We start from the raw sequence: 144,179 nt of genomic DNA, 5'->3' as shown, positions 1-144,179 counted from the left end.
TGTCTGACTTGAAAACTCCTATGTTGAACTCGAACATTGTAGTGTCTTGCCATTCGATTTTGATATTTTGCCAGTTGTAACTGTGATTTTTCCCGCTTTTCATCCAAAAGATCTAGGTTGAGGATCAGTTTGTCCTCATTCCTGACTGGCTCATAATAGTCAATCCTCTTTGTTGGCAAGCCGATCCCGACAGGCACCATGGTCTCGGAACCAAAAGCCAGAGAAAAGTCTCGCCAGTAGATTCTCGTGGAGTGGTTCGATAAGACCAAAGGACTTCAGGGAGCTCCTCGGCCCACTGCCCCTTTCGTGCGTCAAGTCTTAGTTTGATACCTCGTTTAATAATTTTATTGATGGCTTCAACTTGTCCATTTGCTTTCAGATGGGCTGGGGATGAATTTAGATGCCTGATTCCAAGCTTAGAACAGAAGTCCTTGAACTTCGCGTTGTCAAATTGTTTGCCGTTATCCGTCACAATGGCGTTCGGAATGCCAAAACGATACACTATATTTGGCCAAATGAAGCTTGTGGCCTTCACCTCTGTGATAGTGGCGAGCGCCTCAGCTTCAACCCATTTGGTAAAATAGTCAACTGCTACCACGACATACTTTGTCTGTCCCTTGCCTAGAGGAAAGGGTCCGATCAAGTCTACCCCCATTGAGTAAAGGGCCAAGGAGCGGTAATTGGAGTGAGAAACTTGGGTGGCTGATAAATGATATTTGCAATGTGTTGGGAATTGTCACGTGTCTTTACGAATTCCTTCGCATCTCGGTCTAAGGTGGGCCAATAATAACCTTGTCGAATTACTTTGGCCGATAAAGACATGGCCCCTAAGTGGTTGCCGCACATTCCCTTGTGGGTTTCCCTGAGAACATAATTTCCATCTTCAAGGGTAAGACACTTGAGAAGTGGTAAGGAGAACCCTCGCTAATATAGAACTCCATCTTAAAGTATGAACCGGGCTGCTTTCCGTATCATTTTCTTCGCCTCTCTTAGATATGCTGAGACACTGCCCATCAGATACTCTATGATCGAGTCCATCCAAGATGGAGGTTAGGAGTCGACTTCCATCATGTCTAGTTCTAAAATTGAAATAGTGTCTAGTATCTCCACAAGGATCAATCTGGCGAGATCGGTTTCGTAAGTAGATGCTAGCTTGGCTAAGGTGTCTGCATTTGAGTTGTCGCAACCTCAGAATCTGGCTGATTTCGTAGGTTTTGAATTGGGCGAGGTGTGACTTGACCTTACTCAGGTATTTCTCCATTCTAGAATCTTTCGCCTGATATTCTTCCTTAATTTAATTTTGCAATCAGCTGAGAGTCGCTATATACTTGGATGCGGCTGGCTCCAAGTCCCTTGGCCATGTGCAGACTGGCTAGCAGGGGTTTCTACTTGGCCTCGTTATTTGAGGTGTGAAAGTTGAAGCGGAGGGCATACTAAAAGCGCATTCCATCTGGTGCGTGTAGGAGCACACCGGTGCCGCATCCTTTGTCATTAGAGGACCAATTAACATACATGGTCCATGGTAGGCCGGTCTCTGAGGTTGGGGTCAGTGGAGGCGTGAGTTCGGCTATGAAGTCGACCACTGTTGTCCCTTCATAGTTGTTCGAGGTTCGAACTGGATATTGTACTTACTTAACTCCACTGCCCATTTCATCAATCAACCAGACGTTTCTGACTTATGAAAGACTTGCTTCAAAGGTAAGTTCGTGAGCACGGTCACGGCATGAGCTTCGAAGTAAGGCCTAAGTTGCCGAGCTGTTGTGACCAAAGCGAGGGCCAGTTTTTCCATTTTGGGGTATCTGGTCTCGGCCTCGGTCATAGCCTTGCTCGTGTAATAGACCGGACTCTTGTGCACTTCTTCCTGCTTGATTAAGGTCGAGTTGACTACTTTGTTCGATATAGCTAGGTATGGTCATAACTTGTCTCCTAGCAATGGCTTTGCCAACAACAGTGCCAAGCAGATGTAGGACTTAAGTTGTTCGAAAGCCTCATCGCACTCAGCTGTCCATTCAAATGACCATTTCTTCCACAACACTTTGAAGAAGGGGAGGCACTTATCAGTGGATCTAGAGACAAACCTATTGAGGGCTACAATCCTTCCATTCAAGCACTGCAACTGTTTAAGGGTCTTTGGTGCTTGTATCTCGAGCACGGCTTTGATTTTCTCAGAATTGGCTACTATTCCTTGGTTATTCACCATAAAGCCAAGAAACTTCCTCGGAAATACCCCAAATATACACTTGGTCGGATTGAGCTTCATCTGGTATTTACGGAGAATTTCGAATGTTTCAATCAGGTCGGCAAGGTGTGACCTAGCTTGCTTGATTTTGACTAGCACGTCATCCACATATACCTCCATATTACGCTCGATCTGATTCGTGAACATTTTTTTCACCATCCTCTGGTAGGTCGCGCCTGTATTTTTCAGGCCAAACGACATAACCTTGTAACGATACAAGCCTTGGTCGGTTATGAAGGAGGTATGGGCTTGATCGGGCTCGTACATCTTTATTCGATTGTATCCGGAGTAAGCATCAATAAAGGTGAGTAGATCATGCCCAGTCATTTCATCTATGATCTGGTCGATCCTTGGAAGTGGAAAACAATCCTTGGGACATGCCTTATTTAAGTTGGTGAAGTCCACGCACATTCTCTACTTTTTGTTGGATTTTTTAACTAAAACCAAGTTAGAGAGCCACTCGGGATACAGAATTTCAGTTATATATTCAGCTTTTAAAAGCTTATTAACTTCCTCAACTATTACATCACTCTTCTCCTTATTTACAAGTCTTCTTTTTAGTTTGACAGGTTAGAATGATGGGTAGATGATGAGGTGATGCACCATTATTGTCGGATCGATACCGGACATGTCCTCGTGGGACCATGCGAAGACGTCTGAGTTGGATTCGAGGAAAGATATGAGCTCTTCTCTGTCAGTGGCCCCCTGCTTGGTGCCTATGCTGACTTGCTTTTCTGGACTAAGCAAAGGGACAAGCTCGAGCTCTTCCGTTGTTGTGGCGCAATCTGAATGGTGCGTGGTGGGGGGATCCACTTCATCGCTAAGGGTGCAAACTGGTGACCCCTTGAGTGCTGCAGTATAGCACTCCCTTGAAGTCTTCTACTCTCCACGGACTATGCTGACCCTTATCAGAGTTGGATACTTCATAACTCGGTGAACGGTAGACAGGATGGCCTGGAGCGCCTGGATGATAGGTCGTCCAAAAATGGCATTTTAGGCTGATCTGCCATCTACCACCACAAACTCGACCATCTTGGTGTCTTGGGTGTCTCGTTGGCCGATCGTGATGGAGAGATCTATACATCCTTCAGGATTGACCGTTTCCCTTGCAAATCTAATCAAGGGTGTTGGACTCTTCTTTAACTATGCCCTGGTCCAACCCAAAAGAACGTAGGTGGTGAGAGACAAAATATTAGCGGACGCCCCTCCATCTATAAGCACCCTTCTGACCTAGACATGGTTAATCAGAGGTGAAATTACCAAGGTGTCGTTGTGGGGTGAGTGAACCCCTTCGAGATCGGAGTTAGAGAATGAAATGGGGCAGGACAACCTCTGCACTTGAGTGGTGTAAACGTTCTGCCGAGCCTCTCTAGCCAACTTCTTCCTTTTGTTTTCGGATTGGCCCCCACTTGGGCATCCGAAAATAGTGTTTATGACCGCAGGTCGGTCATCTCTCTAAGGTGGTGTCCTTGAACGCCTCTTCTCATCTTTATTTTCTGCCGAGCTTGATCTCAACTTGCCAACAAACTTTTTGAAGTAGCCATCTTGAATGAGATCTTCAATTTGGCACCAACTCGAAACAATTGGAAGTGTCGTGGCTATGATCTCTGTGAAAGCGACAATATATGACCCTGTTTCACTTATCGGGATCTCCTTTGAGCTTTCCAGGGTGCTTGAGGAGCTTCTCCATCCCGATCTCTTTGATGTTAGTTAAGATCTTCGAGATCGAGATGGTGGTTGGCGTATACCCCTCATAAGGTCGACTCTGCTTAAAGCTCGAATCCGAGTCCTTATAGTCAGATCGATCTTGGGAGGGCTGGGAAGACGATCCCTTGTCCTTAGACTTGAAATCATACTTCCCTTTCTCTTGATAGTTTAATTTTTTTGGTCGGTCTTCTTTTCCGTCCGACCTGTTTTAGTTCAGAGCATCTCCTGTCCATCAATGACTTTCTTAGCCTTTTGCAAGACCACAACAAAAGTAGACGATGCTTCTTCTCCCAATTTAATCGTCAATGTCACATCGGCCATACCAGTAATGAAGTAACACATGGCAGAGTCGTCCGAACAGTGCGCGACCTTGAGTTGTTCCTCCTAGAATCTGGTCACGTATTCTCTGAGCGTCTCGCCCTCCTTCTGTCGAATGGTGGCGAGACGGGTGGCTATCTTCCTGTTGTAGTGCCAATAAGAGAATTGGCTTATGAATTCTTCCTCAGCTAGCTATAAGTCAAGATAGACCTGGCTGGTAGTCTCATACACCAGAGTCGAGCGCTACCGGTTAGAACTATCTGGAATGCTCGACATTTGATGGCATCAGATACCGCCAGAAAATCCATGAGATATTCGAAGACCTCAACGTAGTTTTTTGGATCCTTGGATCCATCGTAGGGCTTCATGGTGGGCGTCTTGAACTTGGCAAGGTTAGGTGCCTCTAGAATTTCCAGGCGAACGGTGACTTACCCATTTCGCCAAACTCGAACACACTTTCTTTTTTCTCGCACTTTGTCTGAAGAGCTTCAACCTGTGCGTCAAACTTGCTCTTCATCAGGTTGAACTCCTCCCTCGTGATCACCCCTTTAGGCACAAACGGAGTGTAACGAGATTGAGCATTTAGGTTTGAATTCTTCCGTGAACAAGAAAGGGAGACGTCTTCGCCTCAGAAGGCGGAGTTCTTCTTCTTCTTATCCACTAGCACCTTTCGTAAGTCATCCTCTTAGCGGCTATAATCAGCTCCATCGTCATCATTGGGATACTGGTTGTCATTGTCTAGGTGGAGGGGAGGATCTCGGGTTTCTCCTTCTCGGTTTTGATCCTTCTCATCCTCTGGGACCCTAGATTGGGACCCAATACGATTGGCTCGCATCTTGTTGTATGTCTCCTCCATCATGCGCACTCGAGTGGGCATGTCATCGAGCTCGTGCTGGAGGGTGGCGAGGACATCAGGATCCACTGCCGGTGTGGACTTGTGTGAAGTCCTTTTGGTCGTTCCGCCTCGACCACGATGGGTCTTACTTGGCTGCGGATGAGTAGGATGGAGGGTCGTATTTGCATTACGGGCCAACTTGCAAGGTTGGTCGCCCTCTTGACCCCACTAGACCTGATCCTCCGTGTTGTTTGCATCGACCTCGTAAGGGAGGCCGTTGTCGCCATTCAGACCTTGGCAATCCGCATAATTGACTGAGGTATTCGGTATAACCATCTCGGATTTCTTAGAGATATGGATGACTTAAAGTGTCGTTTCCCACAGACGGCGCCAAATGTTTATGCAAATAAATGAACAAGGTAAAATCCTGGTCAAGATCGAACTTGGTCCTAGCTTCGACTTCAAGCACAATGGAAAGATCTGCACAAGAGGGCAAAATCTCCGACGCTCAAGTCAGTAAGCAGCTCGGACTCAATATTAGGTTCGAGGAGAAATTCGATACCTGAGGATGAAATGAAGCCCTCTATTTATAGGTATAAGGTCCGACAGACCTTGCGACAGGCGGTTATCTTAGTCGGAATGGAGGTTGAACCTGTCGGGTCATTCAAATTGAACCCAAGTGGGTTCTTCAACCCGTTTGGGTTCGATCTAACCGTTGTCAGTTAATGAAGAAAAAATGGCTAAAGTCCTCCACCTAGGAAGGTTCGTGGTAGAGCTGCCTAAATATTTTACATCTTATTTTTGGGCGTATCAATGTCATCCACGTGGTACACAATTTCTTCCCCAAACAAACACACCAATTAAATGCTTAAATTGTGTTTGAAACTTGATATGGATGCTTTTACTTTCAGGATGAATGATGGGTGGACAGGACATTAGTAGAGGCTTTGATTGTACGGTAAACAAAAGCTTCTGTAGCAGTCATGTAACACTCGCTTGCTTTTTCATGTTAGGATACATAAGCGATGGTTAAAGATATAAAAAATAACCTCATAAATTGATGGAAGATGTATAGGAATCAAATTTTCATAAAGTTATTTCTATCTTTGCGACTTTGTAAATTTTACCATTCAATCGTCGTGTGAATTAAATAGATTCTTGGTGTTTCTTGAATCATAGCATGTTGGCAAAATATAACCCTAAAGAATCTAAGCAAATGAGATATTTGCTCACGACTAGGATAGGTCATCTTATACTAGGACTTGTGATATACAAATAATTTTACTTATTTGTTTTGTATTCTCATGTAGAATAAAGTAATATCTAAAGTTTGATCATTTTACCTTTTTTGGAAAGTGGTTGAGGATAATTGGGACTCTAACTTGTAAACTTATTTATTTTTTTTTTTTGTTGACAATAACTTTGTAAACTTGTTGGTTTAAATAAAGTATTGAAGAACTTAGCTTATTTGTTACTGGTTTTCTTCCTTTAGAGATGTTTGGATGTAAGACAAGGGATATTCATTTACGCATACACTACTTGAAATTTGTGCTGATGAGTTTCATGTTTGTGGAGATGCAACTATTGTACTAAAGGAAACTCTTGGTTATTGTTGTTTAAATATAATATATATATTAAAAAAATACTATATATATTCTAATTCTTACGATGAATGTATGAATGAAGCAGAATATCATATTTTCTGCCTAGTGTGAATGATTGGAGTGATATGAATATTTTGCTTTACTAACGTTTTAAGTTATACTTTGCTGTGTTAATTTCTAATGTTTGCTTAGAATACTGTCTTTTAATAGTCGGAAACATTCAAGCATGGGAACATGTGCCTTTATGAGGCCTTTCTTCGGAAGAGTTTTGGTAAGTTAAAATTTTACTTTTTTTTAGTTCAAGGTACATTTGTTAAAATTTATACCATTGCATTTATTGGTTGAAGAAGATAGTTTGCAGTATTTTGGCTACAATTTTAAACTCTCATTGTCTCTCTATTCATAACTTAGGGACCTTACCCTTTTATCTATGTCATGTTTTAGGTAGCACAATATTTCCACGGAATGTGACACTACAAGCCTTAGAGCCTTTCATATGTGATGCTCCAAAGAAAGTACCGTTCATATGTTTCTTTAATTATACGTAAGCAATGAAAGGTAAGTAGTAAGTATAATTTTCATTACTTTATCTCCTTTTCATGGGTAAAACTTTGAACCATTTATACATTTTAATATGTGTTGGCTATATCAGTGAGCTGGCTAGTTGACATTTTGCTCATTTTGTTCTTTTATCTTCTTAACGAAGCAAATTGTTGTTACTTTTTTAAATCAGCAAATTGTTCTTACTTAATGAATGAGAGATTAGTTTAGGAAATTTGTGGGTAAATGTTGTGAATATTGGTTAATCGAATTATGTTAGAGGAGTATTCATGTATCTTGTGGTTGCTAAATTCTGTTGGAGGTGTCTTAGGATTTGTGATTATTGAAATTATGTTGGAGGTGTTATGTGTGTGAAACTTATTGGTGGATTGTATTGGTGTTGTGACGGTTAAATTTTGTGTTAAAGCTTAGAAAAGTATTTATGTAGTATATACAATATTTTAGTATTTCTTTTTGTTTTGTCCAGATTTTTGTAAAAACAATGTCAATTCAGAATTGACAATCACAACTAATTGTCATCATAAATCTGCATTAATATTCTATGTAAAAAATGTTAGTTACAGACGAACAATATCGGTTATTTCAATGTTAGTTAACAACCGACACCGAAAACTAACAAACATCCTACCCTACCATGGAAATAACCATTACTGATATTTTGTTTTTGCAAGTTTACTAAATTTGGAGGAGCCTTGGCGGTTTCAAAGAGTGTCTGGAATTGGTACAGAGTGAGATTTGGAGTTTTACCAAGAAGATTAGACGTTGTTGTTGAAGTGAGAGTACAACCTTGGTGATTACTAAGAAAATTGAGAATATTGTTGCCGTGGAAGTGCTGTTATATGAGTTGAAAGTATGATTTTAGTTAGATTTTTGCTTAAAAGTAATGATTTTAGGTGTTATTCTTTTGGGCAAGATTAAGGATTTTATGCCCTGCATTTTATTTGAAATTGATTTTTTTGGGACTATTTTATTAACCGGAAATTAAGAGATTCGTGGTTATTTCAATGCTGAAAATTTAGAATTTGATTTTATATGTCTGCTGGAAAATAGTATGTACTTTCATATTTTGATTACATATCAAATTCTAAAATCTGGAGGGTTGAGTAATGTTCTTTCGTCGAGTTATGGCTCCCGTTCAAGTGCATGAAAATCCTCAAATTTTATTACTCTCATTGTTCCCAAAGTAAAAAAAAAAAAAAGGAATAAATTTTTGTTTGATAATCCAAGGAAGAGAAATTAAGTTCAAAATAAGAGATAAATTGTTTTGTTTTAAAGTTGAAGTAAGTTTTTTTAAAAAATTAAAGTTAAAACATTTTTTAAAGAAAGATAAAATTTAAAGCCGATTTTAAATAATATAAATAATTTTCTAAAAATGCAAGATAAAATTTTAAAACTTTTTATAACTTTAGTAATACCATCAATATATAATTTTTTGAAAAAATAATTCATCTAGATTATTTGTATGGTTCATTATATTTAAAAATATTAGGTGACATTTTAAAATAGAGCAGGATAAGAAATCATTAGCTTCTCAAAAAGAAAATTACGACAGGCTTATTGGGGCGGACCTCTAGGGTCGGAAAGAAACAGGAATTAAATGAAGCTGAAAATGGACTTGGAAGAGATGATTTGAAGCTTGAGGTAGAGGTTCCTTTTAATAGGCCATTGGGTTGGTTGAACTCCAATCTTTTTAGGTAGAAATGAATTGAGAACAACCTCTTGGACTCACAGTTGTCGAAACAAATAAAATTAATAAACAAAAAATAATAAAATCTGTAAAAATATTCCTATGATGGAAATTGGAAATATGATTTTTAAATATCCTTGAGGTGATAAATTGAACTAATGACCTTGGTGATAAAATATGGTAATCGTGTTTGAACGGGTGTTCTCTACACTCATTTGTCTTCCGAACCAAAATATGTTTTCACAAACCTTTTCAAATTTTTCTTTCAAGACACCCTTTAGAAGATTATGTCGTCTACGTCCTGATGACATTGCGACACTTTTTTAATTGTTTCTTTATTGTCTTCTCACAGACAACACATTAAGGAGAAGATAATTAATTTATTCTTTATTTAAAAATAACTAATTTATAAATTATAATTTTAATGTGCTTTCAATATAATATTAACATTTCCATTCTATAACAAAATTTAATTCATTTGTATTAAAAAATATGATGCAATGATTTGGAAAAAGTTAACGTTAAATTGTGTCTCATATCATACTTCTTTAAACGTTCATACTTACTAATTACCAAATGGGTATAATAGGAAAAATAAAGATCTAATTTTATGTATGAAATTGCATCAGTCATGTATTAACATTAAGGTTCGTTTGGGAGTGATTTTAGGATGGCTAGAATCATTTCCACTCATATCAAAATTACTACCATTTTGGAATGAAATGTTTGGTAATAATTTTCTAAGTGATTTTGGAAAAATCCAAAAATCACATCTAAGTATTGATTTGTGGTCTCTCACTTGGAGGTCTTTCTAGAATGTTTTTTTATTAACAATGCTTTTTTTTTAAAAAAAAAACAAATGACAAATAATGAAGATTTGAAAATTATTTCAAAAGTAGGTTAGCTAAATCGGTTGCAGTTCCAATAAATGGCTGACTGCGACTTTTGTGTGACAGGGCTCCAGTTGTCCTAGCTTGGAGTCACGTTTCAGGTGATGAGAGTCTCAACCTGACCGAAGTCCCAGACATAGGGTTTCACGTAGGGACATAAGAACAAGATATGTCCCTATTCGTGATCTCTCCGCATGCCTTTTTTTAGTTGAGTGGGAGCGGAATCGAATGATTACGATCTCGACAGTGCTGGAATTCTTTTTCAAGCTGTGGCCCCCTTTTTGAGCGCCTTTCAAGAGGCGCAGCGCTGCCGGAGGTCCTCGATCAACAATAAGTGGCAGCTCAAGAGGCGCTGCCGTAGACGCCGGCACTGATGAATCAACAAGAGGTGGAAGTGCCCTCCCCCGATACAAATTAGAACTACGATCCTATTGAGCCCCCACTACTTCTTCATTCACGGGGGAAGCCTTTCCCAAATCTATTTGAGTTTTTTTTTGCTTCGTAGGATCTTCTTCATTTTGTTTTCTTCCATCCTATCATCCCCTTCGCTGCCGTCGACAACCCCCTCACCTTCATTTTTTTTTTCATTTTTAGTGCCCTCAACTCCTCTATCGCTGACAACTCCGACCATTGGCTTCCATCTGCCGCTTTGTTTGTCTCTGCCGCCACCGTCGGTAGTTTTTTTTTCATTCCTTTACACGTATTGCTTCATTTTTTGATATATGTTGATTAATTTTGGATTATGTTTAATTATTTAGATTTAGGTTATGAATATTTGTTAGGTTTAATTATTTATTTTCTTTTGATTTCCTTTACACATATTGTTTCATTGTATGTATGTGGGTGTATTTTTTGGTAGTTTAATATTTTTATATTTATTTTGAACCCTTATGGATTATGTAAATTATATTAAAATAGTTTTAGATCTTTGTAATATGTTATGAATTAATTTAGATTATATTAAATTAGTTTTGGATATAGGTTGATTAATTTTGGATTATGTTTAATTTTTTGGATTTGGATGGTGGATTATGTCTAATTTTTTTTAGTTTTATGTTATATATTTTGTTTAATTTTAGATTAGGTTTAGTTATTTGGATATTGGTTATGTTATGGATTGTGCTTGTTTAACAAAATTTTTTAATATAGTTATAATTTTCTAGAGTTGTATGCTTAAAGATTTAAAACCCTCCAAGTTGATCAATTATGTCATTAGCTTGTGATGAAATCGTGATACATGAATCTGAAAATTGGTCTACTTCTGATATAGAAGTAGAAGTTGATGAATTGTTTGGAACAAAATTTTATCTGAATCCCCCAGTAAATTTGAATCCTCCACGTCCAAATGAAGAGGCACCTTATTCACATAAATATATTTTGAAATTATCGATTCTATATGTGACAAAGGGTCAAAGTCGGAAGAATGGTCAATGTCCATTGAAATAAATCTAGACAATATACATAGGATGGAAGTTTAAGAGCAAAAAAGAGCTACAACTTGCTGTTAAAAAATATTGTATTGCACAACATTATCAATTTGTTGTAAGAGAATCAAATCAAGATATGTGGTATGTAAAATACAAGCAATGGAATGATGGTTGCAAGTGGAAGTTTCGCGCTCGTTGACGTAAATCTCAAGGGATGTTTGGAATAAGCATACTTGAAGAGGCTCATTCATTCTTATATGCAGAGATCACACATGATTACTCACAATTGGACTCAAATTTTATGTGCAATTAATTTCAAAATTGTACGACGTGATCCTAGTGTGTCGGTAGCTTCATTACAAGAAACCATAAAAGAAAGATTATGGATATTGTGTGAACTACAGACGTGTGTGACCAGTTAAGCGAAAAGCATTCATTAAAGTTTTTGGAAAAATCGTGTGAAGAATTCTCATATTGGTTGAATAATCTTGTGCATTACAATGTAGACACTTGAGTTCTTTGGGATTTGATACCTTCGAATAAACCTAACAATCTTTTTTTTGGGAGAATTTTTTGGTCATTTGTTCCTGCAACGAATGATTTAAATATTGTAAGTCATTAATCCAGATGGATGGTACACACTTAAACGACAAGTATAAGAGAAAATTACTTATTGCCACCTCAATTGATGCAAATGGACATATATTCCCTCTTTTCTTTTGTTGTTGCTCAAGAGAAAAAACACTTATAGTTTGTTATGGTTTTTGTGTACCTTGTGAAATTTGGTTATTGAACAAGATGGTATTTGTCTAATTTTTTATTGACATGGAGGTATTTTGTCGGCTTTTAACAATTAGAAAAATGGTTAGAGTGAACGGAGAGCACATCCCCGATTTTGCATTCGTTATGTGGCCAGTAATTTCAACGAGAAATACAAATCGAATCCTCTGAAAAATTTGATGTATCATGCTGGGGGTCGACACAAAAAGCGTAAATTTGAAAAATATATGAGAGAGTTACAAAAATTGAGTCCATATTGTATTGATTTTTCAGTCATATAAACATAGAAAAGTGGACACGAGCACATCGATATGGATGGACGACTATATAGTGTATCAATGGTGTTTTCAAGGGAGCTAGAATGCTGCCAATGACTGAATTGGTGAAGTTGACATTTTATCGAACTATAGAAAATTTTGTGAAATGAAGAGGGGACATAAGTGAAGCATTAGCTCAGATGAAAAATAGACAAAGTATGTTTTAAATAAATTGAAGAGGTGGGAGAAAAGAGCGACAACGCATTCAGTGACTTTTGTCGATCGAGCGACACGAACTTTTGAAGTTGAACTATGAATGAATATGATGTTCTCTCCTTATAAAAACCAGCATATTCAAGTTGTTTGCTTCAAAGACAACACATGTACATGTGACAAGTAGCAATCTTTCAAGATACCTTACTCTCATGTAATTGCAGTTTACAACCATGTTCACTTGACATATTTACCCTATGTCGAGAAGTTTTACAAATTGTCATAGTGCCAATGTTGTTATGAGTCTTGTTTTCACCCTATACAACATATGGACTATTTGTCAGAAGTCAAGTTTGATGTTATTCATCCAAACCCGAATTTGTTGAGGGAACATAAATGTCCAAAAGCTTTATGCATTCATAATGAAATGGATTGGCAAGGGGCGGGTACGAACATTTACTGTGAAATATGCAAAGAGAGGACATAAAAAACGTACATTGTCAAACTCGCAATTCCGGTGCTTCGTCTTCAAGACAAATGGATGATTAAGGTGGATTTTTTATCATTATTTTTTAAATACATCTACAGTTTTATTAATATTGAATTTGATTTTATATTTTCTATGTACATGGTGAAGAATATGCAATCATATCATTCTCAATGGTGTAAATCAATTGTTGCTTTGTAATTCAACAAATATTTGGAGTTGTAATAGACTATTGTTAACATAAGACTATTGAATCAGTTGTTACTTTGTAATAGACTATTCTTTCTTGCCATGTTATTTGAAATTAACTTTAAAAATAACTGTGTTGTGTGCTTTATTATATTTCAGCATTAAAAATGGATCTAGGACATTTGGATTTGCATCAATTATATTTACAACGATCACATCGTTCACAACTATTATGGGATAATGGATCTACCATAGTATTGCAATGTCAAAGAAGAGAGGTCATAATATATCACAACATTAAGCTAGATAATTGTATTGTGTCATATCTACAATAGTCTGGGTTTTGGGGAGTTACACCGATATGGTTTACTCAATTAGATTAACACCTTATTATTGCCCTAGTTTAGCAATGGACGCAGAAAACTCACTCATTTCATATGCCCGATGGATGGTGAACAGTGTACTATTACACTACAACATGTTGTTGTGCAGTTTGGGCTACCTATTGATGGAGAGCTTATTATAGCTATAGGATCCTTGCAGTACGATTGGGCATAACTATGTGAGGATTTACTAGGAGTTCGACCTCCTAAACTTAAGGGCTTTCGGTTAAGTATTCCTCGGCTAGTAGCATAATTCAATGAATTACCACCAAATGCTGAAGACGTTATGACAAAGAAATACACACGAGCATATATTATGTAACTCATTGGTGGATTTTTATTTCATGACAAATCTAACACATTAGTTCACCTCATATTCCTTCCATTATTGAGTGATTTCGAGGTAGTTGAACGATATTCATGGGGTAGTGCATGCCTTGCATGGTTATATCGAGAACGTTGTTGGGCTAGTCGAGCGATGCCTTGGATATAGCAGGTCTATTGATACTTTTACAAGTGTGGGTATGTGATATGTTTCCTACTATTGCTCCACAGCACCATGCACTCACTCTTGAACAATATGTTAGACATCCTCTCAGTTCACGGTACGTTTATTTTCGTTTATTTATATGTTATTTATTTTGAAATTATATGTAACTGAATACATTTTACACAACTGTAGATGGAATGAAGTTTTGATAGCTTCTAAACAATCTACAAACATGTTGATTCAATATCAAATATGCTTTGATCGACTTAAGCCCAACAAGGCACAAGTGAATTTATTACTTATAAATAAATACTTACAACTAACTTAAAAACGATGCAAGTACTTACTTATTAATGATTCCAGATTATTTGGACACTATATAATCACGACATTGTGACTTTCTTACCTTAATAATATTGTCATAATGGGCGAGATATTTTGTTGACTTCAAGCCCTCTTATATGTTTTCATATTATTGAGTGACATCTACCAAATCGAGTGTTGTGACAATTTGGGCTCCTACAAAATAAACCATCATACTCTAATATTGATACAAGTTTATATAAGATCAACCTACGAGGAAAACATGATCATGATTGGCAACGTCAGTTGCCATCAACATCGTGATTGGTGTGACTATAGTGATGTGACAAATGTGTCGGTTCTGTCGGATGATTATCAACATTGATATGATTCGATTACAAGAAACTATATCACACGTGAATATGCTTATCGCGGTTGTTGCAATGTCATCGCATTGTAGAGTGACCAACGTCATCCCCTGAAAGGTCTCTTTCGAGATAAGAGTTTGGAGTTGCCACCAACTGTCCATTAGGTCTAATTGGTCACCTAAAAAAAAGGTCTGTGAAAAAACAAATTTTTAGTTCGGAAGTCGATTGAGTGTAGGGAAGCTATTAGCACCCTACAATACGAAACAGTTACCAAATTTTGTCAGAAATTATCATATTATATTTTTTGGTCAAGAAGAAAATATTTTTGTAGTTTTATTTAAATGTCTCATATTTTATTAATTCATACTTTATTTGAAAATATGAACTATTAAAGATTGTTAGAAATTTTTATTACACTCGAACTTGAGGCATGAGTGCAACACTCAAGCTTCTTACCACTATGCCAATACACTAACTTAATTTCTTCTAGCAAAAAAAAACTTTGAAGTTATTTTTTAAAACAAAAAAAAAAATCGCCAGTATTTTTTAAATTAAAACAAAAAAAAACTTTTTTATTTATTTTGAAATTAGAGAGATTCTTTAAGAGATAAATTTTTATTTCTTAATTAAAAAAAAGTTTTACTTAAAACAAATGTTATTCTACTTCCAAAACTATAATTATCCAACTCCTTAAAAAAAAAATTATTCCCCCTTTATAACAACTTATGTTTTTATGTTTTGTAAATTCGAAATTTTAACAAGTTAAGATTTTATTTTAAAACAACTTTCTAAAAAAGATTTCTTTAAATCCTCTCTTTTTTAAAATTCCTGTACCAGAAGACTTTTTTTTAAATATAAAAAATAAAAACAAAACTGATTAGAAAGACGCAAAACAAAAAGAATAAATATTATTAAAAAGTTAAAAAAAAACTAACTCTTAAACTCTGAATTGAAATTTAAAAGAATCTCATTTATTTTTTAAACAAAATTTATTTTATAAAAACTCTTTTTTTTTTCAACTTATTTTAACCAAAATTTTAAAGGAAAATTATTTATTTAAACGAAATTAAGTTTTTATTTACTTCATTTAAAAAACTCTTTTTATTTTATTTTAAAAACAAATTTTATTGTGAAATCATTTACATTATTTTCAAAAACTTATTTTTAAAATGTAATTTTCTTTAAAAGGAAAATGTTAGTTTTTTTTTTTTATTATTGAGAGAAGGGGTAAACTATTTTTGCGCAGAGATTTCTATCGCCAGGCTTTTGCTAGAAAGTAGTAGGAACACGTGGGTGTCAGAGTGGGTCACTGAACTCTTCGCCGTCGTTGGTCTATTACCGCTCGCGCTGTCGGAGTTTGCTGGAAAGGCGTGCCGGATCTGTTGTGCTGCTTATTGTCGTTCATGCCTTTTGCATGGTCACCGGACTCTATCAAATCTGTTCGTTGTCGGACTCAGAATTTATGGTAATGGCTCGTCAGATTTGCAAATGAAAAGAATATATATAGGTTTTGGGAAATGAAGAGGGTGTGATGGTGAGGTTAACGGGAAAGAGTGAAGGCTTGAATGAAAGTGGCCAAATTCTAGACAGAGAATGAGATGAAGAAGAAGGAGGCTGGGGCTTTTAGAAAAAAAAATCGTCTTTGATTCTTCCGTACTCCATTCTGTTCTTGTTCTCTATCTCTCCTATGCACTACAGGCTCTTAAATACATATAAAAAAAAAAACAACCTTAACATGGCATAAGTCAAGTAAAACCAGAGGGAAAAAAATAAGGAAAAGGGGAATGCCGCCTGTAGAACTTTGATGAAGAAAAAATCAAAGGAAAAAAAACTCTGTTTCTTAATTAAAAAGAAAAATTATTTAAATAAAATCCTAATTTGTATATAATAATAATAATAAAATTAAAGTCTTTTTAAAGCATAATATACTTTTAAAATTTAATTTAATTAGAATTTTACACTAAAACTTAGGTTATTTTTAACCAAAAACAATTATATTAAAACTTATGTTATTTTTAATCAGAATAATTAAAAATTAAACTTAATAAGGAAATAATAAAAATAAAAATTAAGCCGAACAGAATACGGTGTCTACAACTTGCCCCGTTTGTGTATACTTGCAAAACGAAAAGGATAGATAAAGGCAAAAAGACAAAGTATTGGAAAAGCGAAAATTTTATTCAAAGAAGCAAGAGAATACATATCACAAAGTCATTACTTATGTTATTGTTACAAAAGTAATGCAGAACCTTAATGGGAAATTGGACTGAATAGCCGTTTTCAAAGGCCAACTATGAAATGTATCACCGCCTCCAAATTTTACGTTTTCTAACAATTTGTTTACGTCACTTTTGCATGAAATTACAAATTACCCTTTCTTATTTTATCTCTCATTTTCTCTACTCTTTCCTCCTCCTCTCAACTCTGTCTTTCTCTCTCTTCTTCATTCTTCCATTTCTCTGCCTCTCTCTGTGATTTGATTTTTTTTTTTCACTATCAAATTTTTCAAGGACGTGCACTCCTCTCTCCCCCTCTCTATTTCTTCCATTTTTTTCTACACCACATCCCATTTGATTTTGGATTTTTTTATTTTGATTTTGAGGGCATGCACTTTTCTCTTTCCTCTCTCTTCCTTATTTTTCATTCATCTCCTCTCAATCTTGACTCCATTGTTGGACCTTAAAATTCAAAAAACAAAATAACAAATACACAACACAAAAGAACGGGGTCACACCTAAAAGAGAGATAAAAACTCAATAAAGAACACCAAGAACAAGGAGTTCACATAAACCCCCCAAATAAAAAAGAAAATAACAGAACACACAAAAAAAAGCTTTCGCTTTCTCGTTCCCGTTCGCGACGCTCTCACTCCCGCTCTCGCCCCTCTCGCTCCCACTCTCGGCGCTCTCGCTTCCGCTCTCAGTGCTCTCGTTCCTGCTCTCGCTCTCGACATATGTCTCCCATTGGAAAAAAAATCGTAAATGGAGCAGTTTGTTGGTGTTTTTTTAGAGAAGGTGAAGAAAAAAGAATGGGAATGGGAAGAGGTGGCTTAGGAGTGATAGGGAAGAAGATAACAATAAATATTTAGGGTTTTTTTATGGTGAGTAAAGAAGAGAGAGAAAGTTGGTTTTGGATTTTTCAAGAAAGAGAGAATTTGTAATGGGATGAGAGAGGAAAGAGGAGAGAGAAAGGGAAGAGAAACTAATAAATTAAAGAAAAAATGAGGAGGGCAAATACGTATTTTCACACAAAATTGATATCAGCAAATGTTTACAAAACATAAAAATGAGGAAAGGGACTACATCTCATAATGGGCCTTTGAAAAAAACTATTTATCTTCTTTACCTAATCTTAATGGTCTTAATGCATACTACCTTACCAATATTTACCATTTAACCCATTTCTTTCCCCAAATGAAACTTCTCATTCCATGAAAAATATCAAATGTCACTGTTGTGCGTAAGCTTACCTTTTCTTTTTCTTCCTTTGCATCTTCCTTCCAAGCAAAGATTACACAAAAATGAAAGACCCAAAGAGTTATTGACCAAAAGGAAGAAAACTCAATAATTATTTTCCTCAAAAATAGCTAATGGAAATTAAAACCGGCTTATGGAACCTCAATTTTCCGGTGTTCTCCACGATTTTCCGCCAAATTTTGGAACCTATTATTCTTCCCATTTCCCTTATTTTTCCTCACGAGACCTCCCTCACTTCCTCATTTTTTCTTCTTCTTTTCCTCTCTTTTCACTCACTCTTTCTCTCTCTCTCTCATCTTCTTTTCTCTTTCTTCGTCGCCCCTCCAAGTTTTGTTGTTTTCTATTTTGTTTTTTTTTCTAAATTTTTGTTAGTACATCATGTAGGGTATATATTTGAACTTACGATCTCTTGTTGGAGATATATGACAATCACCGCTGAACAATGCTCCCTTTGATTTTTTTTTTTAAATTTCTTTTAAAACTTTTCAACATTTTATCATATCTTTTTTTTTTCTTTTTTTTAACATTTCTAGTTGACCTCATCTTTAATTAAGAAGGGTATTATACTCTTATACAAGCTCATCCTCTGGGCTTCACTTATAATGATCCATAAGTGAGCTTTCTTATTCAAGCTCATTCTTCGGGCTTTATATTTAGGGTAAAAATCAAGGGCAAGGATAGAAGAATTCCACTAAAAAAAATAGGTACAAACTTTATCTCTTATAGATAATAAAATCTCTCAAGTGAAGAATCTATCTCTATTTGGTTTCAAAAAAGGCTCATACTGTAGTTCACTTGAAGTTGGTGATCTTGGGATAGATTGCCAACTATGGGTGCCCACCTACTTATGGTCCAAACATACGTGCTCATCAAGTAAAATTTTATGGCTACAAATATGCTACAACTTGGCCTCGGATAAGGTGGTGATCTCGTGGTCATAATTTTGCCACATATTGGCCTAGTAGCTTATTATAACTTTAATTCTCCAAGGAAGCTTCATGAGCCAGTTTCACAAAATTTAGTGGTTTCTAGTGACTTCGATCTCCTAAGAAGCTTATTGAGCAAGATTTTGCAAAATACTTAATCTAGTGGCTTTTAGAAACTTGTTGAGTAAGCTTGTCAAAATATTAGTAAACGCTCTCCTTGGAGTTTATCCTTTGGGCTTTACTAAGGGTTGTCACTAAGTATTTTGATGCCAAGTTGAGCTCTCTTGTAGGAGTTCACATTTTGGACTTCATGTAGGAAAATCTCTTAGTGTTTGGATGTCATGGTGAGCTTTCTTATATAATCTCATTCTTTGGGCTTCGCTTATAATGATCCATAAGTACTAAGCTCTCTTATACAAACTCATTCTTCGTGCTTCAAAAACCATGGGCAATGATAGTAGAATTCAACGAAACAAAATAGGAGTATTACAAATTTTCTCTCTTTCAAAGAATAAAATCTCTCATAATAAGAAACTCTCTCTATTCTGTCTCAAAAGGCTCACACTATAGCTCACTTAAAGTTGGTGATCTTGTAATAGATTGCCAACCATGATTGCTCACCTATTTATAGTCCAAACATACTTGCTCATCAAGTAAATTTCTATGGTTACAAACATGCCACATCTTGGCCTTGGATAAGGTTGTGACACTACAATAAATACTGCTTTTTATAACATTAAATTATAGTATTTTACATTTTAATGCTATAAAAAATGGTAGGAATTGCAACAAGAAAGAAACGAAAGAGGGGGAAAATTTGGGCCTGCGTGCAAAATCAAGGAAAAATTGAGGGTTTACACATCATGCTAAAAAAAGAACTCCCTCATTTCCCTCATTCGGCTTCCTCCCTATCTCTCTCAACGAAGCTCCTACACTTTCCTTCTCTTTGGTGAAACTCTCCAGCCTACACTATCGTTTTCTTTGGCGCATAGATCTGGCAGTGGTGGTGGCTCCCTCTTCGTTGACGGTTGAACGACCGAAGATCTGGTGGCTCCCTCTTCGACGACGACGACTTGAGACGTTGGGTTGCTGTCCGTTTCGTCTGTTCGCTCATAAGGTAACTCTAACTCTAAATTACTCTTCGTCTACTTCCAACCAGAATTTTGCTTGGTTCTTCATTTTTCTTTTTTTGTCTTCAATCTCTGTATTATATTACTTACTAACAATAATAAGAATGACAATCGATTCTCTTTGGAGTGAACATAACTAATAAGTTTGGAATGCCAATTGATTTTGGGTATTATATGTATTTTATTTATATATCTAAGTTTGAAAATAGAGAAATTTCCCCCTTTTTTTTCCTCACCAAGCAGAGACTTATGAAACGGCCATATATGGGAGGGGTAGTTCACCAAACAAAAAAAATGTTCACTAACTTCCCTCTGGTCAAGCTTATCCATTGCATGAATATTGTTGGATGGAATTCTTCTGAATGGTCACAGGTGAAAATGGGAGGACTTGAAATTTTGCTTGCTTCTTACCAAGATTTGGAGTCTAATTTATTAGGTACATCATATAATTGTTCTCAAAACTTCATTAGTTGTACTTGTGTATTTATGGTTGGCTTATTTGCATTTGCTAAGCATCTAGATTCCCTGCCTGCAGGCTTTTGATTTAATCGGTGTGTTGCTTAAGCTGTTCCTTTTTCCAAAATTCTGATAGAATGGTTTGAAGAAAATTTTCATTGAATGTTGTTTTGTTGGTGGTTTCTTACAAAATAGTTGTTGAAATTTTAAAGCTTACGGCTTGATATGATAAAAGTTATACTTGTAGAGAAGCCAAGAGGTATACTTATTATTTCCATCAAGCCTAATTTTGCCTCACTATTCAAGATAGATGGCTTCTTCCCATATGTTTTTCAGAGTCACGAGCTTATTTTTACTACATAACGTTATAATCATTTATCTAACGAGACATTAACTAAAGGTTGTAAATGGGCTATTGTCTTGGAAAAATATGTGTGTATCATGTATGTATACGAGTTTCAATTTTTCTCCTCCATACATAGTTTGGAGCTCCATAATTTATACTCTGAAGCATTGGTTTGTGAGGTTTGGGTTGTAACTACAATTTATTCTTAGTCTTACTCTTTGAAACGCTTTAATGATAAGATTAAGAATCCTTGATATTTTTAGAACTATCTTTCTCAAAACTTGTTTTTAGATCACTAAGTTAAAGTTCAGTAAGCCCAAGATACTATTATCTTTTCCAAGTGCACACAGATCACAGGATTATCTATTTATTTTGCTCACAAAACTAACTCTACTCATCTCTATCTGTGCCCTGAGAATCTTTGGTGCTTGTCTGAGTATATTCTTCACTGTTGTAAGTAGATATTGTTCGATCCAGTTTACATTTTGACAAGTTGCAAAATGAGCCTTTTCTTTGACCTAAAATCTTGAATGATGCATTTTTGCTTTAATTTGATTACTATTTTGAATTTAGTATTTTGCTTTCATTTAATTTCTATTTTAAATTTAGTATTTAGAAGTGGATTTTAGACTATCTTTCCTTGTTAAGATTACAGTCTCTAATCGCTTCTAAGTTATTTGTGATTGTTAGATCAATTAAACACTCGTTGGCAATTTGTTTTGCAAAACATTCGTGTTATAGAGTTGTGATTTACGTTCTCTTGTGAAATTTGAAAACAATAGGAGGCTCTAACTCCTACTTTTGTTTTAGGTTGCGTGCTATATTAGAAAATGAAATGATTAAGATTCACCTTATTTACGTCAATGTTGCATACGAAGATTCTTTTGAAGGTATTTTAATTTTTATAAACTTTGTATCACTTTTTATTCTAATTTATTTTGGTATTGTCGTTCCATTTTTTATTTTTCATTATTGTTGTTTGTGCTTCTGATATACCATGACACGACCCGCCTTAAACACCTACTAACTATAGGACAAATCGTGCCAACTACAGACCCTCAACCATCTACCAAGTCTATAGTCAACTTCTTTCTAAATTTCTAAAACTAATTTAGATTATTCTTCAACACATAAAACATAAAGTGTAACATAATTCATCTAAAAAAAATAACTACTCGGCCACGACTCCTAAACATGTTGTACAATAACAAAAGGTACAACTATTCCAGTATAAGTCATTCTAGATGTACATACAAAATGATATGCAAATTCTGAGACGGTGAGTGGCAGAAACTGGTCGGCAAGTCCCTATGAAACTCAGGTGCAGCCTGGAGGAGAAAAACAATGATAAACAGTGAGCTAGGAAGCTCAGTGAGTGACATTTTATTAAGAAAATAATTTCGTAAAACTTATTCCATAAAAACAACTGAAATTTCAATTCTCAAGACGAGCTTCATAAAGCTGAAATAATAAACATTCTCATTAAAACTTCATATAACTTGAGCAACTAAAATTCAGTAATTTTCTGAGCATAACTTGTAACAACATATACTTCCTAAAAACACTTTCTGAAACACATATCAAATATCTTCTTTCAAACCTAAAACAGATTAAGGAAACTCAACACCATATATGTATCCACATTCTATTCTGATCTACTAGCGTAGAGTAGTCTCAATACGCACAGCAGAATAATTCTATTTCTGGTCCACTGGCATAGAGTAATCTCAATATACACAGCAGAATATTTCTCTCAACGCGCAGAGTAAAATGGTCCAAAAGACCTTCTATTTTTGGGTATACTATAGAAACACATTCACATAGCATACGGGTAATCACCCGGATACGACAATATGGTGGTTTGAAAACGATTCTCAGAAAATTATCAATCTCAATAACAGTTCTAAAAATTCTTTTTTCTTTCTTTCTATGAACATTTCTTTCACAAATCACTTCTAAATATATTTCTTTCTAATCATATTCAGTAAACACAACAGTTTCTCAGAAATTCTCAGCAAACTCAATTTCTCAGCAGAAATAATCAAACATACGTAATATTTTTTTTTCTTGAAGTTCTATAATAAATATCTTAAAATATTTAGTAAAATAACCACTCACAGATCCTATGAACGAGGTGAATTTGGTTGGTACGTTGCTCCAATTTCCGATCGTCCTGAAATAATAACCAATGAAATTTCAATTCACCCTCAATTACCAATTTAAACTCTACAATTCTTCAAATTAAACCATAAATTTAATCAACAAGCCCATTCTCTCTCTACCATCCAATTACACTTCTTCATCTCTCATCTTCCTTATAAGTGGGACCCACTTCCCACAATCATATCCTTTTAACCCATTCCAATTTATTATACCTGAAAAGCCTCAATTCCCAACCATTTTTTTCCTTTCATTTCCTTCTACTTTTAATTTTAATTCTCAACCCATAGCCTTTCTCTCTCCTCTACACTATTCATCTTCTTCTTCATCCCAAGTTCTGTTTTTTTTTTCCTCTCTTTTTCTTTTTGCAACTTCTTCTTCCCAAGTCTCTAAAATTATGTTTCTGAACTTACGTTTCTCCTTGCCAGCAAAGTCATCCTCATAGCTCACTGAAACCATAAATTCTCAATTCTCGAATCAACATAACATCACCAGTTTTTCAAACAACTTTCATATTTTGAGTAAACCACAAAGAAAAAATCTTATTTTCTTTTAATAATCAAATACCACAAAATCACACTTTGTTCTCAGCCATGCCCATAGGAAGTCGGGGAGATGTATGAACAGAGCATAATACCCACAAAAACCAGGAATTTCCTTAAGAAGAAAACCCACAAATACTAATCTTAAAGAGTTTCATACTTCCATGGGTTTCCCTATTAAATCTCTAGAAAACTTACCAAATTTCAACTTTTGGCTCTAAAATCACAACGCTTCTTCTTCTTCCCTTTCAGCAACCTTGAGTTATCCACCTTTTTCAGTCCTCGCTCCCCCCCTCTCTGTTTTCTTCTCCAAAACCCCTTCCATTTCGAATTTCTTTCTTTTCTGTTCTTTTTTTTTTCTCCTTTCCATGTGTTCCCTTCCACAGCTCACACACAAGCCCACTTTTGTTTCAATTTCCCAATTTTTTTATTTTTATATTTTTTTTTCAAACTTACGAAAATACCCTTACACAATATTACCTCCTTTTAAGAATTTCGTCCTCGAAATTCAATCAAAACAATCAAGGAAATAGACCAGGGTATTGAGTACGCATCTGATCCTCACTTTCCCATGTTGCCTCTTCTACTGCGTGATTCCTCCACAAAACTTTAACTAACTGAATAGTCTTGTTTCGCAACGCTTTTTCTTTTCTATCCAAATTTGCACTGGCTTCTCTTCATAAGACAAATTCTCACTTAACTGCACTGACTGCGATTCAAGAATATGCGATGGGTCGGGTACATACTTACGCAACATAGAAACATGAAACACATCATGAATCCTAGAAAGCTCCATAGGCAGTGCTAAACGATACGCTACTGGCCCAACACGCTCAAGAATCTCATATGGACCAATATATCTAGGACTCAACTTTCCTTTCCGGCCAAATCTCAAAACACCCTTCCACGGTGACAAGCGAAGAAAAACTTTATCACCTACTGAAAATTCAAGATCTTTTCGACGTTTATCAGCATAACTCTTCTGTCTGTCTTGTGCTACTTTCAGATTCTCTCTAATTATCTTTACCTTGTCAGTAGTAATCTAAACAAGCTCAGGCCCCAATAACTTTCTCTCTCCAACTTCATCTCAACAGACTGGTGTTCGACATTTTCTGCCATACAATGCTTCAAACGGAGCCATCTCTATACTAGAATGATAACTATTATTATAAGCAAATTCCAAGAGAGGCAAGTGAGTATCCCAACTACCCTTGAACTGTAAAACACAAGCTCGTAACATATCCTCCAGAGTTTGGATCGTTCTCTCTGACTGCCCATCTGTCTGAGGATGAAAAGCCGTACTAAAATATAGTTTAGTACCTAAAGCTTGCCGTAAACTAGGCCAGAACTTAGAAGTAAATCTGGTATCTCTATCTGAAACAATAGATACAGGAGTCCCATACGAGCTAACTATCTCATCAACATATAACTTAGCTAGCTTATCAAGCGTATATTTGATTTTAATTGGTAAAAATCGAGCATTATTAGTCAACCTGTCTACTATCACCCAGATACCATATAACCACTCAAGGTACGAGGAAGTCCAAACAGAAAATCCATCGTAACATGCTCCAATTTCCATTCCGGAATAGGAAGTGAAATCAAGGGTCCTGCGACTTTCTGACGTATCGGTTTCACTTGCTGGCAAATCAAACACTTAGATACATATTCTGCTATTTCTCTCTTCATACCTGGCCACCAGTAGTGTTCTTTCAATGCTCGATACATTTTTGTACTTCCTGGATGCATAGCATAAATCGAACTATGAGCTTCTTCCAACATTTCATTTTTCAAGTTCAAATTATTAGGAACACACAATCGATCATAGCTAACTAGAGCTCCATCATCTCTCACTGTATAATCTTCTCGCTGACTGCTTTTTACTTCTTCTTTTATCTTACTCAGTACTGGATCATCAAGCTGAGTAGTTACGATTCTATCAATCAAAGTAGGTCTTACCTGGAAATGAGCCAATAAGGCACCATTGTCATTTATTTCTACTTTTGCATTCAAACACCTCAACTCACCCAATAAAGAGAAACTAATTGCATTTGGTGAATCTTCTGAACCACGAGGTTTTTTGCTTAAAGCATCAGCTACAACATTAGCATTCCCTGGACGATACTCAATAGTACAATCGTAATCTTTTATCAACTCAAGCCACTTTCTCTGTCGTAAATTCAACTCTTTCTGATCAAAAATATATTTAAGACTTTTGTGATCTGTATAAATATGACATTTTTCACCAAACAGGTAATGTCGCCAAACTTTCAATGCCAAAACTACAGCAGCCAATTCTAGATTGTGGGTCGGGTAATTACATTCATGCTTTCTCAATTGTCTCGACGCATAAGCTATTACTTTCCCATTCTGCATCAAAACACACCCTAGACCCTGATGAGAAGCATCACTATAAACATGAAATTCTGTTCCAGGTGTCGGAAGTGCTAATATAGGTGCAGGAACTAATCTCTTCTTCAACTCTTGGAAGCTCTGCTCACACTTTTCTGTCCACACAAATTTTGAATTATTCCTAGTCAAATTAGTTAAAGAAAGTGCTATCTTCGAAAATCCCTCAACAAATCAGCGATAGTATCCTGCCAAACCGAGGAAACTACGAACCTCCGTAACAGTAGTAGGCTGTTCCCATTTCACAACCGCTTCAATTTTCTGTGGATCAACATAAATACCTTCTGCAGAGACAACATGGCCCAAAAACATCACATGATCAAGCCAAAATTCACATTTGCTAAATTTGGCATACAACTTCCTATCACGTAACGTCTGTAACACAGTTCTAAGATGCTCTACATGCTCACTCTGGCTGCCGGAAAACACTAGTATATCATCAATGAACACAATTACATACGGATGAAATACTCTATTCATAAGATCCATAAATGCTGCTGGTGCGTTTGTCAACCCGAAAGGCATAACTAGGAACTCATAATGCCCATATCGTGTTCTAAATGCAGTTTTTGGCACATCTGCTTCTCTTACCTTTAACTAATGATATCCGGATCGCAAATCAATTTTTGAGAACACTGCAGCACCTTTAAGCTGATCAAACAAATCATCTATTCGAGGCAATGGATATCTGTTTCGTATCGTTACCTTATTCAGTTGTCTATAATTAATACACAACCTCAGAGTACCGTCTTTCTTTTTCACAAATAACACGGGCGCACCCCACGGTGACACACTAGGTCTAATGTAACATTTGTCAACTAATTCCTGCAACAGTGTCTTCAATTCTTTTAATTCTGTAGGAGCCATTCTGTATGGTGCTTGAGATATCGGAGCGGTGCCTGGTATTAAATCAATCACAAACTCAACCTCCCGATCAGGTGGCAAGCCAGATAAATCATCTGAAAATACGTCTGGAAATTCTCGCACAACTGGTATATCTTCAAGCTTTCCTTTTTCAATCCGCTGATCAACAACATACGCTAAGTATGTTGTACACCCCTTATTCAACAATTTATTAGCCTTCATTGCAGATATTACACATGCTGGACGAATTTTTCTTTCACCTCTATAAATAATCTCAGCCTCCTCTAGCCGTTTAAATATAACTTCCTTCAGATAACAGTCAATCGATGCATGATGTGTGAACATGAAATCCATTCCCAAAATAACATCAAACTCATGAATATTCAATGGGACCAAATCCACATTAAACTGCCTACCACCCAAAATAATCATGCAATCACGATACACACTGTCTGCTATCAAAGAGATACCACCCGGTGTAGCTACTACCAATTCACTAGGTAAGGGTTCTAACTTTCTATCTAACCCAACAGAGAACATAACAGAAACAAATGAATGTGTAGCACCCGGATCGAATAAAACATGAGCATTTTTATCGAAGATATTCAACGTACCGTAACTACATCTGGCAATTCTTCAGCCTCATGCTGCGTCATTGCAAATATCTTTCCCTGACCACGTGGTCTGCCTACCTGACCCTTTGACTTACCGCCACTCGAATTTCCTGTATTTGGTTGCCCCTCACTCACAGGTTTTGCTTGTGAATCTGAATACCCCTGTACTGTCGGTCTTGAGGAAGCTCCTTGAGACGCACTACCTTCCTGCCACAACTGAGGACATTCTCTTTTCACATTCACCCCTGTGCGACTTACCACAATTCTTGCATGTAGGATATCTAGTATAACTAGAAGCAGACTCCGCTTGTTGCCCGGATTGCTGACTACCTGAAGGTCTTCTATACTGACTCGAGCCACTCGTAATCTGTTGAGGAAAATTTACACCCGCCCTAAAGTTTTGTGATCCTCGATATCCAGGTTTAAAACTCCCTCGACCCGACACTCCAGGCGTAAATCTCCTGCTACTATCTCGAAAATGTCTACCACTCGAAGAACTGGTAGAGCTAGAAAAAGTACCACGCACATTCTTTGACACTTCCCTCTGATTTTTCTTGTCTAACAAACTCTTCTCAACCCTTGCTGCAGCTTCCACCAAGGGTCCAAATTCCTGCCACCCAGATGCAGTAGTACAGCTTCGAATATCCTCACGCAAACCATCCTCAAACCGTCTACATCGATCAGTTTCATCTTCAATGATAGTGGTGGCATACTTTGAAAGTTCTACATATTTTTTCTGATATTCTGCTACCGTCATCGACCCCTGTACTAGCTTCAAGAACTCACTTCTTTTTGTATCCCTGTAGGATCGTGGGTAGTATGCTTCATCAAACAAATTTTTGAATTCTTTCCAGCTTCATTTTTCAGCTTCTGGTTGTCTCGCTATAACTGACTCCCACCATTCACCAGCTCCTCCTTCTAACCAAAATGTAGCCAGTCTGACTTTCCTATCCTCTGGACAACCCATCACATTAAAACATTTTCCTATTTTTTTCATCCACGATTCTGCGTCAACTGGATCTGCCGTTCCAGAGAAATCAGTAGCCCATAAAGCTCCAAGTCGCTCGATCTTAAAGTCTTTCTCGGCATCCCTTCTCAACATTCTTACTCCCAACGCAGCAATTCTTGCCATTACACGTTCATCCTGGTCAACTATATCCTCCTGTGAATCTACAGGACGGTGGCTAGACTCACAAACTACGTCTTCTGCCATTGTATTCTGCCTACCAGGGACCTGTTGAGTTTCAAATTCTTTAAACCTACATGTTCTGCCCTCACATAATAAAATAAAATGACATGCATATCACACAATTATAACATAAACCATTAATGCATCTTCTATTCATGTTATACAAGATCTTTCTTTTGCTTTGATACCAAACTGACACGACCCGCCTTAAACACCTACTAACTATAGGATAAATCGTGCCGACTACAGACCCTGAACCATCTACCAAGTCTATAGTCAACTTCTTTCTAAATTTCTAAAACTAATTTAGATTATTCTTCGACACATAAAACATAAAGTGTAACATAATTCATCTAAAAAAAATAACTACTCAGCCACGACTCCTAAACATGTTGTACAATCACAAAAGGTACAACTATTCCACTATAAGTCATTCTAGATGTACATACAAAATGATATGCAAATTATGAGACGGTGAGTGGCAGAAACTGGTCGGCAAGTCCCTATGAAACTCAGGTGCAGCCTGGAGGAGAAAAACAATGATAAACAGTGTGCTAGGAAGCTCAGTGAGTGACATTTTATTAAGAAAATAATTTCGTAAAACTTATTCCATAAAAACAACTGAAATTTCAATTCTCAAGACGAGCTTCATAAAGCTGAAATAATAAACATTCTCGTTAAATATAACTTGAGCAACTAAAATCCTGTAATTTTCTGAGCATAACTTGTAACAACATATACTTCCTAAAAACACTTTCTGAAGCACATATCAAATATCTTCTTTCAAACCGAAGTTTTCTCCTCGTACGGCTCGAGGAAATTAAAAGTTATGTATAGAATTCTAATTAATGTCAAATAGATCCATAGATTATCAAATCAATTAGACTATGATTTAAATACTTTTTTCTTATTCTTTTGTTTATTTTTTATTCTTTTTTGAAAAAAAAAACTCATTCTTATCCCCATAACTCAAGTTGTATAACTCTCACTCAAAGGAAAACAACCCTTAAGCTTAAGCATTTCATTTATTGAGCGGTCTCTAACCCCTTTATTTTTGCCTGTCTCCTTTAGAATCTATTTCGATTCTTCATTCAGATCTAGTTTAGTTATTGAGACAATTAAAAAAGGTTTTTCCTTGTTCCAGAATCCTTTATCCTTGCCTTGAATCATTGGGTTAAACAGATTAAGGAAACTCAACACCATATATGTATCCACATTCTATTCTGGTCTACTAGCGTAGAGTAATCTCAATACGCACAGCAGAATAATTCTATTTCTGGTCCACTGGCATAGAGTAATCTCAATATACACAGCAGAATATTTCTCTCAAAGTGCGGGGTAAAATAGTCCAAAAGACCTTCTATTACTGGGTATACTATAGAAACACATTCACATAGCATACGGGTAATCACCCGGATATAACAATATGGTGGTTTGAAAACGATTCTCAGAAAATTCTCAATCTCAATAACAGTTCTAAAAATTCTTTTTTCTTTCTTTCTAAGAACATTTCTTTCACAAATCACTTCTAAATATATTTCTTTCTAATCATATTCAGTAAACACAACAGTTTCTCAGAAATTCTCAGCAAACTCAATTTCTCAGCAGAAATAATCAAACATACGTAATATTTTTTTTTCTTGAAGTTCTATAATAGATATCTTAAAATATTTAGTAAAATAACCACTCACAGATCCTATGAACGAGGTGAATTTGGTTGGTACGTTGCTCCAATTTCCGATCGCCCTGAAATAATAACCAATGAAATTTCAATTCACCCTCAATTACCAATTTAAACTCTACAATTCTTCAAATTAAACCATAAATTTAATCCATTCTCTCTCTACCATCCAATTACACTTCTTCATCTCTCATCTTCCTTACAAGTGGGACCCACTTCCCACAATCATATCCTTTTAACCCATTCCAATTTATTACACCTGAAAAGCCTCAATTCCCAACCATTTTTTTTCCTTTTATTTCCTTTTACTTTTAATTTTAATTCTCAACCCATAGCCTTTCTCTCTCCTCTACACTATTCATCTTCTTCTTCATCCCAAGTTCTGTTTTTTTTTCCTCTCTTTTTCTTTTTGCAACTTCTTCTTCCCAAGTCTCTAAAATTATGTTTCTCAACTTACCTTTCTCCTTGCCAGCAAACTCATCCTCACAGCTCACTAAAACCATAAATTCTCAATTCTCGAATCAACATAACATCACCAGTTTTTCAAACAACTTTCATATTTTGAGTAAACCACAAAGAAAAAATCTTATTTTCTTTTAATAATCAAATACCACAAAATCACACTTTGTTCTCAGCCATGCCCATAGGAAGTCGGGGAGATGTATGAACAGAGCATAATACCCACAAAAACCAGGAATTTCCTTAAGAAGAAAACCCACAAATACTAATCTTAAAGAGTTCCATACTTCCATGGGTTTCCCTATTAAATCTCTAGAAAACTTACCAAATTTCAACTTTTGGCTCTAAAATCACAACGCTTCTTCTTCTTCCCTTTCAGCAACCTTGAGTTATCCACCTTTTTCAGTCCTCGCTCCCCCCCTCTCTGTTTTCTTCTCCAAAACCCCTTCCATTTCGAATTTCTTTCTTGTCTGTTCTTTTTTTTTTCTCCTTTCCACGTGTTCCCTTCCACAGCTCACACACAAGCCCACTTTTTTTTCAATTTCCCAATTTTTTTATTTTTATATTTTTTTTCAAACTTACGAAAATACCCTTACATGCCATGACAAAGAATTTGTGAAGCTTTGAAGAAATTGCTTATAGTACACTTCGCTAGGACAATAATCGTTATCTAAGCTCAAACTGTTGGGTGTGTTGCCCTAAACTCGTAGTTTGTATTTTGTAAAAACAAAAGTCTAATTAATAAAGTTTTATTCAATAAATTTGTTGTTGAATCATAGCTTTGCATTGTCCAAAATCCAATAAACTAAACATCCAAGGTTATTTGTGATGTAATCGGGACAGTATATATACTGAGTATATAGTTGATATACGGGGTATATATTTGATATACCCCTCATATATGAATGGATAATGTCCCGTGAATAACCTAAAGGGTCTATAGTAGATGGATAAGGTTGGGTACTTTATCCTGACAACACTATGGATACGGCTCACTCTGTAAAGGTTACAGACGACTTGATCCAGGTCGTTCGTGTGGAGACATGCGAGTGGGGGTATCCTATACAATGAGTTTGTACAAGACCGGACTACGAAATAAGCAATCTTTAGATGTAACACCGTTAACTAATAGGTTGTTATTTCTTAGGATGACCAGACAACTCATTCTCAATCCTGAGTGAGTTATGGACTCCTGCCCATGAGGGCTCGTCCTTTGATCTGTATGGGTGAGAGTGACCCGAGTCGCCGACTCAACATTCCTACCATTTTGGGGACGAGACCAAGTGGGAAGCTGGGAACATAACTTCACAAGATGGAATTCACTCCTCCCCGACTTTAGGGGAGTAGATGAGTGTTCTCTTAAATGCTGACTCCGGGACTTGAACAAGGGGCCCCACCCTCTCATTGGCCGAGAGGGACTTCCGGTTATTGGTTGGATCATAACCGGGTTGTTCATTAGAGGAGCAGTGGTGTTTAAGGAGTAATATGTACTCAGGGGTAAAACGGTAATTTGACCCAACTTGAGTTACAAACACTCGTGAAGGATTGACTCGTCATTAATGGTCGTATATCCATGGACACGAAAACATTCTGCAGTGAGAAGAGTGCAACTGCGGGTCTTAAGTGGAATGACCCGTAGTTAACGAATCTAGATTAACTCGGTTAATGAGTTTGACTGATTAATCTTGCATCGTTGAAGCTTCGGATCTGTAGGTCCATTAGGTCCCCTTGTTAGCTCATAACGGGTAAAACGAGGATCAAGTTTTTGGAACAATTTGAATTGTTCAAATTACTTAAAGGATTATATGTATATTGATACATTATAATATATAGTTAATTATAAATTAAAAACTATATATTATGAGAGAAATTATTTGAATAAGATTCAAATAAAATTAATATGAATACGATTCATATTACAACTATAGGTTAAAAATAATGTGCATAAGATGTACATTAAAACTATAGGTTATACGAGAGAAATGTTTTAGAATATGATTCTAATTTTATAATAAATAATTAAGTGTTAATTATTTATGTATATATATATTTATTAATTATTAATTTTAATAATTAATTATATTAATTAATTTGATTAATTAATTATATATATATATATATTAATTATTATATATATATTATTATATATATATTATAATTTTTATTATATATATATTATATATATATATATTAATATTAATATTAATAATAATAATATTATTATTATTATTAATATTAAACTCCCCTGCAAAATTGCAGGGGATTGGGAGGTTTTGTGACGTGGGGAGTTACCCCACGTCACCCTTCTTCTACTTCAAGAGTTGGAGAATGAAAAAAACAGAAGGTTACAGAACAAAAAAGAGAACTCCCACAATTCTCTCTCAAAATTCTCTCAAACTCTCCCTCTCTTCTATCAAGGTGCTACCACAAGCACGATCCCGAGACCCAAGAGGATAGCGAGGAAGATCCGGTGGTGGTGTTCGAGGGGAACTTATTGAAGAAACGTTCTTCAAAGGTTTATATTTCCTCTGTATTTTCCCTTTGTAAAATTCGATTTTGTATCCCGAAAATCAGCAACGAAAGTCCGCTTCCGCTCCGGGATTCACATCCCTTCACAAACTTCTAAGCTTGGTAATTCTCAATCTTTCTTTGTAATTTTCGCCCCAACTTTCTCTTTTGTGGTTCCAATTTCACCTAATTTGTGTCTAAACAATTAATAATTATCATACGTAGAATTTAATTGATTAGCTAGCTAAATATGATCTCTTATTATATACTTCATTATTCGGGCATATGAGAGCATCATTTTCATAATTTATGGTATAATGTACAAATGTATGCTTTGTTTCCTACTTGTGTTCTCCTCATGTAGATTGTTAGTCTTTTAGGGCATTGGTTGGATGTATCAGGTTTTAAATAACTTGGTTAAGAAGTGTTGGCTTTTTGGCCCTTAATCTCAAATTAATTAATTTTAATTAATTAATTAATTAATTAATATTTTGATGATAACAAACTTAATTATGTTATTTGACAATTTTAATATTTTAAAGTGTCCACAGCGTAGAGCTTGATACGACGATTCCAACGAATTTTGAATCACCCAAATTATAGCTCAAACGAAGAAATTATGGTCAAAAGAAGTTGGAAGAAAAAAAATACATGTGGCGATGACATGGTGGCAAAATTCTAACGAATAGAATATGACATGTGGCAAACTGAAACTTTTAGGTTATAAAATAAATGAGAAAGAAAGAAAAGAAAAAGGAAAGAGAAAAAAAACAAGAGAAAAGAAAGAAAGTAGAAAATGTTGTAAAATTGAGGAACGAAACGAGGCAACGTCGGGGAAATAAAATAAACAAAACAATTCAAATAATAAAAGAAAATTCAAAATTCAAAATGGCATTTCCCACCAATTTTCAAACTTGATTCCCACCAAATTTCTCACTAATTTCTCACTAACAATGAGCACCACATTGACTTTATTTATAGGTCATGGATAAGCATGTGGTGTGATTTACATGACACTAATAATGTCTAAAATTGAGACATATGGGGCATTAGGGTTTCCACACGTGGTGCATGGATAATGGAACATATGGGGTTATGAATAAAAAAACACATAGAGGACATATGACGCATGGATTATGAGACACCTCAAGATTGGACACTAAGCAAGGGTTAGTGGGCATCTATTTAATTTAAAAATTCATAATACTCCCCCTTAGATGCCCATTGTAGATATGAAATATGCCTCGTTAAAACCTTACTAGGGAAAAATCCAGTGGGAAAAAAAAACTCTAGTGAAGGAAAAAGAGTACATATTTCATATAATCTAATAAACCCAAAATAATACAATATATTTAACTCCCCCTCATGGAAACATCACTTGGGATCTTTGAGTCGTCGTATTCCAATGTCGCGCACCAATGTTTCAAAGGTTGTTGTAGGTAATGCCTTTGTGAATATATTTGCCAAGTTATCTTTCGAACAAATTTGTTGAACAGTGATAGTACCATTCTTTTCAAGATCATGAGTATAGAAAATATTTGGTGAAATATGTTTTGTTCTATCTCGTTTAATATATCCTCCTTTGATTTGAGCTATACATGCTGTGTTATCTTCGTAAAGTATCATTGGAAGATTTTTACTAGATGATAGACCACATGTTCCACGAATGTGTTGAGTCATTGATCTTAACCATACACATTCTCAACTAGCTTCATGAATTGCAAGAATTTCAGCATGATTTGAGGAGGTGGTTGTTATTGTTTGTTTTACTAATCGCCATGATATAACAGTTCCTCCACCTGTGAACAAATAACCAGTTTAAGATCTAGCTTTGTGAGGATCAGATAAATATCCAGAATCTGCGTATCCAACTAGATCGAAATTTGATTTGTTTGAATAAAACAAACCCATATCAGTCGTTCCTCGAAGATAGCGAAATATATGCTTAATCCCATTCCAATGTCTTTTTGTAGAATAAGCACTATATCTAGCTGATAAATTAACTGAAAATGCTATATCTAGTCTCGTGTTATTAACCAGATACATAAGTGCACAAATTGCACTAAGATATGATACTTCAGGACCAAGAAGTTCTTCATTATCTTCTCGAGGTCTAAATATATATTTTTTCACATCAAGTGAGCGAACTTCCATTAGAATATTTAATGGGTGCGCTTTATCCATATAAAATCTTTTAAAAATTTTTTCTGTATAAGTTGACTGATGTACAAATATCTCATTTGCTAAATGCTGAATTTGTAGGCCAAGACAAAATTTTGTTTTCCCGAGATCTTTCATCTCAAATTCTTTCTTAAGATACTCTATTGCCTTTGAAAGTTCTTCAGGAGTTCCAATTAGATTCAAATCATCAACATATATAGTTATAATGGCAAATCCCGACTGTGATTTCTTTATAAAAACACAAGAACATATTGGATTATTCTTATATCCTTCTTTCAACAAATATCCACTTAGACGATTGTACCACATTCGTCCTAATTGTTTTAATCCATATAATGATCTCTGTAACTTTATGGAATACCATTCCCAAGCATTAGAATTTGGTACTTTAGATCCTTCAGGAATTTTCATATAAATATCATTATCAAGAGATCCATATAAATATGCAGTGACTACATCCATAAGATGCATGTCAAGACTTTCAAATACAGTCATGCCAATTAAATATCTCAGTGTAATTGCATCCACCACATGAGAGTATGTCTCCTCCTAATCAATACCGGGTCTTTGTGAAAAACCTTGTGCAACCAATCTTGCCTTATATCTTGTGATCTCATTGTTTTCATTTCTTTTTCTTACGAATACCCATTTGTATCCCACAGGCTTAACATTTTCCGGTGTTCGGAATACTGGTCCAAAAACTTGATGTTTTGAAAGTAAGTTAAGTTCTGCCTAGATTGCTTCTTTCCATTTAAGCCAATCTTTTCTCTGTTGACATTCTTTCATAGATTTTGGTTCACAATCACCACTTTTAGATAAAATGTCAATAGCAACATTATAAGCAAAAATGTCATCAATAACTATATTAGTTCGGTACCATCTTTTTCCAGTCATAACGTAATTCATTGAAATCTCATTATTATCTTCAAGTACTTGACTTTCCTCAATATCTTTATGAATAGTCATGTTTAGGATTTCTTCTGGAATATCCTCATTCTCAATTGTGTCATTTTGATTATTGACTATTTTTCTTTTCCGAGAATTTTTATCTTTGGAACCTATTGGTCTACCACGCTAATGGCGTGTTGCAGATTCATTAACTTTCTGCATTGGAATATCAATTTTCGATGGAACATTCGCAGCTGGTATATGTGACTTGGTCACTTTCTTGGCATCAATAAATGCATCTGGTAATTGATTTGCTATATTTTGCAAATGAATTATTTTCTGAACTTCAAGTTTACATTGATCTGTACGGGGATCAAAATGTGACAATAACGATGCATTCCACGTAATTTCTTTTTCCAATTTCATTATTCCTCCCCCTAATGTTGGAAAATTTGTCTCATTAAAATGACAATCAGCAAATCATGCAGTAAATACATCACCCGTCAAGGGTTCAAAATATTTAATAATTGATGGGGAATCAAATCCAACATATATTCCTAGCCTCCTTTGAGGACCCATCTTAGTACGTTGTGGTGGAGCAATTGGAACATATACTGCACATCCAAAAGTTCTCAGATGGAAAATATTTGGCTCTTGGCCATAAGCTAATTGTAACGGAGAATATTTATGATAAGATGTTGGTCTAATGCGTATGAACGACGCTGCATGTAAAATAACATGTCCTCATACAGATGTAGGAAGCTTAGCTCTCATAAGTAATGGTCTAGCAATTAACTGCAATCGTTTTATGAATGATTCTGCTAAACCATTTTGTGTATGAACATGAGCTACAGGATGTTCAACATTTATCCCAATTGCCATACAGTAATTATTAAATGACTGAGATGTAAATTCACCACCATTATCAAGACGAATACTTTTAATTGTATAATCAGGAAATTGTGCTCATAACTTTATTATTTGAGCAAGTAGTCTTGCAAATGCAAGGTTTCGACTTGATAATAAGCATACATGTGACCATCTACTTGATGCGTCTATTAACACCATAAAATATCTGAAAGGACCGCTTGGTGGATTAATAGGTCCATATATATCACCATGAATTCGTTCTAAAAATGTAGGTGATTCAGTCCCTACTTTAAATGGTGATGGTCTAATGATCAATTTGCCTTGAGAGCAAGCATCACATGATAATTCATTAGTTTGAAGAATCTTTTGGTTCTTTAATGGATGTCCATGTGAATTTTCAATGATTCTTCTCATCATTATGGACCCTGGATGACCTAATCGGTCATGCCAAATGGTAAATATATCTGGATTTATGAACTTCAAGTTTGTAGTTGCATATGTTTCCATTACTCGTATATGAGTATAATATAATCCAGAAGATAATGCAGGCAACTTTTCAAATATACGTTTGTTATGTGAGACAATAGATATAATATAGAGATATTCTATATTATTCTTGTTATCAGTCTCAATATGATAACCATTGCAACGTATATTTTTAAAACTCAGTAGATTTCTCTTTGATTGACTAGAGAACAATGCATTGACAATTGTAAATTTTGTTCCTCTAGGCAAAATTATGTCTGCTTTTCCAAAACCTTCAATTAAGTTTGCAGAACCTGAAATAGTATTGACTTTTGCTTTCAACATTGTCAATTTAGAAAAATATTGTCTACTTTTCAGTATTGTGTGCGTAGTTGCACTGTCTGCCAGACATAGATCACCATTGCTCATTTTCGAGTCATCCAATATATGAAAACTATCCATGCTTCTTCATTAAACAAAATAATTACAATAAGAAGAAGGAAGAAGAAGAAGAAGAAAAAAAAACTTGAAATACAAAACATACATAAAAGATATAAAAAAACATTAGTTCTGAATATTTTCAAAATCAAAAGAAGCACTTGCTATTCCATCCATTGTGCTCATTGTGCCAATTTGTTCTCCAGGAGATTCAAGAAAGTCAGCCACATCCAAACTTGTAATATTGGCAGCGTCAAAGATATCACCATCTTGGTAGGCAAGATTTGCTTCTACATTTTTTCCTTTTTCTTTCAAAGAAGTTTGATAAAGATTCACTAAGTGTTTCGATGTACGGCAAATATGTGCCCAATGTCCAGTCATACCGCATCGGAAGCACTTATTTTCAACACTTCTGGAATTCTGATCTTGTGGAGCTTTTCCTTTATGATCAACATTTCGTGTAGTTCTTTAAAAATTTGGACGATTATAACGCCCACCACGAAATGAAAAATTATTTCTTCCTCTGCCACAGTCACGCCCTCGACCACGACCTCGATCTCGACCACGATTATTGAAATTTACAGCATTCGCCTCTGGGAATGGTGTTGCTCCCGTTGGTCGAGATTCATGATTTTTCATCAATAGCTCATTATTTTGCTCAGCAACCAGAAGGCATGATATGAGCTCAGAAGATTTCTTAAAACCTTTCTCTCGATATTGTTGTTGCAAGAGTATATTCAAGACATGAAAGGTTGAGTATGTCTTTTCTAGCATATCACTATCAGTAATTTTTTCTCCACATAACTTCAATTTCGAACTGATTTTGAATAGTGCAGAATTAGAATCACTTACTGATTTGAAGTCTTAGAGCCTCAAATGCATCCATTCATAACGAGCTTGAGGAAGAATAACTGTTTTTTGATGATCATATCTTTCTTTCAAATTTTGCCACAAGGCAAGGGGGTCTTTTATTGTCAGATACTCCATTTTCAACCCCTCGTGAAGATGGTGACGAAGGAAAATCATGGCTTTTGCCTTTTCCTGACTTGTGGTTGTATTTATTTCTTTGATGGTTTCTCCCAGGTTCATGGCATCAAGATGGATTTCAGCATCTAGTACCCCATGACAATTAATTATTGCCATTGATATCAAGAGCCGCAAAATCTAATTTGGTCAAATTTGTCATGGTAACACTTCAACAGGGGAAATGACAGAGGCTCATGCTGATAACGTGTAGTAAAATTGAGGAACGAAACGAGGCAACGTCGGGGAAATAAAATAAACAAAACAATTCAAATAATAAAAGAAAATTCAAAATTCAAAATGGCATTTCCCACCAATTTTCAAACTTGATTCCCACCAAATTTCTCACTAATTTCTCACTAACAATGAGCACCACATTGACCTTATTTATAGGCCATGGATAAGCGTGTGGTGTGATTTACATGACACTAATAATGTCTAAAATTGAGACATATGGGGTATTAGAGTTTCCACACATGGTGCATGGATAATGGAACATATGGGGTTATGAATAAAAAAACACATAGAGGACATATGGAGCATGGATTATGAGACATCTCAAGATTGGACACTAAGCAAGGGTTAGTGGGCATTATTTAATTTAAAAATTCATAATAGAAAAGAAATAATAATAATAAAAAAAGAATATTATTATATATACAAGTTAGTGTTGTAACTTGAATTGAGAAGAAGAAAAAAAAAGGAAGAAAAAAATGGTGTTAGGTGGGTGCGGCAGGTGGCAGTTAAAAAAATAATAAAAAAAATCAAAGTTTTTTTTAAAAACTATCCGTTGCTGTGTATATATATAAATTTTATTTTATATATTATTATTTTATTTAATTTAATCTCAACCTTTTATTTTAACCAATTCAAATTCAATGGTCCAAATTGATTTTGGATTCAAACCAATTTCAAACTTTTTCTCTCTTCTATTTAAACAACTCTTTCTCCCAAAATAAAATACTAATTCTCTATATATTTCTCTCTTAATTATTTGATTTTTATTCATTATCTAAAGCTTCCATGTCATTATAATTTCTTGTGAGAGAAATTTTATTTGAGAGATCTGTGCGCTTCCAATTTTATTTCTCTTAGCCATTTGAGGGCTTTTATTTGTAAGAATTTTTCTTACAAATTTGTGAGGAAAAAAATTTGTATATCTACTATTTAAGAGAGTTTGTAAGTTTGTTCTCAAATTCCATATTCTTTGTAAAGGTTGCTCTTGAGCCCGAAAAAGAGCATTTGTAACGGTTTGATCCTTAACCGTGGAAAGGATCAGGTTTCTTCTTGCTCCCGAAAAAAGAAGGCTTTATACCGGTTTGACTCCTACCGTGGAAAGAGTCAAAGTTTCTTAATCGAATACCCAAGAGGCGCTTGGGGAGTGGAGTAGGCCGGTTGTTACTGAACCACTATAAAATTTCTGGTGTCATTTTCTCGAACCCTACTCTATTTAATTTTTGCAATTAATTTTCTTTATTACAAATTGCATGAAATTATTTGTTCGAATTTATTAATCATATTTATGCTCAATATTTATATTTTAATTATTTGGGTGGTGAAATTAATTAGGGTGTTTGTATTTCTAATTTGTTGTTTAATTTTGTGTTAAATAATTTGTTCATAAAAAGTTTACATAATTGTTTAAATTGGGCCCATCGTAGTAAAAAGTTTAAAAAGTTTCATTAAACCCTATTCACTAGGGTTGTCATACCGATCCAACAAGAAGTCATTTGGAACACAATTTTTGAAGGATACTGTATGGCTAGATACCGTTTCAAAAGCATTAAGGTTAGGAAGCTTGCTTTTAGATTAATCTGAATTTGTGTAAGTTGTAAGTTTATATTCGGTAAATGCTACTTTTTGATAGTACACTTTGCTATGACAATAATCCTTATTTCAACTCAAACCTATTTGATCAAGTACTTAGATTTCTTGCAATCTGGTGTAATTGTTGTAACTTTTCACTCTTGTTGTATGGTGAATACACTTTGAATTTAACGAAACAAAAGTTAAGTTAAGCACTTGTATTTGCATGAGGAAGTGCTTAAAAAAGGTATGCATCTTTTATCATTTTTGCCTTGAAATTATATCTTTTTAAAATATGAAAGCAATTGTATGTATTTTAATATTTGGGACAAATTTCTTATGCCTATTAGCTAGTTATTAAATCACTATGTTGAGTTAGTCATATATTTCGTATTAGAATAAATGGGAAGGGTCTTCTACATAACCATATACAAAATATCATTTCTCCTATCTTATTCTCCATTGCAGACACTTTAAAATAAGTTTGTTGACTTGGGCCTCAAACCTTCATCTGGAAACCAAAATCTCTAGATTTAGTTGATTATCTAGTTAGTTGTTATGTAAACTAATTAAGCAATTAAACATTCTGTCCTTGTAGAAAGTTTGTCTGGAAGAATGTTTGTTAAAGATTGGATTCATTTGAAATATGTCAAATATTAAATTAGTAATACCTTAAAAAGTTTTGTTATATTAATTTGTTGAGTTTGATTTTTTAATATATAGAGCTACTGATGAATACTTGCGGGTCGGGGTGCATGGTGTTGGGTATTTTCACATGTGTGAAAGTCAACAATTTTAGGCCCAAATGGGCCATTACTTTTATATGTTAATTAGAATAGAGAAGGGAAAAATGAGTGCATGCAGTTCGAGGAGCGAAAAACAGAAAAGAAAAAGAGAAAAGAAAAACTTCCGTACAGAACGGTTTTTTGAACGATCGAAGGTTGATCCGTGGTCTGATCAAGCTGAAATTTTGACAGCGTGTTCACAACACGAGGGTCTTCAATTTGGACGGTGGAGATTTCATTTGGAGCTGCCTACAGTCAGATTCAGTGGGTAGTTGGTGCCACTTTCTAAGTGAGATCTTTCTAATTTTCTTCTCCAGTTTATTCGCTTTGTTTGCCGAGATTTATTGTCTCGAGATATTATTATTGTATGCCTTTAGTTGTTGCTAGGGAGAACTTGATGTAGCCCATTATTGATTATAGTGGAGATTTTAACTTTGATTCGTTGTTTTTTACTCCTCACATTGAGGGAGTTTTTCCACATTAAAATTGCTTGTGTCCCGTGCTTATTTGCATCATTATTTTTACTTGCTATTTCCTAATAGGTTCACCCAAGAGGGTATAATTGGTCCATAAAATTAAGTGTCTATCCCAACAAAGTGGTACCAAAGCCAAGTTAAAAATTAATTAGGCCTTATGTTGAACAATGGAAACTAGTACAAGTAGAATGGTGACCTTGAATGGCTCAAACTATCAAGTTTTGAAAAAGAAGATGGAAGATGTTTTATATGTGAAAGATTTTTATCTTCCTGTTTTTTCACTTGAGAAGCCTGAAGATAAAACTGATTTAGAATGGGAGATATGCCATAGAAAAGTTTGTGGCTTTATTAGACATTGACTATAAGAAAATATTCTAAATCATATTGGAGAAGAAACACATGCACGAACTATGTGAAACAAGCTTTAGTCGTTATATGCCCCAAAATCTAGTAATAATAAAATGTTTCTCATAAAGCAAATGATGGCTTTGAAATATCAAGATGGAACACCTATGTCAGATCACTTGAATACATTCCAAGGTATCATTAATCAGCTTGTTGGAATGAAATCATGTTTAAGGATGAGATACAAAGGTTATGACTTGGTATATTGCGGGACTCGTGGGAGACTTTCAGAACTTTGTTATTGAACTCAACCCCAAATGGAGTAATAAGTATGGACATAGTGAAAAACAATGTTTTAAATGAAGAGATGAGAAGAAAGTCACAGGGCTTTTCATCACAGTCAGAGGTTCTTGTTACTGAAAGAAGAGGAGGAGTAAGAGTAAAGGTCTGAAGGGTAGAGATAGAAGCAAAAGTAAGAGCGGCTGGCTATCCAATGTTGAGTGTTATCATTGTGACATGAAAGGGCATATAAAGAAATATTGTCGACAGCTAAAGAGAGAAAATAAAAATGATAAAGGTAAGGAAAAGAAGAATGATGATGGTAATGACGCAAATAGAGTTGCTATAGCTACCAAGGATTTCTTTATCTTATTTGTGAAGGGATCAGATCCTGCAGCAGAAGCATGCGAACACGTTTGCTTCGATCTTGTTTTAGAATTACAACGAAGAAAAATGCATAAGCATGAGTAAAAGGAAATTAGTGATACATACCTTTGAAGACACCTCTTCAATGTAGGCACCAACGCCACCAAAAAGTCTTGCTATCCTCTGGATGTTAAGACTTGGTTTGTGGGAACCATCTTATAATTTGAAAGGAAAACCGAGAGATCGAGAGAGAGAATTTCTTGTTGGAGTTTCGAAAACTTAACAACCATGGACCAGGGAACAAAGGGAATGAGAGAACGACCTTTTTATAAGGGAGGAAGAATGGTGGGGAAGTCACAACTTCCCCACTAACCACTTTCCCACTTCCCACCATTAAAGATGGGGAGTGGGAATTGTGGGAAGTGGGAAGTTTTCCTCGAATTTCTTTCCCTTTTTTTTCCTTTCTTTTCTTTTTCTTTTTTTCTTTTATTTTAATTAAAACAATTTTAATTAAAATAATAATTAATTTAATTAATTATAAAAAAAGAATTATTAATTTAATTTAACCAAATTAATATATCACATTAATTTAATTAGACCATATTTAATTAAATTAAACTTAAATTAATAAACTATATTAGAATCAAATTCTAATATCCTATTCTCTCATAATTTTGAATTCAATTCAAAATTAACTTTATATTATAATGTATCAACATACATTATATTAATTGCATCTCATACAGTTAACCTTAATTCCCTTTAACTAATTTGAACAATTAAAATTCTTTTCAAGACTAAATGTTCTTAACTATCCTTTACGAGCTAGCAAGAGGACCTAATGGACCTACAGATTGGAAGCTCCAACTATACGAGATTAATCGATTAAACTAATTAACCATATTAATCAACATTCGTTAAATATTGATCACTCCACTAAAGACCCACAGTTGCACTCTTCTCACTGTAAAATACTTTGTGCCCATGGATTTTGACCATTAACGGTAAGTCAATCATTCACGATGTTCGTAACCACATTTGGGTCAGATTATCGTTTTACCTCTATGTTACATTTTGTACCCTAAGTACCGCTGATCCTCTAATGAACAACCCGATTATAGTCCTACCAATAACCGAAAGTCCCTCTCGAGCCAGTGAGAAGGTGGGCCTCTTGTTCAAGTCCTGGAGTCAACACTTAAGAGAACACTCATCTACTTATCCTAAAGTCGGGAAGGAGTGAAATCCATCTTGTGTAGTTATGTTCCTAGCTCCCCACTCGGTCTCGTCCCCAAAATGGTAAGAATATCGAGTCAACGACTTGGGCCATTCTCATCGATACAAATCAAAGGATGAGTCCTAACGGGCAGGAGTCCATAACTCACTCAGGATTGAGATAAAGTTACCTGGTTATCCTATTGAAATATTAATCTATTAGCTAACAGTGTTATAGCTAAAGATTAATTATTTCGCAGTCTGATCTTATACAAACTCATTGTATCGGATACCCCCACTCACATGTCTCCACACGAACAACCTGGATTAAGTCAATTGTAACTATTACAAAGTGAGTTGTATCCATAGTGTTACCAGGATAAGGTACCCAACCTTATCCATATACTATAGACCCTTTAAGTTACTACTTGAACATTATCCACCTATATATCGAATATATACTGTATATATATACGCTGTATATCAAATATATACGCTGTATATTAAATATATACTGTATATCTGTTATATACTGTCTGTTTCGGTTACATGACATAACCTCGGATGTTATTGTATTGGATTTGGATTAATGCAATTCTAAGAGAAACATCAATAACAACTTTTTTGAATGAATATTTGTTTGACGTTTACAAACTATGAGTTTAGGGCATAAAACCCAACAATTTGATGGTGACGATGTTATTAATCTAGCTACACAACAGAGCAATTGGGTGTTTGATAGTGGCACATCAATTCATGCTACATCCAGGAGGGATTTCTTTGCATCCTACTCTAGTGACTTTGACAGTGTTATGATGGGTGATGATGGTTCAGCAAAAGCCATTGGTATTGGTGATATGCACTTGGAGATCAAGAATGGCACTATGTTGGTTTTGAAGAATGTGAAACATATCCCTGATATTCGGATGAATTTAATTTCCACAGGTAAGCTTGATTACGAAGGTTTCTGCAATACCTCCTACAATGGCAAATAGAAGCTTACTAGAGGCTCAATGATTGTAGCTAAAGGGGAGAAGTGTTCCTCATTGTATTTGATGCAAGCAATGGTTATTGATTCTGCAATAAATACAGTGGATGATGAAAAGAGTATTGAATTATGGCATAAAAGACTCGGTCATATTAGTAAAAAGGGATTGATGATTTTGGCCAAGAAAAATCATCTTTCTAGTATAAAGAATGCGCCTTTGAAAATATGTGCTCATTGCCTAGCAGGGAAACAAACTAGAGTTTTCTTTAAGGCATCCCAACACTTAAGGAAGTCAAATATATTTGACTTAGTATATTCTGATGTATGTGGTCCTATGAAAACAAAAACACTTGGAAGTTCCTCATATTTTGTGACATTTATAGACGATCATTTGAGGAGAACATGGGTCTATACGTTGAAAACTAAAGATCAAGTGTAGCAAGTGTTTAAACAGTTCACGCCTTATTGAGAGAGAAACGAGTAAGAAGTTGAAGTGCATCAAGACTGACAATAAAGGTGAGTATTGTGGACCTTTTGATGAATATTGTAGAAGCCATAGTATTCGACATCAAAAGACACCTCCGAAGACTCCTCAGTTGAATGAGCTAGCTGAGAGAATGAACAAAACACTAGTTGAGCGGGTGAGATGTTTGCTTTCACAGTCACGGTTGCCGAGATCATTTTGAGGTGAAACATTAAGCTCAGTTGTGCATGTTTTGAATCTCACACCACGTGTTCCTTTGAATTTTGAAGTCCGGGATAGAATTTGGTCAGATAAGGAGATATCCTATGATCACCTGCGTGTTTTTGGGTGTAAAGCTTTTGTACATGTTCGTAAATATGAGAGATCGAAGCTTGATGCAAAGACAAGACCATGTGTGTTCCTTGGCTATGGCCAAGATGAGTTTGATTATAAACTATATGATCCAATACAGAAGAAGCTCATAAGAAGTTGGGATGTTGTATTTGTTGAAGACCAGACCATAGAAGATATTAAGAAGATAGATAAAGCAGAGTTTCAGCACAGTGATGATTTGATTGACTTGGATTCAGTTCCTTTAACACAATCTTCTATGCAAACTGAGAGTGAGGTTCAGAATGATCAGTTTGATGGTACAGTAGAGAGTCCAGAACAAGTTAAGGTAGAGGATGGTGTTCATGAACATTTGTTGGAAACAGAAGTTCCTACAGAGGTTCCTACAGAGGTTCCACTTAGAAGATCTACCAGAAATTGGCGTTCTTCCACACGATACCCAGTTGATGAGATGTTACTAACTGCTGGGGAGAGCCTGAGAGTTATGAGGAGGCCATGGAAGATGAACACAAAAGAGAGTGGATTGATGCAATGAAAGATGAAATGAAATCATTGCATGAAAATCACACTTTTGACCTTGTTAAGTTGCCTAAACGAAAAACTGTTGGGTGTGTTGCCCTAAACTCGTAGTTTGTATTATGTAAAAACAAATGTATATTCAATAAAGTTTTATTCAATAAATTTGTTGTTGAAACATAGCATTGCATTGTCCAAATCCAATAAACTAAACATCCAAGGTTATTTGATGTAATCGGGACAGTATATATACTGGATATATAGTTGATACACGGGGTATATATTTGATATACCCCTGATATATGAATGAATAATGTCCCGTGAATAACCTAAAGGGTCTATAGTATATGGATAAGGCTGGGTACCTTATCCTGGCATCACTATGGATACGGCTCACTCTGTAAAGGTTACAGACGACTCGATCCAGGTCGTTGTGTGGAGACATGCGAGTGGGGGTATCCTATACAATGAGTTTGTATAAGACCGGACCACGAAATAGGCAATCTTTAGATGTAACACTGTTAACTAATAGGTTGCTATTTCTTAGGATGACCAGGCAACTCATTCTCAATTCTGCGTGGTTATGGACTCCTGCCCGTGAGGGCTCGTCCTTTGATTTGTGTGGGTGAGAGTGGCCCGAGTCGCCGACTCAACATTCCTACCATTTTGGGGACGAGACCGAGTGGGGAGCTGGGAACATAACTTCACAAGATGGAATTCACTCCTCCCCGACTTTAAGGGAGTACATGAGTGTTCCCTTTAATGCTGACTCCGGGACTTGAACAAGGGGCCCCACCCTCTCATTGGCCGAGAGGGACTTCCGGTTATTGGTTTGACCATAACCGGGTTGTTCATTAGAGGAGCAGTGGTGTTTAAGGAGTAAGATGTAACTCAGGGGTAAAACGGTAATTTGACCCAACTTGAGTTATGAACACTCGTGAATGATTGACTCGTCATTAATGGTCGTATATCCATGGACACGAAAACATTCTGCAGTGAGAAGAGTGCAACTGCGGGTCTTTAGTGGAATGACCCGTAATTAACGAATCTAGATTAACTCGGACAATGAGTTTGACCGATTAATCTTGCATCGTTGGAGCTTCGGATCTGTATGTCCATTAGGTCCCCTTGCTAGCTTATAACGGATAAAACGAGGATCAAGTTTTTGGAAGAACTTGAATTGTTCAAATTACTTAAGGGATTATATGTATATTGATACATTATAATATATAGTTAATTATAAATTAAAACTATATATTATGAGATAAATTATTTGAATGAGATTCAAATAAAATTAATATGAATAAAATTCATATTAAAACTATAGGTTAAAAATAATGTGCATAAGATGTACATTAGAACTATAGGTTATACGAGAGAAATGTTATAGAATATGATTCTATTTTTTGTGATAAATAATTAAGTGTTAATTATTTATTTGATTTATATATATATATATATTAATTATTAATGGATTAATAATTAATAATTATTTATTAATTAATAAATTAATTTTTTTGTATTTTAATTATTATATATATTATATATATTAATTATTTATATATAAATATATATATATTATTAATATTATTGATATTAATAATATTAAACTCCCCTGCAAAATTGCCGGGGAGTGGGAGGTTAGTGTGACATGGGGAGTTACCCCACGTCACTGCTTCTGTTTTGTTTTTGCAGTTCTGCAAAATACAGAACACAGAAGAAGAAGGACACCCAAAACGTTTTTTTCTCTCAATCAAAAGAGCTCTCTCAATCTCTCCCTCTCATTCCAAAGGATTGCTCCCACCAGCACGATCCCGAGACCCAAGAGGATAGCGAGGAAGACATAGTGGTGGTGTTCGAGGGAAACTCGTTGAAGAAACGTTCTTCAAAGGTAAAGTTTCCTCTGTATTTTCCTTCTTTCAATTTCGGTTTTGTATCCCGAAAATCAGCAACGAAGATCCGCTTCCGCTCCGGGATTCTCATCCCTTCAAAAACCGCACTGAAAAATAAGTGGGTTTATCGAGTGAAACAAGAAGAACACACCTCACGACCGCGTTACAAAGCGAGACTAGTTGTCAAAGGATTCAGTCAGAAGAAAGGTGTTGACTTTGATGAAAATTTTATTCCTGTTGTGAAGATGTCTTCTATACGTGTAGTTATGAGTTTGGCTGCAAGCCTTAACTTAGAGGTTGAGCAAATTGATGTGAAGATTGCGTTTTTGCATGGTGATTTAGATAAAAAGATTTATATGGAACAACCAGAAGGATTTGGAGAGAAATGCAAGGAGAATCTTGTATGCAGATTGAATAAAAGTCTTTATAGGTTGAAAAAGACACAAAGGCAGTGGTACAAAAAGTTTGAGTCAGTTATGGTGGAGCAAGGCTTCAAAAAGACTACTTTCGATCATTGTGTATTTGTACAGAAGTTTTCCGATAATGACTTTATTGTACTGTTGCTTTATGTTGATGATATCTTGATTGTTGGCATGAATATTTCAAGAATTGACACATTGAAGAAATAGTTGAGCAAATCCTTTGCCATGAAGGATTTGGGCCAGCGAAGAAGATTCTTGGAATTCGTATAGCACGAGATAGAGCATCCAAGAAATTGTATGTCTCATGAGCATTACATAGAGAAGCTGCTTGAAAGATTCAACATGAGCAAGGATAAAGTAGTAAGTTCTCGTCTATCTAATTACTTAAACTAAGTAGCAAACAGAGTCCTTCTACAGATAAAGAGAAGGAAGAGATGAGCAGAGTTCCATATGCTTTAGCAGTTGGGAGTTTAATGTATGCCATGGTATGTACTAAACCAGATATTGCCTATGTTGTTGGTGTTGTTAGTTGGTTTATGTCCAATCCGGGAAAACAGCATTGGGAGGTAGTAACGTGGATCATGAGATATTTGCGGGGTACTTCCAGTTTAAAGCTCACTTTTGGAAGTAGAAAGCCAGTGCTTGCTGGTTACACTGATTCAGATATGGCAGGAGATTTAGATAATCGAAAGTCTACTTCCCACTATTTGATGACCTTTGCGGGTGGTGTAGTGTCATATATGGTTGTCAAGATTACAGAAGTGTGTTGCACTTTCTACAACTAAGGCAGAATATATTGCAGTAGTAGAGGCATGCAAGGAGATGTTGTAGATGAAGCGATTTATACAAGAGCTCGGCTTCAAGCAACAACGGTATGTGATATTCTGCGATAATCAGAGTGCTATTCATCTTGGTAAGAATTCAACATTTCATTTGAGAACAAAACATATTGATGTAAGGTATTGCTGGATGAGAGATGCTCTCAATGATGGACTGTTTGAACTTGAGAAGATACATATTCATCGTAATGGATCCGGTATGTTGACAAAGAATATACCAAGAGAAAAGCTCGAGTTTTGTTGTTCCGTTGTTGGTATGACAATTTCTTTCACATAGTGAAAAGGGGGAGATTTTTTGGGTATTTTCACATGTGTGGAAGCCCAACAATTTTATGCCCAAATGGGCCATTTTAGGGTTATATATATATATTAACTATATGTGCAGCCTATGTTAATTAGGAGAGAAGGGAAAAGTGAGTGCACGAAGTTCGATGAGAGAAAAACAGAAAAGAAAAGCTTTCGTACAGGACATTTTTTTGCACGATTGGAGGTCAATCCGTGGTCCGATCGAGGTGACATTTTGACAGCATGTTCACAACACGATGTTCTTCACTCTGGACAGTGGAGATTTCTTTTGGAGCTGCTTACAGTCAGATAAAGTGGGTAGTTGGTGTCACTTTCTAAGTGAAATCTTTCTAATTTTCTTCTCCAGTTTATTCCCTTTGTTTGCCGAGATTTATTGTCTCGAGATATTATTATTGTATGTCTCTAGTTGTTGCTATGAAGAACTTGGTGTAACCCATTATTGATTATAGTGTAGATTTTGACTTCAGTCCGTGGTTTTTTACTCCTCGCATTGAGGGAGTTCTTCCACGTTTAAATTGTTTGTGTCCTGTGCTTGTTTGCATTATTATTTCTACTTGCTATTTCCTATTAGGTTCAGACAAGAGGGGATAATTGGTCCATAAAATTAAGTGTCTATCCCAACACATTGAACTTCGTAGAATAAGTGAAAAGTAGGTCGGATGGGGTGGCAAAAATCTTATGTCCCTGCAAGATATGTAGGAACACGAATCACCAAACTTTTGATACTATGTATGAACATTTAGTTATTAAAGGTATGAATTTGACTTATAAGATTCAGTATTAGGTTTGTTGTATCTAGGTGTTTTTATTATGACCGCCCATGTTTATGACTTTTGTTCTTTGTGGAGTTCTCTATTAGTTGTTTCGTTGAGTTTGTGGTTTTGTAGATATAGAGTTGATATATATTATTGAGTATATTAGTTAGTTGTATCCATGTGTTTTGTGAGTATATCTATTTAAGAACAATGGTTGGAGATCTAGGGTAGTTTTTTAAAGCTAATTAATATCTTTAATCTTGTGGATGTTTTAAAGTATTGGGTCCTAATCGTAGTTATGTAAGAGGATATGGACAAGGAGTGACAAAATCAAAGTTGTTCTCTATGACTCAAAAGGATAAAACTATTAAATCTTTTCAAGAACACTGCAATCGAATGACATCGGAAATGATTGAGTTGAAGTCTTTGGTATCATCCATACTTTCAGATAAGGTAATGTTACTTAACATTGTTTATTTTAAATGATTCTATCAGACTCTATTATTTATATACTTTGTACATATAGGCAAAGTCAAGCGAACAAAATTCCAATCATACTTCAAATGTACCGACATCAGCACATATTCCACCAGCAAACTTAGGTTCTCCACCTGTATGTTTAGCACTCTATGTAAGATTGTATTGAATTAGTATTTAAATTTATTACTCTTTGAATTTTTTTTACTGGTGAAATTAGAGTGTTACCATCAATAATGCTCCACAAAAGTGCACGTTGCTCGACTGGATTGGTTATGGAGAAGTAATTGCTGAGGGAACATGGTCTTCTAATAATCCATCAATACTTTTACATTACACCCCTCTTGGTCCAAATGTTGTACGAGTGTGAGTTGATATAGTGAAAAACCCAAATTTATATTTCTGGAGGCCTACGTACGATATGATGGTTATTGATGATGTTTTGGGTACTATGATTGCTTGGCCTACTTATATAGGAAAAATTTAAATATTTAAGTAAATTTCTATTTAAGTTTAATTTCGTTTTATGTTGAAGCAAAAATAAAGTTCGATATTACAAATATATAGTATTTTTGTTTTTTTTATAGGTGGGGATATTTGGCACTCCTTTGCACTACTTTTGGGACTTCAAATGTCTTAGATTCATGTACATTATTTAGCTTCATATATGACTTGGGATCTAGATGTTGAGTTTGGATACAAAATAAAACAAAGAAGGAATGAAAGACATTGGGCCATGGCCCAATTACTATATTTTTATTTGACCTAGTTTTCTTATATATATATGTGTGTGTGGTAGTGAAAAAAAGGGAGTAGCCGTGATAATAAGAAAGAAAAGGGCAGTGGGTTTTGGGTGTTTTTGCAGCGTTTCAGAGGCAGCGACTCGGGTGTTGGCAACACAGAAAGGGTAGATCGAGATCGATATTTTTGGGGTAATTTGTTCTTTATTATTCTGTGAGATTTTCATTCCCGTTCCTAAGTATTATTGGGGTTAAATACTTAGAAGCAAGGGGATTTTGTTGCGACATCTAGAAAGCAAATATCTGTAGGGAGATATATTTGTGAGTGATTTGTAATCCAATCTCATTATAGTGGAACCCGCATCTGAGTGGAAGACTGGACGTAGCCCATTAATTATTAGGGTGAACCAGTATAAATTTGTTGTGACGTTATTCTTGTGCTTTTACAGTTTTCTTCCTATTTGCATATTTTTTTGTTGTGTTTGGATATTTATTTGGAAGGGAAAATTATATAGGACCGTTAATTTCCCAATAAGTGGTATCAAAATTGTAGGGTTGCAGCATCATATGAGACAAATATCACGCACACCATTATTATGAAGGGGTTATCAAGTTCGCGGGGGAGCATTTCAGTTTTTGGTAGATGCTGGTAAAGGATCTTCTTACGTGCAAGAAGATACACAAGACTTTGGGGGATAGACCAGCGGAGATGACGGACAAGGATTGGAATGAGATGGATGAGTAGGGTAGAATGTTGTTGTCGATGAATGTTTGTAGTGTGGTGGTGAAAGAGACTACAGCGAAGGAATTGTTGAAGGACTTGCAAGACAGGTATGAAAAACCTTCTGCCAATACAAAAATACTTATATGAATGAAATATTTTAATATCCACATGGAGGAGGAAACCTCTGTGAATTCCCACTTTAATGAGCTCATCGATATCTTGAACAAATTAGAAGGGAACGGTGTCAAGATTGAAGAAAAGGTGATAGTTATGAGGCTGTTGACATCTTTGCCTGATAGTTGGGAGATGATGAAGACCGCAGTGTCAAATTCACTAAGGGAAAAATAGTTTGAAATTTTCAGTTATTTATGATGTCGCTTTATCTGAGAAAGCCCGAAGAAAATTAAGGAAAATGTCTGCATCTACTTCAGGGGCAGAGAACGGGGTTGAATCAGCTTTGGTAGCTCTGAACAAAGGAAAGGCAAAGATGAATTACAATAGGAAGTAGCAGCATAAATATAACAGGGGTAGTGGGAGTTCCAGTGGAGAAGTGGAGTGTAATTACTGCCACAAGAAGGGACACGTGAAACATTTTTGTAGAAAGTTCAAAGAACATTATGAGAAGGGGAACAATTCTACAGACGTTGTAACAGAAGATGAATTGATTGAGAAGTTTCTGGCTTGTGTTCACAGGAACATATCTATAGACCAGTGGGTCGTGGACACTGCAGCATCAACGTATGTTGCTTCAGACAGGCATTAGTTTTCATCTTTTACTACAGGTGATTATGGCTCAGTGAAGATGTGGAATGAAAGTATCTCCAAGGTGAGAGGAATTTGAGATGTTTGTTTGAAGACAGGCGAAGGGGCCGAGTTGGTGCTACGAGACGTTAGGTATATTCCTAGCTTCAAATTTAATTTGTTATCCATAGGGAAGCTAGATGATGATGGCTACAGTAATGAGTTTGTTGGGTGTTGCTGGAAGCTTAAAAGGGAATCCAGGGTGGTGGCAACAGGTCACAAGAGATCTTCTGTTTATGTGTCTGAGTTTGAGGTTACTAGAGGATTTGAGAGACAAAGTATGCATAGAGCAGTTGTAGATGGTTCAGGGCGAGACCTTAGAGAATCAGCAACATTGACAACCAGGGCAGATCAGAAGAGTCTACCATAAGTTCAAGTACAACAGTTGGGAAGTAGAGGAAGGGTAAGGGGAACAACTCAGTGAAGTGTTCAACAGGTTGTCGGTATAATACCCCAGTTGTCAGACGTATGAGCGAGCTGATGAAGTTGCATAGGCGAGATAGTGCATTAAGGGACAAGACTACAGTTTGTACTGAAGTCAAGGGTGATGTCTGTAGAAAGGCAACGGACTTGGGTGGGAGCGCCAAGTCATCAGGAAAATTCTTTTTCATAGATCGTTGGGTTCGATCGAGAAAGGAAGCGACAGGGACCACTTTGTTCGAGTGAGAGCACGTGGCTGTGTCTCTAGTGCCTGAGGGACAATACCATGTCAGATTGCTCAGTCTCGGGGCAATCACAGACAAAGCTTGGGTAGGGCTAAGTAGTGTGGATCAATGCGTTGATAGAAGAGTCGGAACTCTGCCTTTAAAGAGGGTGTCAAGATGATGGGACACTATTGATACAGTTGGGAGGTGAAATTTGTTATTTTGTCTCCAAGTGGGAGATTGTTGGGTTTTGAAACAAAATAAAACAAAGAAGGAATGATAGACATTGTGGCCAAATTACTTTATTTTTATTTGACCTAGTTTTCTTATATATATGTTTGTGTGGTAGTGAAAAAAAAAAAGGAACAACCGTGAGAATAAGAAAGAAAAGGGCAGTGGGTTCGTGCTACAATTTTTGGGTGTTTCTACAACAGTTTCAGAGGTGGCAGCTCGGGTATTGGTAACACAAAAAGGGTAGATCAAGATCGATATTTTTGGGGTAATTTGTTCTTGATTATTCTGTGAGTTTTTCATTCATGTTCCTAAGTATTATTCTAGTTAATAACTTAGAAGCTAGTGGATTTTGATAGAGCAAATCTGTAGGGAGATATATTTGAGAGTGCTTTATAATCCAATCTCATTATAATGGAACCTGCATCTGTGTGGAAGATTGTATGTAGCCCATTGATTGTTGGGGTGAACCAGTATAAATTTGCTGTGTCGTTATTCTTGTGCTTTTACAATTTTTTTCCTATTTACATATTTTTTGTTGTGTTTGGATATTTCTGTTGAGGGGGAAATTATATAGGACCGTTAATTTTCCAACACTAGACTTAATACAATATGTACTAGAACATTCTAAGATTTATATCAACTTTTTTTTACATTATATATATCTACTTAATTTGATGTTTGTTTGAAATTTGAAGATTTTGTATTTATGTACTTTAAATTTACTAATACTTTGTAGGTGTGAATATAAAATTAGGTTCCTTTCATGCCTAACTATGAAAACTAGCTCAAACTGTGGTCGGAATAATGCTATAAGTATATGTGATACTATTTGAAAAATGCTATAAATGTATAAAAAAAAACTATGGAAACATTTCTATATGTACCATCATTTTAACAATAGCGTCAAAATGATGCTACATAAAATACTATGGAATATTAACTATAGCGTACATGACAAGCTAGAAAAACTCTTTCATACCATTTTTTTAGAGCTATATAACGTTTTTAATAGCATTTTCATCAACGCTATTGAAAGAATTTATAACATTGAAAATATGTAATTTGAAGTCAACCTTCTATAACGTTGAGCATAACATAAAAAAATACTCCGACTTTCTATAACATCGCCTACAACCGCGTCTAAAAACATTATAGCAAGTCTATGATAGCACTTTTTCGACGCTATTGTATGTGCTATTTATTGTAGTGTGATAATATGACAATAATTTTGCCACGACTTTGCCTAGTAGCTTTTGGTGACTTCAATTCTCCAAGCAATCTTTTTTTGCAAGTATTGCAAAATCTACTGGCTTTTAGTGACTTAAATCTCTAAGGAATTTTATTGAGCAAGACTTGGCAAAATACTTAATGTACTGGCTTCTAGAAACTTCTTGAGTAAGTTTTGCAAAAACATTTTACAATACTCACCTTGGAGTTTATCCTTCTAGCTTCACTTATGATGGTCACTAAGTATTTGGATGCCAAGTTGGTCTATCTTGTAAGAGCTCACCTTTTGGACTTCATCTACGAAGATATCTTAGTGTTTGGATTACATGGTGAGCTCCCTCATAAAAGTTCATTATTATGGTTTCATTTATAATGATCCGTAAGTGAGCTCTCTTATACAAGCTTATCCTTTGAGCTTTACTTAAGGTAGAAGCTACGGGTAAGGATAGAAGAATTCCTCTAAAAAAATAGGAGCATTACAAACTTGCTCTCTTATTGAGAATAAAATCTCTCATACGAAGAAACACTCTTTATTTTGTTTCAAATGGCTCACACTGTAGCTCACTTGACATTGGTGATTTTGGGATAGATTGCCAACCATGGGTGCCCACCTACTTATATCCCAAATCTACATCTTCATCAAATAAATTTTTATGGCTACAAACATGCCACATGTTGGCCTTAGATAAGGTGGCGATCTTGTGGCCACAATTTTGCCACATATTGGCCTAGTAGCTTCTAGTGACTAAAATTCTCCAACGAAACTTTTGAGCAAGTTTCACAAACTTTAGCGGCTTCTAATGACTTCAATCTTCTAGGAAGTTTATTGAGCAAGATTTTGCAAAATACTTAATCTAGTGGCTCGTATAAACTTCTTGACTAAGCTTGCCAAAATATTATTCAACACTCTCCTTGGAGTTTATTTACGACTTCACTTAGGGTTGTCACTAAGTATTTAGATGTCAAGTTGAGTTGTATTGTAGAAGCTCGCCCGTTTCACTTTATCTAGGAATATCTCTTAGTGTTTAGATGTCATGGTGAACTCTCTTGTGCAAGCTCATTCTTTGGGCTTCACATATAATGATTTGTAAGTGAGCTCTCTTATACAAGCGCGTTATTCGTGTTTTACTTAGGGTAAAAATCATGGGCAAGGATAGAAGAATTCCAGTCAACAAAATAAGAATAAAATCCCTATTTTGCTCAAAAGGGTCACACTATAACTCACTTGATATTGGTGATCTTGGGATAGATTTCCAACCATGGGTACTTGTATTATAACTCAAGGTTCGAAATGTTAATATCGATGGAAATGTTGAGGTCCTTATTTTACGGACATGTCGATGTCGATGGATATTTGGGGAAAATTTATGGAAATTATAGAAATTAATAAAAATTATTTTAATTAGTAAATAAAACATTAATTGTAGCTTAATTAAGTTATAATTGATCACTTTTTATCCATAAAATGTAAAAATATGAGTAACTTACTTATGAAAATGTCAATGTCGATAGAAATGTGGGAACAAGATAACAAAGATTGATGAAAATAATTTGAATTAGTAAATTGAAGTTCAACGTTACTTAATTTTATGTTTTATTAGTAATTTATAACCAAATCTAATCTTAGTTATATAATTGAACAAAATATGAAATATTGATACATATACACATACATATGATGATTAAATTATGTTATTAGAAATTGAAGCATATGTTTGAACATTTGTAATTAGATATGAAAAGAAAAATAGGTCTAAGATTAAAATAATCAACATGAATAAAAATATGATGGATCAATAGTAAAAATTGAAATAAATAAATGAATTTAAATAATAATAATAATATTATTATTATAAGAAATAAAGAAAAATAGAATTAAAAAAAAAAGCGCACAAGCGCGTAGTTTTTTTTTTGTCCACATCCCACATCGGATGGGGTAAGGACGGGGGAGGCGAGCACTCCCTATAAAAGCCCCTTCCCGCCCCTCGTCACTCTTCATCCATCCTTTTGTGGGACTGACCATTTAAGTTTTTTTTTTCTCCTAGTGATATGTATCGACATATTGTCGTAATATCGAGATTTTCTCGATATTTTGATGATATTTTGAATATCATCGATAAGAGGGAAAAACAATTTTTCCCTCTGTGTCGATGTCGAGCCTATCGACATGTCGATTTGTCGACCGACATTTAAAACAATGATCTAAACATATAAGCTTTTCAAGTAAGTTTACATAGCTACAAATGTGTCACATCTTGTCCTTGCATAAAGTGGTGACCTTGTTGCCATAATTTTGCCACATCTTGGCCTAGTAGCTTCTAGTGACTTCAATTCTTCCAAGAAGCTTCTTGGGCAAGTTTTGCAAAATTATGTCAATGTACCCTGTTATGTTTGACACTTTATCATTATTCGTAAATTTGAAATGATGATAGTGGTAAAGCTATTGATTCCATAGAATTAAGAATATCGATTGATTTTGATGAACTGTGGCTATGACATCAGATTGTAAGTTGATGACATTAGAACAATCGTGGTAATAGTGTTGTTTGTGAATATGAGTGTCAGGGTGGAAATCAATTCCAAGGACTAGATTGTATATCCATAGTGATTTCCACTGCACATATGTCAATGTACCCTATAGTATATGTATGAATGGATTGCTCTGCTTCGCGTTTGGGGGTGTTCTCGACGTGTTGTATGACCAGTTTGCTCAATTATGTATCTTGAGATTATTGATACATTGCAAGACCAGGATTTGGTCTGTTATGTATCATGAGATTATTGATACATAGCAAGACCAGGATTTTCTCTATTGTGTATCTTGAGATTAGCGATACATAGTAAGACCAGAATTGCTCTACTACACACCTTGAAATCTCTTGGTATGTAGCATGACCAGTTGCTCTGCTATGTATGGGAGTAAAGTTCAGGCATAGTATGACCAATTTCTTTACTATACCTGTTGAGATCATCCGTGTATAGTATTACGAGTTACTCTACTATGTGTATCATTGTTACTTTATGCCAGCATGACTAGTTTGGGCACAAAGATGATGAGGAGTACTATACTCATATATAGCTTAATGAATAGCTCGTTTTTTACAAGAACTTAAAATTGATATATGAATTTCAAGCTGCTCGCTATAACATGTATGTAATAAGTACCTAACTAAAAAATGTGTTGTTATATATACATATTTTCATTCAAATATGGTGCTCGGTTCCGAATTAATATTCTACCACTCACTGAGTTGTCAGCTCACTATTTTCTCCTGTTTTTTTTGGTCCATTCTACCAGGCAGAACTTGAGTTTCAAGAACCTACTGTGATCGATATCGCCACCGAGTTCCTTACATAGATCTAATGTTGTTTTGTATGCGCATGTAGTGGAGATGCATTACTTTATCTGGAGTTATGTTGTAACTAATTTTCGGCCAGCATATCTTCAATGACGTTATCAAAATTTTCAGAGTTATGGTGAATTGTCAATTAAGTCATAGACATACTGTAGTAATTTTTGTGATGTGACCTTTGTTTTTAAGATTTCCTTTTAACTAGAACTTGGTTGGTGTGTCGTGAGGCACACTTGTGGTAGTTTGGAAATTAAGTGTTTTGAAGTGTACATACCTAAATATGTATATACCTTTCAGGTGTGTTTTATCCGGTGTTCAGCGAGTACCTTGCCAATTTTTTTTATTATTCTTATAGGCAAAAATTTACTAACCATCTATTGATTTCCAAATGTTGGTAGAGTTCATGTTAGTTGACAATGGTTTCTGGAAGTTAGCTTGAATCTGTTGTCGGCACACCACATCCTAGGTGGATAAGGTGCTCTGGGTTGGGTCGTGTCATAACCATTGTCGAAAGCCTCTCCCTGACGTTCTCCCTCTCCGGCGGCCTTACCCCATGGTGGCCCAACAGCACTTCAGTCGCGATAGTGTAATTCGTACTAGCGACAGTTTTTTGTTCTGAGGCGGTGGCTCCTGCGGTTTTGCAGCAGCAGCGTGACTTCACGGTCTTCATCGACAACCTGAACACGTGTCTCTGACATTCCTTTGACAGCTTCGTTGATTCTAATCTGTGATAGTCGATCGGATCCCAACACCTTGCACCCTAATGAAAACAGAGGCGACAACCAATAGCGTTTCTGCATCAGTTTGGTGGACAACAGTGTTTCAGTGGCATTCAATGCTTACCCACACCTGTTTGACGCCTGATTTGTGCTACCCACCCTTATTCTAAGTTAGATCTTAGTTACCCACACCATAATGGAGTCAATTTTGTGGTAATGATCCCTTCGAACTCCTCAGAATCGATTTCATGGCTGAAAACTAGTTTTTCACTTGATGTTTTTTAATTGAATGCCTACGAGCTGAATCAACACAAGAACTAGGAGCGTTAAGAGTGTGTAAGTAGTACCAGGGGCGTGTGCGTTTGATGTATGCTGAATGGATATATATATATTGCTGTATTTATTTTCTAATACCTTTTTTATTTTATATTTACTTTGTTGTGACTTGTTATAGATTATGTTCGAGTAACTTGGTGATGTTGGAAATTATTTGTGTGATGTGTATGGATCTTCTAGTTGTGAATTTTACTTAGTAAAAGCATATTGGAAATTATTTGACGTGGCTATGTAACTTAGTAAAGTATGCTGAACATTGTAGGAACTCTTGTGTGTATGTTCTTAATGATGATAGTGTGTTAGATACTGTCAAACTGTTTTGTCTCTAAATTTTGTGGTGTATTAGTGGCATGGTGAAATATTATGTTAGAGTTAATGTTGATGACCTAGTTAAACAGCATGTACTAGAACTATGGTTGGAGGCTGGGAGAGGAATGTAGGGATTGGATGTTATGAAAATCTCTTAGTGTTTGGATGTCATGGTGAGCTCTTTTATACAGTCTCATCCTTTGGGCTTCACTTATAATGATCTGCAAGTGAGCTCTCTTACAAACTCATTGTTCGTGCTTCAATTTCGTAAAAACAATGGGCAAGGATAGCAGAATTCAACTAATTAAAATAGGAGTATTACAAACTTTCTCTCTTACAGAGAATAAAATTTCTCATAATAAGAAATTCTCTCTATTTTATCTCAAAAGACTCACACTATAGCTCACTTAAAGTTTGTGATTTTGGAATACATTGCCAATCATGGGTGCTCACTTATTTATAGCCCAAACATACTTGCTCATCAAGTAAATTTCTATGGTTACAAACATGCCACATCTTGGCGTTGGACAAGGTTGTGATATTGTGGCAACAATTTTGCCATGGCTTTACCTAGTAGCTTCTAGTGACTTAAAAGACTCCAAGGAAGCTTCTTGAGCAAGTGTTGCAAAATCTAGTGGCTTTTAATTACTTCAACCTCAAAGGAATTCTAGAAACTTCTTCGGTAAGTTTGCCAACATATTTTACAATACTCACCTTGTAGTTTATCCTTCTAACTTCACTTATGATGGTCACTAATTATTTGGATACCAAGTTGGGATATCTTGTACGAGCTCACCTTTTGGACTTCATCTACGAAGATCTCTTTGTGTTTGGATTACATGGTGAGCTCCCTAATACAAGTTCATTATTATGGCTTCATTTATAATGATTTGGAAGTGAGCTCTCCTATACAAGTTCATCTTAGGTCCCTCACTTCGATTCCCGCCCCGTTAGCATCTCCGATCCGAGATAAGGGATTACTCTGTTAGGTCTTTTCGGTCCAGAGTCGGCCGGTAATGGACCTACTTACCTTGCTTGTGGACCTCGGTTCATTGGATTCCGGGCTGGATGGATCCAGTGCAGGATCCGTAGGGGGTCTTGATTATCAACAAAATTTCTTCAAACTCTTTCCTCTTCCTGCTGTCCCCATGAAGAAGAGCTACCACTCGTATTAAGGGTTGCGTTAACCGCCTTAGTAGCGGGGAAGGAGTCCATCTATATGCCTAGCTTTGGTAGATTTCCTCCAATGCAATCCACAGAAATTCAAGGAATCCCTTGGTGGATAAGTCCGACGACTCAGCAGCAGTGCGGAATTGAGTTTCTCCCACTGGTTTGGATTGGGAAAGAGCTGGCACCGATCCTCTCTTTTAACGTAGGGCGTTCCACCACTTCGACTGATGCAGATGCGGACGCGGTTCCCTCGTTGTGAAAGAATGTAAAAGCTACGGGCAAGGATAGAAGAATTCCACTAAAAGAATAGGAGCATTATAAACTTCCTCTCTTATTGAGAATAAAATCTCTCATTTGAAGAAACACTATTTATTTTATTTCAAATGGCTCACACGACAACTCACTTGAAATTGGTGATTTTGGGATAAATTGCCAACCATGCGTGCCCACCTACTTATAGCCCAAACATACTTGTTCATCAAATAAATTTTTATGGCTGCAAATATGCCACATGTTGGCCATGAATAAGGTGGTGATCTTGTGGCCACAATTATGCCACATATTGGCCTAGTAGCTTCTACTGACTTTAATTCTCCAAAGAAGCTTTTGAGCAAGTTTCACAAAATTTAGCGGCTTCTAGTGACTTCAATCTTCTAGGAAGCTTATTGAGCAAGATTTTTCAAAATACTTAATCTAGTGGCTCTTAGAAACTTCTTGAGTAAGCTTGCCAAAATATTATTCAACACTCTCCTTGGAGTTTATCCTTTCAACTTTACTTACGGTTGTCACTAAGTATTTGAATGTCAAGTTGAGCTATATTGTAAGAAGCTCACATGTTTCACTTCATCTAGGAATATCTCTTAGTGTTTAGATGTCATGGTGAGCTTTCTTGTGCAAGCTCATTCTTTGGGCTTCACGTATAATGATCTATAAGTGAGCTCTCTTATATAAGCTCATTATTCGTGCTTTACTTAGGGAAAAAGCCATGGGCAAGGATAGAAGAATTACACTAATATTACAAACTTTCTCTCTTATAGAGAATAAAATCTCTTATAAGAAGAAACTCTCTATTTTGCTCAAAAGACTCACACTATAGCTCACTTAATATTGGTGATCTTGGGATAGATTTGCAACCATGGATACTCGCCTATTTATAGTCCAAACATATCTGCTCTCCAAGTAAGTTTCTGTAGCTACAAATGTGACGCATCTTGGCCTTGCATAAGATGGTGACCTTGTTGCGACAATTTTGCTACATCTTGGCCTAGTATCTTCTGGTGCCTTCAATTCTTCAAGGAAGTTTCTTGGGCAAGTTTTGCAAAATTTAGTGGCTTCTTGTAGGCCAAGATGTAGCAAAATTGTTGCAACAAGGTCCTTTAAGTATTTGGACACGTATAATGATCTATAAGTGAGCTCTCTTATATAAGCTCATTATTCGTGCTTTACTTAGGGCAAAAGTCATGGGCAAGGATAGAAGAATTCCACTAATATTACAGACTTTCTCTCTTATAGAGAATAAAATCTCTTATAAGAAGAAACTCTCTATTTTGCTCAAAAGGCTCACACTATAGCTCACTTAATATTGGTGATTTTGGGATAGATTTGCAACCATGGATACTCGCCTATTTATAGTCCAAACATATCTGCTCTTCAAGTAAGTTTCTGTAGCTACAAATGTGACACATCTTGGCCTTGCATAAGATGGTGACCTTGTTGCGACAATTTTGCTTCATCTTGGCCTAGTATCTTCTAGTGCCTTCAATTCTTCAAGGAAGTTTCTTGGGCAAGTTTTGCAAAATTTAGTGGCTTCTTGTAGGCCAAGATGTAGCAAAATTGTTGCAACAAGGTCCTTTAAGTATTTGGATGTCAAGTTAGGCTCTCTTGTAGGAGCTCACCTTTTGAATTTCATTTAGGAAGATCTCTTAGTATTTGGATGACATGGTGAGCTCTCTTATACCATATGTGTTTGGATTTCAAGATGAGCTCTTTTGTCAAGGCTCATCCTTTGGGTTTACCTAGGGCATCCTAAATTTTCAAATTCCAAGTCAGCACTCTGGTGGGAACTCATTATTTGAACTTCTTCACTTAAGTATCTCCACAATGGTATGATATTCGCTTTGGGCATAATCCTCATAGCTTTGCTTTTGCTTCCACCCGAAAAGCCTCAGACCAATGGAGATAATTGTCATTCTTTATATACCATGGATCATCCCTCTCCCTTACTAATGTGGGACTTTGTTTACACTCCTTACAAACCCAACAATCCTCTCCTCAAACAAAGTACCACTTGTATTTTGCCTCGAATAGTCATGCAACTCATCTACTCCCGACAGTTAACCAGAGACCCCTTCAATCTAGCGTCCAAATAGAGCACTTGCTACACGGACCACACTATCTTATGGAAACACTTCTCCTCCCCTCGAACAAAGATATCCCACTCTTCCTATCAGTCTACCTAACTCTAATAGGCTTCCTATCAATCTACCCCGACTTAATAAGGTACATGTTTTACTCGTCACCCGAGCACAGAGCATGTCGTTGCTCCCCGATACGAGCACTTTTTCTTTGATTCTGAGATCCATCTACAAGTTCTGAAATGACTATTAGGCTTACCCATCACTCTTATTCGATCCTCGAAGATTCCTCCCCCACACAGCTAGGTGTTCATGGCTCTGATTTCACTTGTTTTGACGACTACATCTCTCGGTGCCCAAGAACAACAATATATATATGTATATATATATTGTTGTGTGTGGCAGCAAGGGGGAAAAAGACCTAAAAGAAAAAAAAAGGTGTTGAGTTTAAAGAAATAATAGGCCAAAAGCCCAAACCTTAACTTTTAGGTTTCACATACTCATATATATATGAGTTTTATGTTTTGTGGGGAGTAGTCGTCAGAATTTTAGGGGCAGCCGAATGGGGGTTTTTTGGCAACAATTTTTCATGGCAACGGCTTAACATTGTTGGCAGTAGATTGGAAGATCAAGATCATATTATTTAGGGTAAATTTTATCTTGATTAATGTGAGTTTTTCAGTCATGTTCCTAAGTAATTGTATTAGATTGCTTAAAGGCTAGGGGGCTTTTATTGGGACCTCTAGGGGATATTTTTGGGGAGAGTTGATTGTATCAAATCTTTAACATTAGTAGTGAATTACCCACATCTGAGTGAAAGATTAGACGTAGCCCTTAGTGGTGAACCAGTATATATAATTTGCTGTGTCGTTTTCTTGTTGTTTACCGTTTTTATTCCTATTTGCATATTGTGGTTGTGTTGGATATTTTTTTGTGGAAGGGGAAATTATAGAGGACTGCTAATTTTTCCAACATTAAGGTAGTCCCTATTGTTGAGAAAAAGACAATATAAACAAAATACTCCTAGTTTTGAAACACTAGCTATCCGACAAGATCTAACTAGCCTTTTTTCTTCCACAAAAGTTGAGCAAGTCACAGTTTAACCTAACAAAAAGTAAATACAAAGCATGAAAGAGTATAGAACACTAGAAGTTTATACTAGTTGTAACGTCCCACGTTACTTATGTTAGATTAATCTCAAGTCTCGAGATTTGATCCCAAATTTATTTTAATTTATTTTGGGTTGTCATGATTTCGTTGTGATTTTTGTTTTTAGTTGGAGATCGTTAAGTTTAGATTTGTTTGAGATATAATTCTAGTTTTATTTTAACCTATCAGCCTTATTTTAAAATTAGGAACTTGGGCTGTTTAGTTTTAAAACAAAATTAATAGAAAAGATATTAAAAAAGAAAGAAACAATAGAATTGTTTTGTCCACATCGTTGTTCACATCTAGCCCCCTAATCTTCTCCTCCTTCAATTTGTATTCCAGTCGCCCAGCTCCCTTTTTCTTCTTATGCTTCTTCAAGTAACCATTGTCGGAAGCCTCTCCCCATTCTCTCTCTCCGGCGATCTCACCCCATGGTAGCACAGCAGCGGTTGAAGCTTCAGTTGCGACAACGCAATCTGTAGTAGCAACGACAGATTTTTTGTTTTGAGGCGGCGGCTCTAGCAGTTCTGCAGCAGCAGTGCAACTTCACGGCTTTCATCGTCAACTCGAACACGTATGCCCTCCTCCGACAACTTCATTGATTCAAATTCGTGATAGCGATCAGATCTCAACACCTTGCACCAGAATAAAAACAGAGGTGGCAAACCAGCAACGTTTCTGCATCAATTTCTGCATGGTGAAGTGTTATGTTAGAGTTAATGTTGATGGCCTAGTTAAAGAGCGGTTACTAGAATCATGATTGGATGCTGGGAGTGGAAGGTAGAGTTTGAATGTTATGGAAGGAGATTGGATGAGTGTCAAGGCCCCATGTGTAAAAGGTCGGGGACTAATATGCCAGTCTTGGTACAGATGAGTGTCGAGGCTCCGGGTATAAAAGGTCGGGGGACGGCATGATGAATCTAATTGTTGGATGAGTATTGGGCCTTGATGTGGTGGTGGTCAAGGGCCAATAAGTTGAGTAGTCGTCGAGGCCTTGGGTACAAAAGGTCAAGGGTCGATGCACAGTTCGAGGCTTTGTGTAAAAATGGTCAAGGGTCGAATGCCAATTTTCTGTAAAGTAGTGTTGGGGCATGCTTTGTGTTCATTAATGTTGAGATTTGTTTAGTTTTCTTGCATTTGTTATCTTTTCGTATGGATGCTGCTCTAGTTTGCACCCAGTTGGTAGGCTATTTTTATAGCATGTAACCAAAGAATGCATGTTGGATAACGATTTCCTTTTTTATTTATGTTGTTAGCATTATGCCTAATTTCTCGGATTTTTTGAAAAACTGAAGGGATTTAAAACTTGATTGAAAAAAATGGGTGAGTTTTGAAATATTTGGGATTTTAGGGTGTTGCGTCTTTCAAAGAGACGCATTTGACTGTTTTTATTCGAATGCGTCTCTCAAAGAGACGCATTCAGTACACCAGAACAACTAATGGACGGAGTCAGGAACTTAACAGACGGAGTTAAGTCTTGACGGAGTTACTAGAGATGTGTCTCTTAGAGAGACGCATCCGTATTGGAAAGGTAAGGAATCCCTGCATGGCAGGGAATCCACTTTCGGTGGGTGCAGAGGTTCCTTGCAAGTGAACCTCTGCAGTCTGCACCACGATTAGTCTTCCTTTTTTATTTTAATTTTTTTAATTTTTTTATTTCACCTCAAAATTCATTTATTAAATATCTTATTTTTTACCCACTCTTCATTTTTCCATTATGCTTCTCACTCTCCCATTCTTCCTCTCATTGTATGTTCACCATCACTCTCATTTTAATCCTATTTTTGTTTCCTTCCCTTTTTTCCTTCCGTTTTTTGTTTCTTTCCTTTCTTCCCTTCCATTTTATCTTCACCATCATTCTTCTAAGGTAATTGTTAATTATTTTATTGTTAATTTTTTTAATTTTTAGTTTTATTATTAATTTTCTTTTGTTGTAGGAAGTAGGAACCGTTCAAATTTAATAGAAATAGTAAACTTGGAGCGAGATTTTGTCTACAACACAGGTATCTTTAATTATTTTATTATATATATTTAAAATATTACATATGATTGTTGAGAAATGGAAATATTTTTTAATATGAATTTTATTTGAGGCATGTTTTTATATATTTTTGTTTTAGTAATTGAAGTTCAAACGTGCATGCGTATTTCATTTTCTTATTGTCGTACTTTTTTATTTCTAGTATTTTAATATGTGTCTTTCTCGTGGTATCTTAATTTTATTTTATTATATATTTATGTAAACTATAATTACAAATAGTTGAAAATCTATCCAATATTATAGTTATTTATATTTATAAAAAGTAAATTTGTAAGTGATTTTTTAATATAATTTAATAATTATTTATTATTTCTAAATTTTATTAACAATTATTAAAATAAATAGCCCACCCACAAACTTAACTTAAAATTTGTAATTAGTTTTTGTTTCAGTCTCTTAGAAACAATATTTTTGTTGAAATTAATATATCTTTAGCTAATATTATAAACTACCGCGAAGTTAATGTATGCATAAACATAATAAAAATTGTATTGAAAAAGAAAAAAACTGAATCTGAAAGAAAAAAAGAAAAAATAATAATGAGAACTAACGTGGACGATGAAATTGTTTTTTTTTTTTCTTTTTTGGTTTGTGAGTTTTGATAAATGAAAAGGGGAAAAAGGAGTGAAAACTAAAAAAAAAAAAAAAGTATAGTGAAACGTACCACACATTTTTTATGACTTTGTGAGTTAATTTACTTTTTAAAAACATTTATAAAATTTAAGAAAAATATTGAAAACTAAAAAAAAAAATATTTTTACTTTGGAGCATGTATGTGTTAAAAAACAAAAAAAAAATTCATACTATTACAAAAAAAGTTTTACAGATTTTTTTTTAAGATATTATATATATTTGAAATATTATGTTTGATTTTAAAGATTTTAGAAGTTTCGGAAATTTGTAAAAGATATTATATTATACTTTAGTTTCAAAATATCTCTTAAAGAACTAATGGTTTCAAAGTGTATTTTATTTTTACTTTGGAACATGTGCTAATGAGTTAAATACTATTTTTGAAAGATATTGTATATATTTGAAATATTATGTTTGGTTTTTTAATCAGGTAAAAGTGTAGTATTTATTTTTTATCCTAAAACACCCTAAATCCCAACAAACCCTAAACCTAAACCCTACAACCCTAAACTCTCGTACAAATCACTAAATTCTAAATCCTAAAATCCTAACCCCAAACATATCCCTAAATCCTAAACCCTAACACCAAAACAAACCCCTAAAACTCAAATCAAACCCTAAACTCTAAAACTCTAAACCCTAATAAACCCCTAAACATCTAATACAAATCAAACCCTAAACCCTAACGAACCCCTAAAACTCCAATACAAATCAAACCCTAAACTCTAAAGCGATAAACCCTAAATTCTAAAACCATAAACCCTAAACTCTAAACCCTAATACAAATCAAACCCTAAACTCTAAAACTTTAAACCCTAAATTAAACCCTAAACCCCAAACCCTAACGAACCCCTAAAACTCTAATGCAAATCAAACCCTAAACTCTAAAACTTTAAACCCTAAAGCCTAAATCCTAAATCAAACACTAAACCCTAAATCCTAAACCCTAACGAACCCCTAAAACTCTAATACAAATCAAACCTTAAACTCTAAAACCATAAACCCTAAATCAAATCCTAAAACCTAAAACCCTAAAATACAAAAACCTAAATCCTAAAACACTAAATCACTAAACCTTTATACAAGTCCTTAAGTCCTAAAATCATAAACCTCTAAAACCCTAAATCTCAACATTAAAATCCTACACACTAAAACCGTAAATCCCAATAATACAAATCACTAAATCATAAATCCTAAATCCTTAAACCCTAATACAAATCACTAAAACCCCAAATACTAACATTAAAACTCAAAACCCTAAACATTAATATTAAATATATAGTTTATCATTATTTTCTAATATAATTTTTTTAATTTCAAATATCAGATTTAGTTGCATAACCATCATGGGAGACATGAGTTCGGGATTTAGGTGTTACATGAACGGGCATATTGTCCATGGACTGAATGGTATCGAGTACACTATGCCCTCATGTCTTCAAATAAATGTTGTTCGTGAGATCCAATTCGACACATTTAAAGACTATTTACGTCAAGCATTATCTATAAACGGAGATCAGAGATTAGAGGTCATATTTAGATACGGGAGTATTGATATGATAGGATCAAGGCGAGCATGAGTTTAGGTTTATGATGACCATTGCTCCATCCCTACCAAACACTCTAGACATTTTCATTACTCAACCTTACATTGATAATTCCTCTCCAATTAGAGAAGTAGATAATTCTCCTCAAATTGCCCATTGCAATGGAAAAGTAGATGATGAAGAACAAATGTCATAGTTGCCTAGCGATAATCTTGATGATCAAACTATCGCTACAAATGATGAAGAAGTAGAATATGTAGGACAAACGGCAGAGTTGCCCCACTATGATCTTGATGACCAACCTATTGCCACAAATGCTGAGGATATTTCAACTGATGAGGATGAAGATTGTCTAGAGCAGTCAGGTGACGTGCATCGTGAATATGAAGTTCCTTAAATGTTCACTGATTTAGATATGGATGCTATGAGTTTTATGCTGGAGGTGGATTTGGTGGAGGAAACTCGTGGTTCTGACAAGTTGCATGTAGGAATGATTTTTAAATCAAAGTCTAATGTCAAAAATGCTGTCAAAAACTATTTTGTTCTTCATCATTAAACATTTTGATGTTGTTGAGTCTAACACCAAAACTTGGGCGGTTAAATGCAAAAGATACGACAATGGTTGCATGTGGCGGCTACATGCGAGCTACCTGAAAAAGCATAGGAGGTTTCAGATCACGCAATATATTAGCCCACACACTTGTGTCTATGCAAGATTGAGTCAAAATCATAAACAGTTGGACTCTAATCTTATTGCAGCAGAGGTCCATAGCGTTGTGAAATCTAATCCAGCCATCAAGGTTGCAACACTGTAGGAAATATTAAAGAAAAAATATGGCTATTCCGTGGGGTATTCAAGAGTTTGGGATGGAAAAAGAAAAGCCATTATAAATGTATTTGATAATTAGGAAGAATCGTACCAGATGTTACCTGAGTGGATGAATGTACTACAAATAACTAATCCTGGTACTGTAGTTGACTGGTTGTTGATGGGGGCCAAAGTACTGGTGAAGCTGTATTTCAACGCGTTTTCTGAGCGTTCGGGCCTATGATAGAAGGTTTCAAGCATTGCAATCCTTGCTTCAAATCGATGGAACACATTTATATGGGAAATATAAGGGGAAATTGTTAATAGCGACGTTCGTCGATGCTAATAGTCACATTTACCTTGTTGTATATGTCATTGTACCAGAAGAAAGTGCTAATACATGGGGTGGTTTCTATCTAACATAAGGCGTAAGGTGGTAGGGAATAGGAAGGATATATGCTTGATTTCTGATAGACACAAGGGCACCATATCTGCCATAAGGAACCCTGCAAATGGATGGACAAATGCACATCATAGGTTTTGTTTGCGACATCTCGCAAGTAATTTTAATGAGCGATATAAGGATAACACATTGAAAAGTTTGGTATATCGTGTGGGATCACAGTTTCAAGTTCCAAAATTCAAAGAATGTATGGACCAGCTTAAAATAGCAAATGAAGAATGCATGAGATTCTTCAGTTCATTAGATCCAAAACAATGGACGCGGGCATACGATGGCGGACACCAATATGGGTGGTGTACCACAAATATTGCTGAATGTATTAATAGTGTACTAAAAAGTGCTCGAAAGTTACCTATAACTGCATTGGTCCAGGTAATATTCTATCGAACTGTACATTATTTTGATAAGCGAAGAGTTGAAATAGAAGCTGCCATTGCAAATGGGGAACGCTTCACAAAGTGAATTTTTATTAATACATTTCCTATGAATGATAATGATATGATCAGTTAATAAATTTTAATATAATTGTTAGGTATGCCATTGGAATATTAACTCCTTGGGAAGTATGTGCCACTGCACATAGTGTGCGTATGTTTGATATGAATAGTGGAACATTTGATGTTACCACTACAATTCATCCATGGACGTTTAGAGGTGGAGCCACACATCGCGTAAATTAGAGAGCGATCATGCCAATGTAATAAGTGGCAATGCTACAAGATTCATTGTTCCCATGCCATTGCAGCTTGTGTAAGTGTCGGCACAGATTATTTGTTGTAAATAGACAAGCATTATAATCTGGAGACATATATGTCTTGTTATTCACCCCTATTTGAACCTATCGCGCATAAAAGAAGCTGACCCACCTCTAACTTCATCAAAATTCATCCTGATAAAAATTTAGTGAGAGATGTCGGCAAACCATCTACATCTCGCAAGCATAATGACATGGATTGGAGGGAGCCAGTAATAAAAATACATTGTGGAATTTATAGGCAAGAAGGGCATAATCGACGAAATTGGAGGTATTGTATTTTTAGATAAGTCGAACAGTAGAGTCCACTTGATGTACCTATCTCTACTAGCAGATTTTGGTATAGTTGGACAATACAATTGGGGTACGGGTTGCTTGCTTGGCTTTATAGATAGTTATGTAAAGCTGTAGCTATAGATGCACAAGATATAGTAGGACCAGTTATATTACAACAAATTTGGACATGGGATCACTTCCATTTACTAGCACCCCGTAGACTCCATATACACAAGAATAACTTAGGAGATAGACCATTGGCAGTACGATACATAATTTTATTTTTTAGTTCAAGTAATTCACACGTATGTTTCTTCAATAAAAACTAACATTCAACTTCTCGTAAATGTAGATGAAACGATGATTTTAGAGTTACTAAATCCCCGACTCATGTACTTATCGAATACCGATTCATGTTGGATCAACTCATGCCAGATCAAGTATTATTAATTTTATTTATGTATGATTGTTTATTAACGTTGGATTTATTTTTTGGGCTTATCTTACAAAAGTAATGCAGAATATTTTGGAGCCATATAGGCACTTAATCGGGCGCTTACCCGAGTATTGCCTTATTGGTCAGCATAGATGGACGACTAAGAGTCCTCTCATATGTTTTTATGCGGTAGAGTGGCAATTTCCCGACTGTGTTATGCGTCAATTTGGGTGGGTGCAATATATTCTTGTACCTTGCAACACAGATATACGTCTTCACACATATGACCTACGCGGGCGTCATGAACAAAATTGGGAACGAACTTTGGCTCCCCAGATTCAGGAGTGGGAAAACCGCCAAAATAATACTATTAATGGTCTTCCCATAAATGAGGGTGTCATATTATAATACTTGGTTCAATCGCATTAGTAGAAGATTTCTCACGAGGGCAGGAACATCATATAATTATTTGGTAATTGACATCATAACTAAATTTTTATACCACCTTATTTATCAGTATTAAACTTGTTTTCATCTTTTTTCCAGAATGTTATGCCCAATATGACTGATAGCAGTAGAATACATTTATCTAATATTACTGAAATATATCCATCGATGCAATTTGAAGGAGTCATACCAGATCGCAGGAGAAGACGACAACGAAGAGGAGCTAATTTCGTTGATGATGATCCAAATGACCAAGAATAGGAATTAGGTTAAGTGTTAATTTTTATCTAAGAATTTTGAGGTTTGTTTTATTGTAATCAATGAAATTTCAAGACATGCAATTTCAATTTTAACTACGTATTTATTTTTATGAATTTTAATGTTCGTATTTATGAAGTATATTTCATCGAAAATTTAAAAATTTAGATAAGTTATGAAGTTTGAGTTTAGATTTTCTTATAAAAAATTTTAATTATTAAGTTAATAAAAATATGAAATACATATGTTAATATAAAAGAATAAAATATTTTATTTAAAAAAGAAAATATTTTTTAAAAAAAGTAGTCATTAAATTTTGAATATTTATTAATATAAAGTAATAAACTCTTAACCTAAAATACTCACAAAATAATATAAATCGATAAAACAATTAATTTAAAAGAAAAAAAATGTAGTGATGCCATTCAACGAACACCAACGACATATGTATCCTTCTAAGATGAGATGCGAGTGAGGTTGTTTAATACGAACATCGTAATTAGGGTGTTTAATAAAAATTAGGATGAGATGTGAAGGGAAGTAAAAACAAAATTAAAAAAAGAAAAAAGAAAAAAAAGCTAGATGCGTCTCTTAGTCCCATCGAACAAACCCGTTAAGCCGTAAGGGCCCGTTACGTCGTCCGATCGTCAGGCCCGTTACACCGTCCGGATGTCCGTAACGGAGCGCTAAATGCGTTTCTTCAAATGCATCTCTTTGAAAGACCCAACACCCTATAATCCCAAATATTTCAAAACTCACCCATTTTTTTCAATTTAGTTTGAAAATCCCTTCAGTTTTTCAAAAAATCCTTACTTTCTCTCAAACTTTGTTTTTCATCCTCCTTACAAATGCATTTGAATTCTAAGTGAAATTTAAAAAGTAAAAATTAGTTTGTGGTCTTCATAGAATTTTCATCTTATTTAATGGTAATTTATCTTTGTACTTCATGAAGTTTTATACTAAAGTTTTTTGTTATAGATTGAAGCTTTTATTGCAATGAAGTTTCTTTTTTTGCTATAGATTGAAGTTTTATCTTTGTTTACCTAAAAAATATGGTGTTTGTTTATTATTTCAATGGAAACAACATTTATATGAGCTTGAATCGAAACAACATCATAGTTGTATGTTTCTTGTTTGAGTGTGCGGATGTGGCTTGTTTATTATGACTATTTGTTTCATTACTATATAGTATTATTGATTGTTTGTCTTAGTTTGCAATAAAAATGACATGCCCAAACTAAATAGAATCTTTAGAACAATTACATGAATAAGGTGATCCTCTAGTGATCGCGTTATTCTGCCTATTCCTCTAAGTACGTCGATCTAAATATATGTAAAATAACTAAGCTATTGCTATTTCACTAATTAGTTTACTTTTATACACCAAACAGACATAAAGGGAGTGCGCGGGTACACCCAATTGATAGACCTGGACGCTTTAGTCCATCAAAGTCGTTCAGTAACTATCACATGTGAACAAAAAGTAACTAAACCAACTTGCCACCTTGCCACCACATATTATATTGAAATTGGGATACATACCCGTGAAGTGGTTAAACTAAAGGCTAGTACTTGGGGTGAGGTGGAACAAAGTGACAAGGGCAAGATTATAACTGACACGACCCATCCAATAACACCTATTAGTTTAAGAACAGGTCACGCCGACCATGGACCCCACTAGGTGCGGAGTCTATAGTCGAATTTCTTATAGATTTTTAAACTAACTTTTACACTACATCTATTTTTACAGCCTTTCTAAATACACTATTGTAAACAAAGCATAAAGAGTGAGCTGGAAAGCTCAATGAGTGGTAAGTTAATACGAAAATAATATTGTAAATCTTCTTTCCATAAACAACTGAAGTTTCTAAGCTCTGCAAAACAAACTTCAAAATAATAAACCTTCTTGTTTAAATTTCATAGAATTTGGGGCAACTAAATAAATTTGTAAAATTGTTCTCCTAAAACATAAACATAGCTAGGAAAATACTTTCTAAAAACATATAAAATAACTCACTTCCAATATAAAACAAGTTAAGAAACTCAACACCATATTTGTACCCATATTCTGTTCTTGTGTTTGTTTGCTGGCGCAGAGTAATCTCAATACACACAGCAGAATAAATAGGCCTACTGGTATAGACTAATCTCAACACACATAGTAAAATAATTCTCTCAATGCACGGAGTAAAATGGTCCCAAAGACCTTATATTTCTGGATATACTATAAAAACACATTCATATAACATACAAGTAATCACTTCGATACAATAACATGGTGGTTTGAAAACTATTCTCAATTTCATAAATTGTTCTAACATTCTTTTTTTTTTCTTTATAAAAACTTTTCTAACTTTCTCAAATAATTTCTAAAATCTTTCTTTCTAACAACATTCCATAAAATTTTAAAATCATTTTCTAAATAACATTTCAAAATATTTCTATAAAATCGTAAAGCATTTATAAATTCTTAGACAAAAACACATTTTATTTCATTCTCAGCAGAAACGCAAAACATACATAATATATACTTTCTCGAAATTCTATAGTAATACATATCTAAAAACATTTGTAAAATAAACCACTAACAAATCAATAATAATATCCAAAATGTTTAATAAAGTAATCACTCACAAATCCTTCAAACTAAAGTATTCGCGACTTCAATCTCTGTCTGGCCTGAAATATCAATCCAATACCAAAGTAATTCACTTAATTCCAACATCATAAACTTTATTCCAACTTAAATCATAATAACTTCAAAGTAAACCAATTATCCAAATTCACAACTCATTCTCTCTCTTCATTTAAAACCATAACTTCTTTTCTTTCTCCCACCCCAACGTAATTGCCCTTCCTTTTTTCTTCTACCTTCACCCCACCTTCTGTGTCTTTTTTTTTTCCTTTTCTTCCTCAAACCCACGGCAATTTCTTCTTCCTCCCTCACATTTTAAACTCTCCTATTTCTTTACAAAATTTCTTCTTTTTAAATAAAATGGATTTTATCAAAACGTTTTTTTTTCTAATATTTATTTTATTTTATAATTATTTTAATTACATTAAGTAATTCTTTTATCCTCGTCCCCTTCTATTTCTCTTATATATATATTTTTATGAAAATAATGAAAATTTAATTATGATCTTATTTGACATAAAAATATCATAGTATCGATATTTCATATCATGTTAAATTATATAACAAATGATTATATTGGATTAGAAACTATCGACAAGACAAAATCAAGTAACAATGAACTTTAATTTACTAATTCAAATAACGTCCATGTACATATACATGATTTTCTTCACGACATTTTAATTGCAACGACATTTTCATAAGTATATTACTTATATATTTAGATATGATGGTTAAAACTGATCAATTATAGGAAATTAAACTACAATTAAGGTCTTAATTACTAATTCAAAAAATTTGCATCAATATCTACAATTTTCGTGATTTTTCCCGAAATATCCATCGACATCGACATGTCCATAAAATCGAGACCTCGACATTTCCATCGACATCGAAATTTCAATTCTTGGTTGAAACAAACCCCAAATTATTCATTTACAATTCTATTTCATCAAGTTAGAACCGGCCAACATATTCTTTTTCTTCTAAGCAATTTATTGAACATATCATGAAAAATCCCCAAAATCAAGGGATTCTCAAGGGAAGAAAGCTCACAAATTTATGGTCAAAGAACTGTACAATTTTAGGGAATCTCTAGCTTTAACCTATAAAAACTTATCAAATTTCAACTCCAAGACTCACTGATTTATAGATTCTTCTCCCAAATTCAACAACTTGAAAACCGCTAACTTCAACCCTCTCGTCTTCTTCTTTTCCTCTATTCTTTCCCTTCCCCTTTGTTTCTTTCCCGTATTCTATTCTTTCTGTTCTTTTCATTTTCATTTTCTTTCTTCCCCACATGTCATCTCCAACTAAACTCTTAATACATGTGCCCTTCAATGGATTCACAAGCCAAATTTCTATTTTCTTTTTTTTTTACAGATAATCAAAAAGACCAAAATGCCTTTGAAGACTTCCAATATATTTTTTTTAATTTCCTTATTTTCTTCTTTTTACTAAATAAAAAACAAACGGTCCTTACAATAACACATGACATCTTATGATTTTCTTGAATGATGTTACAGTAATAACACATGACTCAATTTGTTTTCTGTAGAGTAATTTTATAATAGACAAGTCAGACGAATTCATGATGAAAAACATTCATCATGTGATGCAAATTATGTACAAGGAATATAATGTAGCTTTGTATAAATACTACAGACAATACATCACATGCTTGAGATTGCTCGTAACAAACCACTTGAACGGTTGTTGGTGAGAACAAAAGATTGAAACATGATATGGGATAAATGGGAGACAAATGAGTGGAAGATACTTTACAAATATAACTTATTTTTATTTTGTATACTTTATATTCAATATTTTGATATAATTTTATTTCGTTACAAATAATCTAAGACCAAAAAACACAAAAGGATGAATCTTCCATTTAACCATCTCGTTCGGTCGAAGAGATTTGCTATTATTGCAAAGGAGAAGGTACAATGTAATAACATTTTTCTTTCGTATCATCATTACTTATGATTGTAAATAATCATGTGTTTTCAATTGTAGAAAGAGCAAGGAGGAAAAGTTTTGGTCAAATCGATCTACTTACAGAGACTAGATACTTTAATGCTAAAAATTTGTTTCCTGATGGTGAGGACAGCTATGTAACTTTACTACTATTGTTAATTAACTTCAAATTACAATTCAAATTGAATGCTGAGCATTTCATTTCTTTTGGACTATTTATGTTGTTAAACATGATACATCTCAAATAATTATCAATTAAAGAAGGCGGTGAACAGATGCCAAACCCATAAGTAATAGAAACAGTCTTTGGATCCCAATCAGGCTACGTTAAAAGCTATGATTGGGCCCAAAATCTAAATCCTATAAAAGTTTTGCATCGAGTGTAACTTCTGCAAAGAGGGAGCAAGAGTTCTTAGAAGAACTCGCTTCTTTGAAAGGACAATTTGAGGATTGTCTCGAAAAAAAAAAGATGTAAAGTTAGAGGAATGACTCTCACAAAAAGATGCAGAGTTAGAGGAACGTCTCTCACAAAAAAATTATTAGATGGTTGGTTTACCTGATAAAATGTCAGATCTGTGATAAATGATACAGGAATTTATTACTCGTTCTAGTGGAGCCAACTTGTCAAAATAGGTACAACTATACAAAGTATTTATATAAGCTTACGTAGCCTCTTTATAGGAAGATGATTGTGGTTATTCTGCAATTATGGTAGTCATTTATGATAAGAAAATTATTCATTTTATTGTTGCTTCACGGATATAATAGTGTCTAGTTTGTTACGGTAGTCATTTAGGACGTGGGCCATAAACCTTTAAGCTATACTGATGTAAAGAGGGGGTGTGTAGATATTTTCTTTTTCAACTATGTTGATGTGGAGGGAGGGTGTTACGTTGATGTTAATGGGGTGGGTAAGCTTTTTCTTTTTTAAATATGTTGATGTGGGAAGAGGTGTTCTATGTTGATATCAAGGGAGATTGAAGTAGTGGAATTGGTGTGATTATTTTATAAAGAATGTTAGGGGGGATTGAATTCAAAGAGTAAGTATTATTCTTTGGCCTTTCGTATTATTATTGTAGCTTATATTTGGGCTAAGGTGTGTGTATTGTAAGATTATTTAGGCTTGTTTGGCATCAGTTAGGCACTACTTGAAGTTAGACTTTTGGTTTACTTTACTACTACTTTGCATGGTTGAAGTTAATTATTTTTACCTAATAAGTTTAGTTTTCATTTTTTCTCGGAAGCTTTGGAAATTATATCAGTTTTCATGAAGACGATGAGATTGTGCTCTCTAAAGTAGGTTTAGATTAACGTTTTAATTGACATTTAACTTATTCTGTTGTATTTGACTTTTTGTAAATTCACTTTTGGTTTAATATAAATTTTAAGTGTATATGATTTAGGAATGTTTTCTTATGATTTAAATTTGAAGAAAAATAGTATCTAAAATGATTGTAACAACAAAAGTGAGCATGAACAATCATGCAAATTCTAACCTTTAGGATTATAGCGACAAAATTTTATTTTGTTGCCAAAAGTACTTCTTTCAAGGACATTAAAATCGTCACTACTTTTGGCAATGCAATTGTTTTCGTCGCCATAAATATTTTTTTTGCGACAAAATTGTTTGCATCGTGATAGATACTTTTAGCGATGAACTAAATTTCGTCGCGAAAAGTACCTATGGCGACACAAACAATTTCGTTGGTGGAAGTTCTTTTGCCAACAAAAGTGAAATTTAGTCAGCAAAAGGCTATCACGATGAGGTTTGCGGATGAACTTTACGACAAAATTTTGTTCTTGGATATTAATTTTGCAGACTAAATTAAGAGCTTTCACGACCTTTTTGTTCGTCAGAAAAAATCAATTTTCTAGTAGTGAAAGTTAACAGAATGAAACAAATAAAATGGTTCATTTTGATAAATATATTTGTAGAGCTATATTTTTTATTTTTTTATTTCTCACAAACTTGGAAATCTACTCAAATTTAATTATTTAACTGAAATTTTTAGAATGTAAAGTATAAGGTAAGCTTTTATTTGAATATTATTTCTTTACAAATATAATAGTTTCGTAAAGTATGATGTAAGCATATTTGGGTTTATCGTAGCACCCTAAGTATTTGGATGTTAAGCTGAGTTCTCTCGTGTGATCTTATTCTTTGGGCTTTACATAGGGTTGTCTGTAAGTGATTGGATGTCGAGGTGAGTCTGTTGTGGGATCTTGGATTTTCCATAGGATGATTCGGAAGGGATTGGATGTCGAGTTGAATGTTATTGCTTCACAAAACTCTTGTGAAAACAAGGTGCAAGTATAAACAATAAATTAGATGTACTAATAAACAAGATCATTGTTAGCTTTTTGGCCCTTAATCTCAGTTAATTAATTTAATTAATTAATGTTTTGATGATAACAAACACACTTAGCATTAATTATTTTTGGTGTATTAGGATTATTCTTATAAAACATAAATTTATTATGAGCTTCGATAATATTATATGATATACTGATAATTCATATTTTGTTTAATAAAGAGTTTTAATGTTTTGAAGTGTTCATAGCGTAGAGCTCAATACAACGATTCTAAATGAATTTTGAATTACCCAAATCGGAGCTTAAGCGAAAAAATTATGGACAAATCAAGCTGGAAGAAAAAATTACACAAAGTGAATGACATGGCAGCTGAATCACTGCAGTGGACCATTGAGAAACCGACATGTGGCGTAATTTGTATTGATGAAAAAAATAGAAAGAGAGAAAGGAAATAAAAGAAAAATAACAAGATAAAAAAAAAGTTACTGTTGAAAGGCAACTTGGGAGAAAAGAGAAAAAGAAAAAAAAATTAAAAAGTCAAATGAGATGACAACCTATTAATTGTAAAAAAAAAAAGTTGGAGAGGTTTCATTATTTTTATTTTTATTTTTATTATTTTATTCAATTAAATTTCAAATTAAAAATCTAATGGTCCAAAATCAATATGGATTTTTACCCAACTTTTTCAAAACTTGTGTTTTCTAATCTTTAGATGACATCACATGTATAACAAATGACCCTCACTATTATTTTAGATTTCTCTCCCTTATCTTTTTTTCACTTTTCTATCTCCTCCATTATTATTTCTCTTTCCGATTCTTCAATCTTCTTCTCTCTCCATCTTTCTTCCTCGTGCCCCACCTTCTCCCCTTTTTTACGAGATCTCTTCTTTCTTTTCTTTCATCAATTTCTTATTTTTCCCCATGATATTTTACCACATCTCTTCTTTCTCTCTCCATCCCCTTGTTAGTTGAAACTTTTTTTAATCAATTTCTTCCTCAAATCAAGGCACATACAAAATAAGCAATTTTAAAAACCTATTCGCTTAAAGTAAGGGTTTTTTTTTCAAATCAGTCACTTCTATATCGAAGCCCTACTAAAGCTGGCCCCTAAACCTCGGCCGTTTCAACGACGTTCTCTTTCATACAAGGAAGCACTTCATCTCCACATTTCTACAAATAAAGATAAAGGTAAAAAGAGACGTTCATGCAAAGTGAAGAGAAGATTTCGACAAAAACTTGGAGGGTTACGTGGAGAGCCAAGCCAAAGTCTACTAAGTTTTGCTCCGTAACCAAATCTGGGCCCCAACGCTCGATATCCGGTAACTGGATAACGGTATGATAGAAAGTGGACGCCTCGACAGTAAGCTCACAATTGCGGGAAACTGTCAACAAGGAAAAAGAATATCATAATTGATATCTACGAAAGTCCCGATGGAGCTCGAAAGCTACTTACCCAACTCCCTACACTCGGTCGGAATGGGAAAATACAACCCTCTCTCGTCACGGGCTAACCAGTGACCGCCCACAAAGAACCATTCGTTCTTCCAATGCTTCACTGAGGAGTGACCCATAACAAGAACTTGGTTCTGGGACTATGAAAGTTATCCTCGGGGCTATGTTTGAGGTAATAAAGCGACATAAAGTCTGCGGCGGTTAGAGGCTGCTCACCCCCGAGGTACGACCACAAAATAAAGCAACTGATCAAAGTAGACCACCCATTCGGGACGATTTGGGAAGGAGCTACTTGATTAAAAGCTAAAAAGTTTTGAAGGAAAAGAGGCAACGGTAGGCGAACTCCAAATTGGAACATCGTGGCATAGAATACTACTTCACCGGGAAAAGAACCATCAATACTCTCTCCCCGGTTCGGAAGACGAAGGCTAACCGAATCCGGGATACGATATTTCTAACGCAAGCGACGCAGGTCCCTCGCCGTAAGAGTGGAGTTATCCTTCCAAAACGGACAATAGGATTGAGATTCTAACGAAGGGTGCGACGATGACCTATCATCTGAGGAGGTCCATTCTAAATTAAGGCTAGCCATAAGAGAAAACACAACAAAAAGCGAAGCAGAGAGACGAATACCTTGTAGGGAGATTGACAAGAAATGGGGAGGATGAGGGGGTTTAAATAGCCCTTAGCTCAAAGCACGGTTCTCGGTCCATAGGTCTTTACCTAACGGGCCGAGGCGTGCTCGACGCGGTATCCAACCCTCTCGTGACTTCTCGGCTCAGTATCCAACACACTCTTGTGACTTCTCGGCTAGGTACCAAACACCTCGTGATCTCAAGGTCACGCGTCTACTGTAGATGTGACAATTGCATGGAAGGTTGCCTCGGGTCTTGCAAGGAAAGGGAAAATCGACATGCACTTTCTTGTGTCTCATGAAGATGAGACAACTCACTGCGACTAGGGTACCACGGGCCCCACAATAATTCGACAACTCAATCGGCTCGGACCACGATCCTTGACAGTTAGACCGAAACATTCTTGGAGCGAACCCCGAGAAACTTGCATTCTCCTGGGTCACGGGCCTACATGACATGATAAGTCACTACAAAAGCTATACTCCCAATGAGATCGAAGCATCGCATTGAGAGTAGGGGGCAATTGTTATGCAACGAGAATCGACGATAGCCAAGCTACAGGTCACAATCAGAGGGGAGCCCACTGGGCCACGAAAGGCTCGGTCTCGACCCGGGCTCGGTCCCGACCCGTGCTCGGTCCCAGCCCTTGCTCGGCTCTAAGCCGGGCTCGGCCCACGGCCTGGCTAACAAGTCTCCCATCTGCGATCAATGATTTCACTCAGGCCCTGCAACTGTGAATTAGGGTTAGCTACGGAAAGTTCTGGAACTACTTCACGGCTATAAGTAGCAATCCAACCCTAGAGGTAAGGGCATCTAAATAACCACTTTCACATTATTCTCTTGCTAACTTAGGCATCGGAGCCAGTGTGACTGGAGTCACACCGGTTTAGTTCGATTTGGTTTTACAGGTATTAGTCCCGAATCATCAAGTTTGGTGTGTGCGAGGAGGAGAATCGGAGGACCGAAATCCACTCATCAACAGTTTTTATAGCTAGTTTTACAAAATGCTATCTTCAAGAGCTATAGAAAGTAATATTTGTTGTAGTGAAATTTGAGTGGAAAAATTCTACACTTATGCAAGGAAGCATTAGCCTTTTCCAAGTGATCTTCATCACCTATATAAAGACCAAATGCATGCAAGGACAAGCCTTGCATGCCTTCTACTTAAAACCCCACTAGCATGTAAAAGATAGGTGTTATTGCCTTGAAGAAACACTTTAAAAACCACTAGTTAGTGGGAAAATCCAACTTTGAAGTTGGATTTTTCCACTAATCTTGATTTTTAAATAAAACTTTTATAAAAACTAATTTTTCATAAAAACAAAAATTAAAATATCAATTTTCTATCAAAACAAAAACTAAGCCAAATTAATATCTCATATTAATTGGTCTTTGACACATAAGCTTGATTAATCACATTAATCAAATTACAACTATTTTTCATGCTTTAAACTTATTTAAAACTAATTTAAATAAGTCATACTCTCCATAATAATTAATTCTCAATTAATTATTAAATTATATATTATATCTCATATAAAATACAATATTCCCTAAAAACCCGAATTTGAACACTTCAAATTCTTGCTTCACGTAGTTCATCAATTTTATCCTTTATGAGCTATCATGGAGACCCGTTGGACCTACAGATCATGAGCTCCAATGATTTGAGACTAACCGGTCAAACTCTTTAACTTAGTTAATCAACATTCGTTAACTAATAGGACTGTCCACTATAGCCTGTAGATGCACTCCCCTCACTGTAGATATATTTGTGTTCATTCGATATAACCGTCATCGGTAAGTTGATTCTTCACAGGCCGTTCGTAACCTCAGCTAGGTCAAAAACCATGTTACCCCTGAGTTACATCTTTTCTCCTTAAGTACCATTATCCCTCTAATGAAACTTAGGATTAAATCACTAAATCTAATTCCTCTCGGGTCAGTGAGAGGATGGGCCCCTTGTTCAAGACCCGAGATCATCCCTTAAGGGAACAACCTCTCTACTATCCCTAAATTTGGTAGGAGTGAATTTTGTCTTGCTAATTCTATGTCCCCAGCTATCTACCCAGTCTTATCCCTGAAATGGAAGGCATATTGAGCAGCGCTGATGAGCTTACTCTCACCTATGCAGATCAAGGGAGAATCCTGAAAAAATAGGAGTTCATAGACGACTCAGGATTTAGATCAAGTTATCTATATCATCGATAAACAAAAATTAATCAGTATTATCAGTAAACGGTGTTAATACGTAAGAGTAATTATTTCATGGTCAATCTTACACAATCTCATTGTGTAGAACACCCCCGCTCACATGTTCCTACATGAACGCATCAGAATCACTTCGTTTATGACACCTTACAACATTTGTAACATTTATAAAGCGGGTCGTATTCAATAATGTCTCCAGGAAAAAGTACCCAACTTGATCCATGTACTATAGATTGTTTAGGTTATTTACTTGAACTTGATCCAGTTTATGTCTCCACATAAAGTCTAAGTACTCATTAGAATATCCAAGGGTTCGTAGTTTATTGGATTTAGAGTTGAAAAGAATTCACTTTCAACACATGTCTAAATAACGTCACATGTATTAATGTTTACTGTTTACAAACTACGAGTATTAGGACAAAATACCCGACAAATATGAATTACAAAAGAAATATAATGTATAGTTTAACATTCATGTATGTGTTGAATTAAATTTTGTATGAAAAGTTTCTTCATTATAATTAATTTCAAAAAAAGATAATGTAAATAACAAAACAAACGATCCAAAACAAGAAGTCTAAAATTACACTTTGGTAATTAAAATAAAACACTCAACGACCCAAGATAGAATAATTAACTTAACCTCTAAAGCCCAAAAATAAAATCTATAAAGTAAAATATATAAATAAACTTCCAAAAACTTTTGACCTATGGTTTAGTTATAAAAAAAATAAAAAAAAATCCTTTAGTGTTCGAAAACTTAATTTATCTTAATCCAACGAAATTAATCTTAATTCTTATTTACCCAAAATTAGAACTCCAAGATTAGAAAGTCCAAGAAATCAAATTATGAGGAAAAAATTCAAAGGAACAATTTAATTCTTAAAATAAACGAGCTAGAGAACGCTGGGCATTACATTAAGTGTATATGATTTATGAATGTGTTCTTATGATTTAAATTTAAAGAAAAATAGTAGCTAACATGATTGTAACAACAAAAATGAGTATGAAAAATTATTCCAATTCTAACCTCTAGAATTATAGAGACAAAATTTTATTTCGTCGCCAAAAATACTTCTTTCAACGATATTAAAATCGTCACCATAAAGACTTTTGGCGACGCAATTGTTTTCGTCGCTGTAAATATTTTTCGTGATAAAATGTATTGCATCGTGATACATGCTTTTGGCAACAAACTAGATTTAGTCGCAAAAAGTACCTAGGGCGACAAACAATTTCGTCAGCATAAGTTCTTTTGGTACAAAATTGAAATTTCGTCAGCAAAAGGCTACCGCAATGATGCTTGCGGACGAACTTTGCGACAATTTTTTGTCGGAAATTACTTTTGCAAACTAAATTAAGAGCTTTTGCAACGTTTTGTGCTTCAAACAAAAATCAATTTTCTTGTAGTGAAAGTTAAGAGAATGAAACAAAGAAAATGATTCATTTTAAAAAACATATTTGTAGGGCTATATTTCTATTTTTTATTTCTCACAAACTTGGAAATCTATTCAATTTAATTATTTAGGTGAACTCTCTTTTAAATGTCATCACTTTGGTTTTATCAAAGATAATCTTTAAGTATTTAGATTACGAGGTGAGCTCTCTTGCAAGAGCTTTCTCTTTGGGCTTCATCTTAGATGGTCTAAAATAGTTTGAATGTCGAGGTGAGCTCTCTTTTATGAGAACTAATATTTTAGGCTTCATTTTGAGGGGTCGTTCAAACGACAGACTTGCAAGGAGTGGAGTTGAGTAAGAAAGTTCACTCCTTATTCAAGTGAATGATTTAAAAACTCCATATTTGAATATTAAGTCCACTATTCAACTTCCCCAATTTAATTATTATTCAACTCCCCTAAATTACTCTTCACCTCCTTACTTTATTTTATTTATCTATTTTCTCTTTCCTCGAGTGGGTCTCGCATCAAATCATACATTTTTTCTCCCCTTTTCTCATAATTTGGCCACATCATCTTAAGTTTGGTTGGTCCCACCATTTTTTTTTTATTATTTTGATGGATTATACTATTTTTCTTTCTTATATTTTTTTTCCTATTCATCCTTTCTCCCATTTCTCTTCTTCCAATTTCCAATTATTCAATTTTTCTTTACAATCTAATTGTTTCGGTTTTACTTCCCTCTATACTCACAATTATACATATTGAAGTTTTCTAAATTGTAATACAAATATATTTTTTTAATTCATAGATATATAATTTTCAATTATTATAGATTATATGAATATATTTCAATTTCATGTATACGTAGTTTTTTTAAAGATATGTATATGCAATTGTGTTTTGATATAAATGAAATTTTAAAATGTCAAACTTAAATAATTAAATTTAAACATTTGATGAAGTCAAATTAATTAAATACTTAAATAATCTTAATTCTTGTTCTCTCTTATACATGTTTAAATAATTATATTTTGTAAAAACATATAATTTTCAACAACTGCCTTATAATAAGAATAATATTTTATTTTGAATTTATAAAGATAAAGATCCTTAATATCAAGCAAACAAATATTAAAATAATATATTTATTTTTTTAGTCATTTTCAAAATAATAAAATAAATTGTATTGTATTTTTAACTTATTAAAATAAAATCAACATTAAAAAATGTTTAATTTTTAAATTGAACAGAATCAAAATAACAAATATAGATATATGATGTTCATTTTAAGTTTAGTCATTTAAATTAATATAAATATGTATGGTTTTATTTTTAATATAATGAATTTAAAAGAACTATAAAATCTCTTTTGTTTTTAAGGTAATTGAATTAAAATAAGAAAAAGTATAAAAAAATAAAGTAATTTTATCATTATTTAAATAAAATTTAGGATTATGCAATAGATAAATGAAATATATATTGTAATCATAACTCATTTTATATATATATATATATATATATATATATATATATATATATATCACAAAATGATTTAACATACATTGAAATTTTAGAATTGAAATTTAGAATTGACATAAACAAATTTTAAATGAAAATTTATTAGAATCTAACTCTAATGGTAATTTTAACAAAAAAGAAAAAAAAGAAGAAACTGACATAAATCCAATTTAGACAACTTCAGACTTAATAACTCTGCAGCTTGAACACAACACATACTTCAGAATTCCAAATTAAGAAACTCTAGAACTTGAACAAGGACTAAACAACTCCATACTAATTAATTCACAGAATTAACTCCCCATATTTAACAACTCCACCTAGCTCCTTGAATGCCTCCTAAATGTTTAGATGCTGAGTTAAGCTTTAACGTGAGTAGCTCATCCTTTAGGCTTCACTTTGGGTGGTCCTTAAGTGTTTATGACACAACTCGTCCAAAATACCTATTAGTCCTTGAACGAGCTGCACCAACCACAGATCTCAACTAATTACGAAGTCCATAATCAACTACTTTCTCAACTTCAAACTAACTTTGACTAACAAGCTCTAGATGCATGCAAAATAAAACAATAATGTTTCACAAAATAACTATTCTTACATCAATTCTAAATATTCTATTCTATCAAAAGGGTTTATATAAAAGTTTTACAAACAAACTACATGTACGTATAAAATGATATTCAACTCTTGAAATACTCTAGGTGACTGAAGCTGATCTAATGTCCTTTAGAAACTCAAGTATAGTCGGGAGAAAAAACAAATGATAAATAATAGGAAGCTCAGTGAGTGGTAAGTTAATAAGAAAATAATATTGTAAAACTCTTTCATAAACTGAAATTTCAGGCTATATAAATCTTCATAAAACTAAAACATCATAAGAATCGAATAAGCTTCCTCATAGTAAACTTATAATAACACTTTCTTTCTAGGCAAACAGAAAAGGCAACACTCCTAAGTTCAAGATTTGGACTAGGATTTGGAATCCATATTTGGCCCTAATTACCTTGGCATTCCCCTGCAATTACTGCAACCTAGTTACGCCAACTTCTCGATCTGCTCTGAAGACACATTCTAAAAACAGTTTCTAAACCCATTTGTAAAACACTCATCTTCAAAATATAAATGAACTAGAAAAAATTCAACACCACACAAGTACCCGTATTTCTAGTCTACTAACTTAGAGTAATCTCCATACGCGCAATAGAATAGTTATGGTCTACTTGAATAGAGTAATCCAGCAAAATAATTCTCTCCATGCACGAAGTTAAATGGTCTCAAAGATCTTTCTATTTCTGGGTATACCATAGAAACACATTCATACAACATATGGGTAATCACTTGTGTACGACAATATGGTGCTTTGAAAACTACTTTCGGCATAAAATTCTCAATCTCATACACTATTCTAAAATTCTTTTTTTCTTCTTTCTAAAATATTGATCTAACTTTCTCAAATCATTTCTAAAATCTTCCTTTCTAACAAAACTTCAATAAAATTCTAAAACCATTTATGAAATCTTTCTTTCTAAATAAATTTAATAAGCTTCAAGCATTTCTCTAAAATCATAAAATTTTTATCTAAATTGTAACACATTTCCAAACATAACTTGTTTCATTCTCAGCAGACATGCTAAAACATACCTAATATATAATTTTTTTAAATTCTATAATAATAGATATCTAAAATCATTTTGATAATTTAAACTCAGAAGAAAGACGTCTTGCTGTTATTACCTGCTGGGCGATTTGGAATGATCGGAATTCCCTGGTTCATGGATCTACGATTTCTCCCCCTGATTAAAGTGTGCTTGGATCAGTTCCTACTTCCAAAGCTACTCGCATGCCCAGGAAAATAGGGGAGACTTGCTTCAGCAGAGGTCAGAAGCTTCTCCTTCCCGAAGCTCCCATCAATGGCTTCCTCCATCTAGTTCTGTTTTGAAGGTTAACTCTGATGCAGCTTGTCGATCTGCATCAATGGGACTTTGTCTGATCATCAGAGACAATAAGGGTGACCTGATGGTGGCGAAGATAATTTATCTTTCGCATCCCCTTACCCCTGGCTTAAATTAGAGGAATCTTGGAAGCTTTCAAGCTTGCTCGCTCGAGGAATTGCCTTGGCCGGGTAGTTGAATCCAATTGCCAAGAGGCAATCCGTTTGATTCGGGAACATTTACAAACTTTGGGAGACGAATTGAACTGGATTTTGGAGATCCGTTTCTTAGCCCTAGAATTCGAATCCAATTCATTCACTCATGTTCCTCGAAATTGTAACTCGTGTGCGCACTTCTTGGGAAATGGAATTTATACCTCAACCACATGTACATGGCACTCCCATTACCCCCGTTGGTTGTTGGATCTTGTAAAAGGGGACTCCCCTTCAATCTTAGCCCCTGTGACTTAATTTCATGCAACTTCTAGTTTTAAAAAAAATATACATATATAAAATAAACCATTCATAAATCCAATAATAAAATATATCTAAAAATTTTAATAAAATAACTAACCACAAATCCAACGAACTAGGTCATAAACTCGAGTTGGACGTTGTTCCAATTTCTGCTTGACCTTAAATAATATTACAATCTAAATTAATTCATGTTTTAACCCAATACTAACTCAACATGTACGCTTAACTTCCAACATAAACCATATTATCATCAAATTACCCAAAATATCAAATTTAACAACTCATTCTCTTTCTTCGTTAAAACCATCACTTCTTCTCTCTCCTGTTACCTTACAAATAAGTGGATCCCATAATTACCCATTATATTTATTTTCTCTTGTTTCATATTTCTATATGATTAGCCTAATTTCCACCATTTCTTTTTTGTTTTTCATATTTAACTTTAATTCACAAATCTTTTTTCTCTCTCTTCCAACGACAACGCACAAACTCCACCATCTCTCGTTTCTTTTCTTTTACGTCTTTTTCTTCCTTCAAAATTCTCTACCTATTACCAAATCCATCTCCATTACAACCCTTAATTCTCATAAAAAAGAACCTCTAGATCTTTTACTATTCCTTCTTCAATAATAATCTTACTCCTTAACACTCTCTCTCTAACCTCTCTCTACATGAACTTCCTCCAAATTCTTTCTTTCAACCCTAAAATTTCTCATATTAATCTTTACCAAAAATTCATAAATAACTCTTAACTTCTCTATTCCATGACTTACAAAGATCGATATTGTAAACTTTCTTCTACGCAATTCTTGAGCATAGCATGACAAACTCATAAAACTCAATTCAATTTCTATTTCTTAAAGAAGAAAACCCAAAAAAAAAACTTGTTAAGGGTTCAGTCTTGCCATGGCTTCTCTTACTTAGCCATTAGAATGCTTAACCAGTTCCAAATTCAATATTCAGCCCTGATTCAAGCTTGATTTCTCTCATAAGCTGGTCTTCTTTTTTTCGTCTATTTTGGTTTCCTGTGTTCCTTTTCCACATTTTCTTCCTTTCATTTTCTTTTTCTTTTTCTTTTTCCTTATCCCACATGTCACACACCAACACATACACACAACCACACGTGTCCTTTTATAAAGCTTCAAAAATTGTAATTTCATTTTTTTTCCTTAAATTCCAAAGTGCTCTTCAAGAAGAAATAACATCCAAATTTTTTTAATTTTCCTTTTGTTTTTACCAAAAAGACCAAAAGAATCCTTAGAAAATGTGGGCATGTGATGCTCGAGTATAGAGAAAGAGTACATGGATGAACTAGTTCCACATCCGAATGAGAGGGATCTTGAGTGTTAGAGTTCATTTCTTACTAATCATTTATTATTAAGTGATTTTTTGTGAAATAATCAAACATTAACTTCTTTATTAAATCTGTTGCATATCTCCTTTAATGATTTGGTCATTTTGGAAATGAGGCCCAAAAGCTTTCCAGTCCACTTCTTTTAAGTGTTTGTTGTTAAACCTAGATTGTGTTGTTAGAGATTTGGATTGCTCTCCCCTCATTGCCGTGAAATCAAGGAGAAGGTAAGGGCTCCGTTGAAAGAATCGAACCCACGTCGGAGAGTCGACGCTGCCGCCCATCGATTGGGTCGAGTGTGTTTGGCCACCGTAAAGTGTTTTGGCGATCTTTGACATCGTGAGGGTTTGTTTTCGGTGTTCTTAGTAAAGATCTATATCATCTTTCTATTTTCTCTTGAATCTTTTCCTTTGATTTCTTAGATCCGGCATTGTTATACCTATTGTATGTTTCTGTTTGATCTCTAATAATATTGACTAGCAAAGATCTTATAATCTTTGTAAGTGGAGTAGGTCGTTAAGACCGAACCACTATAAATCCTTGTGTTTCTTGTTCTTTTACACTTACATATACTTTCTTTGGTTATTCTGCGAATCGATGAGCATCAAGTCATAAAAAATATTATTACTGTAATTTTTAGGATTTAAACGGATATTTTCACTATTGTAAAATTACTGAATAGATGATAAATCGCTCAAGGATCATTAAAATCGATCATTAAAATTACAACAATTGGTATCAGAGCTTTGGATAATTTTTTGGATCTTGTTCCTTTATTTTTAAATTAGTTTCTGCCAAATTTTTTCTGCCAAATTTTTTGAAACTTTTTAGTTCTGTATTTTTCTATTTTGTTTCAGTTGCTACTCTTTTTGTTCTTTTTATTGCAGAATGAGTACGCGCTTTGAGGTGGAACAATTTAATGGTAAGAGAGACTTCGGTCTCTGGAAAATAAAGATGATGGCGATCTTGAGACAGCAAAAGGCAAACTACGCTCTCATGTACAAGAAGGATGTCTTTGATAGCATAACTCTAGAGGAACTAAAAGAGATGGAGAAACTTGTCCATAACTTTTTGATTCTTCACCTATCGGATAGTGTTCTTCGACAAATGAGAGGTGAGGATACTACGGGTAAGCTTTTGGGTAAGTTGCAATCTACTTATCAAATAGCATCACTGTCAAATAAATTGTATCTTAAATCTAAGTTCTTTAGCTTTAAGATGGAGTCGAATAAAAACATGAAAGAAAATCTTGATGAATTTAACAAAATTATATCAAAATTAGAAAATATTAATGAGACTTTTTCTGATGAAAATCAAGTTATTATTCTTTGTAATTCTTTGCCTAATGTCTATAATGATGTTAAGTCTGCTATGAAATATGGTAGAGATGATTTGTCTGCTGCTGTTGTGATTAATGCTATAAAAATGAAAGAATTACAATTAAAAGAAAGTAAAAAGGATGGAGAGTCATTATTTGTGAGAGGGAGGTCTAATAACAAGAATCATAATAGGAGAGGTAAGAGTAGATCCAAATCTAGGGGAATAAGAATAAAAGGTGTTATCATTGTAATAAGGAGGGCCACATTAGGAGGTTTTGTCCTGACCTTAAGAATAAACAAAAGGATAAGGAGAAAGAGGAAGCTAGCGGGATCAACCTTAGTGAAGAGTTTGACCAAGTCCTTATAGTGAGTGCATCAAGTGAGGACGAAACTTGGATTTTAGATTCAGGTTGCTCTTTCCATATGACACCCAATAGAGATTGGCTAGAGAATTTCGAAGCATGTTCTGGAAGTAAAGTTATGTTAGAAAATCGTCAATTTTAAAATGTAGAAGGTCAAAGTACAATTAGGCTCAAACTTCATGATGGAAAGGTTAGGCTGTTAACTAAAGTTAGGTACATACCCGAAGTTAAGACGAACCTTATATCCCTTAGCATGTTAGACAAGCTAGGATACACCATTAAGTTAGAAAATGGCGTATTAAAGGTCATGAAGGGTATTATGGTAACATTAAAGGGGCACCTTAAAAAGACACTTTATTCCTTAGAGGGTTCTACAGTTGTAGGTTCAAGTGACATAGCTAAAGAGTGTGATAACATCCAAATTTCCCTTTGGCATAGGCGTCTAGGTCACATGAGTGAACAAGGGCTAAGTGAGTTAGATAAACAAAAACTTATCATAATATAAAAGATGTAGACCTAGATATGTGTGAACATTGCATATATGGTAAATCTAAAAAGGTTAAATTTGGTAAGGGTGTGCACACCACAAAAATGAAGCTACAGTATGTCCATGCCGATTTATGGGGGCCATCTAGTGTAGCTACTAATGGGGGGGGGGGCTAAGTATTTCTTATCCATCATAGATGATTGTACTAGAAAGATTTGGGTTTATATACTTAAAAATAACTGTGATACCTTTAATAAGTTTGTTGAATGGGTAACTTTAGTTGAAAACAAAACTAGCCTTAGAGTCAAAAGACTTAGAATCGATAATGGCCTAGTGTTTTGTAACCATGAGTTCAATAAGTTTTGTAAGTCTAAGGGCATAGTTAAACACTTGACAGTAGTAGGAACCCCCCAACAAAATGGGATAGCTGAAAGGATGAATAGAACCCTAATGGATAAAGTAAGGTGCCTGTTGTTCAATTCACAGCTCCCTAAGAGTTTTTGGGGGGAAGCTGTTATGACAGCATGCTATATTGTGAATAGGAGCCCAGCCACTACCATAAACCTGAAAACACCGCAAGAACTTTGGTAAGGTACTCCCCCAAATTTGTCGCACATGAAAGTCTTTGGATATTTAGTATATGCTCATAAAGAGGGAAATCTAGATCCAAGGCTAAGAAATGTGTCTTTTTGGACTATCCCAAAGGTGTTAAGGGATACAAACTATGGTGCTTAGAGTCCAATAGCACCAAGATCCTAGTAAGTAGAGATGTAGTATTTGATGAAGAAAAAATGGGATACATAGAGGATAAAACTGAGTCTAGCCCTAGTGATACACCTACAACCACTGAACCTGCATTAGTTCCAACTCAACCTACTTCCCCAGCTGATCCAATAAATCAGCCCCCTATAGATCATGATACTACACCACCTATAATAAAGAAGTCACCTACACAGGAAGTAGAGGTTGGGGAGGAGGTAGATGTGACCAAGTATTGTCTGATTACCAACTAACTAGGGATAGGTAAGAAGAACGTCTAGAGCACCCACTCGATATGGGTTTGCTGACCTTATATCTTATGCCCTATTAGTTGCCAATGACTTTGTGAATCAAGAACCACAAACTTTCATAGAAGCCACAAATGATAGTAACAACGAAAAATGGTGGGTTGCTATGAAAGATTAATATAATTCATTGATAAAGAATAAAACTTGGGTTCTTGTAGACAAGTCATTAAAAGCTAAAAGAATAGGTTGTAAGTGGATCTATAAGATTAAAGAGAATCCCCTTAATGAAAGCAAACCTAGGTTTAAAGTTAGGTTTGTGGCTAAAAGGTTTACTCAAAGAGAGGGTATAGACTATGATGAGGTTTTCTCTCACGTTGTAAGACATACATCTATACGCATCTTGCTTGCTTTTGTTGCCCATTTTGATCAATTAGAACAAATAGATGTTAAAACTGCTTTCTTGCATGCTGAGCTTGAGGAGACCATTTACATGAGTCAACCCCCTGGTTTTGAAGCTCCCAAACAAGAATACAAAGTTTGTCTTCTTAAAAGGTCCCTATATGGTTTGAATCAATCCCCACGTCAATGGTACAAAAGGTTTGATTCTTACATGTTGTCCATTGAGTTTAACAGGAGTAAATATGATAGTTGTGTTTACTTTAAACAAATTTCATATTCTGATTTTGTTTATTTACTCTTATATGTTGATGATATGTTGATTGCTTGCAAATATATGCATGAAATTAATAAACTGAAAGGGATTTTAAGTAAGGAATTCGAAATGAAAGACTTAGGGCAAGCAAGAAAGATACTAGGGATAGATATTAAAAGAGATCGAACAAAAAGAAAGTTATTTTTGTCCCAAAACTAATATATTGGCTAGCCAAAAGATTAGGGATGCATGATAGTAGAAAGGTTAGTACTCCATTTGGCAAACATTTTTAAACTTTCTTCCAGTGATTCACCTACAACTTCAAATGAAATAGAAGAAATGGTTGATGTTCCTTACTCTAATATTGTTGGGAGTCTAATGTATGTCATTGTTGCGCCTCAGCTTAATAGCTAGAGATTAAGTGCAAGTGCACACTGTCACAAGTAATAATCTGGAAATATTCCAAGTTCGTCTCTACAGGGACTAGTTTTTTTTTTTTTAAATTGATTTTGCAAATTTTTGGAATGAGCAATCATGTTTGTGATAAAAATTGGTGAGATTGGTTGAACACGAAAGACACACGAAAATAATATAATTTAGAAGGCCAACCCCCCTACTACTATTTAGTTCTAAAATGATGAATTACACCTACCAAATGTGCCCGTAATTAAACTCAATTTATGCAAACTGGTTCAACTCCTATTCCATACCGCTTTTGGTTTGTTTAGAAGCTTAGGCTAGTGTTTACATATGTCTATGCAACTCTAGAATCCTAAATAAATCAAGTGTCAACTTACGTTTAACGGGTAAGAGAGCCTATGTCTAGGATCTTGTTTTAGTTCTTATTTCTAAGTAACTTCCCGTTTTACCTTGATGAGATCCGTTTGACTCTAACCTTTTCATAATTAAATTCAAACTGATGTGATTTAAACAAGTGGCCAACAAGAAAATCAACTGGATAAATTAGATCAATCAAGATAAGCAAAAGAGAGTGTAATACGTCGTGCTCACTGATAGATGTAATTTATAGTGATAAGAACTAATGCATTCGTAGGAGGGTTGAAGAAATAATTTAGCTACATGGAAGTAAAATAAATGACAAAACAAGAGAAGGTAACAAAGTGATGCATTTTCATTGAAATGGAAAGGAAAGTACAAACTTAGAACAAATAGAATTGAAATGAAATAAACAAAAAAAATAATTTTAAAAACAATAAAGGAAGAACAAAAATTAAAACTGGAATTAAAACTTAGAAGCAAAAGTTGACAAAAATTAGAAAGAAAAAGCAAAGCATTACAAAATGAGATGTGGACAAATGATGCTTGGAGACTCCTTTTATAGGTCATGGATGTAACAAGTATTTGAGAAATTCAAGGGAAGTTGGCAACCACTCTTTGTAGAGATTTTAAGAGTCAAACTGAATCTTGGACCAAAAAGTTGTTATTCCTGTTTTGACAATCTATGCATCAAATGTGGCTAGCGCATTGCGAAGCTGGAAGTTCCAAAACAATTGGCTGGCGCGGCCTTCTAATAATCTGGAAATACTTTGCGTGCGATGTGTCTGACGCATTGCAGTCATCAATTTCCAATTTTCCTCACAAAATAAACAAATTTTCATCAATTAGCCTCTATTTGCTTCTAACTACTTGCATAAGTCCTTGATAACGAAATATGCACATTTTCCATGAATTATATGCATTAACATACATTTTTCATCATAATTAACTCCCAACTAAGCATGTAAAACTACTCTTTTTAGCCTTTAATCAAGTCTGATCAGTCATGATTTGTATTATGCCTAATTTAGCACACCCATTGAGTGTCGTTAGTAGATTTTTAGCTAACCCTGGAAAACAACACTGGAATGGTGTTAAATGGATTGTTACATATGTTGCATCTCATATCAATTTATGCCTTATGTATGGTGAGACAAAAATAGATACTTGTAATGAAATAAGTATTAAAGGTTATGTCGATACTAATTATGCTGCTGATATAGATAAGCGTAGATCTTTGACAGGTTATGTTTTTAAACTATTCAATTGCACTATCAATTGGAAGTCAAATTTACAATCTATTGTTGCTTTATCTACAACAGAATCTGAATACATTGCATTAACCGAAGCCATAAAAGAATCTTTATGGCTTAAAGGAATTGTTTCTGAATTATGTTGTAGTAAAGTGTCTGTAAATGTTTATTATGATAGTCAAAGTGCCATACACTTATCTAAGAACCATTCTCACCATGAAAGAACTAAATACATAGATGTTCGATATCACTTTATTAGAGATATAATATGTGATGGTTTAGTTTCTGTTAAGAAAATATCTACTGATTTGAATGCAGTTGATATGTTTACCAAGGCTTTGCCTTGTAATAAATTTAACTTGGGTGTGAGAATGTTGCAGCTTGAACCGGGGTAGAAATCTGAAACGTTTGGAGGCAACAGGTTCCATTCTTGTTTTATAATTAGTATGAAATCCAGGTGGAAATTGTTAGAGTTAATTTCTTACTAATAATTTATTATTAAGTGATTTGTTGTGAAATAATCAAACATTAACTCCTTTATTAAATTTGTTGCATATCTCCTTTAGTGATTGAGTCATTTTGGAAATGAGACCCAAAAGCTTTCTAGTCCAAATGGAACGAACCCTAACCCCCTCCCCCTATATAAGCATCATTATGAAACCCTAGAGAGTAGATTTTGTTGTTAGAGATTTGGGTTGTTCTCCCCTCATTGCTGTGAAGTCAAGAAGAAGGTAAGGGTGCATGTTTTTCATGTCACCGTGATAAAAAAGGACTCCGTTGAAAGAATCGAACCCACGCCGGAGAGACGACGTCGCTGCCCGTCGATTGGGTCGAGTGGGTTTGGCCACCCTAAGGTGTTTTGGAGATCTTCGACATCGTGAGGGTTTGTTTTTGGTGTTTTTGGTAAAGATCTATATCATCTTTGTATTTTCTCTTCAATATTTCCTTTGATTTCTTAGATCCGACATTGTTATACCTATTGTATGTTTCTGTTTGATCTCTAATAATATTGACTAGCAAAGATCTTATAATCTTTGCAAGTGGAGTAAGTCGTTGAGACCGAACCACTATAAATCCTTGTGTTTCTTGTTCTTTTACACTTACATATACTTTCTTTGGTTATTCTGCGAATCGATGAGCATCAAGTCATAACGAATATTATTACTGTAATTTTTAGGATTTAAACGGATATTTTCACTGCTGTAAAATTACTGTATAGACGATAAATCGCCCAAAAATCATTAAAATCAATCGTTAAAATTACAACACTGAGATTATGGAAGTATGGTTAAGAACGACTTAAAATTATTGATAGTCCTACCTATATTAATAAGGTGTACCTTCCTTTTTGGTGGTTGGCTTGGAGCAATCTTGGGTTTGGTGACCTCCTAAAGAATTTTCTTAGAAAGTATGTGAGTGAGGACAAAGCATGGAAGGACTTGTGTTGGTCTTTAGAGATAGTTTTCACTCTTCTAAGTAGCTCAGATAAAGACGGTAGTACAGCTAGGTCATCGAGGATGGAAGGAATGCAGGGCCAATTAGGTGTTGAATCTTGATTCTGAATCCTGGTCCGAATCCTTGGCTTGCGGCGTTACAAATGGCATAAGAGCAAAACTTCTCCCAATACAATGTGGTTCGACAGCGAACCAACTGGAAGCTAGTATGCATGTGACACCCGAGTAGACAGGAGGGGTCATGGATAAATTGGTACTACGTCCAAATGAGAGGGATCCTAAGATGACAAAAGCATAGTTAAGAAAGTCTCAAAAAAATTTATAGTCACTACCTATACTAACAATGTGCACCTTATTTTTCGGTGCCTTAACCACAAGAATTTCAGAGTTAAACATGCTTGGTTTGGAGCAATTTTGGGTTGGGTGTGAAAGGATTGAATCCCGCAGCAGAAGCACGTGAATGCTTGTGCTTCGATTATGTATTAGGAAGAACTACCAAGAAAAACAAATAAGCAACAAAAGAAAAGATAGACTACCTTTGAAGACTGTTATTCAGCAATAGCACCAACACCACCAAAAAGTCTTCCCTGCTATTCTCTTGGCAAGGACCAGTTTGTGGGAACTGTCCTTTGAAAGTGGGTCAATTTGGTTTTCGTGACAGAGCTATTTGATAGAGATTGTTCAAACTCTGAATAAAATTCACCACTCCCATTTTATAGAGATGGAGAGGAGTGGGGAGGAAGCAACCTACCTACCCACCAATTTCCCAACCTCCTTGCAAAATGCAAGAAAGTGAGTTATTTAATTAAATTAAATTAAATTGATTTATCAATTATTAAACTCATTAATTAATAATAATTAAATATCATATATTTAATTATAACTTTATTTAAATCATATTCAAATATCTCTCTCGTAACCTATACTTTTAATGTAAATCTTAGTCCCATTAATTTTAACCTATAGTTTTAATATAAATTCAATTCATATTAATCATTATCTGATTCTTATTCAAATATAACTCTCATGTTATATAGTTTAATTATGAATATCATTCAGAATTAACTTTATATTATACATTATATTAATTGTATCTTATACAACTAACCTACATCCTCTTGAAAAAGTTTTTTCATAAGTTTTGATCACTGTTTTACCTGTTGTGAGCTATCGAGGATCTAATGGACATACAAATCAGAAGCTCCAACAATACAAGATTAAATGATTAAACTCATTACCAAAATAACCAACATTCATTAACGTTCGTAACTTCATATTGGTCAAATTACTGTTTTACCCCTAAGTTACCTCTTTCTCATCAGGTACTAATATTGGTGCATAGTTGTGGGTACTCTTTCTTCTCAGAGGATTAGTGGTACTCTAGTTAGTCGTGAAAGGAATCTGGACAACGAGAATATGAATCGTGGATTAACTTGTGGCTAGCATTAAAAATTAAAAAAAAATAACAACTCATTTGTACTGTTTTTCTGTTTTATTTTTATTCTTGATTTGTTTGTTCATTTTTTTCCTCCAAAAATGAAGAATATAATAATGTTGTAAATTTAGAATCGTAATTTGTATATTGTAATTTTATCTTTTTCAATCCAATCATAGACATAAATAATCCAAATATAAAGTATAGGATGTAAGAGATCAAAGTTTTAAAGTGAAAATTATTTTTTTGTCTTTTTAATGATATTATTATATTTAAATAATTTATTTTATAATTAATTGAATTGACATTAAATTATAATTATATTACAATAGATGAAGTGTAATTTCTTAAAAAAGGTGTAAAGTCCTCATATAATTAAAATGTAACAAATAAAAACATGAAATTAACATAACATTGTATATTTTGTGATTCTTGTATATAATATGAATCACAAAAGAAATATACCTTCTAGTTTAACATTCATATAACATAATGTGTTGAATTAAAATTTTGTATGAAAAGTTTCTTCATATAATGTAAAATTAATTTTTAAAAGATAATGTAAATAAGAAAAAATATTAAGACTGACCCCTTTCTACTTTTAAAAAACTAATTAAATTGTCATTAAACTAATTTATTATTTTCTAATATTTTCTTTAAAACAATTAAAACTACAAATTTCACATGCGATCAGTTTCTTACTAATCTTTTCTAAAAAGATCATTTCCAATCCATTGGTGAAGTATCCTTGCTTGTAAGAATGCTCAATATTGTTCCCGACTACGCACCACGTTGATATTCGAGTTTCTTCGTATTCTCCAACATAACCTGCAGCACACATAACAGTATGGTTTTATAAAAAAAAAAAAAAAAGTAGGTTGTTACAATGGAAATGGTTCAATAATAAAGGCTTCTTGTTGTACAGCTAAAACGAAAAAGAAATCAGAAGTCGTCGAGTCCTTACTTCTCGGATGTAACTTGCTACGGCTTTGCAGCCCTCGATCGCTAGTTGCATGACATTCTCAAATATATCAATGGGTAATTTAGCATCCATCTACATCAAATGGATCATGTGAAAATGAGCTGAAATGTCTAACAATCCACGAAATTGGAACATTAATTGCAGAATAACAGTTTAGGTTTACAAATTACAATATGCAATATAAAATTGGAAGCAGGAAAAATAGAGAAAAAGTAGGAAATTAATGAACCTGAAGAAGAGTGACTTTATCCAACTTAGGTAGAAAGCCTACAGTGACATCAGGGCCACCAGCACTATCCTCGACGTAATTCAAATCTGCCCATTTCATATTCCTATTCATATTAGTTCTTCTAATTTTCCATGCAACGTTAAAAGAAAAAAAAAGGTCACAGAAGAGAAAGAAAGAAGGAAAACACGAGTTATATGAACGAAGGAAAACACGAGTTATATGAACATATGCGGACATCTAATTCATCCAAATGTTGGGTTGCATTTTTTGAACGCGATTGAATGAGGAAAGATGAAGTATAAATTACCTAGTAGAGGAGTGCTATTAAGGTATCCAGCACTGCAAGAAGTAACGATATCACGCATGGGAATTCCAGCGTCAGCAAGCGCCAAAGTTGCAGCGTTGATACATGCTGATCTAGTGCCTACAGACCAAAAAAAAATTTAGAATATGTCTGAAGTTGAATTGTTCATGGAAGAAAAGTAAACTACTAATGAATGACCTCTCAGAAATCACTACCACTTAAAGACAGAACATTATCAATGCTTAAACACACTGATTGGCAGCTTATAAGCTACGCCATAAGAAATAAATGTATTCTTTGAGAAGCTATACAGAAGAAACAAGAACTCTCTTATGATTAAAGAAGAAATACACAAACATGAGATAAGGCATCAACATGATTAAACTAAAAATAGAGGTTTAAAATTGCTCATATCTCAAAATTTATTTATATTTCTAGTTGAGCCTTTGAAAACTATGTACTTTTAAACCAAGTTTCCTATAACATGCTTTTGACCATATTCCCCTAGAGCATTGGCCACATTTTTAAATACCTAAAAAGATTGTAGCATGAGAAATGGAGAGATGGTTATGTTGTTAAATTTAAATCGTATGGTTTGTAATGAACAAAAATATGACTGCACGCTCCAAGCTTTTTGACGAAAAGGAGGCAAAAAGAATGAGATAGCAGGGGAAGAGTATGGAAAAAATTCTACATTCTTCTATTTTGTAAAAGAAAATAAAAGTACGAGGAATGTCTGAAGAAGATACAAATATACAAGAAGATGGCAAAAAAAGAGAATATGAACTTAGAATGTCTGAAATATAAGTAATGATAATGAAGAATAAATCTAATAGACTTAATCATTAATTGCGGCAAGCAAGATAAAAAAAGCAGCCGGCCCTATGTGTAAAACCTTGCAACTGTCCTTAGCTAAAGAAAGAAAGATGGAAGAAAGAAAGATAGTGTACCTCCATCTGCTTGAAGAACTTGGAGAAATATATCTATCTGCACATAAAAACTAAGAATGTGGAAAGATATAGGTCAAAATCATAGAGGAGCAGCTATTAATATGTGTAAAAAACCTGAGACCGAGGCATTAAATGTGTTAAAATGCATTCCTCCATCGTTTGGCGAATAACTAAAGATATCTCTGTGGATCGCCTGAATGTGACAAATGCCGTAGCTTAATAAACATACAATATAATAGATATAAATCCAGCTCTAACATAGTTTCAGTTTTTAAATCATTCCATTTGGTAACACCCAAGTAATGTCATTGAAGTAGATATTCCAGCACTATTAGTTTTACCCTAACCATATTCTTCCGAAGATATCTTTTTTTTTCCACAATTTATTTTGATATATTTTATTCTTCCGAAGATATCACCATTCATCATGCTCCTATTCCATGGAAACAACTACAACAGAACCAGAACTTTCAAAAGATTAACAGTCAAATAACCTGTCACCCTTAGGTTTTCTCATGCGATCTCCAGTACTGAAATTAGCCATAGTGTACTCACAGCGCACCTAAAAGAGAAACGATCACAGAATCAAGCACTGAGTTACCAAATTCACATTAAGAACTCAAACTTCAAAATAAGATTATCCAGAAAAAAGTATAACCAGTGCTTGGTCACTCAACTGTTGACTCCTATTCTGAACCTACACAGTCAACAAAAGCATTCATTCACAACCATACATCATAAGCCTCAGAATTAAATACCCAAATGGATTTTGTAAAAATAAACAGCTCAATAGGTTTGTAAATACAATAATTGTTGAAATCTTGTACCTCTCTTGGACCGTAAACAGCAGCAATAACTTTGGTATTACCCATCTCAAAAACAGCAGAACTATAAAACAAATGGATGATTTTCAGTTAATCAAGAAGACTCACAAAGGTTAAGAGAAGTGAAAGCAAGTACCCGTCTGCTTTAGAAACAGCGCCAATTTCTCCTCGAATTTGCCTCATCTAAAATTAAACAAAAGAGTGAAAATTGAACGGGGCACAAGTTCAGAGTAAAAAAAATTGAACCAAGAGAATGAGAATGAGAAATACTTCCATGGGACGGCGACCATCAAAGCGAAGTCCTTCAGGGCTCACAAACTCCATCTCTGCAAAACACAGTAAGTTGTGCAGCAGCGAGGGATGGTGACTGAAGGGAGAAAAATGAATAAGTGGAGCAATGGCTAAAGTTTTGAAAGTCGAAGAAAATGGGAAAACTCCAAAAAAGCTTCATGCAGCAAAAATAAAAGAGAAAGGGGAGAACTCAAAAAAGCGAGAGGGAATAGAATAGAGATGAGCTTGAAAATTTGAATGGATGCTTAATGGGTTCTTGTAAATAAACCAATTTTTATTTACCAAAATGCTATTACATATTTTTGGTTTAAATACTATTTTAGTCTATCTACTTTAAAATTTTGTTCATTTTACTCTTGTGCTATTAAAATGTTTGTTTTGGTTCCTAAAATTCTAAAATTTGACCGGTTTGACATTATTTGCTTAACACAAATTTTATACACAATGAAACTTGCAAGGGTTAAAATGTTGCAGACTAAATTGGCCTTTTTTTTTTTAATATAGGGACCAACACAAGCATTTTGATAGTATTTTTTTCTAATAAGAAAAAAAAATATATTATGAACAAAAAAGAGACAGCCTAGAGGCAGGGGCCGAGGAGGCCCCTCAAAGAGCTACCACATTACAACTTGCCAAACTTGTTGAAATAAGACTATACTGTAATCACAAAAAAATTACAAAAAAATTTCTATGAGTAGGGCACCAAGAGGCCATAGTAATTTGTACGTTCTCACAAAAAAATATCGATACGTAGAGACAAGTTGTTGAAGACCCTTTGGTTTATTTCCTTTCATAAACCCAAAGTAAGGCACGAGCTGCACAACTCCACAACAACTTAATCACAATATTTGAAAGATAATCATAATCGAAGAATTAACAATCACAAGCATGCAATGACAGACGGACACACAGTACATATTCCAAGCAAGAACTACTTACCAAAGAGTGTCCTAGTGCTTTGCCGAAAGATCCTAATCCTAATCCAAAAGACATGAATTTGGGGTTAAGCTTTGGTTTGAAAAACTTTAATCAAACTAAAAAGAGAGTTGAAGGCACTGATAATACTTGAGTTATGGCTGTATCAATTTGAGGAATTCAACAATGCAAGGAGTGGGTAATACAGATCTAAGCCGCCGTTTGGGTGTCGCCGGAGAGGGGTGGAGCTGGGCTTTCTAAAAACACAAGGACGGTTTGGCGACTGCTCGAGCGAGAGAAGAGGAACTAGGGCTTCCAAACAGGGAGAGAGATGATGATTTTTCAAAAAAAAAAAACGGTAATTGGGATTTTTCAACCCTTTCTAAAAAAAAAAACATTATTTGTCATCTCTCTTCACTTTTTTTTCACTTGGGCTGAAAAAAACACCCTGCAATCTTTTTTTTTTTTTGATAAAATATATTTTTGGTTCATGAATTTGAATATAAATTTTGGTCCTTAAGTTTTAAAAAATGATAGTTTGTTCTCCGACCTTTAGACGGTAGTTCTAAAAGGTCCCTAGCGTTAAAATTCCATTAGTGTGACTAACGGGATGCTGAAGTGGCGATGAATTGGTAATTTTAATAATATAATAATATTTCTTAATTTTATATTACGTTTTGACATCATGCAATTCTATCAATAGTTCAATATTGGAGGGCAAACTATCGCAAGCCGAGCTGTTCTCCAAGGATCATAGGTCGACCTCTGAGGTCTGGCCCAGTTACTTAGAGGCAAATGAGAACCTTCCAAGTATCATGCTCTAAGGTAGGGATAAATCCAGAGACCAACACGGACCTACGATCCATAGCAGGTCACCTAACCTCAGAACGGTGAAATATCACACCCCGATGGGATGGGTAACTACTCCTCACACCTCTATAAATACACCTTCACTCCACCCACTAAGATATGCAATTTCTGTTTGAAGCTGATCTACTCAGCTCAAACTCAAACTAACTTGAGCGTCGAAGGTCTCTCTTCTCCAGCTCGCTCCGCGTTAGCTTGGCCGATAAGTCTTCCCTCTCCAGCTAGCCATACTTCAATTCGTTAGAGAGACCTTCCCTACCCAGCTCGCTCCGCAACAGCTCGCTAGGGCCCAGCATAGGTCGCTCCACAACACTTGGACGTATTTTTGCATCAACACCTACTTCCATTATTGCTAATGGATTCATTGTTGTTTGTTTTAACCCACATATCTATCTAGAAATGATAATACAAATGTAGAATCTTTGCAGTTCAATTTTCACAACATTAGAATTCTCTAATGCAAAGGTGATTCGCAGGCTATAACCACTAACGAGATGATTAAGATTTAAGAATTTGGAAAGTTTGTATGACTACAAGAATTAGAATTTTTCCCAACGCTATAAAACGTTGGGAAACGAGCAAAAAAATGTTGGGATTAGTTTCTCCCGACGTTAAATATTCGTCAGTAAAAAAGTCTGCAAAGTGCGTTGGAAAAGCACATTGCCAACGTTTTTAAAAACGTTGGCAGAACCATACTTTTGCCGACCTTCAAAAAACGTTGGTAAGGCTAACTTTATGCCAACTTTTTCTAAACGTTGGCAGATCTACCAACATTTTAAAGAAACGTTGACAGATGGAAACTTCTGCCAACGTTTTAGAGAAATGTTAACAAAGTTGCTAAAGCTATGAAAACGTTGGCAAAAGTTTACATTTGCCAACGTTTTTCAAAATGTTGGCAAAAGTTTTCATCTACTAACGTTTCCAAAATGTTGGCACATCTACTATTCTGCCAACATTTTGAAAAATGTCGGCAGATCTACTATTCTTCCAACGTTTTGCAAACGTCGGTATATTTATAGTTTTACCGACATTTTTATCAAAAATTTTGGCAATATATATTTAATTTTTTTCTAAAATAAAATGCACTAATATCAATCTCGACATTCTTGGGATACCTGATTTGAAGGTCAAATACCAAAATATTAAATACTAAAATATCAAATACCAAAATATATCAAATACCAAAATATATTAAATACCAAAATATCATTCAGGTTCACATATTTCAAAAGTTCTTCGATTTACACATTCAATATGTTTCAAAAGATACATAAACCTAAGTAGAAGTTTCATGCATTTCAAAAGCTCTACATGACAAAATTTCATAGTAGCCAAATCCGAAGAACCTAAAAAATATAGTTTATGTAAGCACAAAGTACTTATAAGCCAAAATGATCACCACTTTATATATATGTGAAAATAAAAGCTTGATGAAAACATAAAACATGGCTAAGAGAGAGAAATTCCGCACCCACCAACATAAAACATAAAACATAGCTAACAAAAACAAATTTCACACCTACAAACATATAACATAAAACATAGCTAACAAAAGTCACATTTCTCACAACAACCACAGACAAAATTAAATTAAATTAAAAATAATTAACCCCATAAAAATCCTCCTCCTAAAGACACAATAATTACAATGCTTAATAGAGGCTACAATAAGTACACAGACCCCTCCCCTCAATGCTTGTAGCTTGCGGAGGCTACAATAGCTTTGTATGTTCACACCAAACAGTCACAAGCTTTAGAAAAGATATATAAGACCATATAAAAGAAACCAAAACATAACACAGAACCAAAAATAGAAATCATAAGTACACAAACCATAAAACTACATAGGAAAATGTCATTCTCAAACTCATGTAAGATTCTATAATTGATGGTACTAAGAGAATAAGAATCATTCGTTTTCATTCTATTTTTCGATAACATCATGAATGTCACCTCTTTGTTGTTGCCTTCAATCTTTTCTATACACAATGATAGTGGCAAATGAACTGATAGAGAACTTTCAAAGCGTTTTTTCTTCAGCACCCCATTACTCAACAACCATCTCTCTCAAACTACAGGTCTTATAATTTTCCTAAAACCTCCTTCAATCTATGTTATCGCTCTCTTTCTCTCCATACTTCTGTCTTTATTTATCTCTTTTATCATGTCAGTCTTCTCCAGAAGCTTTATCGGGTGGTAGTGTCTATGACCATAAGGGGGGTTGGGGTTGTTGTTGATTGGAGAGGAACTGAAGCAATGAAATATAAGGGATATTTTATAACTTTATATACGGACTATTTTTTTTTTATATATGAAACGAGAATTTCATTGATGGTTTGAAATATAAAAAAGGCCGCAAGGGCATTTACAAAAACACCTTCCAATTGTAGATAAGGTCGTTCAAGGTGTAGCTATGGAAAGATGGATAGTAACTTTTACACCAACCCAGAGTTGAGATAGTAACTCTGTCAAAAAAGATATCAAAAGGAAGAGATTTATCATTAAAGACTCGGGTGTTCCTCTCTAGCCATAAGCTCCATAGGAAGGCTTTGATGAAAAGAGTCCATAGTGTTGCTCTGTTTTGTTTGAGAGGATGACCCACCAAGAGACAATCAAGGAAGATGAGTGGGTTGTTGTGCAGTGCTGTCTCCCATCCAAAAGTAGTGAGGAGGCGCCCCCAGAAATTAGAGGCAAAGCTGCAGCTGATGAAAACGTGTCCCAGGGATTCCGATGCCCTGTAACAAAGATGACAGCAGTTGGGGGAGAGGGAGAAATGGGGAAGTTTCCTCTGAATCCGATCATAAGTATTCAATGCCTTTCCAAAGGTTGGAGAAAAGGGAGGATTTGGTATGGTTTCCATTCATAGTCAAGTGCTTAAAAATAGAGCCGGTAGTGAATGATTTACTCGGTTCCAAGGGCCAGATCCATAAGTCTTCAAGAGAGGGAGGGGTGAAAGCATTGAGTAACTGTGATAGGTCCATCCAATCATCAAATTCCTCATCTTTAAGAAGCATGCGGAAACTGTAATCCGAAGAGGAAGAATTCTTAGACCAAAGTTCAGCAATTTTGGCATCCTTATTGGTGGCTATAGCAAAAAGTCTCGGGTAAAGGCTGGCAAGGGTCCCATGTGGGAACCATTTATCCCTCCAAAAGCTGCATTGACTATCTTCCCCCACTTGGCAGAGAGCAATATCCTTAATGAGATGAATCTGTTGAAGGATAGAAATCCATGGACCTTTGAAGGCAGAAGAGCATGGAGCGGGCCAAGTGTTAGCTGTAGATCCCATTTGATGCTTGTTATGATTAATGCTGTTAAACACTTATATCCATTAGCTACGAGTGTCATCAAGTGAATTTGTTCCTTTACCAAGATTTTCTATGATAGTAACTACCTTCAAAGTAAATTTTCTACAGCTTCCATTTTTGTTTCTGCTGTCTTTCCTCCCTTTCTTATTCTAGTGATGTGTAGAGAGGTTGGGCTTCTCTGCTTTATGTTTAATTCCATGTTAATAATCTTTTTTATGAACATTTATTGTTGACTGGCAGAAAAGTCAGGCGCAAGAATGTTGTACAGTTTATAGATGCATGTACCAAGCCCCCAAGTATGTGCATTGTAACAAGTGAATCAAGCAAAGAGTTCATTATTATCTATTATAACCCTATTGGACAAAATAAACGAATACGCATTATCTCTTTCGATTAATTTGGCAGTCATTTTTCTATTTCTTTACTTCAGAATTTATGTCTGGCAGTAGTGTCTATGACCATAGTACCCTTGAAAACTTTTTTTTTTCCTAATAGAGGAAAGTCATTCTAAAATTTATAAAATCTCAGGACATCAAGCGGCCCTTTTGCTTTTAGATATGCTTTTTGGGAAATTGTTTAGTAAAAATATAATTCTTAATTAATGTCTAAATATTAAATTAGTTTTTGATCTTGAGCGTTATTCATATAGCATTAATTTTAGAATCAATTAATTTCATATATTCCTTATTGGGATATGTTCAACAGAAGTCTTGTCTGCTTTTATCACGGCTTTATTTCATTGTGTTTGTCTTGCATTGCAGGCAAATACACTTCACTTACATCAGTAAAGACAAAATATCAAAATGACAATAACCTCCTAATGTGCTATCTTAACAAAACCAACCACTGACTAACATGAATTCCCAATTCCCAATTTCCAATACTGATCACTAACTAACGGAATCCAAATTCAGGAATTCGTACAATAATGAATTCCAATTCACTAATTTCAATTTTGAGAATTTCAATTGGGGAATTCAAACACTAATTTCCAGTAGAAATTTCAATAAGCACCATCTATCTAGGATTTAAATCCCGAATACAATTTACCATTTCGATGCATAAAAAGAAAAAAGGTAAACTGATGTGCTAGGGTTAACACCACTTCCAATTCATAAATGCACAATAGAATAGCCAAGCAGAAGAAATACAGAAGAAAAGTTTCAATGCCGAATCCCAAAACTCACATCTTTCACCACCAAAATCGACATTTACACATAATTTCTAACTTCAACATGGAAATTGAGCAACCAGTGAAGCAAACATTTTGAAGAATTAGAAGAAAATTATAAGAGATTGGAAAGAGCAGAGTGTTTGGCATACCTTGGAAGAAGGAAAAGAAGTTCAAAGAGGCTGAGGACGGTGAGCAACGTTGCAGAGACTCTGAGACCTCCAGAAACGATGCGGCGGCGGCAGTGGTTTCAGCGGGATGCGGCGACGGTGGCGGCTTCAGTAGGAAGCGGCGACGACGGCGGCTTCAGCGAGATGCGGCGACGGCGGCGACTTTGGTGGGGAGCGACCACAGCGGGATGAAGGAAGGGAGGGAAAAATCGAGGGGTGGAGGCGCGGATTGAAATTTGTTTAAACAAAATAAGATTTTGCTGAAAAATGAAAACCACCGTGTTTCAATCGTAATTATTATTATTATTATTATTATTATTATTATTATTAAATAAAATAATAAAGTGTGGAAGATATAAAAATTGAAAAAGAGAGATCACCTGATTTTATATTTTTGGAATTTTAAAACAAGTTACTTAACCAGTTTGAAAACTATTTTATTTTTCTATTATATATTTTTAAAAATTAAGCTTGTTTTCTAAAAAAATTCTTTGTTATGTTTTTCACTTTTCTTTCTAATAGATTTGAAACTTTAGCCAAATTTTAGAAATAAAAAGTATTTTTTGGAAATTACTTTTTTCATTTTTTTAATTTAGCTTTGATTTTAAAAAATATTATTGAAAAATTGTTCACGAGACAAATGCGAAAGTAATAGTTATAAGATTAATTTTAAGAAAGTGAAAATAAAAAATAAAACAATTATCAAACCAAGAGGTTGTGGGTTCGAATCCCCCAACATATTGTACTAAAAAAATAGTTATCAAACAAGTTATTAATAATATAATAATCATTTTATAGTTTCACACCATCACAAACCTAACCTTTTCTATTTATAAAAAAAAATTGAATTAATAAATTGGTAAATTAAAAAAATAAATCTTAATTAAAAAATGTTAATAGATTAGAAATCAACCTGGATAAGTCTTATTATCATAAGTATTGACAAATTTGATGGATGTGAGAGCCATTTTTTAAGTTTTGTTTTTTAAAATACTACTATTTTCAAAACTAATTTTTAAAATAGTTTAAATTTCAAATTTATTTTAAAAATAATATTTCCAACCTTTTTATAAAAAAGGTTTGGATAAGATTACTTATCGCAACATTTTTAATAAAATATTGGGATATCTTATGTTATCCCAGCGTTTTTACAAAAAACGTTGGGATAAGATTAATTCTCTCAACGTTTTTAGTAAAACATGGGGATAAGTGACCTTCACCCAAGAACGGATCTTTGTCCCACGTTTTTATTAAAACGTCGAAATATTTAGTGCATAATTTTGGTATGTTTGAACTTATCAACTCATATTCCCAACGTTTGTTGCAAAATGTCAGAACAAATAACATATATATCGACGATTTTTATAAAACGATGGGCAAACTGATCCTAACGTTTTTATAAAAACATTAGGATCAAATTACGTCTCATAACGTTTTTAATAAAACATTGGGATACATGATGTTATCCCAACATTTTTAAAAAAACGTTTGGATAAGATTACTTCTCTCAACATTTTTAGTAAACACATGGGAATAAGTGATCTTCTCCGAACGTTTTTGTAAAACGGAGAAGGGATCTTTGCCCATGTTTTTATTAAAACATCGGAATATTTAGCGCGTAATTTTTGTGTGTTTGAACTCATCCATATTCCAAACGTTTGTTGCAAAACGTCGGAGGAAATAACATATATATCGACCCTTTTAATAAAACGATAGGCGAACTTATCTCAACATTTTTGTAAAAACGTTAGTGTTGACGGCGAATTTTGGCTTCCGGACGAGCAATCTGACCGTGGATCCACTGGACTTAAAACCAAAGACTCGACGCTGGTGCAGTGTCCTGCCTAATACACTTTGACGCTCAAGTCAGTGATTAGAGTAAGAAAAGGAATAAGACACCGAAGATTTCAATGATAGGTTTTCACTTACTTGGTGTGGAGGATCGTCCTTCCTTTTATAGCCCCGGAGGACCGACCAAGAAGGACAACGGGTGGAACTGGCCGGGGCATCACGTACTGTATGGTTGGACAGAGAGCGGCGCATTTCCGACAGTACAGGGTGGTCCCGCCACCTACGTCGTCTGGGCATGTCGCTCAGGGCCACTGGGGATCCACTCGTCGTGCCGACAGCACGTGTCGCCAACTGTGGCTATGTACGGGACGTAACCACTCGTGGTGCTTCGTCCCGTTGTGAGCAGACACACCTTCTGCTCAGGGACACCTTCTTTGAGAAACTATTCTCAGTGGGCCCGAGCTCGTGGAGGGACGAACACGTGTCCTATTAGGAAGCTACCCATAACAGTTAGCCCTCTTTTGGGGCCAAGCCACTGTGTCAATTAGTGTGCTAGGCCCAAAAGCGTTTGGGGTCGAGTAGGGCACATGGACGTTCCGTTCGTATCTCCGAAAATCGAGTTATTGTGACTACTTAGATCAATCATCAGTGTGTATGGCCATTGTGACGAAGGGACACTTGTCTGCCTCTGTTTCGCTGGCGATTGCGTCCCTAGCGTGGTTTTTTAAGCCGCGGGATCGACGACCGCGATCTTCAAGGCCATTGGGATTCGAAACGGCGCTCAGATATCTTTTTAAATCCATCTGCAGGCGGGGTGACGATGACACCCTTTCTACGCCTGTGCTTCTTTGCTTTCTCTCCAAATCGACTGTTTCCATGGCTCGTCATCCATTTGTCCACCATGTTCCGTCGTTGGCTACTAAACAAGAACTTTTGGATCTCCATAGCACTTATTGCATACCCGATTTCGTCCTCATGCCCCTTCCGTTTGCTGAATGGCCGACCCCGGAGCACTGATGAACTTTGACATGTGTCGCAAGCATCGAGAATAGCTGGCGCTCCCCACTTGCGCCACCTTTTCTCTTACCTCAGCGCTTAAGGGCTTGATCCGGAACCTTATTTCAATGTCCGAGATCCCTCCCATCTTGGCTTCACGATCATCTGTTAGGTCGATGATCCCATCGCACATCTACTCGGATTCTACACCATCTGAAGAGGTAGTCCTCTTCTTTTTCTTCTTGGTCTTATTTGGAAAAGACCTCACATAGACAGTTTGGAGGAGGTGACCTCCAGTGCCTCATCAGAGCAGATGTGCGCCCCCTTTGCACCAGAAGACGCCTCCTAGGCGCTCTCCAGGCCAACCAAGACCTCTAGAGTCACTCCTACCGCCTTTGGGCTCGAACTCAGCCACGACTTAGACTATTTGGCATCGCTGGGATGCTTGCACTTCATGGCATTAGAAAATCCGCACACCATGGCTGCATAAAAGGACACTGTGAGAACCAAAAGAGACTGCACAAGCATTAAGAGGTTACCGAGGGTGACCTACCTAATTCCGAGTTGGAGTGTTGGGTCTTTGGACGAAATAACAAACTATTGTAATCAAGCAGCCCTTATGCAGACAAGAGTTTTCCGGTTAACAAAGTTCCAACCTTCTTCCCTTCTTTGTAACGATCCTTAAAATACTTTAAGAAATCAATAGTTTGCTGGGTTAAGTCGAGAATTGGCTTGATGGCTGTTGAACGAATTTGTGTCCCTTGTGTGCAAGTATACACGTCCGTTGTAGCAAGTAATAAAAAGTTTGAATCCACAGGGAATACTTACTAAACACTTTAATAGCGGCTCAAGAAAGCTAAAATCTAAATGCAATATGTTGGACAACAGAAACAATAAGGGTAATACATAAAATAAATGTTGCGATGCACAATGAATACAATAAACCTGAACTTAAATTGAATTCAAGTGGCTTTTTAACAAAGAAAGTAAACAATAAAAATGGTTAACTATTTACTCTTTAACAGCGTAAGGGGGAAGTTGAATGTGACCTTTTTGGACTACACAAACGATGTTATATCATTAATAATGTGAATACTGGCCAAACAGACTTGGAGCCTTTCCAGACATCCTAGGTTTCTACTATTAGGGTTTTTAGACAAACTTAACAGCATATAGTAGCAGTTTATAGCCGTGCTAGGTGAGCCCTATTCCTAACTACTCACTCTCTAACTCAAGCAGATTCTAGCATAAATTGAAGTTTACAACTCCCTATTACACTTTTCCAAGAGTTAACAAGATAATATTCCAACAATGGTGATCAAGCATGCTGGAAATAACTTTAAACACAAGTTCAACTCAATATCCATTCATCATTAATGCTAATAGCACAGTTTACAGTTCAAGAGAAGAGTTCACAACATTTCCCCTTTACGAATGCGCTTAGCTACGCATAGTCATGGAAAAAGCAAGAAAAGAACAAGAATGAATACAATGAGAAATTGACGCAAGATTGAAAAGAAGGAGTTGAAAGTTTCAGCTCCTTGTAGGCTACTATTTCTCTCTGTTTCAGCAACGACTTCGGGTCTCCACTCTTCCTCTTGACTTCTCGAATTGTATTTAGGAGGTTTTCTTGAAGTGAGGGTTGATTGATGTGAAAAGTGTGTGGAGGCTTCCTTTAGTGTTGGCTTTTATACGCCCCATCTGTTTTTAGGGCAACAAACAACTTTCATGGGCCCTATCTCTCACTTCTACGTGATTTCATCAATTACTCTGGTAACTCCCAGATTAAAGCTCTATCACTGTCAGCCTGTCGCTTTTTGCTCTTTTCTAATTCCAATTCTGTAGCATAGTCGATGTTGCAACAAAGTGCCCAAAATTAGATCTTCCAACAAAGTTCGCAAGGTTAAGAAGGGAGAAAACTTTATAGCATTTCAAATACAAACTTAGTGTAGAATGAGTGCAATTGAGGCTATCCTTAGTTAATCTATGTGAATTTATCGCTCAAATAACTCTCTTTTGGAAAGTTAACACACCCCCAAACTTGAACTATTGCTTGTCCCCAAGCAATACTATTGTTTGTCTTTTCAAGTGCTAAAATTTGTTCACTATGTAGGCCAACTACTTCTATCCACTGCCTAAGATCCATTATTGTGGCAAGTATTGCTCAACCTGCTTAAGCATCCTATCAGAAAGAAAACAAACAACTTTTGAACTAAAACTAAGGTGCTTTATTCACAACAGCCCATTTCATTCCACCCTCACCCTTAAAAGCCCTTGAAAGATTCCCTCATCCTTCTTTCTAAAATTGGCTTCCCCACTTTCTGATTGCTAGCTCACTACTGCCCTCTAGGATAGTTATGGGCTACTATATATATATATATATATATATATATATATATATATATATATATTCTTTTCAGAATTGAATTACAGGGCCCAAAATTTAACATAGCTTTCAATTGAACGCAATGCAAAGGATTACAAGAAAGAGTTTTGCAGTAAGAATCAAGATCTCTCACCCTCAAACTTAAAGCGAAGCATTATCCTCAATACTTAATGGATATAGTTGACTAAAAATGAGGACAAGGCTCCCCCAAACTTGAACTGAAGATAGGCTGAATATAAATGATGTAGGGAGTACTACCTATCATGATTGTTTATAGAAGGGTGAAAATTCTGCAGATTTGTCTAGGGATATTAGCTTACTGGCATAATGCGAAGAGGCAAACTTAGCCCTTGAAATTCAGCTAAGGATAAATTTCTAGAGCAACTAAGGGATACTAGCAGAGTGAAATTATCATATGTTGCTCTAAAACACCTTAGAATAAGGGCAACAACTTAGAATTTCCTTTCTAACTTAAGCAAGAACAGATATCCTTCAGATTTCCATAGACTAGACATCACAGACAAAAAGTAAATAGACTGGCATGCACAACTCACTTATTCTATACTGAGGTTCTCAATTTTTAACCAAGCTATTTTCATTTATGAATCATTGAGTTGCTTTTAAAAGAAAGACAAATAAAACAAAACAAAACAGCTGCTTAAGAATTTGAAACTAATCAAACTACTAACCACCTAGCTATCTAAAACAAGAACAAAGCAAATTACTAAATTTAAAGAAGAGTAATGTAAAAAATGCAGAAAAACTACAGATGTTTTAAGCAAGGGAAAGTCAACTCCTCTTATTATCCTTCTCCTTCATCACTAGCGACGCCCGCGGGCTAAGATGCGCTAGCTTCTTCTTCTTCGACAATCTGTTCCTTAGGAAATTTAGGAATGAAAGGAATGGGTGTGAGAAGTTCCTTATTAAGGCCTTGTAGATCACAATATCTTTTTCTCTTGCATAGCATAGATAAGCTTGCTGCCTTGTTTCTGTTGCAGCTACCACTCCCATAATAGAGTTAAGTTGCTCCAACATGCTGGACTAATTTGAGGTAACTTCTTTGATGGCGAAGGTAATGTCTCCCCCTATCTTGCTATGATCCACTGCTTTCAATCTCTCAATGACAGCTTCATTGATTACCCCTTTATCTTTGAGCACTTAATCTACCTCTTCCACCTTGACTCCAAAGAGGATACACAGCTCCATGATCAGATTTGGGAAAAACAAATTTTCCTGCTTCCTTTTCTCCACAACAGTGATCTCCATCTCAATAAGCTGGCCTACGTTTATGCTAAGGCCTTCCATGATGTAGAACATGAGTAGAACTCTTTCCTTGGTGATAGAGGCGTCAAGCGTAGTTGGCATGAGTTTGCTCTTGAACAGGTGGTGCCATACGTTTGCTTCAGGCTTTAGGTATGCAGGGAGGAAGGTTAGGGATCCCCTTGTTGACAGCTGCCATCTACTCCTATGCATTACAGGGCTTTATTGAGCTGCTCCTCAGATGGAGTAGCCAACATCTCATTAAAGTTAGCATGGGAGTAATTCGGTAGATTTTATACCTCATTGATGGCTTCGGCATTCCAGCAAACATTCTTACCCCTTACCATTACTCCAGAGGGATCTTGAGGATTGAGGTTGGCATAGAATTCTTGCACTATCTAGATGACTGCAGGCTTGGACTTAGCATAGAAAGACTGCCACTCGTGTTTGTTGACGGTATTGACTACGAAATCTGGCATTGGCGAGTCAGATGGGAAGACCCTCTTGCCAATCAAGTTTCTCTCTTTCAATTCTTCAAATCGTTCGGATGTTGTAGCATCAACGAACCTCTCGTACTCTGGCTCTCCTGAAGCAACCTTCTCTTTTCCCTTCCCTCTTACTTCGGCATCTTCTTTCTGCTTCTCCTTTTCTACCTCGTCCTTTGCCCTTTTTTTCTTGCCAGCTAGTTGTTTGGGTGATGCCCTTCTTTTTCTGGGTGATTTCTGTGTGGCCACAGGGATCGCTTTCTCCTCTTCTTTGTCACTCTGTATCTCCTCATTGTCTTCTTCTTCCTCTGCATCCTTGGCTCCACTAGGCTCACCTTTCTTGCCAAAGCCCCATTCGCTGAAACCCATGAGCACCCTCTCATTATCTGATAGAGTTCGGACAAACTCTTCCACTACCTACATGTTTCAGGAGAGAAGTTCGGAGCTTCATCTTTGTTTCTTTCCTCAGGCTGGACTTCTTCATGATTCTCTGGTCTCTCATCTTTGGAGATCTCTTCCTCTGGGGAAACGCTTTCCTCCTCTTTAGTGGGCTTTCGCGGAGGCTTCACCTTGGTAGGCTTTCGCCCTCTTTTTCCTGGTTTTTTCTTATTTTAGGGCGAAGACACTACCTCTTGCTGCAACTGTTCTTCGTGCTGCTGCTTTAGTGGGGGCAGAGACTTTTAAGGGACTTTCTGCGATGATTTTTCAGGCGAAGGCGACGGGGTGAGGCTAGGAGGAGGTATTACCTTCTTACCTTTCATCGCTCTTGTCCTTACTCTAGGCATGGTGACACACTGACGCTGTAGGAATGCCGCTGCTAGATGGGAACGAGAGCTATGGTGGGGTTAAGGTAGGAAAGCGGTTTAGGAAGATGAAGCAGGGAGATGATCTTTAAGGTTTCAAGATAAGGATAAAGGAATGCTTAAACTTATTTCCCCTAAATAAGCCTGACACGAAATCCTTTCATAATTGGCTTGCTTCTTTTCAACTACCCCACTTAACCACGTTATTCTTTTTCAGGATTTTTTTTTATTTTAAAAAACTCCCCCCTTTTTGTTTTTCTCTGAAAAAAAATATTTTTTCGCCTTTTCAAAGATTTGGATAGAGAAAGAAAGATGTGGTTGGGGGAATTTTAACAATTTCTGGCTCATTGCTTTTCTTTAGCAGTTTGTCTCAAGAAAGGCAAAACTTGTTTTTCTCTCTCTGCTAACCGTTATTCTCTCTTAAAAATTAAACTTCATTATTTCGCCACTTATAAACCATGCTCCAGCACTATCAGAGTTGCCCTCATCGCTACTGATCACTTAATTTCCTTAACTTCTCTTTTCCTTGCAACTACTGCCTCACACTTTGGTTTCCATGCTCAAAACAAACAAAGTAAAGTGCTCCAAAATAAACTTAATAGAATTCATAAAAGAAAAATTCAAATTCAACTCACTATTAAACTAACTAAGGGGAGCTAGTTAAGAGTTCTTCCCCTTTTATTTTGTTTTCTCTTTCTTCAAGTTGACTTAAGTTGGTGTGTAACGCCCCGCGTTACTCAGGTTAGCTTGCCCCGAGTTCCGGGGAATTTTATAACAAAATGGATTTTAGTTACTGATTTATTTATTTATTTCATTTTTATTTTATTTGTTTCACCAGTGATCTTTATTTAATTTTAGTGTGGCATCTCGGCTAGTGTGTGTTGTTACAAATTTAGTGGTGAGTTAGTAACGTGTAGTATTTATTAAGTTACGTTTTTTTTATGGATTCCGCTATGTGACACTTGCTCTGGGTCATTGGATCAACTACGAAATTATTATTGGTTTTGTTAACAGGTGTGATTGGGTAAATGGGCCTTAAACAAAAGAAACTAGCCCAAGTGGGTCTATGTTGCAAAACAAAAGGAAAACGGGAATTTAAAACAAAACAACCCTAGCCTATCTTGTCCTCCTTCCTCATCTTCTTCCATCCTCCCCTTTCGTTGGAGCCGCCAGCCCCCATCCGAAATTCTTTCTTCGACGAAGCAGTACCGACGACGGGACAGCAGCAGGCGCGGGCGTCGGCAGCAGCAGGTGCGGCGTCGGGCAGCAGTAGCGCGGCGTTGGGCAGCGGCAGACGGCGGCAGTGCGCGAAGGGCAGCGGTGTGCGACGGGCAGCGGCGGCGCGTGGCGTTGGGCAGCGGCAGACGGCGGCGACGTGCGACGGGCAGCAGCGGCGTGCGACGGGCTGCGGCGGCGCGTGACGTTCGGACTGCTGCAGGCGGCATCGTTACGTGTGGCTGTTTTCGCGGCGTCCCTTCTCCGATCCAACGAGCCTAACAACCTCGAATAGCTTAGATCCGTGGAACCCTTTAATTTTTCTTTGACTCACATTTATTCGAAGTTAGATTTGGATTACCCACATCCAAACGAAACCGATTTGGAATACCCACACCTAAGCGAAGTTGTTTTGTAGTAACGGGCATCAAAACAAAGTCGTTGGAGGTCGTTTTGGGCACTTTTCGCTGCTGCAAAAATGTGGACAGCAGTGTTTTGGTGGTGTTCGGCGATTATTTTCATCCGTTCGAAGCCCGATTTACGCTACCCACACCTTTGCAAGCTAGATCTAATTTACCCACACCCACACGAAGTCGTTTTGCGGTAATGAGCCCTTTGAACCCTCGTAGAGACGTTTTTCAAAGGCTGAACAGTACATCTAAATTGCTTTTTTTTGTTTTTGGTGCTTAGGTGTGAGATCGACGCAAACTTGAAGACGTGGTTGTGTAAGTAGCACCAGGGGGCGAGTGCATGCGTTATTTAGCGTTAACGGAATGTTTTGATGCTGATTTTTAGCTAAAATAATTTAATTGAGCATGTAGGGATTGTTAGTTTTGATTTGTGAACTTCTAGTGATTTTGTTGCCGTCTTTCTAATATTGAACACTTATGAGGAAACATGCCTTATGTTCTTGTTGTTGTAGGTGACTAGTAGATTCTGAATTGTTGTGGTTAGAAGTAACTAGCTTATGACGTTTTGCAAATATGTTGTAAATGAAATGCTCGCGTTGTTAAACTGATTATTTAGTTTATATTGTTTTAGTTGTGAGCTGTTGGGTGTGTCTTGTTTATTACAAGGAAAAGCATGTTTGTGAACTGTGCAGTGAATTGGAATGTGGGAAATTTACCTGTAGGTGGTCATGGGAGGGTTAGTGAAGTGGTGAAGGGTGAAGGGTGAAGGGACGGGTTGGCAGTCCGTTAACTATGGTTGTTCTGATCTGAAAATGCATATAAATCGCTTGAAGGTTCAAAGCCTTGAGTAATGGCCTTGGGAATAAATGACAAGGCCGAACGTCAAATTTCTGTAAATGAGTATTGGGGTCTTGGGGATAAATGTCAAGGACCAATACGCTGGGAAGTCATCGGTACCTTGGGGATAAACGGCAAGGACCGGTGCACAGTTCAGGCCTTGGGAATAAATGGCAAGGCCGAACATCAAGTTTCTATAGAGGAGTATTGAGGCCTTGGGGATAAATGTCAAGGGTCAATGCGACTCGAGGAGTTAGGCTTGAAGGACTAAAGTAGAGTGGTGCTTGCGAAGTAGTGGTGCTAGGCCTTGGGAATAAATGGCAAGGTCGAACATCAAGTACTGTAAAATGAGGGGTGGGCGGTATCTTGGGAATAAATGTCAAGAGCCGTTATGCCACGAGAAGTTAAACGAGGTGTAACACAGGGGGGATGTAGAGAGAGGTTTAGTACTGTGGGACAAGGGCTAGTGAATCATTGGTTATAGTCTTGGTAGTTCCGACGCATGGTTGTTGTATGTAAATGTCAAGTTATTGTTCGCTATCTCTCGCTGTCTGTTTAATTGCCTTGCTATCGTTTTATCTTATATGCCGTGACTGTGAGTATGATTTTTGTGTTAGTTAGGAAGTGCTACTTACGGAGTACCCTATGTACTCACCCCCCCTTTGTACCCTTATATGTTTTCAGGTGTGAACGGGGTCGACCGCGGTGATGACGTGGAGAGGGCTTGACCGAGGAAGGATCACTAGCTTAGTTAGTGAGGTTAGAGGGAAGGGTCGTTGGGTACGAGTAGCCTTGAGATTTATGTTATTACTAGGTGTGAACCGCGGAGGAAATTTTGTATTCTTTAGAACTACTTTAATTGTTATGGATGTTGCTGATAAACGCGTCGTTGTTGTCATTGGAGTTTAGGTGCACAGTTGTTTTTATTTATTTAAGAATTTTTGCCACTGAGGCGAATATCAGATCTTGTTGTTTTTAAATTGCCCACGGAGGGTGAAGTCCTGATAGTTTATGACATTTATATTTCTGATAGAACGTATGGGAGTCGAAGCTTTATTTCATCTAAATTATTTTTCCAGGGAGTTGCTTATCTCGTGTTTAGAGTTAAGGTTAGCCAGAAGAATTATTTAGCGTTGCCTAGGATGTTTATATGAAATCTTGGGGCGTCACATGGTGACAATCCATTTGTCTTACCACTTCTCCTCCCCAGTAATGCTTCAATCTTTGCCCATTCACAGTGAACTCCCTTTCAATATTATCCTCTCTAATGGTTATAGCTCCATGGGGATATACATGCACTACCGTAAACGGGCCCGACCACCTTAATTTTAATTGTCTAGGAAACAACTTAAGCCTTGAGTTAAATAGTAAAACTCTTTGCCCTGATTCGAATATTTTTTGCTTAATCTTCCTGTCATGCCATACCTTGGTCTTTTCCTTATATATCTTTGCATTTTCAAAGGCCTCCTTCTGAATTCATCTAATTCAAGAAGCTGGAATTTTCTCACTTCCCCTTCTGCTGATAGATCCATGTTTAGCTATTTGACTGCCCAAAATGCTCGTTGTGCTAATTCTAATGGTAAGTTACAAGCTTTCCCAAAGACTAGCTTATATGGAGAGGTTCCTATTAGAGTTTTGTAAGCCGTCCTATAGGCCCACAGTACGTCATCTAGTTTAAAAGACCAATCTCTTATGCTGGTATTCACCGTTTTCTCTAATATGCCTTTAATTTCTCTGTTTGACACCTTTGCTTGTCCATTTGTCTGAGGATGATATGTCGTGGATACTTTTTGCTTAATGATGTATCCCGCAAGCAACGTGGCCATGACCCTATTGACAAAGTGGGTGCCTTCATGACTGATGAAAGCTCTAGGAGTTCCAAATCTGGTAAAGATATTTTGTGAAGAAACTTTAAGCCAGTCTTTGAATCACAATTTATACTGCTAGAGCTTCCACCTACTTAGATACGTAGTCTACGATCAGAAGGATGTAGAGGTTACCGTTTGATGGTGGGAAAGGTTCCATGAATCAATCCCCTAGGCATCAAAAAGTTCTACCTCCAGGATAAAGTTAAGGGGCATCTCAGACCTATTGAAAATATTTCTTACTCTTTGACATTTATCGCAACTTTTCGCATATGAGTATGCATCTTGGAAGATTGATGGCCAATAATACCCGCTTTGAAATATCTTTGCAGCTATTCTCTGATCCCCAAAGTGGCCACCATACAGAGCAAAATGGCAATGCTCCATCACTGTCAATGCCTCAGTGTTGTCCACGCATCTACGCATAATTCGATCCTTGCACAACTTATACAGATAAGGATCATCCAGTAATAAAATCTGCTATCATGGAGGAACCTTTTCAACTCTTGCTTCTTCATGTCTGATGGTAAGATTCCACTAGCTACATAATTGGCCATATTTGCAAACCATGGTTCAGGATCCCATCAATTGTTTATCAGGGAATGTGTCTTGTATAATATTCTGCCCTTCCTCTGATCCTTCAACTTCCACTCTGGATAGATGATCAGCTACTTGATTCTCTAAGCCTTTTTTATCTTTGATTTTTAGGTCAAACTCTTGCAGTAGTAACACCCATCTTATTAGCCTTGGCTTGGCATCCTTTTTGGCTAGCAAATACTTGACGGCTGCGTGGTCTATGTACACAATTACCTTTGTTCCAATTAGGTAGGCTCTGAATTCCTCGAAAGCAAACACCATTGTTAGAAGCTCCTTCTTAGTGGAGGTGTAGTTGAGCTGAGCGTCCACTAACGTCCTGCTAGCATAGTAAATAGGATGAATAAGCTTGCCCTTCCTCTGTCCCAATATAGCACCTACTGCATAGTCACTGAGTTTAGCCAGTTAATATTGGATCGTTAGAGCTCATGATCTGTAGGTCCATAAGGTCCCCTAGCTAGCTCATATAGGAATAAACTTGGAATAATTTGAAGGAATAATTCGAATCGTACGAATTAGGTTAATCATATGAGATATAATTAAGTAATTGATATATGATATCAATTGAGAAATTTGGTCAAAATATTTAAATAGGATTTAAATATTAAAATTATGAATGCAGATTCAAAATCGGAGGCATGAATTTCGTCAAACAATCGGATTTCGGAAAAAGTCAAATAGTTGACTTTGACCCGAGAAAGTCAAAAGTTGACTAAGAAGATTAAAACAATGTTTTTAACCAAGTTGGTGGAAACTTCCACTAACTTGTTGAGTGGAACATTTAAATAATCTCAAAAAATCCAATTTTTGACACTAACCATGGCATGTATGAGTGGAGTATGTGTTGTAAGCTTTTGGTGAACTTTGACATGTAAGAGTTGCATGTAATTTGCTTATTTAAGAAGGCCTTTGTTCAAACATGAAAGCTCTTGGAACCTTTGGTCATTTGATGGTTTTGAAAAAGCTTACATAACTCATTTTAGCTCCATATTTCTCTCAAATTTTCCTTCTCTAAAAAGAGTCCAACCACTCTATTCCAAGCCTTGAGAATAGCTAGGAAGACCTGTTGGTTTGGAGCTATTTGAAGAAATTTGAAAAGATACAAAGGTATGTAATTTTCTCTACCTTTCTCTAAGCATCATAATGTATGATCATGCATATTTAATTCTATGTTATAATATGCATCTAGATTGTTATTTCGATCCTTGCTTGCTTACGCTGTGCATGTATGATATTGTCCATCAAGGATATCCTTAGCTAATCTATGTGAATTTATCGCCCAAATAACTCTCTTTTGGAGAGTTAACAATGGCAACTAAAAAATAAAGACAAAGTCAGAAGAAAAGAAAGTACGCAAGACTAAGGGTAGGAGATTAGTGTTTAAACGACTTCTTACCTAGGTTTCCAAACCTATGGGGGACGTCATACAAAGGCTGGTCTTGCTCATCCAAGGAAAGCCGCTCTCTCGAGGCACTGAACCACTTGCTTTTCCACCTCTTTATGGATGTTGGGCCCTTAATTATACCTCAGCACCCTTCTTTATGCACAGAAAGAAGCGCCCAGGTTTTTTTGGGATTCTCTCCACCTCGAAACAGGTTAAGAGCTGCTCGACATTAAGCAGCTCGGTATCCTTTGTTTCTCGGCACCTAAGCCACCATAAGATTGCTAACCCAAATACAACACCCCCATCTGTTGGGGGCAATCTAGCCAAACACGAGACCAATTGATCTACTAAGTAATTCCTGAGCGAACGGGTGGAAAGGAAGTCGGAGTCCGTACTCGAACATTTTTAGGTACAGCGTAACGCACCCCTTTAGAGGGTTGTCTGCTATTTCTCCCTGTACCGGAAGGCGAAGACCTGTGGAATCAGGGATGCTATAGTGCCTACGAAGGGGGCCCAAGTAGTTCTCATGCATCTGAGAACACTGTTATTACCCTCATCCTCCGAGAACCTGAAATTTTTTATCTCCTCTAATTTTTCATCTAGTCTATTCACTAAATCCTCACTAGAGCTAACTCTTCTAGGGGACGAGGTGCTTGGGTTCCGACCAGACTCGTCGAATGAACTACTATGTTATGAAGCTAGACATGGTAATGAAATAAGAAGAAAGATGTTATGAAGGAAAGCGACTGACCAAGAGTGAAGTTTCGAGCTGCTCAGGTTGGACTCAAGTGTTCTCAAAAAATAGAAAGCACAAAAAACGGAGCTGATCCTAAAAACTATTTATAGTAATGCAGAAATTCATCACAGCCTTACACGTGTCATTAGAGGAATGGACCATATCAAATGACATACCAAGTGTCAGAGCACTTGAGCTCTAACAGCTATTACTTCGACTCCCCGTATTCTCCAACAGTTATGAAATTTCACCACGATCTCGGATGTCACCATCTAGGCAAATTTTCAAGACCAACCAAAACTTCTTTGTCAGGTCGATCTCGAACCTGGATACATTTGGTTTCAGGTCCACCTCGAACTTGTCCGAGGTGGATTACTTAGTCGAATATTGATTACGTCTACCATCTTAAAGTCCGACCAGCCACTAAGCTCGACCAGGTATTTGGGACATGTTTAACCTGACCTCCAGAATTGATAAACGCCTGCCAGAAGGCCTGTCGGGTCCCCAACCTATAAATAGAGGGCACCATTTCCATGGACAGGTATCGAATGTTGGGTTTTGTGCCCTTAACTCGTGTATTTGTACTTAATGAACAAATTATTTATTCAATAAAGAGTTTTTTTACTATTTCTTTTCATTACTTGTATTCCAATAAACTAAGATCCAAGGTTATTTCATATAACTGGAACTGTATATAACTGATATACGGTATATTTTTAATATACAGTGTATATATTTGATATACAGTATATAATAAATATATAGTATATATTCGATATACAAGTTGATTATGAAGTAATAACCTAAATGGTTTATAGTACATGGATAAGGTTGGGTACCTTATCCTAGTAATACTATGGATGCAGCCCGCTTTGTAATACTATGGAGACATGAAAGTGGAGGTATCATACACAATGAGTTTCTATAAGACTAGACCGCAACAAATTAATCTTTAGTCATAACACCATAAACTAACTAAATTAATATTTCATAAGATGGCCATGTAACTCGATCTTAATCTTGAGCGAGTTATGGACTCCTGCCTATAAGGAATAGTTCTTTGATTTGTATATGTGAGAGTGGTCCGGGATGCCGACTCAATAATCCTACCATTTTAGGGATGAGACCGAGTAGGGAGTTGGAAACACAACTACGCAAGATGGAATTCACTCCTTCCCAACTTTAGGGTAAATAGATGAGTGTTCCTTTAATTGCTGATTCGAGGACTTGAACAAGGGGTCTCAACCTCTCATTGGCCTGAGAGAGATTTCTGTTTAATGGTCGGACCATAAACGGGTTTGTTAATCAGAAGAGCAGTGGTACTTAAGGTGAAAGAGGTAACTCAAGGGTAAAATGGTAATTTGACCCAACTGAAGTTACGAACACTCATGAAGGTTTGACTTGCCGTCAATGGTCAATTTCTGTGGACACAAAATCGTATACAGTGAGAATAGTGTAGCTGTGGGTCTTTAGTGGAGTGACCTACAGTTAACGAATGTTGATTAATATGGTTAATGAGTTTAATCAATTAATCTCGTATCGTTGGAGCTTCTGATCTGTAGGTCCATTAGATCCCCTTGCTAACTCACAACAAGTAAAACGACGATCAAGATTTTGAAAGAATTTGAAATGTTCAAAATAGGGAATGTATATAATGTATATTGATACATTATATTAATATATATTAATTTTGGATAAAGATTCAAAATTAATATTATATATTATGAGAGATATATTTGAATGTTATTCAAATAATAATTAATATGAATTGGATTCATATTAAAATTATAGGTAAAAATTAATGTGCATAAGGTGTACATTAAAACTATATGTTATAGGAGAAGAGTATATTTAAATATGATTCATATATTAATTTAATTAAATATATGATATTTGGTTAATGGGTTAATTATTTAATTAATAATAATAATTTAATAATTATGCTAATAAATTTTAATATTAATTAATATTAAAATTACCACTTCTCTAATTTTTGGTGGAGAGTAGCAAGTGATGAAGTGAGGTAAGTTAAAAGAAATGCAAAATGGTTCTGTTGTTCTGCTGTTGGTTCTCCTACATAAATTAGTTTTTCCTCAAAACTCTCTCATCTTCCCTTTGCTTTCAAAACCCGAAAAGGATCCCACATTTCATATTCTAGACCAAAAACTTAGCAAGGAAGATCATGTGGTGGTGTCTATACCGAAAATGATCCCTTAGAGGATTTTGCTTAAGCAGCTCGACATTTCGACCACTAGTTCTTGTTATTCGAAATTCATTCCACAATATCAAAGTCTTCCACATGTGGCATGGGTAGCAATACTCTATTTGTTGAAACATCAATCACCAACTGTGTTGCCTCATTCAGTCCATTATAGTAGGTCTTTGTTTGGGGATAAAAATATCACGGACACGTGGAGGACGCTCAGTGGTGTTTAGAAATAAAAAGAGTATTCCAGGTCCACCTCGAACCTGCCGAGGAGACCTAATTCATCCATATGCAAGGCTAAGTGTAAAGGCTAGGGTTCGACCTGAATGAGTTCGAGCTACTCAACCCCAACAGGTTCGACATGATAAAAGACAGGGATAACCGCCGGTCGTAAGTGCTGTCGGACCCACCACCTATAAATAAAGGGTCTCATTTTACACTCAGGTATGGAATCTCACCTCGAACTTAATATTGAGTCCGACCTATACTGACTTGATCGTCAGAGAGTTTGCCCTCTTGTGCAGGTTCACTCCACGGTTCGGGTCGAGTTAGTGATCGGGTATGAGCTAGGTTCGCAAACCCCGTTGTGCAATTCTTTGCATAAACAGTCTTTATCTGAATACATCGTGGGATACCATGATGTGAACATCTATGGAGTAAGCCCTTAAACCTTTCCCATGACACTCAACGATTCTCTTGGAAGTTGCTGGAAATTGTTGATGTTGCCGCCTCGCCGAGATGACCGACATGCGGTCATTAATACTATCTTTGGAGGCCCAAGTGGGGGCCAGTCTGGAAACAAAAGGAAAGAACTAGCTCGAGAAGCCAAACGCGAGGTATGCGCCATCAGGGAGCATAAACCGACCTGCTTCATCACCTTTGGTGACTCCGACCTGAAGAGGGTCCACTTGCCCCATAACGATGCACTTGTGATCGCTCCTCTCATCGATCATGTCCTGGTCCGAAGAGTATTGGTGGATGGGGGTGCATCTTCCAATATTCTATCCCTTACAACATATCTTGCTTTGGGATGGACTAGGACATAGTTGAAGAAGAGTCCAACACCTTTGGTTGGATTCTAAGAATCAGTCTCCCCGGAAGGGTGCATTGAATTGCCAGTTACAATTGGGCAAGACAGTACACAAGTCACGCAGATGGCTGAGTTCATTGTGATCGACGGCAAGTTGGCCTACAACGCTATCTTTGGGAGACCCATTATCCACTCATTCCGGGCTGTTCCCTCAACACTTCACCAAGTTTTGAAGTATTCAACTCCCAATGGGGTGGGTACAGTCCGAGGAGAGCAGAAGATGTCAAGGGAGTGTTATGTCTCTACACTCAAGGGGTCATCGGTATGCGCCCTTGAAAGACAAACCAAGTGTGCTGAGACGCAAGAGTCAGAGGTCGACCTACCCAGAGAAGGCAAGAGGGAGTTCTCTGCACCAACAAAGGAGCTCGAGCTGGTTCTTTTACTTAGTCCTGAAAAACAAGTAAGCATAAGAACCAAGCTGGGGGCCACTAATAGGGAAGAGCTGATCAACTTCCTTAGGTCCAACTCGGATATTTTTGCATGGTCTCATGAGGACATGTCTGGCATAGACCCAAAGATCATGGTGCATCACCTCAACATAGACCCATCATTCCGACCTGTAAAACAAAAGAAAAGACCTGTAAATAAGGAGAGGAGTGATGTAATTGTTGAGGAAGTAAACAAACTTTTAAAAGCTGAATATATAAGAGAAATTATGTATCCCGAGTGGCTCTCTAATGTTGTATTAGTTAAAAAATCTAACGGAAGTGGAGAATGTGCGTAGATTTTACAAATTTAAATAAGGCGTGCCCAAAAGATTGCTTCCCACTGCTGAGGATCGACCAGCTCATAGATGCAACTGCTGGGCACAAACTGCTCACCTTCATGGATGCCTACTCCGGATACAATCAAATTAAAATGCATGGCCAGATCAAGATCATACCGCGTTCATAACAGACCAAGGTCTGTACTGCTATAAGTTTATGCCCTTCGGCCTAAAGAACGCAGGTGCGACCTACCAAAGAATGGTGAATAAGATGTTCGCCAAGCAAAGGCCGTGCTCGAGATGGAAGCATCCAAAACTCTTAAGCAGCTTCAATGCCTCAATGGAAGGATTGCAGCTCTAAATAGATTCGTCTCGAGATCAACTGATAAATGCCTTCCTTTCTTCAAAGTCTTGAGAAAGAAGGGGCCATTTGAATGGACGACTGAGTGCGAGCAAGCTCTGGATCAATTAAAAACCTATCTCTGCTCGGCACCACTGTTCGCCAAGCCTCTGCCGGGAGATAAGCTCCACTTGTATCTGACGGTATCCGATAGTGCAATCAGCTCGGCCCTAATTAAGCAGGAGGGAGTACGCCAAAGTTCAGTTCACTACACAAGTAAGGCTATGACTGAGGCCGAGACCAGGTATCCACAAATGGAAAAGCTGGCCCTCGCCTTGGTCACCTCGGCCTGAAGACTTAGGCCATATTTCTAAGCACACCCTATTATGGTGCTTACTAATTTTCCCCTGAAAAACATCTTCCACAAGCTTGAAACATCAGGACGTTTGATGAAGTTCGGGCCCAGAACTGCGTTAAAGGGGCAAGCAGTTGCAGACTTCATAGCAGAGCTCACCCCGCCATCTCTGCCCGCCGATTCCGACCTCCCGTGGACGATCTACGTAGATGGATCTTCCAACGAGAAAGGGTGTGGAGCGGGAATCCTCTTGCTCGCACCAGATGGCATGCGATTCGAGTATGCCCTGCGTTTCAACTTCTGGACTTCAAACAACGAGGCCGAGTATGAAACGCTTCTGGCAGGACTCCGCGTTGCCAAAGGACTGGGGGCCACCCACATTAAGGTCTTCAACGACTCCCAATTGGTGGTAAATCAAATCAAGGAGGAGTATAAAGCAAAAGACTCTCGGATGGAGAAGTACTTAAGTAAAGTCAGATCGCACCTCGCCCAATTTAAAACTTACGAGGTGAATCAAGTTCCGAGATTAGAGAATTCAAATGTAGATGCCCTGGCCAAATTGGCATCAGCATACGAGACCGATCTAGCGAGATCGATCCCGGTCGAAATCTTGGATAACCCGTCAATTCTTGAGCCGGACATAATGGACGTTGACGCAACAGCACCCATGTGGATGGATCCAGTTGTGGAGTTCATTAAAGGAAACCCACCGCAAGACTCAAAAGAACATAAGAAGATGGCACGAAGAGCAGCTCAGTTTGTACTCCGAGATGGAGCATTGTACTCGCGAGGCTTCTCCCTGCCTCTCCTCAAGTGTGCGACTCCTGAAGAAGGGAATTACATTCTCAGAGAAATTCATGAAGGAGTATGCGGCAACCATTCAAGAGTCAGGGCGTTATCGGCCAAGGTGGTTCGGCAAGGGTATTATTGGCCCACCGTTGATCAAGATGCCAAGCAGTTCATGAAGACTTGCGACAACTGCCAGCGCTTCGCAAGCATTATTCATCAGCCTCCTGAACTGCTCACTCCCATCTCGGCCCCATGGCCATTCACACAATGGGGAGTGGACATCATAGGTCATTTTCCCCTGGGCAAAGGACAAACCAAATTTGCCGTTGTCGCTGTCGATTATTTCACATCACAAAGTCCAAGGTTACATCGTTCGTATGGACAAACATCGTATGCGGCTTTGGCATACCAAACGCCATCGTGACAGACAACGGGAAACAGTTCGATAACGCAAAGTTCAAGGACTTTTGCAAGAGGTTGAGCATAAGCCACCTCAATTCATCCTCTGCCCATCCAAAAGGTAATGGGAAGGTTGAAGCAATAAACAAAATCATAAAGCGTGGACTCAAGCTGAGATTGGATTCCAGAAAGGGAAGATGGGCCGAGGAGCTACCCGAAGTGTTGTGGTCATATCGGACTACCCCGAGAGAATCAACCGGTGAAACTTCATTCTCACTGGCCTTTGGCTCCAAAGCTGTTGTTGCAGTTTAGATCGGCATGCCAACAGACAGGGTAGAGCAATATGACCTAGTAAGAAACGAGGAAAAACTGCTCCTCAACCTTAACTTATTAGAAGAAAAGAGGGAATTGGTTCAGCTACGCTTGGCAGAATATCAGAACAGAATGACCAGACATTACAATGCCCGAGTTCGACCTCGAAGTTCTCAAGTCAGACATTTGGTCTTAAGGAAGATTCAGAGACACGTGGACATCCTTGACCCAAGTTGGGAGGGATCGTTCGAAGTTAAAGGCATAGTCCAACCAGGAAAGGTGCTTGCGCATCCATGGAATGCAAAACACTTAAAGCGCTATTACCCTTGAAATGTCAAAATAGTCCTAAGATGGACTTGTAAAAATTTTCAAGGGAATGAAATTTTAATAAACAGAGTTATTTAATTTCATGACTCCTAGTTCGATGAGAAATTAAATGGGGGCCAAGGACTCTCATACGACTTAAACCTGGCAAGGTAATTACTGCCAAGGTAAACAGTATAAAATTCAATCCTCTAAAACCTACGGGTTTGAGGTGCGATGCCAAAATTGTTTAATGAGTATAAAATTCAATACTCTAAACCTACGGGTTCGAGGTGCAATGTCAAAATTACTTATGAAGTTAACAACTCAATCCTTCGAACATAGAAATTAAAGGTGCGATGTGAAAAGTTCAATTGTTCAATGTCATCCTTTGGACTTCCGAGTTCGAGGTGAAATGTTGAAGTTAATAAAGGAAAACTCTCAAATACAAACCTTTAAAAAGGAAAAAAAGTTCCAAGTAAGAGGTGCGGTGTGACAGAGTTCCTTTCAAACGTATTCTTTGCTTTAAACTTACGAGTTGGAAGTGTGAGATATCATATGTGATCAGTTCTACAAGGCAAGATCAAAAGCTTAAGGAAAAAATGAAAGAAGAACAAAACGCGAAGTACAGAGTTGGAGAAATGAAGATTTCATTAATAAGAGGACAGAGCCAAGACGTCTATACCTTGCAGCTTTGCCCAAAGACTTGTACAATAAATAAAAAGAAAAAAAAAAAGAGCAGCAACAACAACATAAAGAGAGGGGAAGCATCAGCCACTCCCAAGGTGAGAGGACAATTCACCTTGGGAGCCCAGAAGGTTGACCTCCTGGGATCCGCCCTGCTGCGAAGGGGCTCATTCTTATGTGGTGCCGACCTCGTTCTGCTCCTGACTAGGAGCATCGTTCTCTTCCAGGTCAGAGTAGTCAGAGTCTAGCTCTCTGACGTACTTCTCCACCAAGGATTCGGGGTCAGGAGTGCTATTAGGCCCAGAAGCCCATTTCTCAGCATACCTCTTTTTCATATCGCTGGGGTCGATCTGGAGATGAGTCATGTCGGCAGCAATGCCCTTCATCAGGAACTTGAAGCCCGCATCACGAAAATCTTTGGCGAACCCATCAAAATCTGGGTGTTGCCTGAATGGTACTTCCAGGAGAGCTCCGTTGTTAAGGCGTTCATTCTCCACCTTGAGCTCGGTAGTGAGGTGCCCTATTGAAGCGTCCTTCTCCTTAAGGACTTGAAGCGTCCTTCTCCTTCAGGAGCTGGAATTTCTCCTTCTCCAACCCCTTGGTGATGGCATGGGCAGCTCGGAAGTGGGCCTTCTGCCTCTCGTCCTCTTTCTTCAGCAGCTGAGCCTTGGCCTCCACCTCGGCCTTCAAAATCTCCACTTCGGAGCGAGCTTTCAGTAGCCCGCCCTTCATTGTGGTGGCGGCTTCCAAGGCAACAGAAGAATTCTCCTTCTCCTTCGCTGCCAAGATCTCCCTTCCATCCAGCTCGGCCTTCATCATAACTGCCGAGTGAATTGAAGCAATGAACGCCTGCGAAGACAAAACACACAAAGGTTAGATCGAGCTACAAGTTGTAAAAATAAAAGCAATTACAGAAGCAGGTCTTACCTCAACGGCGTGGTCAATGGTCCTTTGCAGTACAGACCTATGGTCATTTACGAACTTGGACGCCCTTCTAAGGCAGCGGTCCAAGCATGAAACCGAAATGCTAGACACATGGTCCTTTACCCCGGAGCTTGACGGTTCCACTCTGAACCGCATCTTCACGTCGGACGTCCCCCCCATCCGAGCTTCGGGGTCGTCCACCAGGTCAGCATGGCTCGTGGGCAGGGGCCCACGAGGTCCAACCTCAGAGGAGGTGGTGGTTTTCTTCTTCTTCCTTCTCCTCTTCAGAGGAGAGTCTTCTCTCACCTCGCACAGAGGTGACACGTCCAGTGCCTCGGACTCATTCATTGGACGCTTTTCTCTAGAGTGCTCCCCAGCAGAGTCCAACTCGATCACCGGAGTTGGGACTTCAGAAGACGGCCCAGCCTTGACTTGAGCTGCAGATCGAGCAACAGTAGAAGTTGTTGGCTCCGTGCTTTGAACAGTCTTAAAGGCGTGAGCACGACCCCTGGACTTACGTTTCACGCTGCCTGTGAATTCTAACACCATCACTGCAAAACAAGCAAGCAGAAGGTCAGAAACCAAAATCGAAAAAACAAATTATGATCAAGGTTGAGCTCGACTTACCGAGCTCAGAGTTTGGTCTTGAAGCTTCAACTGGGCGCACTAAGGGGTTGTAGTTTAACAACCCGGACTCCAGTAACAGCCGGTCAGTTACCAAGGTTCCGACCTTCCTGCCACTTGAGAAGCGATCCTTGTAATACTTGAGAGTATCCCAAGATGCTTGAGTTAGCTCGGGAATTGGTTTGATTGAAACTACACAAGACGGAGGAGAATTCAAGTTAGATATGAAAAGCCAGAGTAGTAAGATCTAAAGTTGCGAAAATAATCAAAACGACCTCATACCTAAATTCCCGAACCTAACGGGAACGTCAACGAGCGGCTGGGATCATCTTGAAATTTGAAGCGTCGGAATACTCAAGTGCTCCGACAGCCTAGCAGGTCGAAACGTCTTCCACCTCCACAACGATTATATTTACTCTACGAATCAGAAGTCGCCACGTGTCCTAATTTAAATCAGGTAACTTCTCTGCCAGATCGAGATCAAACCTGACAGAGAGGGGGCCAATGTTTGGGGATAAAAATATCGTGGACACGTGGAGGACTCTCAGTGGTGTTTAGAAATAAAAAGAGTATTCCAGGTCCACCTCGAACCTGCCGAGGAGACCTAATTCATCCATATGCAAGGCTAAGTGTAAAGGCCAGGGTTCGACCTAAATGGGTTCGAGCTGCTCAACCCCGACAGGTTCGACATGATAAAAGACAAGGATAACCGTCGGTCGTAAGTGCTGTCGGACCCACCACCTATAAATAGAAGGCCTCATTTTACACTCAGGTATGGAATCTCACCTCGAACTTAATATTGAGTCCAACCTATACTGATTTGATCGTCGGAGAGTTTGCCCTCTTGTGCAGGTTCACTCCATGGTTCGGGTCGAGTTGGTGATCGGGTTCGAGCTAGGTTCGCAAACCCCGTTGTGCAATTCTTTGCATAAACAGTCTTTATCTGAATACATCGTGGGATACCATGATGTGAACATCTATGGAGTAAGCCCTTAAACCTTTCCCATGACTCACTCAACGATTCTCTTGGAAGTTGCTGGAAATTGTTGATGTTGCTCCTAAGTTTTGCATTTATGGATAGAGAGAAATATTTCATAAAAAACTTCTCGGCTAAGTCATTCCATTAAGTGATGGATTCATATGGTAATGAATCTAATCATGCTCCAGCACTATCCCTCAAGGAGTAAGGTAATATTTTCAATTGCATAGCCTCTTTGGTTACTCCTTCTAGCTTGAATGAATTGGCAACTTGCATAAAATTTATAGGTGGCGATGAGGATCTTTTGATGAAAGTCCATGAAATGATCCTACGGTCTGGAGCATTTGAAACTATACTGGTTTAAGCTCAAATCTATTGGCTTCAATATTATGATCTGCAATCATTGGGTTGAAGTCGTAGAATGCTGGGGTTGCGTACGCTCGTATTTCTTGCTCCATATCATCTACCAACAAAACAACGTTCAGAGGAGGTGCTAGGACAGGTCTTCCAACTCCATCCCTGGGTACTTTTTCTACTCAAATATTGTGGGTTTGGTGGATCAGCCATTTCAAGTCTTTCTCAATGCTAGACTCTTTGCTTGGCCTTTCTCCTTCTAAGAGTGCGTTCGATCTCTGGGTCAAACTCAAACTCAAAAGCAGGGAAATCGTTCATTCACTACGCAAAAGCACCAAAAGAAAAGTTAAGACAGCTCTTTAAGCTCCATATTCTAAATTGCTAAAATCAAAGTGAAAATAGCTTAATCCCCAGCAATGGCGCCAAAAACTTGTTACGTGTCCACAATTTACATGAAAAACCAGTGCAAGTATATACTATAATATACAGTTGTAGTATAAAACAAGGTCGTATCCACATGAACTAAGATTAAACTTTGAAATACTAAAATAGAATACCTTAAGAATTTAAAAAGAAAAACAAATAATGTGGTGTGAATTTTTGCATGAATAAAATGATTGAAATTGTAAATAGGCGAAAAGAGAAGAAATATTATGAAGTCAAGTGCTGGACCATGCAAATACAGGGGAGCATACTAAAAAGAAGAAACAGACACGATGTACTGAGAAATCAGGGGGGAATCACTCTGGATGCTCTCACTCACTCCCAACTAACGCTCTAACAAAATCATAGTGTTGAATGCCTAAACAGACATGGCTCTCTCCTGAGATATCCAAATAATCCCATTCCCAACTCCCACTATAGAGCAAGCAAGCTTAAAGCATAGGTTATAGGTACGATAGGGTGACCCTCATCCCTAAGTACTCACCATCCTACTTCAAAGAGAGGAATCTAATGGAAATAGAGGTTTTCATGCATCAAAAGAACTTTCTCAAGTCACAAGGGAGCTAACAAAATGAAAATGTTAGCCAAACACAATCAGTAAGATGGAAATATTAAAACGTCTCTATTAACTCAGCAATGTAAGCAGCTAAAACGACGCTGTTCGAAAGCTGCAGCAAGCGATCCCTCCCCCCCCCCCTCCCAAAGGTTGAGTTTAGTTCATGATAAAAGAAAATAAAACAGTGGGTAAAAGAGAGAGGTGACCCATTAGGTAGAAAAACTTCAACAGTGGCGAAGAACCCTCAACTCAGTGATGATGAAAGGGTCAGCTCCTCATTCGTCAGCTTCTTCCTTGAAATGTGTGAAAAATGTTTTGTATTTTGTGCTCTCCAAGATTGATTCCTTTGTTTTTGCCCCCTTTTGCGACTGGACTCCCATTTTTTTTATATCGGGTCCTGATTTTTAATGCATCACCTGGAAGTTGTACGGATGTGGTTAAAGAATTTGAACAAAGAAGTTACTATATGTGTCAACAGATGCGAGAGCATCCAGCAGGCTCCAGCATGAGAACTTTTCCTAGGCTATAACATTCCTACCGCAGCATTCACAGCACCCAGCTTTGACATCCTCAAATCTGAAAAAAAAAAGACAAAAAAAAAATTCAAAATATTAGAGAATTAAACAATTCAAAATATTAGAGAATTGGCTCAAACTTACTCATTTCAAGGACGTTTGAGGATCTTAAAGAGCTTAGATAACCCCTCCACTCAATTTCTCTCTTTTCATGTTTATTAACCAAGACCCTCACATTTACACACCAAAAATTATCCAAATTAGACCACAAAATACTCTCTTTTAGAGAGTTATCAATTAGACATATATATGGTCTTAATGCCAACTTAGGTAATTTCTTTTGAAGTACCTCAATTGTATTAACTTTCCCATTAGTAAGAATCTAAATCAGGAAGCTAAACCTTCTTTGGACTTCCGGACTTCCAAAGGATTGCATTTCATCATCTTTCAATGCACTTCTCATTTCCATCCTTCGTGAGGAGAAATTTCCATCCCAAGCTTCAAACACTTTCATCCAAGGAGATAAAAGAAAGGTTTAGGATGGAAGATAATTGACCTTTTAATGAAGAAGACCTTTACCACAAGTGATTTATACACAGCAAAGTTAAGACCAACATATGGAATCTGCAAAATAGGATGTGTTTAATTTAAACTTCATGCACAAAGTATATGAACAACGTATCTTCTAGAAACCAAAATCTGTACAATCCGAACAAGTTTCACTGCATTAAGAGGATAAATAAAACTAGTAGTAAATGCATTTGAGATGAAGGAAAGAAAAGTTGACATCAAAGAAGCACACCAACATGATGTGATACATTGTCGTTTAAAGATCTAGGACATGAAATGGCAAAAGACCCATAAATTAAAATTTATACTATTCAAATATATATATATTTTGTTGGGGTTGGTGGAGCCAACCACAATTGAGACGATGAATAATTGGAAGAATAAGGAATAGAAAAATGCATGGGAGCTGCATCGACACGTTGGCCAAGGAGGCAGCGTTGAAACATTACATCAAAGTATCTCAATGCTGCGAAAAAGGGAATCACGTTGCAAAGTTCGCAACGTTGGGGCAGCGTCTCAACGCTGCTGCAAGGTCCATTTGCATTGAGATGCTATGGATAGTGTCTCAACGCTACAGCGCTGGTCTATAAATACATACTGTTTGCTTAGGGTTTTCTTTAGCCATGGGAATTAGCTTTGTAGTTGGTTTTGAGAGAACTCTTGTGGCAATTCAGAGGTGATAGCTTGGGCATTGGCAGCACAAAGAGGGATAGATCGAGATCATTGTTTATGGTAATTAGTTCTCGATTTTTCTGTGAGTTTTTCATTTCTGCACCTAAGTATAGTGTTTAGAATACTTAGAAATTAGAGGACTTTTGTTGAGACCTCTAGAGGTTGGATACCTGGAGGAGATATTAGAGTGTTTGTATCCAATTTTCATATTAGTGGAACCGAGTGGAAGACTGGACGTAGCCATTATTGAGTGGACCAGTATAATTTTGTCATGTCGTTGTTGCTTTCTCTATTTTCTCATATATTGTGTGTGATTCGCTGTTTCTTTGAATATAACTGTGGAAGGTGAAATTGTGTGGAGCCTTAATTGGTCACATATATAATAATAATAATAATTATTATTATTATTATACATTTCAATAATTCCATGCTAAAAATTTAATATGGTTCATGATATTTTCATATAAAAGAGTAGTAAAATATGCAATATTTCTAGAGAGTAAAGAGAAGAGAGTAACATGTTTCTAATGTATAGAAATGATTGCTATACACAATATTTCTTTTTTTCCAAGTGCACTTTGCTTCACTCAATTAACACCTACTAATCATCCAACCTCTAACAAAAACCTCATTACCCCACCTCAAAAATATTTATAATGACAGCAAATATTTAAAAAGATAATATTAATTAATGAAACTCAGCTGCTGCCCATTTTTATCTCATAAAGCGAGTCTTTTTTTAATAGATCAAAGCTATTATTTCGAAACTTTGGTTTGACAGAAATCAAAGGATTTTCAAGGGAAAAAGAAGACCCTTGTTGGAGTGATTCAGTTTGACCAAATTTAAAGCATCTCAATGGTGTGCTCTATCTAATCTTTTTTCACATTATTCTCCTGATATGATATACGATAATTGGGGCTTTCCTTTTTCGTGTTTAGTTTTGTACAAGCACGTACTTTTATTTTTCTGTCTTTTTGGTTGTTAGTTTGTATCTCTTTTCTTTTTGTTCTTTGTTTTTTATTTTCTTGGGAATTTATATTTTTGAACATTTCAGGTTTCTTTTCCTCTATCAATAAAAAGTTTGTTTCTTGTTCAATAGAAAAAAGATAAGGGTAAGTGAAGGAAATATTAATTTGATTGAAAAAATGCTAACAAAATGTCACAAAATATAAAGTTGTATCACCGCATTAATCCATTTTCTAGGATTTTGGCAACCTTTTTGATCGTCAAGGTCTTACCTTTAGTAGGATCGCGGACTAGCGACGCTAGGTCTTGCTCGACACAAGGCCAATCCAATCTGCACATTGGTTGATTTTGGCGACTCATGGCAGCAAAGACAGGCTATGGTTCACTTTTTCTACCTTCTCCTCCTAGGTTGTGTATTTTCCTTCCCCTTACCTCGCTTCGGGCCAGGTCGAATTGGGGCCTCGAGGTTCTGAGCATTATGACCCCGGGTTGCCACCGTACTTGGAGGTTGATCATGATACGACGACCCCTCTTTTTCTTCAAGAATTTGAGGAAGATTGCTTATGCATTTACTCATATTGAATAACGATCGTGAGAAAGTCAAGTTTGAGCACGGCTTTTCCATAGATGATGTTAGATGTTAATGCGTAAAATTGGCCTAGAAAAATTATCAAATTTGCATCATTTTTTGTGTTTACGGGATTTTGACAGAATTTACAAAAAAGAGAGAATGTACACCAATGAGGTGCTAGCCAGACATACTCTAATATTTAAGTTAGATCCGAGTTTGTGTTAAGCATAGCAAAAGGTATGATTTTTTAGCTTGATTATAAGGTTTTTCTTTCTATTTACAGAGCAAGAAAATCTAATGTCTTGTATATTATCTTCTCGTTTTGAACTCCCAAAATCTAAAAGACTCAAGTTGGAGGACATTACAAATCACATTTGAAATAACCAAGAGAACAAGGCCAACTCGAGGTCTTGTCTTATGGCTAGGGCTCAAGGAACCTGACTCCTGGGACTCAACTCCATGGCCTACTTGGTCCAAGGGGTTGAACCATTTGTAGCATCTCAGTCCTATGGGTTCGACCCTTGGGGTTCGTCCTTGCGACTACGTGGCTCATGGGCTTGGCCCTGAGTATGTGCTCTCAAACTTAATTTGTGGTGTATGATCCATCAGTTGGACCTACAAGATTCGTTTCTGATTGCTCAATATTATACATCGTGACTAAGTTAAAAAATTTTGATGGACGGGAATTGGTAGAGCGACCTTTTCTATTACTTTACTATAGCAATAGCAATGCATCTATTTAGAAAATAAAGCTACTTACAAATTATATCAATGAACTTTCCTTATGAATTTTATTATATGGAAAGAATGTAATCATTTATGTTGAAGTTTAATTAAGGTGACATGTGATGCACACTTTATTCCAAGAAAAGAAAGAATGTACCCTTGTGGCTCCCACACGTAAAGGGAAAAAAAAAAGAATAATTATTCTATATTTTGAATTCTTACATTATTTAATAAATGATTGCCGTACTATGACAAAGTTGCTTTTGATCTTTTCGGAGAAGAAAAGTTGTTTTGGATCAGGAGTGTTCAACAAGTTTTTTCAAAAGGTAATATGGAGAGATCCAGAAGTTCAAATTTTGAGTTAATTATATATATTAATTCCAATTATCTCAATGGATTCTATACCGAAACTAGAGATAAATTAACATTTCCATAACAATGTATCAACAAAAATTCACTAATACAGACATAATATTAACCATTATAGGATGATTTAGTAGTCAATAAAGATCAATGTAAATAGTAAAAGACTTAGAGGGAATGGGTTCAAATCATAGTGGTCACCTATCTAAGATTTAATATCCTTAATTTATTTAGTAACGGTGAAACGATTTTTGTTAATTTAAATAATTTTTTTGAATTTTTATTTTATAACATTTTCAAAAATATCTATCGACATCAACATTTTATTGATACTTTTATCGACGTTTCCATAAAATCGAGACATCGACATTTTCATCGACAATCAACATCGACATCGACATTTCAAACTTTGGTTAATAGTGCACAAGTTTATTTTCAATTTAGTCCCTTACAATTTTAATTATGTTCTTTTTATTTTTTTATTTTTTCTATTTTGGGAAATCAAACTTTCAACTTTTCTAGTCCAAGATATGTGTCTTAATTAATTAAACTAGGATTAGATTGTCAATTATACTCTTAAAATTGGTTTATAATAAACATGATATGATACTAATTGATTGAGTCCATTAAAATTTAGATGATAAATTATGCTACCTTAGAATGTGAAAATTTTAGCTTATCCTCCAAATTTCAAAGAAGGTGGCATATAAATGCTTGATATATTTTTTAGATAGTCTAATTCATTTTCTAAATTCTTGTCAACTCATTTGGAAATATGTAATCTGACAATTAGTTAAAAATTTAAAAATTAAACCATAGAGACTAAATTAAAAATGGCTGAAACATAATATGTTTGGCAAAAATTATCTAGAATGTACATGAGTTTGATATAGAATAGATGCAGTCTATTAGATGTGATTGTCATATGAGTTATGTTTTAATGATGTTTTCATGCACAATTTTTTTATTGTGCTACATTGGGATTTATAATAATGTAGAAGTATAAGTTGATAGTTGTTATGGAGAACAAAAACGACCCGAAATGGGACAAGGAGTTGAAGTTTGAGATCATTGATTGGGGGAGACCGACCCGTGATGTAACGGGCTGGCCCAAAGAACGACCTAACGCCGGGGCAGAGAACGAGGAAAGCGGCTGGCGGAGAACTAACCGGGCCAAGAGGGCTCGGTCCCGACCCCTTCTCGGTCCCGACCACTTCTCGGTCCCGACCACTTCTCGGTCCCGACCCCTGCTCGGCCCACGGCCCAGCCCATGAATCTCCCGCCTACGATCTACGATCCCTCGGGCCCTGCAAAGCCGAATTAGGGTTTGGCTACGAAGGTTCTGGAATCATCTTCACGGCTATAAGTGGGTGACTAATCCTTAGCTAATTATTTTCTCAACTCTCTCTCACTAACTTAAGCATCGGAGCTTGTGTGACTAAGGTCACACCGGTTTAGATCGGTTTAATTTTGCAGGTATCGGTTCCCTTATCATCGAGTTTGGTGTGTGCGAGAAGAAGAGCCGGAGGGTCAAAATCCACGCATCAACAGTAGTTACATTTTAGCCCTCAACTTTTAGAATATAGTACAACAATCAGAACGAGAACTATTGATCTAGTTATTTGCTTATGCAATTTCAATTCAAATACTTTTAAAAGTTTCGTTTTAGCCTTTTACTTTTAGTTAAATCTTACCTACAATCCTTTCCATTGAAAAATATTATTAAATTTCAACCATATATTAACCTAGATATACTATTGTATCTTACCAAATTGGCATCAACTTCCAATTTTTGATAACATTATATTTTTCGTCAAAATCAAATTCAATTACTAATGCTAGACGCCTGATAAAATTTAACCAAGTATAGATACTAAAATAAAACTTTGTAGGGAGGTCTAATATAGACAAAATATATAATTTCACCTAAAATGTACCTATTAAATTGAAACTTCTAAATTAGGATAGTAATGAAATTGACAAATATAGAAATACAACCCTAAAAGAGATATAATTTAACCTAAAATATAAATGAACCTTTTTTAATACAACAAATGAAGAGTGCGGAATTAAACATTTAACTTCAAAGAAAGTAACTGATGTCTTGTCTACTAAAACTATCGTCACAAACTCATATCAACTAAAATATAAATATATTCATTTGCCAAGAAAAAGAGAGAGAGAGAGAGATATATACATGAAATTTTAAATCAAAAGTAAGAAAAAAAAAGGTAAAACTTGAATAGAGAGAGAATGCTTTTGTTAGGTGAGTTAATAACCTTTATGACAAAGTGGAAATATCTCTCAATTATACAATTTGGAGATTTGAAAAGGAAGCCAAAGAAGAGATTGCAAAGAAAAATGCATAACTTATTACATTACATGGACTTTCCACTTAGCCCCAATCTTCAATCTTCAATCTTCAATCTCATTAATCATATAATATAATGTTGACATCGCATCAAGAACAAGGCTCCTTTTTCCCCTTCCCACCACTTTTACTACAACTTTACTTTTAAGAAATAATTATAATAATCATTCATTCTTATATTCTTTTTTTCTTTTCTAATCCTATTATTGAAAAAATTACTTACCATTTTTCAATTGCGCAGATCTTCAGTGAAAACTAAGTCAATCACGCCAATAAGAGAAATATAGAAAAAAAACGCAGTAAACGACACAAGAGATTTATATACTTGTTCACCTCAACTATGGGCTATGCCCAGTCTTCTGCGACAACGAGTTCTACTATGATTGTGAAATAATACAATAGACAATACAATAATCTCTCAAATCTAGAGGCCTTGACAAAAACCACATGGCTTTTAGGAACCACAACAATAGAATCATATGAAACAGGAAAGAAAAATCTCACAAAATACCCACTAGAACAGGTTGCTGATGATGCTCTACAATAACCCTGGGATCTCGCCTCTGAAACTCTGCCAAATACCATTGTCAATGTCCTCTGAAAATTCGTGCACCTACACGTTCAACCGCCACTTTGATGTTCGACAACACATAAACAAAACCTAAACAGAAGGGGTCAAGGCCAAATATCCTAATCCCTATAGAAAAAATAATATGATAATCCGTATAAGAAAATAATATCTTACTCTTCATAGGAATATGTAGTAGTGTTGAAAACTTTTTTCTTCCTAGGACATGAGTTTGTTGTATTGGCTTCATTATCCCAACATCCATTACAATTAATTAACTAATAAAATATGAGGAATTAAACCTAAACTTTTTTTAGATAAATAGTGCGTAAGAGTGAAGATTCCAATTTTTAAACTTTTGATCAAAAGATATTAGGTTTGACCATTGAGCTATTCTAATCAAGGTAAATATTCTCTACAAATGGTACTTAATTGGACATAAACTTAAATAACTGTTAAGTTGGTACCATTTTTTTGTTTGAGTTTCCATTGCATTTGCTTTCTATAATATTTTCTATAACTAAAAAAATTATGTATTTTACTTTTTTTTAATATAAATTTGATTCTTTAACTTTTTATATATATATATATATATATATATATATATATTTCACTCTTCTAACTTAAAAGAAAATAATTATTTTGGACATTTTTAAATGGATAGTGTGATATATGTGTATTAACAAACTAAAATTGTAGGCAGTGGGGTGGGTATTAGTTGCGGTGGACATTGATTACATGTCCAAAATGGTTATTTTCTAGTCCACGACTAAATATTTTGAAACTATAAGAATCAAAATGAAATGAATCTAAAAGTTTAAAGATAAAAAATAAAATTAAACTATATATTTGGCTAGAACTTTTTCAAATGTTCCTCAAACAGGACGAGAAATCTCCTTTAAACGCCCCACGAGAAGGGGAGGAGTGAACTTTTTTGCCCGTGAAGGAGACGGGTATGGGGAATATGTCTTTTATCTTTTTTTTTTATTTATTATTATGTATTTAGATAAATATATATTTTTTTATAAAAAAAAATCCTAAAATTTAGATATTTATAAGTGAAAATATAGATATATTGTTGGATTATGAGACATTGATGTGATGTTTACACGGACTTAGTTTTACTAATAACTTGAATTGTGAAATTTACTTTATGAACTAAAAATCATTCTTAGGAAATTTAAATATTGTTCCTTTTAAATGCATATTCTCAAGATTTAATCATCTAAATTGAGATTTCCTAGGGAGAACATTGGAAATTTTAAATATAAAATAAATGGAGAATAATTTTTCGTAAGAACTA

The 144,179-nt window shown here is 35.9% G+C and overlaps 3 protein-coding genes, 3 long non-coding RNA genes, 1 other non-coding gene and 1 pseudogene across 13 annotated transcripts in view; 5 read left to right on the top strand and 3 right to left on the bottom strand.

The window, feature by feature from the left end:
• LOC148210032 (uncharacterized) overlaps positions 1–8,229 on the top strand; it is a 13,375-nt gene extending 5,146 nt beyond the window's left edge. For 2 of the 3 annotated variants that reach the window (XR_015792273.1, XR_015792271.1), the window contains 2 exons: positions 1–6,974; positions 7,148–8,229. The exon at positions 1–6,974 is cut by the window's left edge and continues 1,755 nt beyond it. This is a non-coding gene — a long non-coding RNA (uncharacterized LOC148210032). The remainder of the gene's footprint in view (positions 6,975–7,147) is intronic. The other variant, XR_015792272.1, reaches the window with a different exon arrangement.
• An 11,140-nt stretch (positions 8,230–19,369) lies between these two features.
• On the top strand, positions 19,370–42,401 carry LOC148210029 (uncharacterized). 2 transcript variants are annotated; one of them, XR_015792193.1, is made up of 3 exons: positions 19,885–21,962; positions 41,064–41,151; positions 42,147–42,401. It is a non-coding gene; the product is annotated as an uncharacterized LOC148210029 (long non-coding RNA). The 2 variants fall into 2 exon arrangements; XR_015792194.1 differs by lacking the exon at positions 41,064–41,151 and having other exon boundaries at positions 19,370–21,962.
• Positions 28,273–32,947, bottom strand: LOC148210031 (uncharacterized). The gene is made up of 3 exons (XR_015792195.1): positions 31,316–32,947; positions 30,542–30,596; positions 28,273–28,895 (listed from the first exon to the last, which is right to left on the bottom strand). It is a non-coding gene; the product is annotated as an uncharacterized LOC148210031 (long non-coding RNA).
• On the bottom strand, positions 33,412–40,568 carry LOC148210030 (uncharacterized; annotated as a pseudogene).
• Positions 42,402–70,830: 28,429 nt separating the features above from the next.
• Positions 70,831–73,067, top strand: LOC148210028 (uncharacterized). The gene is made up of 3 exons (XM_088126230.1): positions 70,831–71,351; positions 71,426–71,564; positions 72,906–73,067. Exons 1-3 carry the CDS (start codon positions 70,831–70,833, stop codon positions 73,065–73,067), a joined length of 822 nt encoding a protein of 273 aa, XP_087982356.1.
• A 27,265-nt stretch (positions 73,068–100,332) lies between these two features.
• On the bottom strand, positions 100,333–109,978 carry LOC111024273 (exosome complex component RRP41 homolog). Of its 4 annotated transcripts, none has more exons than XM_088126622.1 (13): positions 104,360–104,521; positions 104,234–104,271; positions 103,274–103,370; positions 103,140–103,186; positions 103,007–103,067; positions 102,838–102,876; positions 102,674–102,741; positions 102,294–102,372; positions 102,180–102,216; positions 101,233–101,349; positions 100,926–101,011; positions 100,679–100,768; positions 100,333–100,542 (listed from the first exon to the last, which is right to left on the bottom strand). In XM_088126622.1, exons 3-13 carry the CDS (start codon positions 103,325–103,327, stop codon positions 100,495–100,497), a joined length of 726 nt encoding a protein of 241 aa, XP_087982748.1. In that variant the 5' UTR covers positions 103,328–103,370; positions 104,234–104,271; positions 104,360–104,521; the 3' UTR covers positions 100,333–100,494. The 4 variants fall into 4 exon arrangements, with proteins under 4 accessions (XP_087982748.1, XP_087982749.1, XP_022157614.2 ...); XM_088126623.1 differs by having other exon boundaries at positions 103,274–103,329; XM_022301922.2 differs by lacking the exons at positions 104,234–104,271; positions 104,360–104,521 and adding an exon at positions 109,706–109,978.
• A 19,235-nt stretch (positions 109,979–129,213) lies between these two features.
• LOC111024267 (uncharacterized) lies at positions 129,214–130,395 on the top strand. Its single transcript, XM_022301918.1, has one exon. It carries the CDS (start codon positions 129,214–129,216, stop codon positions 130,393–130,395), a length of 1,182 nt encoding a protein of 393 aa, XP_022157610.1.
• A 3,784-nt stretch (positions 130,396–134,179) lies between these two features.
• Positions 134,180–134,286, top strand: LOC148210027 (small nucleolar RNA R71). The gene has a single exon (XR_015792469.1). It is a non-coding gene; the product is annotated as a small nucleolar RNA R71 (small nucleolar RNA).
• The last annotated feature ends 9,893 nt before the right edge of the window (positions 134,287–144,179 follow it).

This window comes from Momordica charantia, assembly GCF_013281855.1.
Source record: "Momordica charantia cultivar OHB3-1 chromosome 7 unlocalized genomic scaffold, Mcharantia_2.0 BLBB01000007.1, whole genome shotgun sequence".
Lineage (NCBI taxonomy): Eukaryota > Viridiplantae > Streptophyta > Magnoliopsida > Cucurbitales > Cucurbitaceae > Momordica > Momordica charantia.
Note: the sequence above shows the minus strand (reverse complement) of the source record. Positions and strands in the feature narration are given on the sequence as shown.

Excerpts from the sequence above, each read along its gene's own strand:
- LOC148210028 (XM_088126230.1), top strand. The coding sequence starts at position 70,831 with ATGGGGTGGTTTCTATCTAACATAAGGCGTAAGGTGGTAGGGAATAGG. Across the intron at positions 71,352-71,425 it reads AATGGGGAACGCTTCACAAA|GTATGCCATTGGAATATTAA; the intron begins GTGAATTTTTAT and ends TATAATTGTTAG. Across the intron at positions 71,565-72,905 it reads GAGGTGGAGCCACACATCGC|AATGTTATGCCCAATATGAC; the intron begins GTAAATTAGAGA and ends TCTTTTTTCCAG.
- LOC111024267 (XM_022301918.1), top strand. The coding sequence starts at position 129,214 with ATGGTGCTTACTAATTTTCCCCTGAAAAACATCTTCCACAAGCTTGAA.
- LOC111024273 (XM_022301922.2), bottom strand. The coding sequence starts at position 103,327 with ATGGAGTTTGTGAGCCCTGAAGGACTTCGCTTTGATGGTCGCCGTCCC. Across the intron at positions 102,877-103,006 it reads CTGTTTACGGTCCAAGAGAG|GTTCAGAATAGGAGTCAACA; the intron begins GTACAAGATTTC and ends TTGACTGTGTAG. Across the intron at positions 101,012-101,232 it reads TAATAGCACTCCTCTACTAG|ATTTGAATTACGTCGAGGAT; the intron begins GTAATTTATACT and ends TGAAATGGGCAG.